The sequence below is a fragment of the Palaemon carinicauda genome, chromosome 11 (assembly GCF_036898095.1).
Source record: "Palaemon carinicauda isolate YSFRI2023 chromosome 11, ASM3689809v2, whole genome shotgun sequence".
Classification (NCBI taxonomy): domain Eukaryota; kingdom Metazoa; phylum Arthropoda; class Malacostraca; order Decapoda; family Palaemonidae; genus Palaemon; species Palaemon carinicauda.
Genome location: NC_090735.1, coordinates 123,691,793 through 123,814,636, shown reverse-complemented (window position 1 = coordinate 123,814,636; position 122,844 = coordinate 123,691,793). Strand labels below are relative to the sequence as shown.

The 122,844-nt window shown below is 41.4% G+C and overlaps 2 protein-coding genes and 1 long non-coding RNA gene across 3 annotated transcripts; 1 reads left to right on the top strand and 2 right to left on the bottom strand.

Annotated features, from left to right (window-relative positions):
- Window positions 1-3,980: 3,980 nt before the first annotated feature.
- Window positions 3,981-30,116, top strand: LOC137650174 (uncharacterized). The gene is made up of 3 exons (XR_011045939.1): window positions 3,981-4,142; window positions 14,362-14,564; window positions 29,991-30,116. It is a non-coding gene; the product is annotated as an uncharacterized lncRNA (long non-coding RNA).
- On the bottom strand, window positions 22,184-90,724 carry LOC137650173 (cap-specific mRNA (nucleoside-2'-O-)-methyltransferase 1-like). Its single transcript, XM_068383339.1, has 17 exons — window positions 90,525-90,724; window positions 79,922-80,056; window positions 70,210-70,391; window positions 67,065-67,223; window positions 65,267-65,434; window positions 64,860-65,027; window positions 57,138-57,345; window positions 56,144-56,359; window positions 54,680-54,812; window positions 45,733-45,909; window positions 41,510-41,706; window positions 38,967-39,098; window positions 36,829-37,051; window positions 35,205-35,327; window positions 32,823-32,950; window positions 30,001-30,109; window positions 22,184-22,495 (listed from the first exon to the last, which is right to left on the bottom strand). Exons 1-17 carry the CDS (start codon window positions 90,571-90,573, stop codon window positions 22,369-22,371), a joined length of 2,634 nt encoding a protein of 877 aa, XP_068239440.1. The 5' UTR covers window positions 90,574-90,724; the 3' UTR covers window positions 22,184-22,368.
- Window positions 90,725-96,637: 5,913 nt separating this feature from the next.
- On the bottom strand, window positions 96,638-120,698 carry LOC137650172 (zinc finger protein 845-like). Its single transcript, XM_068383337.1, has 2 exons — window positions 120,608-120,698; window positions 96,638-104,982 (listed from the first exon to the last, which is right to left on the bottom strand). Exon 2 carries the CDS (start codon window positions 104,295-104,297, stop codon window positions 100,209-100,211), a length of 4,089 nt encoding a protein of 1,362 aa, XP_068239438.1. The 5' UTR covers window positions 104,298-104,982; window positions 120,608-120,698; the 3' UTR covers window positions 96,638-100,208.
- Window positions 120,699-122,844: the final 2,146 nt, after the last annotated feature.

Sequence of the window (122,844 nt, the reverse complement as noted above, 5' to 3'; positions counted from 1 at the left end):
AAATAAAATATTTTAAGAACAATAACAACATGAACATAAATCTGTCATGTATAAACTATAAAAAGTTTAAAAAACAAGAAGAGAAAAAAGATAGAATCGCGTGCCCGAGTGTACCCTCAGGCAAGAGAACTCTACCCCAAGACATTGAAAGACCATGGTACAGATGCTATGGCACTACCCAAGACTAGAGAACAATGGTTTGATTTTGGAGTGTCCTTCTCCTAGAAGAGCTGCTTGCCATAGCTAAAAAGTCTCTTCTACCCTTACCAAGAGGAAAGTAACCACTGAACAATTACAGTGCAGTAGTTAACCCCTTGAGCAAAAAAAAAATGTTTGGTAATCTCAGTGTTGTCAGGTGTATGAGGACAGAGGAGAATATGTAAGGAATATGCCAGACTATTCGGTGTATGTGTAAGCTAGGGCAAAATGAGCCGTAACCAGAGAGAAGGATCCAATGTAGTACTGTCTGACCAGTCAAAGGACTCAATAACTCTATAGCGGTAGTATCTTAACGGGTAGCTGTTGTCCTGGCCTACCTACTATAATATATATATATATATATATATATATATATATATCTATATATATATATATATATATATATATACTGTATATATATATATATACTGTATATATAATAATTACTATATATATATATATATATATATATATATATATATATATATATATATATATATATATATATATACAGTATATGTATATATAATATATATATATATTATATATAATATATATATATATATATATATATATATATATATATATATATATATATATAATATATATACTGTATATATATTTATATATATAATATATATATACTGTGTATATATATATAATATATATATATACTGTATATATATCTATATAGATAGATAGATAGATAGAAAAGGTATGTCTCTGTCTTTGTAGAAATCACGACTACAGGCTATGTAAGGCCTGGATCTTCCAACTCTTCTAGTGCCTAGTGGAGCCCAGTCAAGATTTTTGTTTTCGAAATGTCTATCTAAACAATAAGGAAAACATTTTCCCAATATATATTTTTCCTTTATCAACATTCCATTACTATAAGGGCTAACACAACCACATCTCTCTCGAATATGTAATGACTCTTACCTTCTAAAGATGGTGACTTTAATCACGATATTTGAAGAGTCACAGTCCTCAAGTTTATTTTCTTTCCTCTGGAGTTTTTTCAAATCCTTTAAAAAGTCTTATTTTCGAAGTATCACTTTTACATTCGGGACTATTCAGAAAATGCATTCTTATAGAATAAACACAACAAAACACTTTTTGAAAGTTCTATTAAGGTTTTTCCTATCTTCACCAACAGTCGACGGTTGAGTGGTGATTTTTGTCAGTCGTCCGCCCTACTGATAAGATTTCACTTTTTTTGTCCCAAACCTGATAAGATATGAACTGTACCTAATTCGACGAACTAACGATAAAATATCAGCCTAAAATACACATTGGTATGTTGTCATATTTCCAAAATTTCTGAGGATTACCACATTTTTCTATAGTCTAAAGTTTCACTCGGTTTAATTCGATAGCTGTATAATGACATTCTATTTTCACTCCCTGTTCCTTATTCAAACCAAAAATACGTAATTTACGATAGCATTATCTGATAACGGTTTATATAGACAAAATTGTATAAATGGGGCGTTATGCATCGGACGTTTTAATGTATATTAATGTATAATAAGCATATGTGACTTGTTAAGCCGTGTATACTCATCGAATGTAGTGAAAGATTAATCCATGATTTTGTGGTTGTATGAATGTAGCAATGACTGAATATCTCTCTCTCTCTCTCTCTCTCTCTCTCTCTCTCTCTCTCTCTCTCTCTCTCTCTCTCTCTCTCTCTCTCTCTCATATGTATATGTATATATGTAGCCTATAAATTTATGCGCAAGTCTCTCTCTCTCTCTCTCTCTCTCTCTCTCTCTCTCTCTCTCTCTCTCGTGTAGGCCTATATGTATATATTATATATGTAGCCTATAAATTTATGCGCAAGTCTCTCTCTCTCTCTCTCTCTCTCTCTCTCTCTCTCTCTCTCTCTCTCTTGTGTAGGCCTATATGTATATATTATATATGTAGCCTATAAATTTGTACGCAAGTCTCTCTCTCTCTCTCTCTCTCTCTCTCTCTCTCTCTCTCTCTCTCTCTCTTATATGTATATATATAGCCTATATATTTATGCGCAAGTCTCTCTCTCTCTCTCTCTCGTCTAGGCCTATATGTATATATTATATATGTAGCCTATAAATTTATGCGCAAGTCTCTCTCTCTCTCTCTCTCTCTCTCTCTCTCTCTCTCTCTCTCTCTCTCTTGTAGGCCTATTTGTGTGTGTATATATATATATATATATATATATATGTAGCCTATAAATTTATGCGCAAGTCTCTCTCTCTCTCTCTCTCTCTCTCTCTCTCTCTCTCTCTCTCTCTCTTTCATCGTGTACACACGTTTATGACTTCAATTATGGTGGCCTCCTGGTAACGTCCTTGCCTGGTGATTGCCATACTGGGGTTCGAGCCCGCTCAAACTCGTTAGTTCCTTTGGTCGCTACAACCTCGCCATCCTTGTGAGCTAAGGATGGGGGTGTTTGGGGGAGCATATAAGTGTATCTACGTAGTCATCAGCAGCCATTACCTGGCCCTCCTTGGTCCTAGCTTGGGTGGAGAGGGAGCTTGGGCACTGATCATATGTATATATGGTCAGTCTCCTAGGACCTTGTTCGGCTTGGTAGGACAATATCACTGTCCCTTGAATCTGCCATTCATGAGCGGCCTTTAAATCTTTAAATTGAATATCCTTATTATTGAATAATTTTTTTATAGTTCATGTAGAAAACATTTATTTTAATGTTGTTACTGTTCTCAAAATATTTTATTTTTCCTTGTTTCCTTTCCTCACTGGGCTGTTTTTCCCTGATGGGTCCCCAGGGCTTATAGCATCTTGCTTTTCCAACTACGATTGTCGCTTAGATAATAATAATAATAATAATAATAATAATAATAATAATAATTGTGTGCTCAGGTTTTGCTTATTTAAATAAATCTTGTTATAATTAGCCTCGTTGTATATATATATATATATATATATATATATATATATATATATATATATATATATATATATATATATATATATATATATATAAGGCTTCTTTTAGCTTGACTTTTTAATATTTGGGATAAGTCACTATTATAGTCTTTATCAAACTAGAATATTACTATTAAAGAAAATGAAAAAAAAAAGACATTTGAGAATTATTTCCAGTCAAAGGCCATACCACGTTGAAAACCGCATAGATTTGGTCAGTGTTTGAAAGAATTAAAGTTTAAAACTTATATAAAAAAGTAGAATTTGTATTCGTTTAAGGCTTAAACGAATACAAATTTTATTTTTTATATAAATTTATCATTGTAATTGAATTATCTATCTTAGGTTCAGGTTCAGGGGTGAGGCATCGTAGCCTTTGCAACGATGCCTCCAAAGTTTATCTTTTTATACTGTTTTGTCTTTTCTTCCACATCAGATTTAATACTTTTTTTCTATATTTGTTTCACTAAATAAAAATAATACTACTATTTTATTTCGGTCTTCCTCGTATGGTTGTTGTAGCTCAATTATTTAATTCCCTTTTGTATATTCCTGGCAAAACAATAAAAAATGTGTCAAATCTTCCTCCACATTTTCACAAAAATCGAAGTTTAAATTCCCCCATTATATCTATTTACAGTGTTTAGTTTTAACATTGGTTATTTCTCTAAAAAAAATATTATGCCAGAGAACTTTAAATCAATCAATCAATCACTGAAGCAAACGTGTTGTCATAAAATTATTCTTCTTTAATTTCTTTCCTATATACTACAGAAAACCTTTGAAGTTTCCGTTTTCTGTTATAGTTACTCCTCTGGTCTGGCTCCTGTAGTGTTCATTTTAACCTGTGCAAGGTAACAGGAATTTTCTCATTTCCTCATTTCTTTTGGTTAGTCAAATTACAATTTTCTGGTACATATTAAAAGAGTAATTAACAGAGAAGCTTCGAATCAGAGATGATTGAATATGTATGCGAGTCTAGAGGAACATTATGGAGCCACGTGCAGTAGGTAGGCCAATTGCTTTGATTTTCATTTGTCAGTTTACCTGGGGCCTTAAAGTATATTTAGTAATTTTAATTAAAGTATATTTAGTAATTTTAATGCAGTATACACTTACTGGAAGATATAAATAACCATAAATAACCTAACTTGACAATTACCAAAGTACCTTAAAAATTCCTAAATTTCCTTGCCTAACCTAACGTAGGCTTGCCTAAATGATATAGGATATTATTACTTATACTCTATTTTTTTTTTAATGAGGCGCATTTGCACTAACTCTCAGTGGTGCCCATTTAGTTCGGAGAAGTTTCCTGCTATCTGATTGGTTAGAATTATTTTGTCCAACCAATCGGCGATTAGGAAACTTTTCCGAGCTAAAAGGGTACCCCTGCGAGTCGGTGCAAATCTGCTTCATTTAAAAAGAATTGACTATAGATATGCTTACATGACCAAGTATAGCCTTAGCTAAATAGCTTGAGTGTATATATTTTTTTCTACCGTACCTTATCTACCCTAGCCTAAATTTTATTAGATTTCATTACTGGGATGCCTATTTTCATGCCCATCGGTGGCTCTCCTGATGTGCCCATTTTCATGGTGGCTCTCCTGACGTGCTCATCATCTTGATGGCTCTTTTGACGTCCCCGTTTTCATGGTGGCTCTCCTGATGAGCCCATCATCTTGGTGGCTCTCCTGACGTGCCCATTTTTATGGTGATTCTCCTGATGTGCCCCTTTTCATGGTGGTTCTCCCGATGTGCCCATTTTCAGGGTGGCTCTCCCGATGTGGCCATTTTCATGGTGGCTCTCCCGATGTGGCCATTTTCATGGTGGCTCTCCCGATGTGGCCATTTTCATGGTGGCTCTCCCGATGTGGCCATTTTCATGGTGGCTCTCCCGATGTGCCCATCTTCAGGGTGGCTCTCCTGATGTGCCCATCTTCAGGGTGGCTCTCCTGAGGTGCCCATTTTCATGCCCATTGATAAAGCTATAGAACCGTATTATGGCTACCATGATTTGAAACTGTTTATTAGGGGAAAGCATGTATGGTTTGGGTATAAGTTTTGGTGCGTGTGCTCTCCTGAGGCACTTGCGGTTTATTTCAAATTATATAAAGGAAGAGATTCCGGTCATATAGATGGTTCTTTCAGTAGGTGAACCAGTTGTTCGAATGTTGACGAGGGGAACTGACCCGGTGAGGAGCAATTTGCTATTTACCTTATGGAGCTATTTTGAGAATTAAATGTAAATTAGAAAGGATAGTTGAATATTTGCTGCTTTGACATATGAAAAAAGAGAGGATTTGCAGAAGTTGTTAGAAATGCTGAGGGAAACGCTCGCAATATTCTATCAATGCGCCTTTTTCCCATTTTTGTATGGGGTAAGCACGGTTGCCTTCTTTGGAAGGATTTGCTTTTGGCTTTGGGGTAGACCGTAGTCCTGATCGGCTGCCCTGCCTGACATCGCTAGACCCGAGTAGCGTATGTTCATGTATTGTACCTGTCAATAGCATCTTTCTCCAATAGGACAGTGAAATGATTTAAGTGATGTAAGAGTTGCAACAAATAACGCCGATAATGAATTACCAGCGGTCAGAAGGTTAAATTGATATTCCAAACAAAATGTCGTAGGAGTTACTTCATGATTTGTAATTATTCAAGAGTACAAACTGTTTGACCAGTTGCGGGGAAAATACAAGGTATCGTTCCGCAAGTGAGTGTGGTAATATCCCCTTTTCAAATACATTCTAAATACTTCTATTGCGAATGGTTGGCTCATATTTAGAAAAATTAACTAAGTACAGTAATTCATCTTGAAATTGTTGGCATTCTTTTGAAGCCGTATGAAAGACCTAGAAGCTTAACTAAACTTATAGATCTTATACATTCTGATGGAATTTGGCCCGACATAGTAATAGGCCACGGAGTTGTGGTATATGTAAGTAAAATGCTAAGCCAATGTGCACAAAATATAATGTTTTCTTTCTTGTACAATGTTGGTTAAGATATTATAAGAATTAGTTACATCTGACACAAGTTTTATGCCAAAAATTGTAAATTTACTTTTTGTCATCATAAATGAACAATAAATTTCTTTCTAAAAGTTGTGAAGGAGAAAATAGATGAGAACGTTGGTTTCAGTCTTGTATATTTCATTTAGCAAAGTAAAAATTAGATCGGTTATGGAAATCAGCCGATGGAAGCCTATTGAGCCTCCATGATGTTTCTTTAAGGGAAGATTACAAATTTCCGTGTTGCAATAAGAATAATGGAAAGATACTTGGTATGTGTCAGTTGTAGACAACAGTATGTAACATGTAAGAATCAAGGAAATCTGTAAATTACAAAGGCACCATGTTTCCAAGTGTTGAAGATAGTGTTTCCTATTTTCAAAAGAAGTACCTTTATACGGCTGTAGTTTTCTTAAAATCATGTATAGCAGAACTTTAAGGAGGATATTGGGCCAAGGGTTCCTTTATTATATATTCAGTAGTTTAAGATCTGGTGTATATCATTGTTATTAACTGAATACTAGAGTAATCATAGAGGTCCCTTTTTTGCCTACAGGGTTTGAAAAATATCTTTTATCTCCTCCATCAAATTCAAAGTAATATATGGCTGCTTTATGCAGTGTAGGAAGGTCTCTTGGTGCTGACAGAATAATAGACATTTGTTCTGCTTCTTTAGCATTGATTTTAGACAAATTTAACTCGGGTGTTCTTCATGATTCAGATATTTTTGCATGACTAAAGAGAGCATTTCTGTAATTATAATTTGCTTTTGTATATGTTTGGGATACCTTACTGTTATGATCTTAACAAAACGGAATGATACTATCAAAGAAAATTAAATTTTTTGTATAACTCCACCTAGGCACCATTTAAAATTTCTTACCGTTGTCAAAACATTCCTTGTTACCGGTATTATTCTCTTCTTGTTACCGACAGTCAAATCCTTAAATTCATAAGCAGAAGTCACTGGTAGTAATGACAACCACAAATCTTACCCGGCATTTACCTTTTGGAGGAGTGAACACATATATTCACTTGATATACAAAAGATAATTTGTATCTTAGCAAAGTTATCCAAGAAAGCTTTTACAAGACATAAAGATGCTATAAAGTTTTGCATCTTTACTGCCTTCCTATCAGTAGCCTACAGTCACAGAATGTTAAGCATGTAATGAAGCCTAAATTATTTCTGCTGCATAAGAGTATTTTTCAATATTAAACTTACCCGATAATCATGTAGCTGTCAACTCCGTTGCCCGACAGAATTCTATGGAGGGATACGCCAGCTATCACAATACTAGAAGGGGGTGTACTTACCAGCGCCACCTGTGGCCAGGTACTCAATCATTTGTTGTTGACACCTCCTCAATTATTCCTCTGTCGTGCTTCCGGCTAGACGTTCTGGGATACGCTTATGGTCTTTGAGTTTATTCATGGATATTTGGTGAAGTATTCTCTTAGATTAACGGCTGTCGCTTTACTGGAATCCTTTTTATATTAGCTAGATAGCTTTTATATAATACTGATTAACGGTTAATGAATTTTTGCTTGTTTTTGGATCACCCTTTGGCTAACTCTTTGAAACGAGATGTCTGACGTTTCGCAAGCCCCCTCCCATAGACGATGTAGGTCTTGCAATAGGCGTATTCCGAAGGCCTCGGTGGATCCTCACACCGCTTGTTCTGACTGTAGGGACAGGCCCTGTCTATTAGAAAATCGATGTGAGGAGTGCACCGGACTTTCGGAATTGGAATTTGTCCGTCTTTTAAAATATTCATCTAAGTTAGAGAGAGGTAGAGTTAGGAGAAGTTCTTCTCACTCTTCTATGTTTTCCTCACCTCATGATCCCCTACCTTTTCCTACCCCTGTAGTGGCTACTCCTGAACCTACTGTGTGCCCTCCGCCTGATATGTCAATTGTTTTGCGTGCTATTCAGGCTTTAGGAGATAAAGTAGAATCAGTGGTAAGTGACCATAAGTCTCTGATGGCCGAGGTTAAAGAACTGAAGGTCAAGAGTGCAGTGGGTGGAAATAGTGCCAGTGCTGTGAAGAGTGCTAGTGTCGGTGCAGTGCCAAGTGCTAGTGGTGCCAGTGTGGTGCGTGAGGATTTTTCTGTGCGAGCCAGTCGTCCTCCCAGTCCGGGACCTCTTGCAAGCTCCCATGCCCAGGGGAGAAGCAATGTCGAAGGGCTTAAGGGTTCGACAGGCCTTGTTAGGCGCACAGAATTATCCTCGGTGGTTGCGGGCGTGTCTTCCTTAGACCGTCACTCCCACCTGCAGACGATTGAGCCCGTCTTCTCGTCCGCTGATCAACTGGCAGGGAAGAAACGTTGGTCTCAGGTCTCGAGACCGCTTAAACGTAGAGTTCAGTCCGCGAGTGCTCAGCCAGGTTGCAGTCATTGGCTCAGCTCTGACTCGCCTCAGTCATCGGTCGACTGTACTCCGCCCAAGAGGAGTAAGGTTCTGCCAAAACAGAGCCCGACTGTGACTTTACCTCAGTCTGTTATCGTTTCTGCCGACCCCAAGTGGACCCTGCTTCAGTCCATGCAAGCTCAGCTTTCGGACTTGATGCGTGAGTGTCGGGCTGAGAGTGTTGCACCTCCTCCTCCGCCTACACTCCCTCCACCTGTACTCGCTCCGCCTGTGCTCGCCCAGCCTGCACCTGCTCCGCCTGGTCGCAGCACCATCTGCCAGGCGTACGATGTTGAGCCACTTTCGGAGTTCGCTGTTCCCAGTGTTGTTCAGCCTCAGCCTTCTTTAAGGCAACCCTTGCTTTGGGATCAGGAGAGTTATGCCACTCTTCCTCCGCCTCCCCTTGCTGCTCCACCAGTGGTGCAACTCTCGGTTGGGGTACAACAACCTCTCCCCTCCGTGAGTCTGTCTGCTCAACCATCGCTGCAGCGAGCTCAACCCTCCTCTAGGCAAGCTCCTCTACACCCTGGACTTGCGCCTCAGGAGCCTCAGCTTGCGAGAACTTTACCTTGTTCTGCGCAGCCTCAACCTCTTCATGCTCCACTCATCTCACAGGAACAGGAACGGACTACTCCGCCTCCGTCCTCCGCTCAGCTTGTGCAATCCTTGGGTTCAACTCTTGCTAGGAGTCAACCTCCTTCACCCATGCGCCTGCCTTCTGCTTCGTCTGTTGTTCAGACTTTGCAGTCTGAGCCTCAGGTTTTCCCTCAGGAAGAGGAAACCGCTGTTATTGTTCCTACCCGTTCTGACTCTGCGGTTCAGCATTCTGGTCCGATCGCTTCGCTACCCTCTGCTGATGAGGTGTCGGATGATGATGAGGCACACCTTGATCCCTCATCAGACGTGGAAGAGTCTAAGCTTTCTCCATTGTCGATTGATTTTCGCAAGGTCTTGGCTCTACTCAGGGAGATTTACCCAGACCACTTCGTCTCTGCTATTCCCCGCTCTCCTCCATCTGAGTTTTCGCTGGGCGTACAACAAGCTAAGTCCAACTATACTAAGCTTGTCCTAGCTAGATCCTCCAAGAGGGCTTTAAGGATCTTAGGGGAGTGGCTTCAGTCTAAACAACACCTTGGCAAGACTTCCTTCATGTTCCCTCCAACGAAGCTCGCTTCGAAAGGTTGCGTTTGGTATGCCACAGGGGAAGCACCAGGCTTGGGAGTACCTGCCTCTGCCCAGGCTGACTTCTCAAGTCTGGTAGACTCGCCTCGGAGGACTGCGATGAGACGCTCGAAGGTTTGTTGGACCTTCTCAGACCTGGATCATCTTCTGAAAGGGTTGTTCAGAGCTTTCGAAATGTTCAACTTTCTCGACTGGTGCCTGGGAGCCCTCAGCAAGAAAACCTCTCCTGCGGACAAAGATTCTGCCATGCTAATTATGTCCTGCATGGATAAGGCCATCAGAGATGGATCGGGTGAGCTAGCGTCGTTATTTGTATCAGGGGTGTTGAAGAAAAGGGAGCAACTGTGTACCTTCCTCTCCGCCAGCATTACACCGTGCCAACGGTCACAACTCCTTTTTGCTCCCCTCTCAAAGTTCCTCTTTCCTGAGGAGCTAGTTAAGGACTTGTCGGCTGCCCTGATACAGAAGGACACACACGATCTTGTAGCCTCATCGGCTCGTAAGTCTAAGGTTACCACCTCTGTCCCCAAGACTTATCGCTCCCCAGTGGCTGATACCCCGGCTACGAGGTTCATACCGCCCTTTCGTGGTAGAGCCCCCAGCCGAGGAAGCTCCCGTCCAGACTCTCACAGGAGCAGGTCTAGGAAAGGACCCAGGACATCTAAGGGAAAGAACTGACTCTCAGATTCTCCAGACAACAGTAGGAGCCAGACTCAAGATCTTCTGGCAAGCTTGGGAGAAGAGAGGTGCAGACGCACAGTCTGTCAGTTGGCTGAGGTACGGTTACAGGATTCCATTCTGCCTCAAACCGCCTCTGACCACATCGCCCATCAACCTCTCTCCCAACTACAAAGAAGAGGACAAGAGGATAGCATTGCAACAGGAGGTGTCGCTACTTGTGCAGAAGAAGGCAGTGGTTATAGTCCGGGACCATCAATCCCCGGGCTTCTACAACCGTCTCTTTCTTGTGGCCAAGAAGACAGGAGGTTGGAGACCGGTGCTGGACGTCAGCTCTCTCAACGAGTATGTCACCAAGCAGACGTTCACAATGGAGACGACCAAGTCGGTCTTAGCAGCGGTCAGACAGGAGGACTGGATGGTCTCGTTGGACTTGAAAGATGCATAATTTCACGTTCCCATTCATCCAGACTCCCAACCTTTCCTGAGATTCGTTTTCGGAAAGGTTGTCTATCAGTTCCAAGCCCTGTGTTTTGGCCTAAGCACAGCTCCTATGGTCTTTACTCATCTGATGAGGAATGTAGCGAAATTCCTTCACTTATCGAACATCAGAGCCTCCCTCTACCTAGACGACTGGCTGTTGAGAGCCTCCACGAGTCGTCGTTGTCTGGAGAACCTCTCTTGGACTTTAGATCTAATCAGAGACCTAGGTCTATTAGTCAATATAGAGAAATCTCAACTCATTCCCTCCCAATCCATTGTGTACCTGGGAATGGAGATTCAGAGTCGGGATTTTCGGGCTTTTCCATCGGCCCCCAGGATAAACCAAGCCCTAGAGTGCATCATGAGCATGCTGAAGAGGAGCAATTGCTCAGTGAGACAGTGGATGAGTCTCACAGGGACCCTCTCATCACTGGCCCTGTTTGTCGAGCTAGGGAAACTCCACCTCCGCCCTCTTCAATTCCATCTGGCAGCTCATTGGGACAAGGGCTCGACTCTAGAAGCAGTCTCTATCCCTATCAACCAAGAGATGAAGACCACTCTCCTGTGGTGGAAGCACAATCTCCTTCTCAAGGAGGGTCTATCATTGGCCATCCAGACCCCCCATCTTCATCTCTTCTCGGATGCATCGGACTCGGGCTGGGGTGCGACCTTGGACGGACGGGAATGCTCAGGAGTATGGAACAAGGAACAAGGATTACTCCACATCAACTGCAAGGAACTGTTAGCAGTTCATCTTGCCCTGTTGAACTTCAAGTCCCTCCTGCTAGGCAAAGTGGTGGAGGTGAATTCAGACAACACCACAGCCTTGGCTTACATCTCCAAGCAAGGAGGGACCCATTCGAGGAGCCTTTACGAGATCGCAAGGGACCTCCTCATTTGGTCAAGAGGTCTAAACCTCACACTGGTCACGAGGTTCATCCAGGGCGATATGAATGTTTCAGCGGATCGCCTCAGCAGAAGGAATCAGGTCATTCCCACGGAATGGACCCTCCACAAGAGTGTGTGCAACAGACTTTGGACCTTGTGGGGTCAACCTACCATAGATCTGTTTGCCACCTCCATCACCAAGAGACTTCCGCTTTATTGTTCCCCTGTTCCAGACCCTGCAGCGGTTCATGTGGATGCTTTTCTTCTGAACTGGTCCCATCTCGACCTGTACGCATTCCCTCCGTTCAAGATAATAAACAAAGTTCTGCAGAAATTCGTCTCGCACGAAGGGACACGGCTGACGCTGGTTGCTCCCCTTTGGCCTGCAAGAGAATGGTACACAGAGGTACTTCAATGGCTAGTCGACTTCCCCAGGACTCTACCTCTAAGAGTGGACCTTCTACGTCAACCACACGTAGACAGGTTGCACCCAAACCTCCACGCTCTTCGACTGACTGCCTTCAGACTGTCGAAAGATTCGCTAGAGCTAGAGGCTTTTCGAAGGAGGCAGCCAGTGCGATTGCCAGAGCTAGAAGAATTTCCACTCGTAGAGTCTACCAGTAAGTGGGAGGTCTTCCGAAGCTGGTGTAGAGCCAATTCAATATCCTCTACCAATACCTCTGTGATCCAAATAGCTGACTTCCTTCTTCATCTTAGGAATGAGAGATCCCTTTCAACACCTACGATTAAAGGATATAGGAGCATGTTGGCATCAGTTCTCCGCCACAGGGGTTTGGACCTGTCTTCCAACAAGGACCTTCAAGACATTCTCAAGTCTTTTGAGACGTCTAAACAACGTCGTCTTTCCACTCCAGGCTGGAATCTAGACGTAGTCTTAAGGTTCCTTATGACATCTAGGTTCGAACCTCTCCAGTCAGCTTCCTTCAAGGATCTTACCCTCAAGACTGCTTTTCTCGTTTGCCTTGCAACAGCTAAGAGAGTCAGTGAGGTTCATGCCTTCAGCAAGAACATTGGTTTCACAACCGAATCTGCATCATGTTCTTTTCAGCTTGGATTCCTAGCAAAGAACGAGCTTCCTTCACGTCCTTGGCCTAGATCGTTCGAAATACCTAGCCTCTCCAACATGGTAGGTAACGAACTAGAGAGAGTTCTTTGCCCTGTCAGAGCTCTCAAATATTATCTGAAGAGGTCTAAACCTATTCGAGGACAGTCAGAAGCCTTATGGTGTGCCATCAAGAAACCCTCGAGACCCATGTCCAAGAATGGGCTTTCGTACTATATAAGGCTTCTGATCAGAGAAGCACATTCTCACTTAAAGGAGGAAGACCTTGCATTGCTGAAGGTAAGGACCCACGAAGTAAGAGCTGTAGCTACTTCGTTGGCCTTTAATAAAAACCGTTCTCTGCAGAGCATAATGGATGCAACCTATTGGAGGAGCAAGTCAGTGTTTGCATCATTTTATCTGAAAGATGTCCAGTCTCTTTACGAGAACTGCTACACCCTGGGACCATTCGTAGCAGCGAGTGCAGTAGTAGGTGAGGGCTCAGCCACTACATTCCCTTAATCCCATAACCTTTTTAACCTTTCTCTTGAATACTTTTATTGTTGTTTTTATGGTTGTTACGGTAGGCTAAGAAGCCTTCCGCATCCTTGGATTTGGCGGGTGGTCTATTCATTCTTGAGAAGCGCCTGGGTTAAAGGTTTGGTAGAGGTCCTTTAGTAGGGTTGCAACCCCTTGTACTTTGGCACCTTTGGGTTGATTCAGCCTCCAAGAGGAACGCTGCGCTCAGTAAGGAAGACGAACTTTAAATAAAAGGCAGAGTAACGGTTCTATTCGACTTCCTTACCAGGTACTTATTATTTCATTGTTATTTGAGATAACTGTTATATGAAATATGGGATACTTAGCTATCCTTTAATCATGTACACTGGTTTTCACCCACCTCCCTGGGTGTGAATCAGCTACATGATTATCGGGTAAGTTTAATATTGAAAAATGTTATTTTTATTAATAAAATAAATTTTTGAATATACTTACCCGATAATCATGATTTAATCGACCCTCCCTTTCCTCCCCAGAGAGAACCAGTGGACCGAGGAATAATTGAGGAGGTGTCAACAACAAATGATTGAGTACCTGGCCACAGGTGGCGCTGGTAAGTACACCCCCTTCTAGTATTGTGATAGCTGGCGTATCCCTCCATAGAATTCTGTCGGGCAACGGAGTTGACAGCTACATGATTATCGGGTAAGTATATTCAAAAATTTATTTTATTAATAAAAATAACATTTTTTTGCTTATCGCCTAGAAGTCATACAATTTATGCTGTTAAGTAATGTCTTTATATCTTGATTTTTGTACTTTTACTAATTTAAATTTTGTTTGATTTTGATATACAGAATTTGAGGTTAAGTGTGTAATTATTTCTGCTGCAAACGAGTATTTTTTGCTTATCGCCCAGAAGTCATACTTTTTATGCTGTTAAGTAATGTCTTTATATCTTGATTTTTGTACTTTTACTAATTTAAATCTTGTTTGATTTTGATTTACAGAATTTGAGCCATATGGCCTGGCAGACCATAGAGCGCAGATAAGGAAAACCCTGCCATTGAACTATGAACCAAAAGTTGAAAGCAGTTGGACAGCAAGATGGAAGAGAGGAAATGGGAAACTTGAATTTATAAGGCTAGAAAGTGGAGACAGTTGCCAGACTTAATAGATTTGGCAAACATCACTATCCTACATATTATATACGGTACGTATGCATCTTAGCCTAGTGCTGAAACAATACAGGTAAAATTTGTTCTGGTATGTATTAGAGAGAGCCTAATCATGGTTAGTGTTGATTCAAATATTTCTATATTATGGAAGTAAACTGGTCATTTATGTTTTTCTTCCCACATGACAACATGAGGGACTTGAGGTTTGCCACTACTGTATTATTAGTTACTTATTTAACCTTCATGGAAAGATACAGAATGATGCCTGAAAATGAGTGTGGTAGACAGTTAGTGTCTAAAGAGTACAGATGCAGATGCATTTTCTTACAGTAGGTAGTTTTTGACACTACATACAGTATACAGTACTAACCATTTTGGTATTTTCAAATAATATAGTAATCCCCCGCCATATCGTGGTTCACCTACCGCATCCTCAATACATGGCAGATGTATTATTACAAGTAAAGCTGTATTGCGAGTTTCTTCGGTCTTTGACAACACCAAAGTTGGTAATTTTTAGGATCTGCTCAATTTTAGAGCTTTCAGGTGCTGAGACTTGTGTATTTAACATAGTCTAGCGTATCACAGGTTCAGTTTGAGATTGCCATATCAAACCTATGTTTCGTATTATGCGATTGCGGGAAGATCATGTCAGTGACACAGTGTCTGTTAAATACCTGTGCAAGAGGAGGCCCATCTAAGCCATGCAAGTGGTGGATGAGACCCATAATTTTCAGGAGTTGTGTTGCTTCCAACCTAGACCTCGATACTTTGAGGGGGCCACAGCAGCAGAGCAGTCCAGCATGCGTAACAGGGTCCAGAGAGTTGTCAATTGTAATCATGTTGTTTTCTTCCTGATTTGGTTTTTATTTAGGGGTAATGGGCAGTTCCACTTTAGGAGTAGTGCCGGAAGATTTTACTCTTCTTAGAATGTCCTTACTCTCTTTAGCAACATTAAAGGAATAGAGAGAAAGATTGGGAGGAATAGTATTCACTCCTAGGATAAGGAACTGTACCTCTAAGAGTGTGTGAGGGAGTAACGAGGAACTGTTCATGAGCTCGACCTGCGAGACGAGTATGATCTATCCGTGGAAGGCCACTAAGAGCACCTCCTACGAGGATTGTGTGTACGGTGTTTAGCTGAAATTTCATAGGAAGTGGATGGGGATACCATTTGAGGAAAAAAGGTAAAGGCTCTGATGCCTTTTTCCTATCCTGAACCTGAAAAGAAGAATTATCCAAAAAGGAAGGCCTTTGATGTTTCATAGAATGTGTAAGCTCTGAAGCAGTATGAACATTAGGTAAGGTACTTGTTTGGGCACATTGCTATAAAATAACAGACAGCAGATTTTTCATTGTTATGATGAATGGTTGTTGGAAACTTTGGATCCAAACGATGTAATTGAGTTGTATAAGTAGAAGCTATCTGATAGTCCTTCTGAGTTGATGAAGGAACATAGCCATGCAGAAGTTCCACTAGTTTATGTGGTTGGGCAGTAATATCATGGTCAAGGTGTTAATCTTTGTGGTATAAAATGGCTTCATAGACATTGTGTAGGGATACACTTGCAATTGAATGGTGGCACGTTTGGTGACAGCGCACACAGGAATGGCTGCGCTTACAGACTATGTAATGAGAAGTAAGGACTCTCCAAATAGCTTGTTTAGAAAGAAGCAACGGTATAGTACTTTGACAGTTCGGTCTAACCGAAGTCGTAGTTGTGGACACCACTGATGCAGTCCGAATGTCAACAAAAGTGATAGGGAAATTCTGGGAGGAGATCAATGCTGAGGACCCCTGAGCCTGCCTTCAAGGCAAGCCAAGCTGGTAAGAACAAGTGGGAGAAGTTTTCCAACAGTACTGCCTCAGTACCTGGGGAGATGGCAGTCTCAACTCGAGTGTGTGTCGGTCAAGCATGGGAGAGAAAGGAGACTTGACATTTTTACAGAAATGAAAAGTCGTCTTGCGTAAACTCCGTCATAATGGGCTCGCCATGCGATACGCTAGGGGGGCGTGAAGGAGATGCTGTATGCGCAAATCAGAATAATCTGCCACCAAGGACACTGGGACTGAATTTCGTACAGTGAATGCAGTGGCCATAGCCAGGGGAGCAGTCTCTGGAATTTGACTCGTGACCACTCGGCCCATGGGTCGATAACACATTCACAAATTATCAATAACCAAAAGTAAATCATGGTGGTCATCCTCAGTGAGCAGAGTCCCTAAGTGTTCAGGAAACAGGAGCAGAGTGGGGAATATCAGTTGCTGAAGTAAAGAGCTATTATTTCTTACTCTCACCAGTTGAGGAAGGGGAACAATCCCTTGTCTCATTTCTTGTGACTGGAGCAATATTTCTTCCACTGCGAGGACGACCACTCCCCAAAATACTCCCATGGTGATTCTACAGAATTTAATTTACCACAGAGGTAGAGAGGATGTGGATCGACCTCAGCGTGACTTCAGAAGGTGCCACAAGGGTGACTATGATGGCTAGGATAAATCCACATGACACTGGCAAAACTACGCATCAAGCACAAGAGAAAAACAAAAGCACTTGTAAGTATAATCCAGTGTGGAGAGTAGTCATGATCGTAGAGCAGGAGAAAAGGGGCAACCTCTTGACAGTAGGAGGACCAGGATTAGACTGGAGATTACATCACATCAGTACGTAATACTCCCCAGCAGTGGAGTTGTTAAGTAACCTATAATAGTTTCAAAATGGAACCAGGTTTCCTTTTTGTCTGGTCGTTGAAAATCGACATAGGAGTAAACCCATTTGAATGACCGAGAAGTTTGTATCTGCATAGGAATAAACAGAAATTCAGCTTGGTAGTAGCAAGAAAGTAATGTACTGTACACCTTAAAGTTTTAGTTTTTCAGAAAGAAGAAAGTGCTTGCCATAGGTGACAAAGAATCATGAAAGTGTATGGAGAAATAACTTCTGAAAGTGTGAGTAAAATAGCCTAACTTTCCCAGATGATTTTGTAAAAGGCACACTATTGGGCAGTAGAGGAAACGTGACCAATCAGAGCACGCCGATCTGTATCCTGGCTGCTGATTGGCTACCAGGCCACAGGCTCATTCTTAAGCAAATTGCAGCATTCAGTATCTCACACTGACTAGGTTGCTTCTAAGCATATGTATGAGACATCGATTTATATCCTTGTCTGTGTTTTGACTTTTTGTTGGCATTTTTGGCCAAGATGTCTGCTAAATGTTCTGCATCTTCCAAGGGTTTTGGCAGTGAACTTGAGCACTGGAGAAGGATGCTTACTAAAGCAGAGAAGATGAAACTCCTTGACATGCCTAAGAAAATGAGAAGCAATGCAAAAGTAGGCCACCATTATGGCATCAACAAATCTACTGTTTGCTACAGCAAGAAGGGAGAAAAGAATACAAGGATGATGGCAAATGTCAATTTACAAAACAACAAAAAGGGTGGGAACTTCTCACAATGAGGCCATTGTAAGCATGGAGTCTGCATTTACCCTTTGGATAAGGGACTGTAGGAAGTACCTGGCATTGGATACCAGCACCATTTGGGAGAAGGCCAGGCAGCTCTACGGTAAGTTACGGATGGTGGTGATGATGACCCAGATTCGGGATCATCTACAGTATCTTCTCACTAAACCTGTGAAATTTAATGTCAGCAAGGAATGGTTTGATAAATTTCAAGATGTTCAATCTTTAGAGCGTGTCCCTGTACGAAGCTGCCTCTGCTGACATAACAAAGGCTGACAAGTACGTGAAGGAGACGTTCCAGAGCACGATCGAAGAAGGGGGTTATTTACATGAATAAGATTTCAATATGGGTGAAACTGGCCTCTTTTGGAAACTTATTCCATCACAGACTTTCATTGTGAAGGAAGAAGCCAGAGCCTCTGGATTAAGGGCCAACAAAGATCGCCTCGCACTTATGTGGAAATGCTGCAAGGTTTATGATAAAGCCAGCGCTAAGTCCAAAAACCCAAGAGCCCTCAAAAACAAAAATGAAGCTCTGCTGCCAGTGCATTTGGGTGCACACCCAAAAGGCATGGATAGCGAAAGCACTGATACCAGATTAGTTACACCAGCTCTCCATCCCAGAAATTAACGCTTATTTTGTTAAAAAAAGGCCTAGATTTTAAAGTGCATCTTCTAATGGACAATACTGGAGGCCACACGATTGACCTGTATTACGAGGTCTTACAGATAGAATTCTTAATGCCGAACATGACATCGATGAATCAGCCCATGGATCAAGGCGTTATTCATGCATTCAAGGAATGTTATACTCTAAACTCCCTTCAAAATCTGGTGGAGTCTATGGATGCGAATGTTAACTTCTCGTTGAAGGATTACTGTCATGATTTCACCATTGCAGCATGTCTCCAAAGTATCAAAAGGCTATAAGAGAGATAAAGAAGAAACACTCGTTGCTTGGTGGAAGAAATTGTGGCTAGAAGTGGTCAACAACTATAAAGAATTCTCTCCTGTTGAAATCCACCACTGAGGTAGATAAGGCAGTAAGTCTGATAAAATTGCTTGGATAGGATGACTTTACAGATATAACAATCGATGACGTAAATGACCTGATTAAGCCCCTCGCTCGGATCTGTTAATGGATAAAGATCTGATGGAGATGTCAATATCCGCAAGCGAGGACGAAGAAGTGGATGAAGATCCTGGGGAAGGAGAGGAAGTTGGCCCAACACCAGCACGCTTCTCAACTCTGGCAAAAACAGCAAAAGAACTCCAGATAATGGCTGAAGATTGGGACCAACATGCAGTGCAAAGTTTTTAAGAACATCCTTTTGCATAAGAAAGGCAGTGCCAGCAATGACCTCTAGCTACAGGCCCCCTACCCAGTCACTGGCTATCATGATCTTCCCTGCTACCTATGTACAGTACTGTAGTTTGTACCGGCTGGGTAGCTTTGGCTGCTCCAGTAACTGGTCAAAACAGACCAGTTTAGGCCGGTCAAACAAGATCTTGCCTCCCTCGCTCTCAAGGCAACAGAGATTCTACATGCAGTTTTGCGCTGGCGAGACTGAGCAGAAGACATGTCCTTCTCAGCCTCTGAATTGGCACCCATGGAGGCTTTGGCCTTGGTCTCTTTCCATACTGTGTCCTGGCTTGACCAGTGGTAGGATGTAGTGACGCACTTTTGAGAGTCGACGAGGTTAGCAACTCTGGAGGCTTTGGAGAAGTAAAAGAGCCTTGTTCTGTCTGGAGGGAAGGCTGTTGATTCCTAGTTCACCAGACATAAAACCTGTGGGGTGATTGGGTTTCGAAGAGGCAGAATCCTTGGCTTTGGCCGGTCCTGTAAGATTGAGGTTCTGAGATTCCATCCTTTAACCTCTTATTGGAAAAAGCCTGCGTGTGCACAGCCTTTTAAATCACAACCAGGTCCTTCTAAGAAGGGTGGTGGTTTGAAGAGGGGAGAAGAGGGAGGCGCTGAGACAGGCATACCCATCTCACACTACCAAGAATAAGGGGTTGTCTCTCGCCACTGGGCAGTGGCAGTCTTGGAATGTAGTATACTTTGGGACGGTGACTTGCTTCCCTTCCAGAACCACTGGCCTCCCCTATTTCCTGTTCTGATCGAGATCTCATCAGATCTCCCAGCATCATCAAAAGCCCTGGCCTTTTAGCTGGAGGTGGAAGTGGTGATAAAGAACGTGATTAAATTCGTTAGAGATGGATCTTCAGGCTTCTTGTTTTCTTTTCCTAGTGGAGGCGGCAACAGGGCCTTGAGACCAGTCATCGACCTCTCTGTGCTGAACAAGTTGTGCATAAAACAGAATTTAAGATGGAAACCGTGCAGTCAGCAGTCAGAGAGGAGACATCGTGCTTTCGGTAGATCTGAAGGACAAGTACTTCCCAATGCCTGTTCATCAGACGTCTAGAAAGTACCTCTGCTTCTCCATCTACTGTACGGTGTAGCAGTTCAAGACTGATTTGAACTGTGTATATCTCCCCAAGTGTTCACTCAACCCTGTTCAGCCCACTCACGAGGTATACGTTTCCTGCTGTACTGGTATCCCGACAACTGGTTAATCCTGGCCTTGTCGTAGAGGCAGTTGCTTCAGGATCAGGATTGGCTTCTTGCATTTAGCCACAATCTTGGGATCTGGGTAAAATGGGAGAAGTCTAATCTCATTCACAAACAGAGGTTGAAGTACCTGGGCATGCTAGTAGATTAAGACCCTAGTAATCTGGGCTCTTACGCACACCCCGTGTGAACCCTTGAGGAGGTAGTCATATAAGGGAGCCAACACTCGAGACTGTCTTCTTTTTAGTCCTAGCCATGGGGAAAAGATTGAGCAAGTTCCACGGTTTGTGCCAGAGTTCGTGGTCAAGACTCTAAATCCACTGGCATATAATCCCAGGTTCGAGACCTTATCCATTCCCTCCATCTGGGAATCGTTGGTCCATAATCAAGATGAGATGCTCCTGCTCTCACTGGATAAATGCTTGCTACCCATTTAAGAGACCGATTCCAGTTTGCGCCTAAGTAATCTCCCTAATTGAAGGATTCAGGTTTGCATGGTTAGAAAAAATACAATTTACCTTTAAAATTTTAGAAGTTGGGAGTGGTTATAAAAGCTGAAATTTGTAAAGATGATAAAAACAAGAAAAATTATAACAATAGTGAAAAACATATACCAGAGATTTCTTGTATCTGCTTTGTGATTTGTCAGCAATCGCAGGGTTCCAAGAACACCCGCAATAGCCGAAGAATTGCTGTATTTTTATTAATTTAATATGATGTATTTTAACAAAACACACTAGTCACATTATTTCCATTTATTTACAAGACCACCAAGTCAAATTATTTAATAATTTACTGTACAGCAAAATATTTTCATGACACCACTATCTATTTTAGTGTATGTAAAACTGCATCTGTATATAAAGGTGTGTGCATCATAATTCTTATTGATATTTATTTACATTGACTCTTTTTTTAAACAACCAAGTCACATATTTACTGTAGATTAGTTCAACAAGACACAGGAATAATATTTTTTCATATTTACCAAGTGGTTCAACGAACCCCCCCCCCCCCCCGAGTAATATTTTTTAACAAGATATTATTTATATTTCAAAACACTAATACTACATGCCCAAAGTATTTGTTTTTAAATGCAAACTGAAAACAGGAGCAAAGTAAAGCTAAAGTTTATCAGCAAGGATGGAAAAAACTTCAGGAAATGCAAAAAGTAATATGTAAAAAGCAATTGATCTTGGGGTTAACAGGATGCAGTAAAGAAACTTGAGCATTGTCTGCAGCGGGTTGTGCAAGGAATCTGCAAGCGTTAGCACCTACAGGAAATATTAGCACATTGAAATAATAATTTAGCTAAAGAAACAAATCATTACCAATAGCAGCAATTATCAACATTCTAAGGTTCACCTCGTTTCACAAAAGCTTTTAACTAATTTTAATAAATTTAACTTCTCACCTCGGTTTTATAGGTATCGATACATACATCATTATTGTTCCTGCTTAATTCCATTAAAATTCAATATCAATATATCAATTGAAAATAGAAATATAGTAAAAAGGAACAGAAAAATGGCATGTAGAAAAATCACTTTAATAACAAGAAGATACTGTTTATGTTATACACAAGCATAAAAAATTTCTTCCCGGTAAAAATACACAAATTTATGATTTTTAAGATTGTGTAATCTACAAAAGAAAAAGATCAAATTCATCAATATGATGTGTGTACATTATATCTCGATATAAATATTTTTCATTCTTTCTTGCAAAAACATTTGTGTAAATGCAAAATCTTCCTAAAACATAAAATTGGCATAAATATAAAATTAAGTGTTTCCAATCAATTCTAGCGAATTTTATTAAGGAGAGTGAGTATGTCTGCACGATGCAATTTGTTTTTCCCCTGTGCGTCATGCTCCAAAACTTGCACGCCGTTTTCCCACCACCATATTAAGCCAGAGTTATAGGATGTTCTGCGGAAAAAAAAACCAGGTAAATATTTTATAAATAATACTTAAGAACTATACAGTATTTTTAAACATATTCCAGGCATTACACATTAGAATTATGATGCACACCATAATTCCCCCTAAAATTATATCCCTTCAAATCAAAAGGTTAAACAGTTTACAAAATTTTCTATTTCTTACACACACAAGTTAAATATTGTTTTAACCTAGCAATAATTTTATCACTAGAGTTGGTAATAAATTCTTAAAAGCTAATTTTTCCTGCTGCTATAAATTTGTTTCATTAATACTAACCAATGCAAAGCAACTTTTACCCTAGGTTGCATTATTAGTTTATTAAATATTCTTTGGTATGATATTGACTGTGACAAATTTATTAATGTATTGCAGATTTATGTTATGAAATTTTTATAGTTATCAGTTTTATTTTGGTGAATGTACTGTGATCTCCAAACATTTCCTGTGAAAGGCTAGAACAGGGAATCCAATATGATGTAAATACCCAAGAAATATTGTCCCCTGCTTGTGAACCTTTGTATCAACATGCAAAACATTGACTGTGTATGTTAGAGGGACCTTCGAGTTCAGACACTTTCGACCTATTACACAGAACCTCCAAATGTTGAAAACAGTCTGCTATAGATGACGTGACTAAGTCATCGCATAACCAAAAGAACCAATGACTCCATGATTCAAAGAGCAGTGACTTGCAGGGGAACAGTCCCTTAAACGTCAACCTGCTTTAAGTAAACAGTAAGTCGGCATTGAGGAAGCAGAGAGTGGCATAAAGACCTCGATCTGCTGTTCTAGTTTCTCTACCTTGCAGAAAAGACGGGTCAATGTTCACCCTTTTCTTTTTTAAACCCCAATTCAACCATGTCAGTAGAGGTGGTAGAGGTAAAAAGGCAATGCTGAGGTCAGAAATTTCCTCCTCCATTTGCTGCGAGTAGAGGATGGCTGTCATAGGAAAAAGTGTAGGGCTCAGCGAGGAAGGATTCTTTATGGGCAGGTTAGTCCTATAAGTTGATTCCTCCAGCCTTTTCTCACCAGAGGAAGTCTTATCTCACCCAGACCACTGCAATGGCCACCCTTCATGCCTCTTCATGAATCAACCACTGGTCCAATACAGTGGGTTTTTTTGGCTGACAATGAACACTTGGCAGATCCTGACAAGAGGGAGGCATTCAAGAACATTGTCTTGACAGGGGACAAGGCGCTATTTACCAATCTGTCTGCCAACCAGTGAGCAGTATTGAAGAGGTGTGATGCCGTAGCCTCCGAGTTACAAAAGTAGATTGGCTGGCTAAAGATCCTTAATAAATGCATCAGTGAAGAGGCATTTTCTGTTCCTGACAGAGGAAGTAGAGGTGACAGAAGACTTGCTTTTGTACCGATCAGTGTCCTTCCCTCTACCACAGTCTGCCTCCACTTCTAGCCGCTCAAGACCATCGCCGCCTTCTAATTAGGCACACGAGTCTGCACCTAGAAAAGACCCTTGTCCACCCCTTTTCAACTTCAGGCGGGGCAACAGAATAGCAGCAGCCCTTTCAGATCACACGGGCAAGGGTGCAACCGATGCGGGAGGAAAAAAAGGCCACGATTTCAGCTAGGGGTGGCAGTTGTCCTATTGAGTCTACTTGTGGGAGGTTTACAATCCCAATGGATGAGATGGCAGTATCACAGGGCGGAACTGTAGATATCCTTCAATTCAGGTACTGCCTCCTGCTCCCCCGCCTCTGATTGGACCACCAACATCATCATCCCATCACCAGGGATTGACATAGGACTTGGCCCTTCATGCAGAATTCCAGGCCATGCTGGAGAACACTCCCCAAGAGGTTTAAGACGGCTCCCCAGCCTTTTTCAGTATACGCTTTCTTGTAGAGAAAGCGTCTAGAGACTAGACAGTCAAGACCTCAGCCCTGAACAAGTTTGTTCTATAAACCTCGTTCGACATTGAGACTCCAGGTATGTCAGCCAAGTGATCATGCCATTAGACTTGATGATGACGATCAACCTAAAGGACGTATACATCCAGATCCCTATCCATCTTTACTTCTGGAGGTACCTCCGGTTTAACAGAGCTAACAGACTTCTCTGTATTGCAGCTCCACAAGTTTTCATCAGTTTTTATTCTACTGCTTGCACTCGAGCCAACGGCATTTGTTGTCTGGCTGACTCGGAAGGCAATCTCCTCCACTGAGACAAAGTTCTTTCATTCTGTCACGATCTGGGGATTGTGATGAATCAAAAGACGTCGATCCTAGTGCCCAACCAATGATTAGTCTTTTTTATAGGTATGAACATTGACAGTCATAGGAGGTCTTCTCATCTAGGGACAGACTGGTACTCTTTCAAAAGATATCTCTCCCTTTTCTTACACTGCCACGCATCCTCGAGTAGTGAACGAAATCCTGACATTGAGGGGTTCGTTGAAAATTGACATATTCGCCACTTTTGAAGCTTCGTGTATACTGTTCAATGGTGTCCGAGGATGCCTTCCAGCACCACCCCTGGGACGGCATCGATGTCTATGCTTCAACACTGTTCTGCCTAATAAAGAGTGTCTTGAACCAAGTCCTGTCCACTACGAACCTCAATATGACTCTAATAGCAGGAAATGGCCCCAAGAAGAATAGTACCCAGACCACCTACTTCTAATAGAAACTCTGAGGGAATTGCATCCATTCCCTGATGTGGTTTGTCCAACCACTCGTCCAATTATTCCACAGCTCGATGGAATCGCTTCAGCTTTACACATGGACATTATCCAACATTGCCTCTCAGAGAAAGGCTTTTCACTCTGGAAATTAAAAACTTGTGTACCAAGCCAAGGTGTGGTTCAGTCACCTACTTTGCCACCAGTAAGGGTTTGTCAAATGTAGAGATGTTGGGGGACATACAGGAAGTTGGTTCCTTCTGATGGGAAGGTGGTGACCTTCACGACACACCAATCAGCCAACCAATGAATCCACTGGGCTCTAAAGAGTATGGATGCAGTTGTACCAATTTTTCTGATATGTTAGACAGAAGGCAACGAAGGGTTGAGGAATGCTACATTATGGGTGGATGAATGAAGGAAAGCTAGCCTGAATTCCTTATCCACCTACAGTCTACTAATCCATCAGGATTGGTTTTGAAGAAAGTGCTGACTACCCTCAAAGCCTAACCAGGACCTCCAGTCACATTTCCCTTAAGAAAGATTCGGAATGTGTGCCGCGTTTTCACGCCAAGCTTGGCTGGTTCAGGAAGAGCGGTAGAGGTAACAAGGGAAGAGGAAGGGGACGTATAAGTCTCCAGCAGCCACAATTGGGGAGATGCCTATCATGCCATTGTAGAACGTGAGTGACATGTCGAAGAGCAGTTAGGTAAAAGTCCTTCAACCTCACCTCACTTTCACACCAATAGTTCCCGAGTTTCCTTCAAAATCTCTCCTAGTTTTCCGAGACTGACCTCCGAAAGTTCTACAAGTACTCTTCCTGGTGGACAAATCAACTGGAGATGATGACCAATCACTAATATCTCTCCCTTTAACCAGTTTTTTCAACAAACCAGGTTCTAAATGAAAATGGTATGAACTGTATTGGCTTCCATCTGAAAAAGAGGTGTGCTTTCAGTCCACTCAGAATTACCTCCGCATCTTTTTCAACGGAGTGGTACATCAGTTCAAAACCCTGTGTCTTGTACTGCACTACTATTCAGGTCTTCAAACTGATGTTAGCTTTAACGAGCATGGGATACATCTCGATATAACGACGATTGTTGATCCTGCAACCACCTCCGAAAGTCTGTTGCTACAGGATTGTGATAACCTGCTCACCTTTTGCTGCAACATGTAATTTGTGATTTGGTGGGAAAAGTCGAATCTCGCACTCAAGCAGAGGTTGAAGTATCTGGGCATGCTGATTAGACATGGCATCAGTAAACTCTGAGGTTGCACATCCACGTGTGTCTAAGAAGTACTTCTACCTCAACACTGGCAGTCTTCTCGGCACCCTTTCCATATTGGAAGGAGACCTTTGTTCCTCATGGATGATTCCAAAAGAGATTTCTTCCATGGTGTTTGAATGATCACTGGTTGGCAAATTGGTATTCACTTTATCCTCTCAGAAAGATCCAGACACTGCTCTCTGCCTTTTTGTGCCAAGCCTGGCTAGTTCAGAAAGGGCAATAGAGGTTAGGAGGAAGGGACACTGAAATCTGTAATCACCTTCTCCAGCAACTACAAATGGGACTCCAAAATCTCTTCTCCTAGAAACAGAAGTGAAAAGTGGTGAAGAATCCACTCAAAGTTATTAGACTGATCTCCGGAGGTTCCGCAAGTCAAGTTTTCCTGGTAGAAAAGTCAATTGGAGCTGGAGATCATTCTCTCTATAACCAGGTTCAAGATGGATATGTTACAAATTGTGCTGACTTCCATCTGAGAAGAAACTTGTGCTTTTAGTGGATTAGAAGTATGCATACTTACCAGTACCCATTCATCAGTCGTCTCAAAAGTACCTCTGCATCTTTCGCAATGCATCAGTGTATCAGTTCAAACCCCTGTGTATTGGACTCGGCACTGCTCCCTTAGTGTTCACAGGTGTCGGCTTCAACTCATCAAGTTGAAATCTCTTGATCTATCTCGACAACTGGTTAATCCTGCCTAGCTTCCTTTGAAAGGGAGTTGATACAGGATCAAGATCACCTGATCTCCTTTGTCACAAACTGAGATAAGTTGATCTCGCACCCAAGGGGAGGTATAAGTATCTGGGCATGCAGATACATGGCAACAGGAAGAGTTTCCATTAAAAGATCAGCAAACTCTGAGGTAGCACAACCATGTCTGTCTTAGACCGTACAAAAAGGTTAATATTGACAGTCTTCTCAGCCTCCTTTCCCTTGAGAAATTTGTTCCTCATTAACAACTCCACCAGATATCTCTTAAGTGGTGTTTGAAAGATTTAAGGTTGACCTCCTGGAATTTTCTAAGCTAGCCTGTTCCAGTGAGACAGAAGGTATGGGTTTATGTTGCCTGGTGAAAGTACGAAGAAAACCCTACCAAGAGAGTCTCGCTTAACTCCGTGCCTCCATACATGTAGCCGTTCTCAGGTGACATCATCTGAAGAAAGCTTCTATAAATCAGTCCTGGAAATAAGAGAAGCGTTTCTAGCACTGCAATAAGCAGCAAGGAGGCATGGTTTCTCTACCTCTCAGTACATTGACAAAGCAGATGCTTATCTGGGTCATGTACCTGTTACCCAGATACATCTTGGGCAAGGGTTATATGCTCAGTTGCCAGGGTAAGGTTGTAGGATTGGAATGATCCCTACATTCTTGCATAGTGAGGCTCAATGGGAATTAATTTGTTTGCTATACAAATATACAGGACACACACTGGGTATGTTTTCCTATTACAGACCAACAAATCATCTGCATGCCTATGCCTTCCCTCTGTTCAGCTTGATTTTCCGGTTGGTCAACTAAATGAACTGTAGATCATGCCATGTCTCAGGATTACCCTGGCGGCTAGATGTAGAAAGCCAAGTGGAATACTCTTCTCTGTCATCCTCGCCTTTAGAGGTGACATCTGTCCTTAAGGTTACTTGTACTTCACATATTTTTGCAAGCGACTACAGATGTTTGGATACCTCTGCAGTTCTCCATCAAGGATACTGGGCCATCTTCTCTGATTGATGTCATTAGAAGGGATACTTCTCCAGTCTGAGCATCTCTAACTCAGATCGTGGAGGGCCACATCTATCTTCGCCGAGAGAAGCCCTATAAGTTGTGGTTGTGAAAGACTACCGCTCAACCTTGAGCACAGACTTCCGGCTTGAGAGCATAAATGTCTCCTCATGGGAGTTGTCTATAGTCATGAGAAGCTTCAAGCAGAGTTGCCCACCCAGAAACCTCAGACCCAGGGAGTGGGCTGTGACATCTGTTCTCAAGTTTCTCACGAGTATTACTTATGATCATTTCAGAAGGTCGTCAAGCAGTTATTTCTCTTAAGATTGTCTTTTTGCTGGCACAACGTTAGGAGAGTAGGTGGGTTGGACAGTCTCTGATATATATTTGAGAGACTACAACATGCCTACTAAAAGAGGGTAAGGGTTGTAAGAAAGTCTCCTTTAATATTGTGCTCGGATTCTTGACCAAAACTTGGAACCCATCAGCACACAACCCCATAAGACTTCTTCATCCCATTATTACAGGGAACATTGGGTGGTAATCGCGAGGAAATAAATGTTCCACATGGGCTCTGTAGTGCTAGCTGAAGAGGACTTGACACCTCATGTCTGAGTGTCAACTTTCTGGTTTGTGAGACAATTCAAAGAGAGTACACCTCTACCTTTTGAGGGGTTCAAGGTATGCTCGCAAAGTTGGAGGTATTGGTCACATGCCAACCTCCCCCAAAGAAAATATCATTGGGCCAGGTGATGAAGCTAGGCAAATGAGTGTCAAAAAAACCTTCACTAAGTCCTTAGACACTAGATTTTGGAACTGTGGTGGCTGCTTAAGCACAGTAGTAGTGTAGCTAGCCTATCTCCAATACAGGACAGAAGGTATCTTGTCTAAGGTAATATGTTCTATGTCCTGTGAAAAGTAGAATGACTGGCTCGTATGCTTCTTTCCATCCTTCACTTGGGATATACCAGTCAAACTAGAACACTAGATCTGACACTGATCCCGAAAGGCTACAATTTTGAGCACCTGTCTTTAAAGACTACTTTTGTAGGAAACCTTCTCTCCCAAAACCCCTCAACAAGATTAGACTTTGAATGCCAAACACATTGGTCATCATATGCCAAGTTTTTGTTTCCAGACTTTATCTTCCCTTTACGGAAAAAATTACTTATCAACCAAGTAGCAGGTTCCCAAACAAGTACTGCCCAGGTCCTATCAGCCTACTTATCCCTATGATGGGCTGATATTATGTTGCTGGAGCTAGAAAAACGCAATTGGAGAGTCTTCCCCCCTATTTTAAATGACGAAAGGTTTGTATACGTTCCTAAAATTAGGAACAGGAACAAATCTTAAAGGTAATTTGTACATTTCCAAACAATACAAACCTCATCCTAATCAACCCTCTCTGTTGCAAGCCGAAGATCAAAAGGAATTTTAGACAGGAGAGAGGTTGAGACTACTCTCATGCACTCAACAGCTATCCCTAACTACCATATTGATGAATTCAAGGGACCTTCCAGGCCCGCTGAACACCTTCCCTATTTTAAATGACTGGTTTGTAAAGCTAGGAAAAAGAATCTTGATGACAGGTTTGTAAAGCTAGAAAATTTTTTTTTATTAAATATTTTTTTGGAATCTCGAAATCATATATGGTGATTTCATTAAAAAGATTTCTATAAAAATACTAACGGTACGTATTTTAAACGACAGGTTTGTATAGCTAGGAACAAGAGAATTTAAAAAATATATATATATTCTTGCTTATTCTTTAGAAATTTTATAGACTAAGATTTATACAAATACTGAACGAATCTAAATATTTGCTTTTCAGCATGCCCTACCTGAACGGTGCTATTACATCTTTTTTGCAATCAAAGGTTGATTCTCGGGTGTGTGTGTTATACCAGTACTTCCTGTTCTGGCTCTTGCTGAAGGCCATCATCCAAGGCTCTGGAAATTTTTTAAAAAGTTGGAAAATTATTTCATTCATGTACTTTAAAAGATTATTACATAAAAAAATATATTTTTTTCAATACATACCCATTCTTGTCCATGCAAATCCCTAAACATACCACTCAAAACTGTTTACCAACTCAATATAAATATGACTCACAGGTAGGTAGGTAGGTTGAAACGTCCCTGCTAATTGTGTATAGCACTGTAGATGGAAAGGCAAACCCAGTAACTGATCAGAGAAGTTGAATGGTTGTGATCAAGATAATGACAAAGGCATTACTGATAACACCTACCTCTGACCATGCTGGTGTTATATGTAGATACAAAAACCATGCTGGTGTTATATGTAAATACAAAAACCATGCTTGTGTTATATGTAAATACAAAAACCATGCTAGTGTTATATGTAAATACAAAAACCATGCTGGTGTTATATGTAAATACAAAAACCATGCTAGTGTTATATGTAGATACAAAAACCATGCTGGTGTTATATGTAAATACAAAAACCATGCTGGTGTTATATGTAGATACAAAAACCATGCTGGTGTTATATGTAAATACAAAAACCATGCTGGTGTTATATGTAGATACAAAAACCATGCTGGTGTTATATGTAAATACAAAAACCATGCTGGTGTTATATGTAAATACAAAAACCATGCTAGTGTTATATGTAGATACAAAAACCATGCTGGTGTTATATGTAAATACAAAAACCATGCTAGTGTTATATGTAAATACAAAAACCATGCTAGTGTTATATGTAAATACAAAAACCCATGTTGGCACTCTGCGTAAGTGATATAAAAAAATTGTATTTTTCCTAGCTATACACTTGTGGGAGGGTGGGCTGTGTCACCCTAGCAGTACCAGCTGAACTCGGTTGAGTCCCTTGTTAGGCTGGAGGAACGTAGAGAGTAGAGGTCCCCTTTTTGTTTTGTTTCATTGTTGATGTCGGCTACCCCCCCAAAATTGGGGGAAGTGCCTTGGTATATGTATGTATGTATACAAACCTAAGTCCTTTATTGTTCAATTTTCCACCTCAATTACCTCCTCTCAATCTTGAGCTGAATATCAAAAGTAATCTTTGACAACAGTAGTCGGGGGCTATTCATTTTGTGCTCATCACCTGTAGTAAATTACCTCATTACTGAATAAGACATTCATTCAACGTCCTCTTAGGACATTTCCTATTTTAAAGGATTCAAGTTTGCATAGCCAGGAAAAATATAGATTATTTTTAAAATCTATTAAGTTGTGCAATCATTAGAAATGATACTCTATACAGTACAAAATTTACACGAATGAAGGAAAAGGCTAATTGAATATAGAGCCAAGATACCATGTAAGTAACCGCTGATTTACTTGTTAGTAAATCAACAACAATAACATCGTACAGCCATTTCTATATCAAAACACACTGATATCAGATAACTAACATCTGTTAAAGAAAATCTATTTTAGAAAACATCAAATTAAATGCTTACAGGAAGAAATCCACTCAACTTGTATCTTTGTGAGTGAAAGCCACAACAGACAGTTTAATTATACATTATATATTAATGAAAATCAGTAAGTTTATCTGGAATGAAAATGAATCTAGTCTAAAAAGGCGATGCAAGCTTGGAAGAAATTTCTTTCTATATTAACCCAATTAAGAAACCAATAAAAAGGAGGATGGATGGCTGGTACTAACTAAGAATGGGCCGGATACACATGTGAACAGCCACTTTAAGCAACTCTTGCTCTTTCAATTCCATTTTCAAGGATTAAAGATTTGTCCATTTTGAATTGGACAAATTATGATTGTTGGGTTTGTCGGGTTAAAATATTTCTCATTCAAAGAATTTAATTTGTATTAAAATATTCTTATTCAAAAGAGTGAATGAAGGTTGCAGTGTTGGGGGCAGTTAAGGGAGTAGTAAAAAATAGAGGGTTGGGCATGAATGTAAAGAAAGTTCTATATGAGAAAGTGATTGTACCAACTGTGATGTATGGATCGGAGTTGTGGGGAATGAAAGTGATGGAGAGACAGAAATTGAATGTGTTTGAGATGAAGTGTCTAAGGAGTATGGCTGGTGTATCTCGAGTAGATAGGGTTAGGAACGAAGTGGTGAGAGTGAGAACGGGTGTACGAAATGAGTTAGTGAGAATGGGTGTAAGAAATGAGTTAGCAGCTAGAGTGGATATGAATGTGTTGAGGTGGTTTGGCCATGTTGAGAGAATGGAAAATGGATGTCTGCTAAAGAAGGTGATGAATGCAAGAGTTGATGGGAGAAGTACTATAGGAAGGCCAAGGTTTGGGTGGATGGATGGAGTGAAGGAAGCTCTGGGTGATAGGAGGATAGATGTGAGCGAGGCAAGAGAGCGTGCTAGAAATAGGAATGAATGGCGAGCGATTATGACGCAGTTCCGGTAGGCCCTGCTGCTGCCTCCGATGCCTTAGATGACTGCGGAGGTAGCAGCAGTAGGGGATTCAGCATTATGAAGCTTCATCTGTGGTGGATAATGTGGGAGGGTGGGGTGTGACACCCTAGCAGTACCAGCTGAACTCGGTTGAGTCCCTTGTTAGGCTGGGAGGAACGTAGAGAGTAGAGGTCCCCTTTTTGTTTTTGTTTCTTTGTTGATGTCGGCTACCCCCCAAAATTGGGGGAAGTACCATGGTATATGTATGTATGTAAAATATTTTATTTGTATTTCTTACCATTTGTTGCTTTTAAAAGCATCAGTGCAGTTGGAACGGTATAAAATGTCTCACGATCTGAATCCCCTTCCACTTCAGTGAATACTCTCTTGGGATGAGCTCCTCCTTTCATTAATCGATGATGTAACCTGAAAAGAGAATTGTGTAACAATTAATGTTATTATCAAACGAGTAACTAGACCAATGAGCTTATATTTTTAACACCCATATGAATGGTTTGAAATTTGTTCCTATTAAGTAAATTAAATCATATTTTGTAAATTTAATAAAGTTTTCATACAGCATTTATTTTATTGAGTCTATATTCCTTACTGATTGAAGATTTGAAAGACTTAAATCATTTACAAATATTAGTGTTAAATTGTACCTTGTAAGAGGGTCATTTAAAATTCAAGGTAAAAATTCAGGGATGTTTATTTAACTGACTTTAAATAAACCTTATTGAATATATGGTTATAACAGATATGAGGTACGGTAGTTTGAAATCGGCTGGGAAAATAAAACTTGGTAATCACAAAACAAGTTACCTTAGGTGAACAGATGTAATAAAACTATGGTTTGCCAAATTTTCCTTTGGTCTCTATAGAAAAAGCTGTCATCTCTTTTTACCTGGTCTTAGTCCAGTTCTCACCAGGATGACCTAAGCTTTGACACTAAACACTTCTATGATTTGCCCTGTGACTCCATAATTTGGTCAAGCTATTTTTTAATAATCTTAATTTTATACGAAAAAACTTTATTGATTACACAACTGCCAAATATATTAGAGTAAGGGATATTCGAGGCCTGAAATAAGTAGAGAGAGATGCCTTTAGAAAAAAATAGTACTGTATAGAAAGAGAATAAACTGAACTGTCAAGCTGGTACATAAAGTACGATTATAAAAAATGGAATAGTATAAGCAAAAGGGTATTTGAAATTCAGTACTGTATATCAAAAGAATAAACTGAACTGTCAAGTTGTACTGAGAGTGCAGTTATATAAAAAGGAACAACATTTGCAAGGGGTGATGTGGAAACAGACAAAACTAAATAAAGAGTATCATTTTAGTTTTTAACAGCACTAGAAGTTACGGTGTATGTATAGTCTTTATAAGTACTTTATACACGAGACTGACACTTATAGAAAATGAAGGACAATTTTGGCAGATGTGACTAAAAAAAATGCCAAGTTCTTGACTGGTGTGTGATGGGAAAATCATATTACATAGATGGAAAAGATGCTTAGAGTTGTGTCCAGTACAGGGTGGTTTTAGAAGAGGTAGGGGTTGTATGAATCAGATTTTTTACTGTTAGGCAGATATGCGAGAAATATCTAGCAAAAGGTAAGGAGGTGTATGTTGCGTTTATGGATCTGGAGAAAGCGTATGATAGAGTTGATAGGGAAGCAATGTGGAATGTGATGAGGTTATATGGAGTTGGTGGAAGGTTGTTGCAAGCAGTAAAAAGTTTCTACAAAGGTAGTAAAGCCTGTGTTAGGATAGGAAATGAAGTGAGTGATTGGTTTCTGGTGAGAGTGGGGCTGAGACAGGGATGTGTGATGTCGCCGTGGTTGTTTAACTTGTATGTTGATGGAGGGGTGAGAGAGGTGAATGCTCGAGTGCTTGGACGAGGATTAAAACTGGTATTAGTCATCAGGCTTGTGATGAGAGGGGAGAAGTAACATCAAGATGTGACAGTAACTAGATAAAAACCCATAACATGGAAAGGTGCATAAATGAGACTCAAGACTAGTAATGAATTTGTGTAGTTAGTTTACAATATCGAAAAAAGTGGAGAGAACTCATTCCACACCTAAATATGTACAGAGAATCTGACTAAAACATCAGCTATGATGATTACAGTACTTCATTCCAACACTTTTAAGAGTAAAATATTACATTGAACTAGTGTTCATACTGTATTGTATTTATGTGAATGACACCTCGTAGTAATGGAGGATTTGAGGAGGGAGAAGTCTAATTGGAAAGGAACCTCTGTATTACTCGCCCCAGTTTTAATACCGACACCCTTTAGGGGTGAACGAGCTGGATATATTCCTGGTATTCCATGCAACTTTTTTCTCTGGTATATTTAGCAGTATTTATACCTTTGAAATGGTGCTTTAAGGAGCATTTCACTGGGCGACACAGGTTCCTCGCCCAGAAATAGATTTTTCCTTCATCAAAATCCCTTTTATAGTAAACTTCTGCAAATGCAAAACTTTCTTATTCTTTATTCCTTTAATATATTGCAACAAAATTGTCACTTTAAAAAATAAAGCAAAATCTAATACCCTGGAGCCAGATTAAACATTATACAGTATAGCAATAGCTAACTGTAATACGAAACCTTTAAACATCTTAAAAATTTATTCTAAATTCATACTTTGAACTCTACTAACCTGGGCTCTGTAAGTATATGTTCCAATTCTTCTAATTTGTACATTTGTTTGCAGCGAATAGGAGCAAGATCTGGCCTGCCAGTTTTATTCAAAGCTGTTGCAAATTTTTTTAAGTAGGTATGCCTGGAAAAAATAAAAACCATATAATTACTATGAAAAACCAACGTAACTTAGTTTCCTACCATCCCATATTATTCAGGAAAAAAATGTACAACAGAAAATTAGTAACTGCAAATAGAATATCCATCACAATTGCAAAATGAAAGATAATTCCTCACACATAATTAATTGGAAAGCTTTCATTTACTGTATATTAAAAACCATAAATAATTCTTCATATACTTTTTCAGACTTTAGTAAACAGAGACAATTTCAATTTTTCTCCTTGCTTACCCTTTTGCCCTACACTTAGTCTCTGCATACAAACTTGACATGCTGACTTGTTCAAACTTATTTACACCAATAACAATTTCCATTGTAGTTCCATTTAGTTCCTATATTAACAAGAGTTGATGGGAGAAGTACAAGAGGAAAGCCAAGGTTTGGGTGGATGGAAGGAGTGAAGAAAGCTCAGGGTGATAGGAGGATAGATGTGAGAGAGGCAAGAGAGCGTGCTAGAAATAGGAATGAATGGCGAGCGATTGCAATGCAGTTCCGGTAGGGCCTGCTGCTTCCTCCGGTGCCTTGGATAACAGCACAGGTAGCAGCAGTAGAGGATTCAGCGTTATGAAGCTTCATCTATGGTGGATAACGGGGGAAGGGTGGGCTGTGGCACCCCTAGCAGTACCAGCCGAACTCGGTTGAGTCCCTTGTCAGGCTGGGGGGAACGTTGAGAGGAGAGGTCCCCTTTTTTGTTTCATTTGTTTGATGTTGGCTACCCCCCAAAATTGGGGGAAGTGCCTTGGTATATACATGTATGTATGTATGTTACCCATACCTGTACTGTTTTGTATGGTATGAAGTGCATACAGTGTCTGCCAAAAATAAGTAAGCTGATAGAAGAATATGATTCAGGCTTTCTCTATATAGTAAAATTTAATTTACTGCTGTATAGCTGCAGTACATATAGTGTACTATTAACTACATCTTATATGGAATTATAATTTTTTTAAGGAAACATGTAAGCACAAGGGAATGTGATGTTTTAAATTAGTAAGATTTTTTCAGTCTGAGTTTACTAGCAATTCTGCAGAGATAAAACAAAGACTATTTCGCTTAATGACAGGGTTGTAGGATCTAACCCCATCATTAACAGTGGAGTAAATGTACCATAAGAAGCAACTACTTGCAATCGTGATTCATGAAATTTCCTCTATATTTCAGCAGGCATTGAAAAAATAAAGTATAAAATGAGCTAGACCAATTGACTTAATGCATAATTGATAGCATGCCAAATGAAACCCAGTCTATCCCTCATACAGAGGGTTGTTTTAAATGTATAATTTCCTTTCGATGAAAATGTAAAATATAAAATTTTCACTAAAGAAACAACTTTGCTATTATCAATAAAAATCTGAGACAAAAACCATAAGCTGAAACATGATAAAACATTTCACTTCATAAAAATTTTAGATTCAAGCTAATCTTGCAAAATAACTGCATGCAACTCACCCATGTAACTCACCTTTCAACAATGTGAAGGTTTCTTATGTCTTTACCATTTAAGACAAGTCCATCAATGATGTGAAAAGTTGTTAATTTGCGTTGAGCTTTATTTTCTCCTCTGTGCTCAGTAACAAGCTCTCCATATAATAACGTATCCGAAGGCAGCTCAAGTTTAGTATCGACTCTAATCCAGGGACTGTTGGCTCGACCTTCCCAACGGAATACATTGCACCCTCCTAAACCTGAAATGTCGATAACACTAAATTTCTAATGAACGGCACTGGCTCTGGCATCGTATCTACTGTAAAACCAAATATACTCGACAGGGTATACAAAATCCATACCTTGCATATGGCTAACCCTTGACCTAATTTCCAATCCTTCCCCCCCACGAAATCATGGTTTACAAGCATTAATTTCTTTCTACTGTACTGACAGTCATGATAAAAAATGGAAAAATAAATTTCAAAGCAAGCTTTCAATGCTAAGGAAATTTCTTTTATTCTTCTAAATTTCCATTTCTTAAGTATTAATCTACGATTATAAAATTATCCTAAACACATTCGTGGACTGTAACTGTAATCCATAGGACCCAGGTTCCTATATTAGCGAAGGAAATTAATTTTAAATCATTACCACATGAAAAATAGTTAGTTCCTTCATATCCATTTTATGAAGGAAACCTTAGCAAACCAAAATAATAGCTAAATTATGTTTCGACTCGTTTAATGAGCCGGGAGTTCAAGCTCTGCTCACAACCAGGTTATTTTCAATAATGTTTACAACCTTACCATCCTTGAGAGGTACACATGGAGGGGAGTTTGAAGGGCTATGGGTCTACTTATAGAGTCTATTAGCTAGTCTTCCCTGATACTAGTTTGGGTGGAGCTGATCATATGTATAAATGGTCAGTCTCTAAGAACCGCAACAGATGCAATTACCTGTCCCTTGTCTCTGCCACTCATGAGTAACCTTTAAAAAGTTTTTCACACAATCAATTATGTTTTTTAACCCTTTTACCCCCAGGCTATTTGGAAATTTCCAACCCTTAACCCCCAGGGGTTATTTTTTTTTCAAGCACATTTTGCAGTATATATTTTTTTACATTGCTCTAACAGCCTTAATTTTTGTCATAGAGAGGTCAGGTTGGTCTCACTCTCTTGGAAAATGCCTGAAGTTTCTGAAAAAATTATAAAAAATATGCAAAAAAAATTTAAATAGCAGTTTTTTGCAAGTACGTACCGGTACGTCCATGGGGGTAAAGGGATGAGTTTTGTGAAACGTACCAGTACGTCCTTTGGGGGTAAAAGGGTTAATGGTTTAAGGCAAATTTTTACTTTTTACACATTTAAAAAAAATGGACCATAGAAATCCAAACAATTGGATATACAGTCACTATCAGTGACAATAATTAGAGAGAAAACTTTGGCTATTAATGCAAAATGATATATTTTAATACCTGGGAAGTTTTTTTTTAAGAAAAATCAAAAACATCTAACAAAAACTATTTCATCTTATTCCTCCTCCTCTTGTTTTGTTAAAGTTTTTCTAGTTTATTTAGGAAATATTTATTTCAATGTTGTTACTGTTCTTAAAATTATTCTTTCCTAGTTTCCTTTCCTCACTGGGCTATTTTCCCTGTTGGAGCCCCCTGGGCTTATAGCATCCTGCTTTTCCAACTAGGGTTGTAGCTTAGCAAGTAATAATAATAATAATAATAATAATAACAATAATAATAATATGGTACCTACTGTATAGTGAGTATCATGCATCATATCGGAGCCTAATTTTCAGTACATAAATGAAAATTATTGTAAAAGTGGAAAAACTGTTACAGGGACTCAATTCCTAATAATGAACCCAATCCTGGAATCCATGTACTGATTCTCAAGCTAGTAACATTCTTCAGATTATAAAATCTAAAAGGAATGGTCTAAGTAATACATTCAGAATGATTACCCATTCCAAGAGCAATACTTGTACCTTATTACAAATAAATTCAATCCTAGAACTATAAATGTATCTACAAGTCATATAAAAAGATATTCCAAGAGTAATACTCGTACCTTATTACAAATAAATTCAATCCTAGAATTATAATGTATCCACAAAAGTCATATAAAAATGTATCTAAAAAACAAGTATTTCATATCTCACCTATATAAAAAGCCCTGTCTTTCCTTCCTTCTTTGGATGAAGCTAAAAGGAGGCACCTATAATCATAAGCACTACGTAGTTTCTCCTTAAAGTTTTCTAAATTTAGGTCCCCTGGGCTTTGCAACATATAATCTGTAAGATAAATAAAAAGTTAATTTCAATAAAAACAACTTTTGTAATTAATCAATGCAGTTAAATATTTCTTTATAGTACTCCTAGGCCTTCCCGTGAATAATCGAATTCACAAATACCAAACCACAGAATGATAACGTGTGACTGTGCCTCACACTGAAATGTGATAATTAAAAACACACTATATCCAATTAAAAATCAACTAATCCCTTGGCCATATCAGGTGTTACATTCCAATCCCTTTACCTTACCTTCCAATCACAAACTAATAATTCAGAGATGAGAGTTTTAGGATAATAGAATGAATTAAAATACTGAAAATGATAAATAAAAATGTTCGACAAACTGTCCGGCATCAATGACCTTAGATGTCAGGATGCCTGAAAACTTTAAATCAATCAATCTGTCCGGTGACAAAACGTCCGACAAAGTGAAAAAGAGGTCGATGACTGGTCTTCCAGCCCTAGTTGACTTCTCCACCATGAGAAGACAACTGTAGAAGATCGGAGACTTGTCTCGAAAGACCTTGAGCATGCTTTTCTCCAACTTCCCTTCTACCTCTCGGACAGGGCTTTCAGTGATGTTGGAGGATCAGGCTAGAATACTATTGGTATGCTAGATAGGGTGGCTGACGTTTCAGAAAAGCTAACAAGTTACAATCCTGAAGGACACTCATTACCAAAGGTTGGATCCATGTTTCTTCTAGGTTGCCTATTGACAAGAGGAGCATCTCCCTACTCTCGGCAGCAGAAGAGGGGGAACGGTGGCATCAGCAATTCCTTCTCCCTCCCTTCTTCCTGGAAGGATCAAGTTGGATGGCTCGAAAGGGTTATGCATGCACAGGCTACTTTTGGGAAGAAGTTGTAAGTGGCCTTCCTTGCACTCAATCCAGCATGTATGGCTGATGACGACACTACTCCGAGGGGAGAAACCACACTGGTTGCTCCAACAAGAACCAGGGGTAGGCACACTTACTGGAGCTTGCAACACAGACACAGGGGCTGAATTCAAAAGCACAGAGGGAGAGGGGCCTACAGGTCCCAGAGCCACAGGCACAAGGATCAGGGTGTCAAGACAGGGGTGACCAGTTCAAGCATGATAAAGTGGGTGACACCAGGCCCTGTGACACAAAGTACTAGCAAATTCATCCACAGAGCTGACTTACGTCCAACCTTAGGGATGATACGAAGTGTGTCTTTTCTATTGATATTGGCACTGACATCAACAGGCAAGCCTTTTTGGGCTTAATACTCAAAGGGGGCACCACTACTATGGTCACTTGTGTGACGCCTTAATCACTGGCGTCACCACGGAAGACACCGGCACTGGGGGCACCAAGGGGGAGGTAGCCATAGCTACTAGTTCCCTTAACAAGGTCATAGAGGTCCAACCTGCCAGACCTAAGGAGGCCAATGCATTCTTTACATAAAGCTCATCGTTAGTGGTCTGCACGACAAGAGACGAAGAGTTTTCAACTGGAATTCCATACACCACCAGAACCTTAAAAACCAGCCATTAAAGATCTGAGGTCTTCCTCCTGCTGTACACTCCCCCAGAGACTAAGCCAGGAGCATATACAAAGAAGCAGCAGTAGCAGTTACACTTGATGCTGGAAAGAAAGAGGAGAAAGACTTCCTCAGTGTCTTCTTAAGCATTGCCAAAAAAGACCTCGGAGAAAACTTAGTTCTCTTCTTCCCCTCCAAAGGAAATACCTGCCACAGCACAGGAGGCCATGACCTACACTTGGCATACTAGGATGATTGCCAATAATCACAACCCCTATAAGAAGCACAAAATGTGGATCTATAGCCAGTTTTGCCATAAGACGGTTAAAGCGTCCACTCTTTCCTAAGCAAGTAGGAATCTTTTTCCCTTCCACAACTCTTGCTTCACATCGATAATCACACTCAGCGACAGTCCCCATTTACTTTCTGCAAAGAAAAAGATGAAAGCCTTTTGTTAGGCCACAACAATACTGTACATCTATACTCGATGCAGCCGAGAGGACAAAACTGAAGAGCTTCCAACAGGGGAAGGGAACTCGCACACACTCACTGCTTGTCATCAACTACCTCATTAACATATTCAACAGCCATTCCAACTCCACTGAAGAAATTTTCATATCTTAAAAGGATGAAAGGTTTGTATATGTGTAGGTACAAAAACATCACAACTACATATTGTACCTCAGAAAAGCAACACTTATAGAGTACAATAATTGCAATTCTTAAAATAAAACTTTTTTTGACTTTAGGTCAGAAGATAACAAAAACGTAAAATAAAATAAGGCCAATGCACTTAAGCAAGCAATTTCTTCTTTTTTAAACTTATATTCCTCAAGCTTCTTCATGTTGAGCCTCTTTATATAACATAATAACTAATGATCAATTTTTTTAAACATAAAAAAGTACCATGATTATCTCCTTTCATGAGGTCCAAAAATTTGACTTTTGCCTCGACTCTCTGTGGTGCCGTGCGAGTCTTGTCTGGTAGCTGCCATCGACTGAGGCACTCGCGGCGGAGCTCGGCTTGACGAGGTTCTATCAGCTGAGTGTCCTGACAGTAGACTTGAATCTTCCGTAAACTGACCATCTGACGGAACCCAAGCCTGGAATTTAAAGAGCCAACTTATCGGTAATTTCGTCTGAAATATTTATCACAAATAAATACAATTCTAGTTAGAAAAAAAATTAACACAAAACCAAGAAGGTATAGAATTTTTAAAATATTAATAAAAGCAAAATAAAAATTTCATAGAAATGCCATACAATGAACTGTGGTTAAAAATCTTATGAAAATGGGCAAATTTTTAATAAAGCTGCATGAAAAACAAGGAATTTTGAGAGCAAAAGAGAAAACAATTAGAATAGCGCCAACGTTATCCATGCGTGTCGTAAGAGGCGACTAAAAGGGACGGGGCGAGGGGGCTGGGAACCCCCTCTCCTGTATAAAAAATCCTGTGAGACAGCAACAAAGAGATGGAGCTAGGGGGAGAGTGACTGCTCTCTGCACTCTAGTTTTGGGGTGTTTGAATGTGCGTGGATGTAGTACGATAGAGAGTAAAAGATGTGAGATTGGAAGTATGTTTAGAAGTAGAAGGATAGATGTATTGGCCTTGTGTGAGACAAAGATGAAAGGAAAGGGTGAAGTGATGTTTGGTGAAATGTCTGGTAGAGTGTCTGGGATTGAAAGGGGAAGAGCGAGAGAGGGTGTGGCTTTATTGCTGAGTAAATGGATGACAGGTAAAGTAGTGGAATGGAAGGAGATATCATCTAGGTTAATGTGGGTAAGGGTTAGGTTGGGTAGGGAATGTTGGGCGTTTGTCAGTGCGTATGGGCCAGGTAGTGAGAAAAGTGAAGAAGAGCGGAATGAGTTCTGGAATGAATTAACTAGGTGTGTAGAAGGACTGGGTAGAAGGAATTATGTAGTGGTCGTGGGTGACTTAAATGCTAGAGTGGGCGCTGGGGAGGTAGAAGGTGTCATTGGGAAGTATGGCGTACCAGGTGAAAATGAGAGTGGTGAGAGACTGGTAGATATGTGTGTTGAACAAGAGATGGTAATAAGTGCTAGCTTTTTTAAAAAGAAAGATAAAAATAAGTATACATGGGTAAGAGTGGCAAATGGAAGAGTAGTAGAAAGGGCATTAATGGATTATGTGTTGATAACTAAAAGAATGTTTGGAAGATTGAAAGACGTGCCCATGTTTAGGGGTATGGCTAACGGTATGTCTGATCATTTTTTGGTAGAAGGAAAATTAGTTGTAGCAAAAGAGTGGGGAAATAGAGTGGGTGGATGTAAAAGGGAGCTAGTGAGGGTTTAAGAGCTAATAAAACCGGGGGTAAAAAGTAAATATCAGGAAAGGTTGAAAATGGCATATGACGAGGTGAGAGTAAGAGAAACTGGTAATTTAGAGGAGGAGTGGAAGTTAGCAAAAGAAAATTTTGTTGGGATTGCAAGTGATGTATGTGGCAAGAAGGTGGTTGGAGGCAGCATGAGGAAGGGCAGTGAATGGTGGAATGAAGGAGTGAAGGTAAAAGTGGAAGAGAAAAAGAGGGCTTTTGAAGAATAGCTGCAGAGTAATAGTATAGAGAAGTATGAAAAATATAGAGAGAAAAAGGTGGAAGTAAAGCGCAAGGTACGTGAGGCAAAGAGGGCAGCTGACCTGAGGTGGGGTCAGGGACTGGGTCAGTCATATGAAGAGAATAAGAAGAAGTTTTGGAAAGAAGTGAAGAGAGTAAGGAAGGCTGGCTCAAGAATAGAAGAGACAGTGAAAGATGGAAATGGAAGGTTGTTAAAAGGAGAGGAGGCAAGGAAAAGATGGGCGGAATATTTTGAAAGTTTACTGAATGTTGAGGATAATAGGGAGGCAGATATAATTGCTGTTGCAGGTGTTGAGGTGCCAGTGATGGGAGATGAGAATGAGAGAGAGATTACAATAGATGAAGTGAGGAGAGCACTAGATGAAACGAGAGTAGGAAAAGCATCTGGTATGGATGATGTGAGAGCTGAGATGTTGAGGGAGGGGGGGGTGTGACTGTACTTGAATGGTTGGTGAGATTGTTTAATATGTGTTTTGTGTTGTCAATGGTACCAGTAGATTGGGTTTGTGCATGTATTGTACCACTATATAAGGGTAAGGGAGATGTGCATGAGTGTTGTAATTCAAGAGGTATTAGTTTGTTAAGCGTAGTTGGAAAAGTGTATGGTAGAGTATTGCTTAATAGGATCAAGGATAAAACAGAGAATGCAATCTTAGAAATACAGGGTGGTTTTAGAAGAGGTAGGGGTTGTATGAATCAGATTTTTACAGTTAGGCAGATATGCGAGAAATATTTAGCAAAAGGTAAGGAGGTGTATGTTGCGTTTATGGATCTGGAGAAAGCGTATGATAGAGTTGATAGGGAAGCAATGTGGAATGCGATGAGGTTATATGGAGTTGGTGGAAGGTTGTTGCAAGCAGTGAAAAGTTTCTACAAAGGTAGTAAAGCATGTGTTAGGATAGGAAATGAAGTGAGTGATTGGTTTCCGGTGAGAGTGGGGCTGAGACAGGGATGTGTGATGTCGCCGTGGTTGTTTAACTTGTACAGTATGTTGATGGAGTGGTGAGAGAGGTGAATGCTCGAGTGCTTGGACAAGGATTAAAACTGGTAGACGAGAATGACCATGAATGGGAGGTAAATCAGTTGTTGTTTGCGGATGATACTGTACTGGTTGCAGACACAGAAGAGAAGCTTGGACGATTAGTGACAGAATTTGGAAGTGTGTGTGAGAGAAGGAAGTTGAGAGTTAATGTGGGTAAGAGTAAGGTTATGAGATGTATGAGAAGGGAAGGTGGTGCAAGGTTGAATGTCATGTTGAATGGAGAGTTACTTGAGGAGGTGGATCAGTTTAAGTACTTGGGGTCTGTTGTTGCAGCAAATGGTGGAGTGGAAGCAGATGTACGTCAGAGAGTCAATGAAGGTTGCAAAGTGTTGGGGGCAGTTAAGGGAGTAGTAAAAAATAGAGGGTTGGGCATGAATGTAAAGAGAGTTCTATATGAGAAAGTGATTGTACCAACTGTGATGTATGGATCGGAGTTGTGGGGAATGAAAGTGATGGAGAGACAGAAATTGAATGTGTTTGAGATGAAGTGTCTAAGGAGTATGGCTGGTGTATCTCGAGTAGATAGGGTTAGGAACGAAGTGGTGAGGGTGAGAACGGGTGTAAGAAATGAGTTAGCGGCTAGAGTGGATATGAATGTGTTGAGGTGGTTTGGCCATGTTGAGAGAATGGAAAATGGATGTCTGCTAAAGAAGGTGATGAATGCAAGAGTTGATGGGAGAAGTACTAGAGGAAGGCCAAGGTTTGGGTGGATGGATGGAGTGAAGGAAGCTCTGGGTGATAGGAGGATAGATGTGAGCGAGGCAAGAGAGCGTGCTAGAAATAGGAATGAATGGTGAGCGATTGTGACGCAGTTCCGATAGGCCCTGCTGCTGCCTCCAATGCCTTAGATGACCGCGGAGGTAGCAGCAGTAGGGGATTCAGCATTATGAAGCTTCATCTGTGGTGGATAATGTGGGAGGGTGGGCTGTGACACCCTAGCAGTACTAGCTGAACTCGGTTGAGTCCCTTGTTAGGCTGGGAGGAACATAGAGAGTAGAGGTCCCCTTTTTGTTTTTGTTTCTTTGTTGATGTCGGCTACCCCCCAAAATTGGGGGAAGTGCCATGGTATATGGATGTATGTATGTACAATCAAATTATCCATTATTTCACATAGATTAAAAAAATAATAGAAAAATCAATTGCTTGTGTACCAAAGGCCTCCGACATCCATTGGCTATACTGTATTGCATTTTTATCATTTCTTGGTTATCTTTCTTTACAATATTTTCATGAAGTACTTTTTAAACAGCATCTCTGAACTCTACATCATAAGCCAAATATCAAACAATTTATCGTGCAATTGTGAACAAGTGTAAGGGAAAAACCTTTAGCCCACTGTAGTAAAATGTATCTAAAATATCTTTAAAAAAAATATTTTCAGTATAAACTGAATAAGTTGCGGCTACAAAATTTCCATGGTTTGCCCAAAAAATAGTTTACAAAGCCCATTAAACAATAGCAATCCTCTTTACGAAATAAAAGAAAAACTCACTCATTGTTTGAATTATATATATAGTCAAAAAATTCTTGATTTTCCTTAAGAACATCCATTGGAACCAGTTCAGTAACATCCATGTCCGGATTCAAACCACCAAGTCGTTGATTCATTTCAAATAAATACTCGAAAACATCCTCCGTGTCTTCTCGTTTCCATTTGCACACAAGATATCTGAAAGAATAAATCAGATCTTAGGAACACTTAGATATCAGGGAACAATTTTAAAGATATAAGTATCCAGTACAGTACACAAAATATAATACAAACGACTTACAACTCTTAAAGTGTTTCTATTCCACAGCAAACCCTATTTTTGGGGATTTAAAGTGCTGGGTGATCTCCAAGGACTTTTCTTCACCCAGGGGGTTAACTACTGCACAGCACTTTCCTATTGGTAAGGGTAGAAGAGACTCTTTAGCTATGGTAATCAGCTCTTCTAGGAGAAGGACACTCCAAAATCAAACCATTGTTCTCTAAGTCTTGGGTAGTGCCATAGCCTTTGTATCATGTTCTTCCACTGTCTTGGGTTAGAGTTCTCTTGCTTGAGCTTAAACTCGGGCACACTATTCTATGTTATTTCTCTTCCTCTCTTTTTGTTGAAGTTTTTATAGTTTACATAGGAAATATTTATTCTAATGTTACTGTTTTTAAAATATGATAGATTTATAGCTAAGACATGTAAACTATTCACAGATAAAACCTTTGCATAGCAATTATATTAATAAAAATTATTCAAAGAATTTCATTCATACATTATGTTTAATATACAATAATGATGAAAACTATAAATTTGAATTACAGTTCAAAGAACACTCTCCCTCTCTCTTCATGAAAAAATGTAAAGATTTTGAAATTGGATTATCATTTACTTATCGTATACTTGAATAATCTTCTATTAGAATTGTTATTTCAAAGAAGAAAAATAAGTAAATTAGAATTTATACAGTACAGTATAAAATTTACAATAATCGGCAGCTTCCTCATTTGTTGAAAAAAAAAAAAAAATTGTAAAAAAACAAAGATCTTTGAAATGATCCTGTGATATGAAATTAATTTCTCCTCCACATTTCACTAAGGTTGTTAACCCTTTTACCCCCAGGCTATTTGGAACTTTCCAACCCTTTATCCCCAGGGGTTATTTTTTTTTTCCAAGCACATTTTGCAATATAATTTATTTAAATTGCTCTAACAGCCTTAATTTTCGTCATAGAGAGGTGAGGTTGGTCTCATTCTCTTGAAAAATGCCTGAAGTTTCTAAAAAAATTATTAAAAATATGCAAAAAAAAAACAATATAAATAGCAGTTTTTTGCAAGGACGTACCGGTACGTCCATGGGGGTAAAGGGATGGGTTTTGTGAAACGTACCAGTACGTCCTTTGGGGGTAAAAGGGTTAATCACTTACGGCTGTCAACCTTTTTTTCTATATTCTGACCGCTTAATAAATTCTTAAATTGCAGGGGTCTAGAAATTATGGCGTGATATAATTCATGTTCTTATCTTATGCTTTGTTTAAAGAGATATTGATTATTATTTAGACCTCATATCATCGACTAGTTACCTAGTTGCCTTAAACCACAAGATGGCCTTAAGGTTTCCAGAGGGGGAGACATTTTGCCAGGAGAGAGAACGGGAAATTTTAATTTTGGGGTAGACGTCAACTCAGCTTAGATAATAAGCAATATGACCATACAGGGAGTTTCATAAAAAAATAATAATTATGATATTTTAATTATAAAATAAATTTTTGAATATACTTACCCAGTGAATATATAATAGCTGCAACTCTGTTGCTCGACAGACACATACATAAAAAAAAAAAAAAAAACCTGCGAGCGATCGCTATGCAGGTTGCGGGTGTGCCCACCAGCGCCAACTGTCGGCCAGATACCACTCTCGGATGTAAACAAAACCTTCAATTTCTTCTCATCCTACTGCGTCTCTATTGGGGAGGAAGGGAGGGTCATTTAATTTATATATTCACCGGGTAAGTATATTCAAAAATTTATTTTATAATTAAAATATCATTTTTAAATATTTAACTTAGCCGGTGAATATATAATAGCTGATTCACACCCAAGGAGGTGGGTAGAGACCAGAGTTAATTATGTTTACAGCGTATAAGCTAAGAGTTTTTTCATTTTGGCAGTTATCAATATAACAAAACCAAAATAAATAGGTACCTGGTGAGGAAGTTGACTTAGACGATTACTCTGCCTTGTAAGTCTGTCTTCCTCACGGAGCCCAGCGATCCTCTTAGGATGCTGACAGACTCCCAGGAGCTGAAGTATCAAGGGCTGCAACCCATACAACAGGACCTCATCAAACCCCTAATCTGGGCGCTCTCAAGAAATGGCTTTGACCACCCGCCAAATCAATCAGGATGCGAAAGGCTTCTTAGCCTTCCGAACAACCCATAAAACAATATTAAAAACATTTCAAGAGACAGATTAAAAGGATATTGGAATTAGGGAAGTGTAGTGGTAGAACCCTCACCCACTACTGCACTCGCTGCAACGAATGGACCCAGTGTGTAGCAGTCCTCGTAAAGAGTCTGGACATCTTTTAAGTAAAATGACGCGAACACTGACTTGTTTCTCCAAGAAGTCGCGTCCATAATACTTTGCAGAGATTTATTTTGCTTGAAGGCCACGGAGGTTGCTATATCTCTAACTTCGTGCGTCTTAACCTTAAGCAAACATCGGTCTTTCTCATTCAAGTGAGAATGAGCTTCTCGTATTAAAAAAATCTGATAAAATATGACAAAGAATTCTTTGACATAGGCAATGAAGGTTTCTTAACTGAGCACCATAATGCCTCAGATTTCCCTCGTAATGACTTAGTACGAGCTAAATCGAACTTTAGAGCTCTAACAGGACATAATACTCTTTCCAGTTCGTTGCCTACGATCTCTGATAAGCAAGGAATATCAAAAGATTTAGGCCAAGGACGAGAAGGCAGTTCATTTTTGGCCAGGAAACCAAGTTGAAGTGAACAAGTGGCTTTTTTCTGTAGAAAAGCCGATGTTCTTACTGAAGGCATGAAGTTCACTGACCCTTTTAGCCGAAGCCAAGCACACTAGGAAAAGTGTCTTGAGGGTGAGATCCTTCAGGGAGGCTGAATGTAATGGCTCAAACCTGTCTGACATGAGGAACCTTAGGACCACGTCTAAGTTCCATCCAGGAGTTGCCAAACGACGTTCCTTAGAGGTCTCGAAAGACTTAAGGAGATCTTGGAGATCTTTATTGTTGGAAAGATCTAAGCCTCTATGTCGAAAGACCGAAGCCAACATGCTCCTGTAGCCCTTAATCGTGGGAGCTAAAAGGGAGCGAACCTTTCTCAGATGTAAAAGAAAATCTGCGATTTGGGCTACAGAGGTACTGGACGAGGACACAGATGCTGACTTGCACCAGTCTCGAAAGACTTCCCCCTTCGACTGGTATACTCTAATGGTAGAAGCTCTCCTAGCTCTTGCAATCGCACTGACTGCCTCCTTCGAAAAACCTCTAGCTCTTGAGAGTCTTTCGATAGTGTGAAGGAAGTCAGACGAAGAGCGGGGAGGCTTTGATGGACATTCTTTACGTGGGGCTGACGTAACAGATCTACCCTTAGAGGAAGACTTCTTGGAAAGTCTACCAGCCATTGAAGTACCTCGGTGAACCACTCTCTCGCGGGCCAGAGGGTAGCAACCAACGTCAACCTTGTCCCTCCGTGAGAGGCGAACTTCTGCAGTACCTTGTTGACTATCTTGAATGGTGGGAATGCATATAAGTCCATAAAAGACCAATCCAGTAGAAACGCGTCTATGTAGATTGCTTCTGTATCTAGGACTGGAGAGCAAAAGATTGGTAACCTTTTGGTCAACGAGGAGGCAAAGAGGTCTATGGTTGGTTGACCCCAAGAAGCCCAAAGACTCTTGCCCACGTCCTTGTGGAGGGTCCATTCTGTGGGTATCACCTGACCCCTCCGACTGAGACAGTCTGCCAAGACGTTCAAGTCCCCCTGGATGAATCTCGTCAACAGGGAGATGCCTCGAATTCTAGACCATAAGAGAAGGTCCCTTGCGATCTCGAGCAGCGTGAAGGAGTGTGTGCCTCCTTGCTTGGAGATGTACGCCAAAGTTGTGGTGTTGTCTGAGTTGACCTCTACCACTTAGTTTCGAAGACGCTTCCTAATATCATCAAGGCCAAGTGGACTGCTAATAGCTCCTTGCCGTTGATGTGCATGCTCTTCTGACTTGAGGTCCACAGACCAGCGCATTCCCGACCGTCCAGGGTCGCACCCAACCCAAACCCGACGCGTCTGAGGACAACACGTGGTTTGGGTTCTTGACTGCTAGGGATAGTCCCTCTCTCAGACTGATATTGCTGTCCCACCATTTCAGGCATGCCTTTATTGGTTCGGAGACTGGGAATGATACCGTCTCTAATGTCTTGTCCGAGTTCCAGTGAGAGGCTAGATGGAACCGGAGAGGCAGAAGGGGTAGTCTCCCTAGTGAGACAAACTGCTCCAGGGATGAGAGAGTCCCTACGAGACTGTTCCAACTCCTGACTGAATAAACGTTTTCTTTTCAGCATTAGTTGGACTTCGAGCAGGGCTTGACTGCGAATCTCCATCCCCAAAAATAGAATAATCTGGGATGGGATCAGTTGGGACTTTTAGGTTGACCACAAGTCCCAACTCCCTGGCCAGACTCAACGTCCAATGTAGATCCTGCAGACAGTGAAGGCTGGACGATGCTCTGAGAAGCCAGTCGTCCAAGTAGAGGGAGGCTCGGATCCCCGATAGCTCGAAACTGGTACCCCACATTCCTGAAAACAAACCTCAGAAACGGTTGGGAATCCGGGTTTATAGGAATGTGGAAGTATGCCTCCTGAAGGTCGAGAGAGACCATCCAGTCGCCTTCCATAAATGCTGTCAAGACAGCCTGGAAGACTTCATCGTGAAGTTTGTCTTGACAATGAACACATTGAGCGCACTTGCCTCTTACGTACTCCTGCAGTGAACATGGCTGCCAAATCATGGAGCCATCCCTGAGGGACTTGTTCCTGCAGAGAACGTGGCTGTCAGATCATTGGAGCCATCCCTGAAAGCCTTGTTTATGCATGACATAATTGTACAGCAAAACTTCAAAGGCTCGAAAACAGCTGTGAAGTTGACCTGTAAAATCTTGGAGCGTCTCATGGCCAGGCACCAGGGAGAGTCTATGAGGTTTGAGAAGTCTATCTGGGCAGAGGCAGGAACTCCCAAGCCGAGAACTTCTCTCGTGTCATATCAGACTCTCGCTCTATAAGCCAGTTTAAAAGAAGGGAAAGCAAAGGCTGTATCCCCCAAACTCCTCCTGGTGATAAACCAGTCGCCTAGCAAACGTAAAGCTCTCTAGGAGAGCGAGAGAGCACTAGCTTATAAAACAACGGCTTCGAAGTAGCTAGGCCTAGTGTAAGCTCTGACGTTTAGGCGAACGAGGAGCAGCAGTTACAAAAAGATCCGGACAAAGATCCTTAAAAATCCGCATGATTTATTTAAAGTCCATAGAGGGCTAAGCAGCTTTAGGCTCCTCTCCGTCTGACAGAGTCCTCAAGGGAATATCAGTAGGAGGGGGAACAGCAACTTCCTCATCTGAAGGAACCTTGTCCGATAATAGCTGAGTCTCAAGCAAGGGAGAGACCTACCGTGGTGGCAATGCTTTACAAGCAGAGGCCACACGCACTGGTGCATTAGTAGCGGACCAGGACGCAACGTCATGTAACTGCTTGACAGTCTGTGAACTGTCAACAACAACAGGTGCGAGAGACCAGGACGCAACGTCATGTAACTGCTTGACAGTCTGTGAACTGTCAACAACAACAGGTGCGTGAGGACGCACAGCGTCCACTCGAGACTGCTTTGACCGCCTAGACTGAGCAGTCAAAACAACTCTAGAATGCGGAGGTTGACGCTCAGTGTCAAAACAAGTCAACTCCGATTGTTAGCGAACGTCCTGAACGTCAACAGGAGCATCAGCAAGTGGCCTAACGTCCAAATGTGGCTGAAAATCCACACGAGACCGCATCGTGTGGTTCTAAACAACCTGACTGACGTGACTTAGCTACGCCAACGTCAACAGGACGCACAAAGGAACGTTAGGGTGGCTGAAAGCCAGGATCTCGATGAGATAAACGGCTAGGCTCAACGGACTTATCGGCAGAATAGTCTTCCATAAGGGAGGCAAGCTTATTCTGCATGTCTTGCCGTACAACCCATTTAGGATCAACGGAAATGGTTGCGGTAAGAGACGAGGGTAACGTCTGTGACCGCAAAACCTTGCCAACAAAAAGACTCTCGGAGTCTGTGTTACGCTTTTGTTAGGCGGCGAGCAGTCTTCCGATGACTGCATAGGGTCAGAGCTGTCCTAATGGCTACAACCAGGACGCTGGACCTGTCCTGAAAGGACTGACTTTCGCTTAAGGGCCTCGAAACCTTGTTTCAGGTTTCTTATGCGAAAAGCCTTCGGATGACGAGGAGAAAATCGTCTCTCTCGCCTTATGGTAGGGGTGATCTTGGTAAGATACACCCGATACCATAGAGGGAACGTCTGTTCGCTGATCAAGGCCTCTCGAACCCATAAGTCGTACGACATTACTTCTCCCCTGGGCTTGGGAGCTTGCAAGAGGTCCCGGACTAGGCGAACGACAGGCACGAACAGACGAACCCTCGGTCGCAACACTGATAACACTTTGCGCAATATCACTTTACCACTACGATTTTCTGTTTTGCACTTATTTCACTGAAATCGAAACTTTTACTGATTTCTACCTGAAGCACGCAATTCTACCCTCATCAAAAGGTAGTAATTGCGAAATCAGTCGTATAATGCAAGCACATTAATACCAGCAAAAAACAGTAAACATATTTTAAGATAAAAAATTCAGTGGCTGGGGAAGAGACTAAACACTAGTTCATTCAAAACTACGTTTTCAATCTCTCACCGTACATTGCCTGGGGACGAGAATAAAAAACTAAAAACGTTTTATCCTTTCTCCCCGTACAGAGACTAGGGACGAGAGTAACTCGAGAACAACGTTACCCGCTTGAACGGAACGTTTTCTCTCCTCTCTCTCCCTCCGTCTCTATTTTTCTCTCTATCTCTCTCTCTTGATTTCGCACCTAAGAGAAGAGCCCACTTACGTTTCGTCAAAAAAACATGTTATTTGACCAAAGGAAAAAACTGAAAGGTTTTTCAATTAAAAAGTTCCTTTAAAATAGAATTTAAAACATTTAAGCTTTGAAAGAAGAATGAACAAAACGTCAGAATCGATTTACTCTTTCTGCAAAGTGAAACCGTGATACTCTCTCTCTCTATCGTAACGATAGAGCGCAAACTGCGTAGCATAAATAAACTAAACGTTAGTTCATCTTTGAAACAGTACGAAGACTATTCAAAGAAAATCTTTCATAAAATATCTATTAAAAAATATTCATTTAAAAAGTTTTAAATCATTAGCTCTTTAAAAGCTATTTACGATTGAAAGGGCTCAACGTTGTTTAACTTCGGTTTCCAAGTTAGGACCGCCTACTCTCAGGAAAGGTCGCATATAAACAAATCATTAAAATTTATTTTTATGTTTATTATAAATGGAAAGTTAATCGAAGAGGCCTAATAAAGGCGGTGAGATATAAAATATATAGAGGAAAATCTATAATTAATTTATAACGTGATAAGATAATTGCTAAAAGCCTAAACACACTTCCGTCTAAGGGAAGGGTCGGCCATTTAAAAGTCAAAGAAAGTCCATACTCTCTTTGTCATCAAAAATTAAATCTATCCAAAAACGAGTTCAAGGATTTATTTGAAGAAAAACACCTGTACTGCGAAAGCTCAAACCAAATTAAAGTACTTCACCAAATATGATGGGAAAAACTCCAGGTTCAACAGCGAGTAAAAGTACGTCTTGTCGACACGTCGACAGAGAAGAAATTGAAGGTTTTGTTTACATCTGAGAGTGGTATCTGGCCGACAGTTGGCGCTGGTGGGCACACCCGCAACCTGCATAGCGATCGCTCGCGAGTTTTTTTTTGTTTTTTTTATGTATGTGTCTGTCGAGCAACAGAGTTGCAGCTATTATATATTCACCGGCTAAGTTAAATATTTAAAACTACAGTATTAGCAAACATACTTATGTGTGACACTTTTCTGGTTAGACTTAAAGCAATTTTGTACTTATCATTCTTGCAAACTAAGGAGTTATAAGAGGAAATAATCATTTTGAAATGGATGTTATTACTAATTATTCCAATAAACAAACTGAGATGGAAAAAGACAGGTGTCAAATATCTTTCCTCCTGGAAATGGTATCCCTTGGTAAAACTTGTCCTCCTCTTTTGAAAAGAAAAAGAAAGATGTAACAGAGGCTAGAACAAAATTTTACAAGCATCTAATTCCTTATTGGAATTACAAGACATTTTACCATAAATATACCTTTGAATAACCCATTTCTAAAAAGATAGTTATTTAATCAAATAATTCACTAGAAAGAAAACACTGAAAATAGAAATAAGAGGAAACTAGACAATCAGGAGAAAAATATATAAAGCTAAACTACATTCATCCTTTGTAACTTAACCCATTTACCCCCAGGCTATTTGGGCATTTCCAACCCTTAACCCCCACGGGGTTTTTTTTTTCATGCACATTTTGCAGTATATATTTTTTAAATTGCTCTAACAGCCTTAATTTTTGACATAGAGAGGTCAGGTTGGTCTCATTCTCTTGGAAAATCCCTGAAGTTTCTCAAAAAATTATAAAAAATATGAAAAAAAAATTTTAAATAGCATTTTTTTGCAAGGACCTACCGGTACGTCCATGGGGGTAAAGGGATGAGTTTTGTGAAACGTACCAGTACGTCCTTTGGGGGTAAAAGGGTTAAACAAAATTTTTATACAATAACAAGAAGGCATGATTACCTTTCTGAATTGGCAGGACGGCTAGAATTCGGCTTATGAAGAGTAACATACTTAAAACATCTATACATCAGGTACACAAGGCCAACACTAAATACAGTAAAGACATCAAAGAGTTTTGTTACAAAGTGTCCATCTGCAAAAAGAAAATTGTCAATCAGAATAAAATATCAAATTATTAAGTAGTTTGTATTTTTCCTAGCTATACAATTCTGAGTCCTTTAAGTAGGGAATATGTTTTCAGTGCGAGCTGGACGGACGTTGAGTCGTTTTAACGAGCAGTTGAGTGACGAGTGAGAGCAAGGGTGACGAGCCCTATCCCGTTACCTGTCAGTCTCTTCACGTTTACAGGGGAGTGGAAGCCCAGACACGTCCAGGCACAAGGGTCATCGTGAAGCACAGGGGAAAGGATTGGTAAGGGGTGATAGGGTCAAGGAAGATGCACAGGAACTAACCGGAAGAACACGTCCTTTTGACCCAGGGGCCCCTGGAGAGGGTTAATCACTGCAGACATCACAGGAGGCACTGACACTAGGGGGACACTAACCATACCCTTAGCCACTAGCATCACCAAAAGAGAGACTAGCACTGAGAAGCCTACCTGAAGGAACTAACCAGGCCAAAACTTCCTTAGATCACACTCGTCGTCAATGGTAGAACAAACGAGACGAGCCTTAAACCTCCTGTGGGGTGCGGCGAAAACTGGGGGAACCCTACACGCCACCCGAACCTGAAATCCTACCAACATAGCCCTGAGGGGTCCTTGGTCCTGATGCATACTCCCCGGAGACTGAGCCAATGCAGAAGCAGCGATAGCAGACTCACCCAATAGGCAGAAGGAAGAAGTAAAGCTCTCTTCCTGCCCCTCAAAGTAAACGTCTGACAAGGCAAAGGAGGCCACGACCTACACTCAGCACAAGATTGTGAACAATCATACCCCTAACAAGGGTACGGAGAGAACGTGGATCTACAGCAGCTTTCACAAAATCCGGACCTAAAGTCCACCCTCCCACGATCGGGTGTCTTGCCTAACATTAAAAAACCAGCATTCACTTCCTGAAAGAAAAGGAAAAACAAAACTTTAATCAAGGGTGAATCAGCACGTTTTTACTCAATGTAGGTGAAAACATAAGTGAAGAGACTGACAGTTAAGGGGGCGGGGTTCCTCGCTTTCACTCCCAACCGTCACTTAACTACTCGTTAAAACGATTCAACGGCCATCGAGCTCATGCTGAAAACATATTCCCTACCTAACGGACAATGGCTTCTATTTTGCGTCGGAACAGCTTATATTAATTTTATAGAATAGCATTAGCAGCAGCCACAAAGAAAAGTTAATCATTCCTTTATCCGTAGTTTCACGTTTCTAATGATCTGAAATAATCTTTTAAGATTGGAAAAGGACCAATAATTTCAAACTACTAAATGAATGACACATAATTTCATAATATCTTTCATTATCCATACCTGTTCTAACGATTCCTAATGCCACAAGGCACTGACAAAGGTATAGTCTTTTGGAAAGAACTTCCTGAAAGTTCTCCTGGCCTTCTACGCTAAAGCCACCATCTGACATCATGAAATGTACACCTTGGCCACCAGTATTCTTCAGGACAAAGTTTCTAAAATTAGTGATGTTTTCTGGAACGTAAACATCACCATCGCCATCTAAGCCACTTTCACCTGTTTAAATAGAAAATAGATTAAATATATTGCCAAGGAAAATATGCTAATTAAATGTTTTACCATGAAAATGCACAAAAATGATTGATAACACCTAATAACTAAAAAAAAAGAGAGAGAGAGAGAGAGAGAGAGAGAGAGAGAGAGAGAGAGAGAGAGAGAGAGAGAGAGAGAGAGAGAGAGAGAGAGAGAGAGAGAGAGAGAGAGAGAATATATGGGCATAGATTTAAAGTAGGGAGCAAAAGATTAAAGCAGCCAGTTGCGGACAATAGTAGTATGTGTTTACCACCAGTTTTCTATCTGGCAGCTGAAAATAAACGGCTGGAAAGGGAGCTGGGCTTCCCCCACCAATGTTTGTTTGATCACATAATACCCTAAACTTTCTCACTTTTTATTTCACCATAGCAAAATTTCTGAAATCTAGATTTTAACCCTTTTACCCCCAGGCTCTTTGGAAATTTCCAACCCTTAACCCCCAGGGGGTTATTTTTTTCCCAGCACATTTTGCAGTATATTTTTTCTAAATTGCTCTAAAAGCCTTAATTTTTGTCATAGAGAGGTCAGGTTGGTCTCAATCTCTTGGAAAATGCCTGAATTTTCTCAAATAAATTATCAAAAATATGAAAAAAAAAATGTTATAAAATTTTTTTGCAAGGACGTACCGGTACGTCCATGGGGGTAAAGGGATAGGTTTTGTGAAACGTACCAGTACGTCCTTTGGGGGTAAAAGGGTTAAAAGAAATGTTAATAAAAGCCAATTAAGAATACACACACTCACCATAAAAGGGTTCAAAAAATTCAGATGGAGCTGCAAAGAAATCATGAAGTTTAAAATCATTTTCCTTAAGAGTGAAGCCGAATCCTTTGCAATCACAGAAGCCTTGCGAGTCAGTCTTTCTTCTCCAGAGTGCATATTCCGAAAATCCACCGGGAGCTGCGCACACATCGGCAAAATAGAGTAAATCTTGTGGCCCGACAAGTAACCCCTGAAATAAAATTAAGTTATCAAAACTATTAAAAGATTTGATCTGTTATACCATGCAACACATCTTGCCCACTTTCCTAGGTCAAGGCAAACGGTTGAAGAACTCACGAGGGTAACATTTGTCAAACATTAATATCATGTTGTGCAAAATTAGTCATTCATTTTAGTCATGCCTTTAGTAATTTGCTGTTAACCGTTTTCTTTTAGTAGTTTTCTAAGTTGGCGTTCCAAAATTATTTCGCTCACAGTCTCTTGTATTTATTTCTATATATTTTAATGATTTGATCCTTAATTAAATAGTATACACAAATTATAAGACATTATTCTTAGTTTATTTGAGATCAGTGAACGTTATTTTCTCTGATGATTTTAAATGTTATTGTTTGTAAAGTTTGTGGTTTTCTGAGAGGAAATTAAAGAGAAGAAGGAGCCGCGTCTGATTCAACCCTTAAAAGTTACTGTCTATACCTTTAGTGAATCTAGTAATGTCCCCATAGTGGTCAACATTCATTGTAACCATTGTTAGTGTAATTTTCATATACAGTATTCCTATATATTTAAATTCATAATGACATCTTTATACAGTAACAATTATTAAGTCTATAGTTACTGGTCACATAGATTTGTTAAGTATAAAATTTGTCTACATAGATTTGTTAAGTATAAAATTTGTCTATCTTTAATAACCTTGATTGATGTAAAATATTTATGACAATCCTGTATTGCTTATGGTACATACATACATATACCAAGGCACTTCCCCCAATTTTGGGGGGTAGCCGACATCAACAAATGAAACAAAAACAAAAAGGGCAATATATATCAGACTTTCAAATGATATACCATCAAAGATTTTAAAATATGTTATTTTTATAATAAAATAAATTTTTGAATATACTTACCCGGTGATTATATAAGCTGCAGCTCTGCTGCCCGACAGAAAAACTCTACGCTCGAAATCCGCCAGCGATCGCTATGCAGGTAGGGGGTGTACTTTAACAGCGCCATCTGTCGTGCAGGTACTCAGTACTCAATGTAAACACAGAACTCAATTTTCTCCTCGGTCCACTGGGTCTCTATTGGGGAGGAAGGGAGGGTCCTTTAATATATAATCACCGGGTAAGTATATTCAAAAATTTATTTTATTATAAAAATAACATTTTTCAATATTAAACTTAGCCGGTGATTATATAAGCTGATTCACACCCAGGGGGGTGGGTAGAGACCAGCATTAATTGTTTACATTATTATGAGCTAAGGATTTCGTATTTCATTTTAGCAGTTATTCAAAATAACAAACATAAAATAAATAAGTACCTGGTAAGGAAGTCGACTTGAACAATTACTCTGCCTTTTTTAAGTACGTCTTCCTTACTGAGCCTCGCGATCCTCTTAGGATGCTGAGCGACTCCTAGGAGCTGAAGTATCAAGGGTTGCAACCCATACTACAGGACCTCATCAAAACCTCTAATCTAGGCGCTTCTCAAGAAAAGAATTTGACCACCCGCCAAATCAACCAGGATGCGAAAGGCTTCTTAGCCTTCCGGACAACCCAAAAAAACAACAATAAAAAACATTTCAAGAGAAAGATTAAAAAAGGTTATGGAATTAGGGGAATGTAGTGGTTGAGCCCTCACCCACTACTGCACTCGCTGCTACGAATGGTCCCAGGGTGTAGCAGTTCTCGTAAAGAGACTGGACATCTTTAAGATAAAAAGACGCGAACACTGACTTGCTTCTCCAATAGGTTGCGTCCATTATACTCTGCAGAGATCTATTTTGTTTAAAAGCCACTGAAGTAGCGACAGCTCTAACTTCATGTGTCTTTACCTTCAGCACAGCATGGTCTTCTTCATTCAGATGGGAATGAGCTTCTCGTATCAACAGTCTGATATAATAGGAAACTGCATTCTTTGACATAAGTAAAGAAGGTTTCTTAATAGAACACCATAAAGCTTCTGACTGTCCTCGTAAAGATTTAGTTCGTCTTAAATAGAACTTAAGAGCTCTAACAGGGCATAAGACTCTTTCTAGTTCATTTCCAACCATATTTGAAAGGCTTGGAATGTCGAACGATTTCGGCCAAGGGCGAGAAGGTAGCTCGTTTTTGGCTAGAAAACCAAGCTGTAAAGAACATGTAGCCGTTTCAGATGAAAATCCGATGTTCCTGCTGAAGGCGTGAATCTCACTGACTCTTTTAGCTGTGGCTAAGCAAACCAGGAAAAGAGTCTTTAAAGTGAGATCTTTAAAGGAGGCTGATTGTAGTGGCTCGAACCTTTCTGACATCAGGAATCTTAGAACCACGTCTAAATTCCATCCAGGTGTAGCCAAACGACGCTCCTTCGTGGTCTCAAAAGACTTAAGGAGGTCCTGTAGATCTTTGTTGTTGGAAAGATCTAAGCCTCTGTGACGGAAGACTGTTGCCAACATGCTTCTGTAACCTTTGATAGTGGGAGCTGAAAGGGATCTTTCTTTCCTCAGGTATAATAGGAAGTCAGCTATTTGGGTTACAGAGGTACTGGTTGAGGATACTGATACCGACTTGCACCAATTTCGGAAGACTTCCCACTTCGACTGGTAGACTCTAAGAGTGGATGTCCTCCTCGCTCTAGCAATCGCCCTGGCTGCCTCCTTCGAAAAGCCTCTAGCTCTAGAGAGTCTTTCGATAGTCTGAAGGCAGTCAGACGAAGAGCGTGGAGGTCTGGGTGTACCTTCTTTACGTGTGGCTGACGTAGAAGGTCCACTCTTAGAGGAAGAGCTCTGGGAACATCCACCAGCCATTGAAGTACCTCGGTGAACCATTCTCTCGCGGGCCAGAGGGGAGCAACCAACGTCAACCTTGTCCCTTCGTGAGAGGCGAACTTCTGCAGTACCTTGTTGACAATCTTGAACGGGGGGAATGCATAAAGGTCTAGATGTGACCAATCCAGTAGAAAGGCATCTATATGAACTGCTGCTGGGTCCGGGATCGGTGAGCAATATATTGGGAGCCTCTTGGTCATCGAGGTTGCGAAGAGATCTATGGTAGGTTGGCCCCAAGTGGCCCATAGTCTCTTGCACACATCCTTGTGTAGGGTCCATTCTGTTGGGATGATTTGACCCTTCCGACTGAGGCAATCCGCCATAACATTCATATTGCCTTGTATGAACCTCGTTACTAGAGAAAGGTTTAGATCTCTTGACCAGGTGAGGAGGTCCCTTGCGATCTCGTACAACGTCATAGAATGGGTCCCTCCTTGCTTGGAGATGTACGCCAAGGCCGTGGTGTTGTCCGAGTTCACCTCCACCACTTTGCCTTGAAGGAGGGACTTGAAGCTTTTCAAGGCCAGATGAACTGCCAGTAGCTCCTTGCAGTTGATATGTAACGTTTTTTTATTCGAGTTCCACGTTCCCGAGCATTCCCGACCGTCTAGTGTCGCACCCCAGCCCGTGTCCGATGCGTCCGAGAAGAGAACGTGGTTGGGGATCTGAACAGCCAGGGGCAGACCCTCTCTGAGGTTGATACTGTCCTTCCACCAAGTCAGTGCTGACTTCATCTTCTCGGAAATGGGGATCGAGACCGCTTCTAGCGTCTTGTCCTTTTTCCAGTAAACAGCTAGATGAAATTGAAGGGGACGGAGGTGTAGTCTCCCTAACGAAACGAACTGTTCCAGGGATGATAGCGTCCCTATCAGACTCATCCACTGTCTGACTGAACATCGTTTCTTCTTTAGCATGTTCTGGATGCATACTTGGGCTTGACTTGTTCTGGGGGCCGACGGAAAAGCCCGAAAAGCTTGACTGTGAATCTCCATCCCTAAGTACACTATAGTTTGGGATGGGACCAGTTGGGACTTTTCCATATTGACCAGGAGACCCAATTCCTTGATCAGATCTAGAGTCCACTTTAGATTCTCCAGACAGCGACGACTGGAAGACGCTCTTAGAAGCCAGTCGTCCAAATAGAGGGAGGCTCTGATATCCGCTAAATGCAGGAATTTGGCAATATTCCTCATCAGCCTCGTAAATACAAGAGGATCCGTGCTTAGGCCAAAGCACAGGGCTTGAAATTGGTAAACAACCTTGTCGTAAATGAATCTCAGAAAAGGTTGGGATTCTGGGTGGATGGGGACGTGAAAGTATGCGTCCCTTAGGTCTAAAGAGACCATCCAGTCTTCCTTTCTGACCGCTGCTAGAACTGACTTTGTGGTCTCCATGGCGAACATCTGCTTTGTGACAAAGACATTCAGCCCACTGACGTCTAGCACCGGCCTCCATCCTCCTGTCTTCTTTACCACTAAGAAGAGACGGTTGTAAAAGCCCGGGGATTGATGGTCCCGGACTTTGACTACAGCTCCCTTTTGTAGCAAGAGAGACACTTCCTGCTTCAAGGCTAGCCTCTTGTCTTCCTCTCTGTACCTGGGAGAGAGATCGATGGGAGACGTTGCTAGAGGGGGTTTGCGGACAAACGGGATCTTGTACCCTTCTCTTAGCAACTTCACAGATTGCGCATCTGCGCCCCTTTTCTCCCAGATCTGCCAGAAGTTCTTGAGTCTGGCTCCCACTGCTGTCTGAAGAAGGTGGCAGTCAGACTCTGCCTTTAAAGGACTTGGTACCTTTCTTCTTCCCACGTCTCCCTTCGGCACGAGCACCTCTTCTGCTGGAGGCTCTGCCACGAAAGGGCGGAATGAATCTGGACGCTGGAGTGTCCATCCTGGGTCTAGATACGGTAGGCAAAGGGGTGGCTTTGCGGGCAGAGGACGCAACCAGGTCATGGGTGTCCTTCTGAATCAAGGAGGTAGCAATCTCCTTTATCAATTCCTCTGGGAAGAGGCACTTTGAGAGAGGAGCAAAAAGAAGTTCCGATCTCTGACACGGTGTTACTCCCGCTGACAGGAACGAGCAAAGGTTTTCCCGTTTCTTGAGGACCCCGGAAACGAACGAAGCCGCAAGCTCACTGGATCCATCACGTATGGCCTTGTCCATACAGGACATAATGAGCAAGGAAGTTTCCTTGTCCGAAGGGGAGATCTTCCTGCTCAACGCTCCCAAACACCAATCCAAAAAGTTAAAAACCTCGAAGGCTCTGAACACTCCTTTCAACAGATGGTCTAAGTCTGAAGGAGACCAACATATCTTAGAGCGTCTCATGGCTAGCCTGCGGGGAGAGTCTACTAGACTTGAGAAGTCGCCCTGGGCAGAGGCAGGAACTCCCAAGCCGAGAACTTCTCCCGTGGCATACCAGACGCTCGATCTGGAAGAGAGTCTCGCAGGGGGAAACGTAAATGCTGTCTTCCCAAGGTTCTTTTTGGACTGCATCCATTCTCCCAACACTCGTAAAGCTCTCTTAGACGAGCGGGCGAGGACGAGTTTCGTAAAGGCAGGCGCGGATGACTGCGTGCCTAAAGCGAACTCAGATGGAGGAGAGCGTGGGGCCGCAGATACAAACTGATCAGGATACATCTCCCTGAACAGTGCAAGAACTTTCCTAAAGTCCAAGGAGGGTTGCGTGGTCTTGGGTTCGTCGATGTCCGTATGCGGGTCGTCAATGTGTGCAGCGTCGTCATCATCAGAGAGTCCATCATCTGAAAATTGAGGAGGAAGCGGCAAAGGAGTAGGAATCGGCTGGTCAGCTGAGTCCGGCAGCACGCGTGACTGAACCGGACGCAACGTCATGGAACTGTTGCCCAGTCTGTGAACTGGCAACAACCATAGCAGCGCGGGGACGCAAAGCGTCTACTCCAGACTGTCTAGTCTGCTGTGGGCGAGTAGAGGTATCCACACTGGCTTGCGGAGGTTGACGCACCGCGTCAAAACAAAACAACTTAGGTTGTTGTTGTAACTCGCGAACGTCAACGGAAGGTTCCGTGCGTCGCTGAACGTCAACATGCGGCTGGCAGGGTACACTGGAACGCATGGGTGGCGGGACTCTCACAGCTGGAGTGCGGGAGAAGGTAGCCTCAGCGTCCACTGGACGCACAACCGTGGGTGGTTGTAGGCTAGAGGTTGGTGCAGCGTCAACCTTCTCCGCACGAAAGTCCTGCATCAATGACGTTAACTGTGCCTGCATGGTCTGCAGCAAAGACCACTTAGGATCTACAGTAGCAGGTGCGGCAACAGACGGTGTTACTGCCTGATGCGGTACCGCTTTGCCTCTCTTAGGAGGTGAACAGTCATCGGAAGACTGCAGCGAGTCCGAACTGACCCAGTGGCTACAACTGGGCCGTTGGACTTGCGCGGAAGGGACCGACTTGCGCTTAAGAGGCCGCGAGACCTTGGTCCATGGTTTCTTCCGAGAAACCTCTTCCGCAGACGAGGAATAAATGGGCTCTCTCGACTTCATGTGGGTGGGGCGATCTTGGTTAGATACGCCCGAAACCACGGAGGGAACGTCTGTTCGCTGATTAAAGCCTCTCGAACCCTTTGGTCGTACGACATTGCTTCTCCCCTGGGCTTGGGAGCTTGCAAGAGGTCCCGGACTGGGAGGACGACAGGCACGAACAGACGAACCCTCAAGCGCAACACTATCTACAACACTTTCCACAACACTACCACTCACTTTGTCACTACCCACTGCACTCTTACACTTCAACTCCTTGACGTCTGCCATGAGTTGGTTACGATCACTCGCCAATGACTCGACTCTCTCACCCAGAGCCTGGATGGCACGCATCATATCTGCCATCGAAGGTTGTTGAGTGCTAGAAGGGGGATCAGGAGCAACCACTACAGGGGAAGGAATAGGTTGTGGGGCATGAGGAGAGGAAAATTCAACGGAGCGAGATGAACTTCTCCTGACTCTATCTCTCTCTAGCCTACGTGTGTATTTCTGGAATTCGATGAAATCGAATTCCGAAAGCCCAACGCATTCCTCACATCGATCTTCCAATTGACAGGTCTTATCCCGACAATTGGAACAAACGGTGTGAGGATCGATAGAGGCCTTCGGAAGACGCCTTGAACAGTCCCTAGCATTACATTTCCTGAACTTAGGGACTTGAGAAGGGTCAGCCATTTTGAATTAGTCAAAGGGGAATTCAAAATCTATCCAAAGTCGTCAACAAATAATCCAAAATCAACAAAAGAATGCAAGGATGTATTGAAGATAACGTCTGCAAAGCGAAAGCTCAAAACTAGAAAGGTGTACTTCACCAAAATATGTGAAAACCAATCCAGTAAGCAACAGCGAATTTAGTAGGTCTTGCCGGTGGCACGACAGAGAGAAAATTGAGTTCTGTGTTTACATTGAGTACTGAGTACCTGCTCGACAGATGGCGCTGTTGAAGTACACCCCCTACCTGCATAGCGATCGCTGGCGGATTTCGAGCGTAGAGTTTTTCTGTCGGGCAGCAGAGCTGCAGCTTATATAATCACCGGCTAAGTTTAATATTGAAAAACTGATCTTCATTGTCTCAAAACATGTGTTCTACTTTTGAATAAGGATTAAAGACAGTACAGTAGTTTCTACAAAACACACTGTCAAAGCAAAAATTATACAGCACAGGAATACAGTAATTGTACATCATGAAATCTTACCCCTGCTTCATTTTTGGGATTTGTAAACATAAAGTCAAACATAGCATCCAAGTTGGCCATTTTCAGAGCTGCTCGATTTTGAAAGAAGAGCTTTCCAAGCGTTTCGAAGGGGTTGCTTCGTGACCTTGCTCTCTGAAGTTCTTTTCCATCCAGATTATCAAATATACTCTGAGAAAAGTCAAATCAATTAAACCCTTTCCCACATTTTTGGAATTATAAATAGTTTACACTAAGTAGGTAGAAAATCCTTTGTCCACAGATAATACTGATCTTACTTTTTACATTAATTACTCGTCTACATACAAAAACCAATGCAAGAATTATTATGAAGTAGATTAGAAAACCAATGCAAGAATTATTATGTAGATTAGAAAAATAACCTAATAGGTATAACTGGTACATAGTACCTTGGCGTTCAGAATTCCTTCTAAAACTCTCGGTTCGCAGAAACTCTCCTCTCCTTGTATATCAATCTTTTTTTTGCCCTCCTGCGACCATGAGTGAAGTGTATCTAGGTCTGGAATAGGGTCTGTACATTGTGGTAACCAAGTTACCTCTTCTTCAACAGATATAAACTGAAAAATATATAGTAATAACAGGTAAGATGAAATAATATATTCAGCGATATTGGTTAAAAGACAAAAGGCTAATCAATAACTACAAGCATGATTTTAAATTCTTACTCCATGATGATTGATCATGGAGATTTATTTTTCTATGTGAAACTACATCAGCCTTACAAGAAAATAAAATATAATTATAATTTAAAATCATTATACAGTGATGCCTCAGCATACGAAAGTAATCCGTTCAGGATACGGTTTCGTATGCTGATTTTTTCGTATCCTGAGTCGCGTTTTACATGTAAATAGCCTAATCCGTTCCAAACCTTACGAAAAGACACCTTTTCTTTCATAAACACGCTAAACTGTAGTAATAAACATGCAATGCAGCCATTTCTATCATTCAATAACTAACCCAACTGTTAAAAACAGCCTATTCCATCCCAGAAACCACCATGAGATTATTCAATAATGTAGTTATAGCCTAGTTATCCCCTCCAAGCCCTAAGAAAATGGTCCGTTTTCTTTACTACTGTATAAAAGTTACGGTACTGTATGTAAAGCATTTGGATCAGTGAAGGTGTATTGTTACCTGTACAACTAAATTAAGGGTTGATACCCTGAAAAAAAAGGTACTATACTCTCGGCGACGAGTTGGGATCTCGTAAGCTTTTCGTATCCTGAAAATATTTTCGTATACTGCGGCATAAAAATCTTTGTATCGCTTTTCGTATCCTGAATTTTTCGTAAGCAGAAACTTTCGTATCCAGAGGTATCACTGTACCATTAAAAACAAGTGTTACCGAGAGAGGGACATTAAAGTAAAATACTTCGACTACCCTAATTCACTCCATCAAATTTTAAAAAATGAGCATCGCAACTTATCATATCAATAAACATGAGACAAAAGTTGATACGGGTAGTCGTCGACTTATGACCGAGATAGGGACTGAGAGGCACGTCGTAATACGATCTGGACGTAAGTCGAACTTAAAAAGTGGAGTTTCCATAGATTTATTATGCTGTGTCATGATACTGTAAACATTCAAGTCATATTTTACTAATATACAACATTATTATTATTATTATTACCAGCCAAGCACAGCCCCAGTTGGAAAAGCAAGATGCTATAAGCCCAAGGGCTCCAACAAGGAAAAATAGCCCAGTGAGGAAAGGAAATAAGGAAATAAATAAATGATGAGAATAAATCATTCTAAAAACAGTAGCAACGTCAAAACAGATATGTCCTATATAAACTATTAACAACGTCAAAAAATATTTATACTTTTCTTAATGTAATATTGATTTCAAATGAATACAGTACATTATAAAAGAGAAAATACTAACTTATCGAGAAGAATTACTTCATTTTTATAAAGTAAAATAGATTATTTCTAAGGAAATATTTTTACTATTTGGGTACTATTTCTGAAGGACTTGTGACTTCATCACCATAAAAAAAAAAAAAAACTTGAAATCAAACAGTCGTAAATCGCATAGGTTGTAAGTCGACGCTTACCTGTACTCAATAAGCATTAAAAAGAAATGAATAACATTAAAACATAGAAAATACTACTGTATATAAAAAAATTCTACATTGAAGGGAACAAATTTTGATAAAGCTAATAATCTGAATTCTTACCTCTTGGTCAACATCCCATTTCAGATTATCACAGGCTTCTAAACCTTCAAGTCGTAGACCTAAACCACGTCTTCCTCGCTGCTTACTTGCTTCAATGGGGGCAATAAGGCCCTGGCCATATTTTCCGAGACCTTTGCCTTCCTTGTAACCCATACTTTTCTGCAAACAAAAAGAAAATTAGTATTTCTTATTATATGACAAAATGAAAGGAAGACTGGCAAAGATTTTAATTACTTATATTTCTTACTAAGTGTTCTGGGAGAGGAACTGTAAAATGACAAATTCGAAGATAATTTGTATTTTTCCTAACCATACAAACCTTAGCTATTTACACATATTTGCCCGCCAGCCCTGTCCCCCAAGACAAGTCCTACCTCTAAGTGAAAGTGAGCTTCACCGGTGTGTGAGGGGGGGGGGGGGGTAGCTAGCTACCACTCCCCTACCCCCCCGCTAACTAGCGTGGGGGTAATACACCCTCGTTAAATTCTAATGGCTCGCCATTTCAGCTACGCTAAAAGGTAAACCCAATATAAATAGCGTGGTTTGTATTTCGGTTACGGAACAAATACAAATTATGGATAAAATGCAGTATTTGTTAATGGTACTGTAACACTGCAAGAGAGCGTGCTAGAAATAGGAATGAATGGCGAGCGATTGTGACGCAGTTCCGGTAGGCCCTGCTGCTTCCTCCGGTGCCTTAGATGACCGCGGAGGTAGCAGCAGTAGGGGATTCAGCATTATGAAGCTTCATCTGTGGTGGATAATGTGGGAGGGTGGGCTGTGGCACCCTAGCAGTACCAGCTGAACTCGGTTGAGTCCCTTGTTAGGCTGGGAGGAACGTAGAGAGTAGAGGTCCCCTTTTTTGTTTTTGTTTCATTTGTTGATGTTGGCTACCCCCCAAAATTGGGGGAAGTGCCTTGGTATATGTATGTATGTATGTACTGTAACACTACTGTATTTCCGATAAACAGAACACTAAAATATCTCTTCATTTAGAAATCCAGTCTTGTAGCTTCTAAACATCCTAGATTAAGTGCACCAAACTACAATACTGCAAATTAAACTAGATTTTTTCTTAAGTAAGAGACATTAACCTAATTACTTTACACTGTTCCACAGAATAGAACTTACAAATATGAAAAATTTGACATTTTGAAATCTAAATTGCCCACCTTTTATTCTATTGAAATTATACTTAACCTTTTATTACTTTAGTGGTCTGGATAACCCTTTTACCCCCAGGCTATTTGGAAATTTCCAACCCTTAACCCCCAGGAGTTATTTTTTTTCAAGCACATTTTGCAGTATATTCTTTTATAAATTGCTCTAACAGCCTTAATTTTTGTCATAAAGAGGTCAGGTTGGTCTCATTCTCTTGGAAAAGGCCTGAAGTTTTTCAAAAAATTATCAAAAATATGCAAAAAGAAATTTAAATGGCAGTTTTTTGCAAGGACGTACCGGTACGTCCATGGGGGTAAAGGGATGAGTTTTGTGAAACGTACCAGTACGTCCTTTGGGGGTAAAAGGGTTAATTTGGAGAAGGTCTTATCAATAACTAACAACCGCAGAAAACGGGTTAATTTGGAGAAGGTCTTATCAATAACTAACAACCGCAGAAAACGAAGAGACTGGCGTGCCAAATTACCACTTACTGCTAGACTGTTCCTTCCTTTACTAAGGACATGTGCTTACTGAAGGGAAAGGAAATGGTTGTTGTTTGTTGTTGCAGTTTGCCTGGCCCTTACGGCCTGGCACAGGGTCTTGCACACTTGCAGCCCGTAGGAATTAGTTAAATTTCAAAATCATAAAAATTTTACTAGTAAAGGTCAATTACACCAAGACTCTACACAAGAGGCAATACAGACATCAGGGGAGGTTCATACATACATACATATACCATGGCACTTCCCCCAATTTTGGGGGGTAGCCGACACCAACAAAGAAACAAAAACAAAACAAAAACATATAAATAATAAATTTTATTATTTAATTTTTGTTTTATCCTAACTAAACAAACTTGAGTCCTTTAAGCAACAGATTGCAAAGAGTTCTCCTTGATAGGCACCATAGCGAGTAGAGGAATATGATATCTGGTGTTCCTCAGGGTAGTGTCCTTGGCCCAAAAAAAACTTCAATTCCATTTCCTGAACCTAGATCTGGAGTTGCTGAATCCCTTAATAGCAATCTAGCTAAAATTAGTGCATGGTGCAAATTATGGGGCATGATATTGAACAATGACAAAACTTAAAGTTCTGTTATAAGTAGGTCAAGGACAGTAGCTTTTTAACATCTATATCTCAGCATTGACAGTGTTTTCTTTAACTCTATATGACATTTAAAATTTCAGGTGTGATTCTTAATAGGAAGTTTACTTCCAAGAAACGCATTTGGTCGGTTTCTTTTTCCATTGCACAAAAAATTGGTTTATTGAGAAAGTCTTTCAAGATTTTTGGTGATCAATCTATAATGAAGTTTTTCATTCTACCTTGTTTCCAGCATTGTTCTCCCGTCTGGTCTTCAGCTACTGGATCTCATCTTAATTTGTTGGACAGGAATTTGCACTCTATCAAATTTCTTAATCCTGACGTATATATTAACCCTTTTACCCCCAGGCTCTTTGGAAATTTCCAACCCTTAACCTCCAGGGTGTTATTTTTTTCCCAGCACATTTTGCAGTAATTTTTTTTTAAATTGCTCTAACAGCCTTAATTTTTGTCATAGAGAGGTCAGGTTGGTCTCATTCTCTTGGAAAATGCCTGAATTTAAAAAAAAAAATTATCAAAAATATGGAAAAAAAAAATTATAGCATTTTTTTGCAAAGACGTACCGGTACGTCCATGGGGGTAAAGGGATGGCTTTTGTGAAACGTACCAGTACGTCCTTTGGGGGTAAAAGGGTTAATCTCTGATACTGTCGTTCAGTTAGTTCTTTATGCGTGTTGCATAAGATTTTTCAGAAACTCTGACTATCCTTTGCATTAATATCCAGCACGTAATATTACATATTACTGCATAACTAGTATTATGTGTAGGAACAAAAACTATCTGTAAAAATACCATTGTATGAAAGTTGTTTAGAAAAAATATGAGTAAATAAAAAAATGATCAAAACAAAATATTTCTGTGTATCATATAAAATCACTTACCATCATTTTATGGACATTGCTGTTGAACAACGAACTGTCTATAACTTCAGCTTTGGCCGGCTCCTCTGAAGAAAACCTCGGACGCCAATCATCTGCATCCGCGTCATCTTCATTCTCGGACTCGTGTCGCATCTTCTTCCTTGGTTGTTTGAACGACTGTTGTTCCTCATCGGATGTCTCATCTAAAGAAGAAGGCTACCATTGTATTTACATAAAACAGAAAGTCTTGAGAAATAAAAAACACTTAACGTATACTATAAAGTTAGGTTTATTGACTATTTTCAAGGATCAAGATATTTACAAAATTATTTTCAAGGATCAAGATATTTACAAAATTAGAAAGTCTTGAGAAATAAAAAACACTTAATGTATACTATAAAGTTAGGTTTATTGACTATTTTTAAGGACCAAGATATTTACAAAATTAGTAAAAATTAAGAGAATATTCCACAAATGAAAAATGACAAATTTGGAAGTACTTTGTATTTTCTCTAACAATACAAACCTGTAGCTATTTATAGAGATTATACTTCCGAGGAAGCTGGAAGACTAGCCACAAAGACTTTAACGTGAGGTATAACTACCGGCCCGCTAGTTAGCAGGGTGGGTAGCCACAGTCCGCAAACCACGACAACGTAGAATAGACCAAGAAGTTCAATGACCCTCTTGGCCGAGACCAAAGCGAGCAGTAACACCGTTTTCAAAGTGAGGTGGCAATCTTTTCTTCTTAGTCGTCAGAAACGACGTCATCTGAAGTTGCGAGAAGTCCTGCTAGATGTTCACAGCTATTCCCACAGCTCCATGCAGCCTCTTGATGGGCAAGACGATCATCGGATATTTTGATATTTATTACATTTTAACCCTTTTACCCCCAGGCTCTTTGGAAATTTCCAACCCTTAACCCCCATGGGGTTATTTTTTCCCCAGCACATTTTGCAGTACTGTATATTTTTTTTAAATTGCTCTAACAGCCTTAATTTTTGTCATAGAGAGGTAGGTTGGTCTCATTCTCTTGGAAAATGCCTGAATTTAAAAAAAAAAATATAAAAAATATGAAAAAAAAAAATTTTTATAGCATTTTTTTGCAAGGACGTACCGGTACGTCAATGGGGGTAAAGGGATGAGTTTTGTGAAACATACCAGTACGTCCTTTGGGGGTAAAAGGGATAATATAAAACAAATTGTGAGCAATGGCATCTGTATAGATTCCACGAGTCACAAGACAAAGTATTACATGGTAATCGCACCCTTCGGCCTTCAGTGCTAGCACAAACCTCAGAGAGAGTTCACGTTTGAGTTTGACCTCTGACATTCACTCGCTTTTACATCTGTTTTTTCTTGGTTTTGGTCACAATTTCATCATGCCAAAGAGGAAAAGACAATTTCAATATCTTGCTGACATAAGGAAAAAGAAAATTTGCTCTAATAAGAGTTCAGAAGTGGGTAATATCAGCGATATAAGCGGAGTTAGTGAAGGAGAGACATGATGAAGGAGCAACTGTCTCACCTAAAGAAACAATATATTGAGCAAAGGGATCTTAATTTATTATTGAATTATGATAAATAACACTATTTTGGTTTATTAATATCCAAAAAAGAACATAGAATCCATAATGATCATGATTTATTAATATTGTCTTTGTAAAAATACAAAAAAAAACTTTGAATGCCCGTATCTCAAAACTACAGTATACTTATTGACCTTCAAACACTATCTTCTCCCTTAGTTTTAAAGATATAGCATTGAAATTTGGTATAAAACTTAGACATAAACAATCAAATAGAGCCCTTTTTCCAAATTTTTTTTTTTAGTTTTTCCCTGATTTATAGATATGAAAATATTCTTATCTAGCAAAAAAAACCTATTTTATTGGAGGTCTACATGAAGTCTATGTAGGGTAGCAGTACCTGGTCTTAATATTAGGTATCAAGGGATGAGATAGAATTTGAAAAACATGTTATTTTTATTAATAAAATAAATTTTTGAATATACTTACCCGATAATCATGTAGCTGTCAACTCCGTTGCCCGACAGAATTCTATGGAGGGATACGCCAGCTATCACAATACTAGAAGGGGGTGTATTTACCAGCGCCACCTGTGGCCAGGTACTCAAGTACTTCTTGTTGACACCTCCTCAATTATTCCTCGGTCCACTGGTTCTCTATGGGGAGGAAGGGAGGGTCGATTAAATCATGATTATCGGGTAAGTATATTCAAAAATTTATTTTATTAATAAAAATAACATTTTTCAATATTAAACTTACCCGATAATCATGTAGCTGATTCACACCCAGGGGGGTGGGTGAAAACCAGTGTACAAGATTAAAGGATAGCTAAGTATCCCATATTTCATATAATCAGTTATCCACAATAACAATGAAATAATAAGTACCTGGTAAGGAAGTCGACTTGAACCGTTACTCTGCCTTTAATAAGATCGTCTTCCTTACTGAGCGCAGCGTTCCTCTTGGGAGGCTGAATCAACTCAAAGGTGCTAAAGTATACAGGGCTGCAACCCATACTAAAGGACCTCATCACAACCTTTAACCTTGGCGCTTCTCAAGAAAGAATTGACCACCCGCCAAATCAACAAGGATGTGGAAGGCTTCTTAGCCGACCGTACAACCCATAAAAAGTATTCAAGAGAAAGGTTAAAAAGTTATGGGATTATGGGAATGTAGTGGCTGAGCCCTCGCCTACTACTGCATTCGTTGCTACGAATAGACCCAGGGTGTAGCAGTACTCGTAAAGAGACTGGACATCTTTGAGATAGAATGATGCGAACACTGACTTGTTTCTCCAATAGGTTGCATCCATAACACTCTGCAGAGAACGGTTCTGTTTGAAGGCCACTGAAGTAGCCACAGCTCTCACTTCATGTGTCCTTACCTTCAGCAAAGCAAGGTCTTCTTCCTTCAGATGAGAATTTGCTTCTCTAATCAGAAGCCTGATGTAGTAAGAAACTGAGTTCTTAGACATTGGTAGAGAAGGCTTCTTGATAGCACACCATAAGGCTTCTGATTGTCCTCGTAATGGTTTTGACCTTTAGATAGTACTTAAGAGCTCTAACTGGGCAAAGTACTCTCTCCAGTTCGTTCCCCACCATGTTGGACAGGCTTGGGATCTCGAACGACTTAGGCCAAGGACGGGAAGGAAGCTCGTTTTTAGCCAAAAAACCGAGCTGTAAGGAACATGTAGCCGTTTCAGATGTGAAACCTATGTTCCTGCTGAAGGCGTGGATCTCACTTACTCTTTTACCTGTTGCTAAGCACACGAGGAAAAGAGTTTTTTAATGTGAGGTCCTTAAAAGAGGCTGATTGGAGCGGTTCAAATCCTGATGACATAGGGAACCTTAGGACCACGTCTAGATTCCAGCCTGGAGTGGACAACCGACGTTCCTTTGAGGTCTCAAAAGACCTAAGGAGGTCCTGTAGATCTTTGTTGGAGGAAAGATCCAAGCCTCTGTGGCGGAAAACCGCTGCCAACAAACTTCTGTAACCCTTGATCGTAGGAGCTGATAGGGAGCTTACGTTCCTTAGATGTAACAGGAAGTCAGCAATCTGGGTTACATTGGTACTGGTTGAGGAAAAACTGCATTGGCCTTGCACCAGCTTCGGAAGACTTCCCATAAAGACTGATAGACTCTGAGAGTGGATGTCGTCCTTGCTCTGGCAATCGCTCTGGCTGCCTCCTTCGAAAAGCCTCTAGCTCTTGAGAGTCTTTCGATAGTCTGAAGGCAGTCAGACGAAGAGCGTGGAGGTTGGGAGTACCTTCTTTACGTGAGGTTGACGCAGAAGGTCCACTCTAGGAGGAAGAGTCCTGGGAACGTCGACCAGCCATTGCAGTACCTCAGTGAAACATTCTCTCGCGGGCCAGAGGGGAGCAACCAACGTCAGCCGTGTCCCTTTGTGAGAGGCGAACTTCTGAAGTACCCTGTTGACAATCTTGAACGGCGGGAATGCATACAGGTTGAGATGGGACCAATCCAGCAGAAAGGCATCCACGCGAACTGCTGCTGGGTCTGGAATCGGAGAACAATACAAGAGGAGCCTCTTGGTCATCGAGGTAGCGAATAGATCTATGGTTGGCTGATCCCACAGGGCCCAAAGTCTGCTGCAAACATTCTTGTGAAGGGTCCACTCTGTGGGGAAGACCTGACCCTTCCGGCTGAGGCGATCTGCCATGACATTCATATCGCCCTGAATGAGCCTCGTTACCAGCGTGAGCTTTCGATCTTTTGACCAAATGAGGAGGTCCCTTGCGATCTCGAACAACTTCCTCGAATGAGTCCCTCCCTGCTTGGAGATGTAAGCCAAGGCTGTGGTGTAGTCGGAGTTCACCTCCACCACCTTGTTAAGCTGGAGGGACTTGAAGTTTATCAAGGCCAAATGAACTGCCAACAACTCCTTGCAATAGATGTGAAGTGTCCTTTGCTCCTGATTCCATGTTCCCGAGCATTCCTGTCCGTCCAGTGTCGCACCCCAGCCCGTGTCCGATGCGTCCGAGAAGAGACGGTGGTCGGAGGACTGAACAGCCAATGGTAGACCTTCCTTGAGAAGAATGCTGTTCTTCCACCACGTTAGAGTAGACCTCATCTCTTCGGAAACAGGAACTGAGCCCGTCTCTAGCGTCATGTCCTTTATCCAGTGAGCAGCTAGATGATACTGAAGGGGGCGGAGGTGGAGTCTCCCTAACTCGATGAACAGGGCCAGCGATGAAAGTGTCCCTGTTAGACTCATCCACTGCCTGACTAAGCATCGGTTCCTTCTCAGCATGCTCTGGATGCATTCTAGGGCTTGGAAGATCCTTGGGGCCGACGGACAAGTCCGAAAAGCTCGACTCTGAAGATCCATACCCAAGGAGACAATGGTCTGGGATGGAACGAGCTGAGACTCCTCAAAATTGACCAGGAGGCCCAGTTCCTTGGTCAGATCCATAGTCCATTTGAAAATCTCCAGACAGCGACGACTTGAGGGAGCTCTTAAAAGCCAGTCGTCTGACGGAGCCGGACACAAGATCATGATACTGCTGCACAGTCTGTAAACTGTCAATCATGGGCAAGCGAGGAAGTACAGTGACAACCCGAATCTGTCTAGACTGTCTGGGTCGTACAGACAACTCCTTAACGGGTTGCTGAGGTTGCCCACTGCGTCACAACAAGTCCCTTCTGTTGGTTGTTGAACGTCTTCCCCGTGACACATTGACTCCGTAAACAAAAAATCCTCTAACAAGGACTAAGCTTGGACTGCATGTCATGCAACACAGCTCAAGGTCTATGGGAGCAGGTGTGGTAACAGACGGGATTAGCGGCTGAAGTGTAACCATTACCTTCCCTGTAAGCATGTTATGCTTAAATAAAAGTCCATAAGAGGTTATGCAGCTAAAGGCTCCCTCCAAATGACAGAGTCCTCAAGGGAATATCAGAAGGAGGGAGAAAAGAACTTTCTCATCTACAGGGACCTTATCCTAGAAAAGCTAAGTTCTCTGAGTGAGGGTTCACTGGTGCAAAGTAGCAGACTAGAAGGCAACGTTATGAAACTGCTTGACAGTCTAGTGAGTTGGCAACAACCCAAGATGTGTTGAGAAGCATGCGGTAAGGTATGCAGAGCATGATGTATGCAGAGTATGCTGTATGCAGAGCATGCTGAATGCAGAGCATGCTGTATGCAGAGCATGTTGTATGCAGAGCATGCTGAATGCAGAGCATGCTGAATGCTGAGCATGTAGGAAGTAGAGCCTGCTGTAAGCAGAGCCTGCTGAAAGGAAAGCAGAGCGTGTGCATGGCGTTTAACATTTCTCAGAAATTCCATGACCAGTGCTAGAGTGCTTAATGCATGCTTGCATGGGGTTTAAACCATGGTATGCTGAACAGCAGAGTCAGAACGAGCTGGAACAACAACAGAGGTTTCCTCAACTTGAGGGAAAACCTGAGGTTCAGACTGCATAGGCTGAACAACAGACGGAGCAGAAGGCAGGTGCAAGGGTGAAGGAGGTTGACTCCTAGCAAGAGTTGCACCCAAGGATTGTACCAGCTGAGCGGAGGACGGAGGCGGAGTAGTCCGTTCCTGTTCCTGAGAGATGAGTGGAGCATGAGAAGGTTGAGGCTGCGCAGAACAAGGTAAAGTTCTAGCAAGCTGAGGCTCCTGAGGCGCAAGTGCATGGTGTAGATGAGCTTGCCTAGATGAGGGTTGAACTCGGTGCAGCGCTGGTTGAGCAGACAGACTCACGGAGGGGAGAGGTTGTTGTACCCCAACCGAGAGTTGCACCACTGGAGGAGCAGCAAGGGGAGGAGGAGGAAGAGTGTAACTCTCCTGATCCCAAAGCAAGGGTTGCCTTAAAGAAGGCTGAGGCTGAACAACACTGTGAACAGCAAACTCCGAAAGTGGTTCAACATCGTACGCCTGGCAGAAGGAGCTGCGACTGGGTGCAGCGAGTGCAGGCGGGTGCAGCACAGGCTGAACGGGTGCAGGAGGTTGGTGCACCACCGGTGCAGGCGGGTGCAGCATAGGCTGAACGGGTGCAGGAGGTTGGAGCACCACCGGTGCAGGCGGGTGCAGCACAGGCTGAACGGGTGCAGGAGGTTGGTGCACCACCGGTGCAGGCGGGTGCAGCACAGGCTGAACGGGTGCAGGAGGTTGGTGCACCACAGGTGCAGGAGGTGCAACACTCTCAGCACGACACTCACGCATCAAGTCCGAAAGCTGTGCTTGCATGGACTGTAGTAGAGTCCACAACATCATACGCCTGGCAGATGGTACTGTGATCAGGCGGAGCGAGTGTAGGAGGAGGGAGTGTAGGCGGAGGCGGTGGAGCAACACTCTCAGCCCGACACTCACTCATCAAGTCCGAAAACTGTGCTTGCATGGACTGTAGTGGAGTTCACAACATCGTACGCCTGGCAGATGGTGCTGCGACCAGGCGGAGCAGGTGCAGGCTGGGCGAGCACAGGTGCAGCGAGAACAGGTGGAGGGAGTGCAGGCGGTGCAACACTCTCAGCCCGACACTCACGCATCAAGACCGAAAGTTGTGACTGTATGGACTGCAGTAGAGTTAACTTGGGGTCGGCAGACACTAAGTTCTGCTGAGGTAAAGCCTTAACAGCAGAGATCTGTTGTGGCAGAACCTTACTCCTCTAAGTCGGAGTGTAATCAACTGATGACTTAGGAGAGTCAGAGCTAACCCAACGACTGCATTCGGGTTGTGAACTTTAACTTCGTACGTCTGGCATAGGTCTGGACTTAACGTTTAAGAAGTCTTGAGACCTGAGACCAGCGTTACTCTGCCTTTATTTTCTCCCCTAATCTCTTCTGCAGACGAGCAAAATAAGGGCTCAATCGTCTGCGGGTGGGAGTGACGGTCTCGGTAAGACACGCCCACAACCACCGAGAATACTTCTGTGCGCCGATCAAGGCCTGCTGAACCCTTATGCCCTTCGACATTGCTTCTCCCCTGGGCTTGGGAGCTTGCAAGAGGTCCCGGACTGGGAGGACGACTGGCGCGCACAAAAGTACCCTCACGCACTAATCACTTATCACTTTGATTTCTGTTTGCACTTATTTCACTGAACTCGAAACTTAAGTGGTTTGTACCTGAAATACGCAATTCTATCCTTTCTCAAAGTTAGTAATTGCGAAAACAGAATTACAATGTAACAGAAAAATCTAATGAAAGATAAATCAGTGGTTGGAAAGAGACTAAACACTAGATCACTCTAGAAACGTTTAGTTTCTTCCCCTAAAGAGACTAGGGAGAAGAGCAAAAAAATCGATAATGACGTTACTCGTACGCCTGGCAGGCTTGAATGAAACGTTTATCCTCTTTCTCCCTCCGTCTCTATCTCTCTCTCTCTCTCTCTCTTGACTTAGAACCTGAGAGAAGAGCCCAATCATATATATCGTTAAAACATATTATTGTTAAAGGAAAAAACTGAAAAGTTCCTTTATTAGGATCAAAACCATTAAGTTAAGAAAGAATGAACAAAACGCTAGACACGGTTACTCTTACTGCAACGTGAAACCGTGAACATTCTTTCTCTATCGTAACGATAGAGTGCAAGTTGAACGTTCTGAACGTCAACAACTGCAGAGACAAAACAAAACGTTAGTTCAGCTTTGAAAACAGTACGAGACTGTCAAAGAAAATCTTTCAAACTCTGTGGCGGAAATAGCATAATATGTTAACAGGTAAAACCGAAATGACGGGCTCAAAGTTTATTAACTTCGGTAAAAGACCGCCTACTATTAGGAAGGTCGAATATAAACAAATATAAAAATTAATTTTAATGAGTTTATGATAAAAGGAAGTTAATCGAAGAGGCCTATAAGAGGCGGAGAGATATAAAATAAATCTATAACTTTGTTAAGCAAAATTAAGAAAGAGAGTCTATACTCTCTTAGACACCAACACTTCCGTCTAAGGGAAGGGTCGGCCATTGAAAGGTGAACGAGAGTTCATACTCTCTCGTCACCAAAATTAATCAAATTAATTCCAAAAGCTAACTAAGCTAATATAGAAGTTTTCCAGTAAAGCGACAGCCGAAATCAAAGAGAAATACTTCACCAAAGTCGTGAAAATACTCCAAGAACATAAGCGTATCCCAGAACGTCTTGCCGGAAGCACGACAGAGGAATAATTGAGGAGGTGTCAACAAGAAGTACTTGAGTACCTGGCCACAGGTGGCGCTGGTAAATACACCCCCTTCTAGTATTGTGATAGCTGGCGTATCCCTCCATAGAATTCTGTCGGGCAACGGAGTTGACAGCTACATGATTATCGGGTAAGTTTAATATTGAAAAAGACAGTTTCCCCTCATGAGCTTGTCCTTAAGTTAGAATACGACCATCGACCTTCCTCACACAGCCACCAGAGGAGGCAGACTGGGAAGGATATGAGGGCAGGGTACCAAGGTTAGAAGGAGGCTCAGCCAACTCCCTAGACTTTGAGGAAGACCCCAAAGAAGACTGCTTCCTTCTGCCACTGGGAAACATACCACTCCCTATATTCCTCACAGTGAGAAACTTGTGAGCAATTATGTCCACTGCAGGTTGGACACGAGAAATGGGATTCAACAGATGACCTGTTTAACCCTTTTACCCCCAGGGTATTTGGAAATTTCCAACCCTTAACCCCCAGGGGATTATTTTTTTCCCAGCACATTTTGCAGCATATTTTTTTAAAATTGCTCTAACAGCCTTAATTTTTGTCATAGAGAGGTCAGGTTGGTCTCATTCTCTTGGAAAATGCCTGAATTTTCTCAAAAAACCATAAAAAATATGCAAAAAAAATTTTAAATAGTATTTTTTTGCAAGGACCTACTGGTATGTCCATAGGGGTAAAGGGATGAGTTTTGTGAAACGTACCAGTACGTCCTTTGGGGGTAAAAGGGTTAAGAAGGTCCCACAGCTATAATTGGTAACTCCATGGTAGGTTCACATGTTTATTTTTGGTTTCTCTATCACTAACACACTTTATAGACAATCTGAAAAGCAAAAGCAATGAAAATTAATTTAGCCCAGTTTGGGTTAAATCACCAAAAGTACATCAGTACACATCAGTGGCTGAAATCAAAGTGGCTATTCTGTGAGCTGGCATGGGTGTGGGACTTCCAGCTTCACTAAAATTATAACACTATTAAAAGACAAAAGGTTATGTTCATATAGGAACAAATAAAAAGGAGAGAAAAAAATCGTGGCTTCAAAAGTCTAGTTACCTTGGTATGATTGACTAAATCCGCTGTAACTGCTTCCAAACCCATCATTTCTAGGAGAGCGTTTCAGGGAACTTCTGCTGTCATTATTAGTACCCCGTTGCTTGTCCAGCATATCATCCTCTTCTGAAGAATCATCTGGTAAAAGATCATTTATAACATTATCAGAGACTCAATTATAAAAAAGTTTTCTTCCTTAAAATATATGAAAACAAATGTTGGTTAAAATGATATTTTAATTATAAAATAAATTTTTGAATATACTTACCCGGTGAATATATAATAGCTGCAACTCTGTTGCTCGACAGACACATACAGTAAAAACTCGCCAGCGATCGCTATACAGGTTGCGGGTGTGCCCACCAGCGCCAACTGTCGGCCAGATACCACTCTCGATGTAAACAAAGACTCAATTTCTTCTCATCCCACTGCGTCTCTATTGGGGAGGAAGGGAGGGTCCTTTAATTTATATATTCACCGGGTAAGTATATTCAAAAATTTATTTTATAATTAAAATATCATTTTTAAATATTTAACTTAGCCGGTGAATATATAATAGCTGATTCACACCCAAGGAGGTGGGTAGAGACCAGAGTTAAATATGTTTACATCGTATAAGCTAAGAGTTTTTATTTCATTTTGACAGTTATCAATATAACAAAACCAAAATAAATAGGTACCTGGTAAGGAAGTCGACTTAGACGATTACTCTGCCTTGTAAGTACGTCTTCCTTACGGAGCCCAGCGATCCTCTTAGGATGCTGACAGACCCCCAGGAGCTGAAGTATCAAGGGCTGCAACCCATACAACAGGACCTCATCAAACCCCTAATCTGGGCGCTCTCAAGAAATGACTTTGACCACCCGCCAAATCAACCAGGATGCGAAAGGCTTCTTAGCCTTACGGACAACCCATAAAAACAACATTAAAACATTTCAAGAGACAGATTAAAAGGATATGGAATTAGGGAATTGTAGTGGTTGAGCCCTCACCCACTACTGCACTCGCTGCTACGAATGGTCCCAGTGTGTAGCAGTTCTCGTAAAGAGACTGGACATCTTTCAAGTAAAATGACGCGAACACTGACTTGCTTCTCCAATAGGTTGCGTCCATGATACTTTGCAGAGATCTATTTTGCTTAAAGGCCACGGAAGTTGCTACAGCTCTAACCTCGTGCGTCTTAACCTTAAGCAAAGATCGGTCTTCCTCACTCAAGTGTGAATGAGCTTCTCGTATTAACAATCTGATAAAATATGACAAAGCATTCTTTGACATAGGCAAGGATGGTTTCTTAACCGAACACCATAGCGCTTCAGATTGGCCTCGTAAAGGTTTAGTACGAGCTAAGTAGAACTTAAGAGCTCTAACAGGGCATAAGACTCTTTCTAGTTCATTGCCTACGATCTCCGATAAGCTAGGAATATCGAAAGATTTAGGCCAAGGACGAGAAGGTAGCTCATTTTTGGCTAGGAAACCAAGTTGCAGAGAACAAGTAGCTTTTTCTGACGAAAATCCGATGTTCTTGCTGAAGGCATGAAGCTCACTGACTCTTTTAGCCGAGGCTAAGCATACCAGGAAAAGAGTCTTAAGAGTGAGATCTTTCAGGGAGGCTGACTGTAAAGGCTCAAACCTGTCTGACATGAGGAATCTTAGGACCACGTCTAAATTCCACCCAGGAGTAGCCAAACGACGCTCCTTAGTGGTCTCGAAAGACTTAAGGAGGTCTTGCAGATCTTTATTGTTGGAAAGATCTAAGCCTCTATGCCGGAAGACCGAGGCCAACATGCTTCTGTAGCCCTTGATAGTGGGAGCTGAAAGGGATCGTCCTTTTCTCAGGTATAAGAGAAAATCAGCTATTTGGGCTACAGAGGTACTGGTCGAGGATACGGAAACTGACTTGCACCAGTCTCGGAAGACTTCCCACTTCGATTGGTAGACTCTAATGGTAGACGCTCTCCTTGCTCTAGCAATCGCACTGGCTGCCTCCTTCGAAAAGCCTCTAGCTCTCGAGAGTCTTTCGATAGTCTGAAGGCAGTCAGACGAAGAGCGTGGAGACTTTGGTGTACCTTCTTTACGTGTGGCTGACGTAGAAGGTCTACTCTTAGAGGAAGACTTCTGGGAACGTCTACTAACCATCGAAGTACCTCGGTGAACCATTCTCTCGCGGGCCAGAGGGGAGCAACTAACGTCAACCTTGTCCCTTCGTGAGAGGCGAATTTCTGCAGTACCTTGTTGACAATCTTGAATGGTGGGAATGCATAAAGATCCAGATGTGACCAATCTAGGAGGAAGGCATCTATATGTATTGCTGCTGGGTCCGGGACTGGAGAGCAATAGATTGGAAGCCTCTTGGTCAGCGAGGTTGCAAAGAGATCTATGGTGGGTTGACCCCAAGTGGCCCAAAGTCTCTTGCACACATCCTTGTGGAGGGTCCATTCGGTTGGAATTACTTGACCTTTCCGACTGAGACAATCTGCTAGGACGTTCAAGTCGCCCTGGATGAACCTCGTTACTAGGGAGATGCCTCGATCTTTTGACCAGATGAGCAGGTCCCTTGCGATCTCGTACAACGTCAGTGAGTGGGTACCTCCCTGTTTGGAAATGTACGCCAAGGCCGTGGTGTTGTCCGAGTTTACTTCCACCACTTTGCCTCGAAGGAGATGCTCGAAGCTTATCAAGGCCAGATGAACCGCCAAAAGCTCCTTGCTGTTGATATGCATGCTCCTCTGACTCGAGTTCCACAGACCTGAGCATTCCCGACCGTCCAGCGTCGCGCCCCAGCCCAAGTCCGATGCGTCCGAGAAGAGAACGTGGTTGGGTATCTGAACTGCCAGGGGAAGACCCTCTCGTAGGCTGATATTGTCCTTCCACCAAGTCAGACAAGACTTTATCTTTTCGGAAATCGGGATCGAGACCGCCTCTAGCGTCTTGTCCTTTTTCCAGTGAAAAGCCAGATGGAATTGAAGAGGACGGAGGTGTAGCCTTCCTAGTGAGACAAATTGCTCCAGGGATGACAGCGTCCCTACCAGACTCATCCACAGCCTGACTGAGCAGCGTTCTTTCTTCAGCATCTTCTGGATGGAGAGCAGGGCTTGATCTATTCTGGGGGCCGACGGAAAAGCCCGAAAAACTTGACTGTGAATCTCCATCCCTAAATACAGAATAGTTTGGGATGGGACCAGATGTGACTTTTCCAAATTGACTAGGAGTCCCAATTCCTTGGTCAGATCTAGAGTCCAATTGAGATCCTTCAGACAGCGACGACTGGAAGAGGCTCTGAGAAGCCAGTCGTCCAAATAAAGGGAGGCTCGGATGTCCGATAAGTGGAGGAATTTTGCCACATTCCTCATAAGCCTCGTAAACACGAGAGGAGCTGTGCTTAGGCCAAAGCACAGGGCCCGAAACTGGTACACCACATCTTCGAAGACGAATCTCAGAAAGGGTTGGGAGTCTGAGTGAATGGGGATGTGGAAGTAGGCGTCCCTTAGGTCTAGAGAGACCATCCAGTCTTCCTTCCTGACCGTTGCTAGGACTGACTTTGTGGTCTCCATGGTAAACTTCGTCTTTGTGACAAAGACATTCAGAGCACTGACGTCTAGCACCGGTCTCCAACCTCCTGTCTTCTTTGATACTAGGAAGAGACGGTTGTAAAACCCCGGTGATTGAAGGTCCGAGACTTTGACCACCGCTCCCTTCTCTAGCAAAAGAGACACTTCCAGTTTCAGGGCTTGTCTCTTTTCTTCCTCTCTGTACCTGGGAGAGAGATCGATGGGGGACGTCGCTAGAGGGGGTTTGCGTACAAAAGGGATTTTGTACCCCTCTCTGAGCAACCTCACAGATTGTTGATCTGCGCCTCTCTTCTCCCAGGCTTGCCAGAAGTTCTTGAGTCTGGCACCTACTGCTGTCTGAAGTTGCGGGCAGTCAGACTCTGCCCTTAGAGGACTTGGATCCTTTTCTCTTCCCTCTCTTCCCTTCGGCACGAGCACCTCCCCTGCTGGAGGCTCTGCCACGAAAGGGCGGGATAAACCGAGACGCTGGAGTGTCTAGCCTAGGTCTAGCAGACAATGCAGGCAAAGGGGGAGCTTTGCGAGCCGAGGACGCAACTAGATCGTGGGTGTCCTTCTGCACTAAAGACAAGGCAATTTCCTTAACCAAGACTTCAGGAAAGAGGCACTTGGACAAGGGCGCAAAGAGTAGCTCAGATCTTTGGCATGGCGTCACTCCAGCAGACAGGAAAGAACATAGAGACTCTCGCTTCTTCAGGACTCCGGACGTGAATGAAGCGGCAAGTTCGTTGGACCCATCACGGACGGCCTTGTCCATGCAGGACATAATGAGTAAGGAAACATCCTTATCAGCAGAAGAGATTTTCCTACTCAGGGCTCCTAAACACCAGTCTAAGAAGTTAAAGACTTCGAACGCCCTAAATATACCTTTAAGAAGGTGGTCCAGGTCCGAGGGTGACCAACAAATCTTCGAGCGTCTCATGGCAAGGCAGCGGGGAGAGTCTACAAGACTTGAGAAGTCGCCCTGGGCAGAGGCAGGAACTCCCAAGCCGAGAACTTCTCCCGTGGCATACCAGACGCTCAATCTAGACGAGAGTTTAGATGGGGGGAAGGCAAATGCTGTCTTCCCTAAACTCCTCTTGGTCTCTAACCAATCGCCTAACAGCCGCAAAGCTCTCTTGGATGAGCGAGAGAGAACGAGTTTAGTAAAGGCAGGCATGGTAGTAGGAACGCCTAAGACAAACTCTGACGGCGGCGAACGAGGAGCCACAGAAATAAAGTGGTCAGGGAACAACTCCTTAAACACAGCCATGACTTTTCTAAAGTCCAAGGATGGTTGAACTGCTTTAGGCTCATCCAGTTCTGAAGGTTGATCCTCAGGATGTGGTTCAGCAACGTCCTCATCTGACAGTTCCTCATCCGATAAATGATGAGAAAACGGCAAAGGTGTGGGCAACGTTTGACTCGCCGAGTCCGGTCGCACTGGTGCATACGTGACGGAGCCGGACGCAGCGTCATGGAACTGCTGAACAGTCTGGGAACTGTCAACAACCACAGGTGCGCGAGGACGCACAGCGTCCACCCGAGACTGTTTAGACCGTCTGGGTTGTGCAGTCAACACCATACCGGGTTGCGGAGGTTGACGCACCGCGTCAAAACAAGTCACCTCTGATGGTTGATGAACGTCCTGAACGTCACCAACCACATCCGTGCGTTGCCTAACGTCAACGTGCGGCTGGAATTCCACACTGGGAGGCATCGGTGGAGGTACAACCCCAACTGGTTGACGCGAGAAAGCTACCTCAACGTCAACAGGACGCACAACAGACCGCTTGGATGGTCGTTGGCCAGTAGGTTCAGCGGCAACCTTCTCCGTATTGTAGTCCTCCATCAAGGACGCAAGCTTGGACTGCATGTCTTGCAGTAACACCCATTTAGGGTCTATGGAAGCAGGTGCGGTAACAGACGGGGTGAGCGACTGAGACGGCACAACTTTGCCTCTCTTAGGCGGCGAGCAGTCATCAGATGACGGCAACGGGTCCGAACTGTCCCAGTGGCTACAACCGGGACGTTGGACTTGTCCTGAAGGGACCGACTTATGCTTTAAAGGTCTGGAGACCTTGGTCCAAAGTTTCTTACGAGAAACACCTACGGACGACGAGGTAAAAATGGGCTCTCTCGTCTTACGTTGGTAGGGGCGATCTTGGAGAGATACGCCTGATACCATAGAGGGAACGTCTGTTCGCTGATCAAGGCCTCTCGAACCCATGAGTCGTACGACATTGCTTCTCCCCTGGGCTTGGGAGCTTGCAAGAGGTCCCGGACTAGGAGGACGACAGGCACGAACAGACGAACCCTCGAGCGCAACACTGTTCACAACACTTTGCGTAACACTAGGCACTTTGACACTATCCTTCGTGGCACTTTGGCACTTGAGTTCCTTAACGTCTGCCATGAGTTGATTTCGGTCACTTGCTAAAGACTCAACTCTCTCCCCCAAGGCATGAATAGCACGCATCATGTCTGCCATCGACGGTTCCTGAGTGCTAGGAGGGGGGTTAGGAACAACCACTACAGGGGAAGGATTAGGTTCAGGGGCATGTGGAGAGGAAAAATCTATCGACCTAGAAGAACTTCTCCTTACCCTATCTCTCTCTAGTCTGCGTGTATATTTCTCAAATTCGATAAAATCGAATTCCGAAAGGCCCACGCACTCCTCACACCGATCTTCCAATTGACAGGTTTTACCGCGACAATTGGAACAAACAGTGTGAGGGTCGAGAGAAGCCTTTGGAAGACGCCTATGACAGTCCCTAGCATTACATTTTCTGAACTTGGGAACTTGTGAAGGGTCAGCCATTCCAAAAAACAATCTAAGTCATCAACAATTAATCCGATCCAAAAAAGAGTTCAAGGATTTATTTGAAGAAAAACACCTGTACTGCGAAAGCTCAAACCAAATTAAAGTACTTCACCAAATATGATGGGAAAAACTCCAGGTTCAACAGCGAGTAAAGTACGTCTTGTCGACACGTCGACAGAGAAGAAATTGAGTCTTTGTTTACATCGAGAGTGGTATCTGGCCGACAGTTGGCGCTGGTGGGCACACCCGCAACCTGTATAGCGATCGCTGGCGAGTTTTTACTGTATGTGTCTGTCGAGCAACAGAGTTGCAGCTATTATATATTCACCAGCTAAGTTAAATATTTAAAAATCACAACATGCATATCAAGCGCAGGAAGTTCATGACTAAGAAACTCGTTTCTGTAAAAAAATCAACTACTGTAATTTATAAAATAGCTGAACAACATCCCAATACGTAAATATGGTTGTGGTAGCTCTAACACCACCGATTACTGACGCATTTCTATAACTTGCATATTATGGTTTAAAGGCCGCTCATGAATGGCAGAGGCAAGGGACAGTGACATTGCCCTATCAAGCAGGACAATGTCCTAGAGACTGACCATATATACATATGATTAGCACCCAAGCCCTCTCCATCCAAGTTAGGACCAAGGAGGGCCAGGCAATGGCTGCTGATGACTCAGCAGATAGACCTGTAGGCTCCCCAAAACCCCCCATCCTTAGCTCACAAGGATGGTTAGGTTGCAGCGACCAAAGAAACTTTCGAGTTTGAGCGGGACTCGAACCCCAGTCTGGCATTCACCAGTTAGGGACGTTACCATGCCGGTGTGACGGTCTGAACGATCCTCCGGTCTCAGAATTCTCCTTGATAATCTGTGCATGCGCGAACATTACCGTTTGCCAGTGCATACGAGGTTGATGTTTTATTTTCCTGTAATGTTAGCGTGCGCAGAGCAACATTACCGCTTGCCAGTACATACGAGCTTGATGTTTTATTTTCATGCGAGCGAAGCGAGCTAATGTCGGAAAAGAACCATTATACAATGTCAAGGAGAATTCTGAGACCGGGGAATCGTTCAGACCGTCACACCGGCCACCACAACAAATTATGATCACAAGCTGGCAAGACATCTTAAAAGACCATTCTGAAAGCAATCATAATCATCTGCTTTCAAGTTTGCAGTTTGACTTCCAAAAAATCCTGGGAACATGTGAAGATGGCCTTTCAATATCCTGTGTCACAAAGAAATCTCAATAATCAATTTGTACTTTTCCTAACCAAACAAACCCAAGACCATAAGCGAAGCTGGAAACCAATCGATAAACTTTTACAGTAATTAGATAAACACAACTGCATGTCAGGACTTACATCAGACGTTGGCAGCACTGGTTACTGTATTTTTTCATGAAATAATCTTTGCAACGGCGCCTCCAAAGTTTATCCAGTTATACTGTTTTGTATTTTCCTCCGATAATAATACATTCAAGAAGGTAATGTATACAGAAGAAAAGGCTTGTTTTACGATTATATATCGTTTCCCCAGTATGTTCTCCCCACCCAAAACCCTGAGTTCCCACTGGGGGTCCCCCATTATCGTAGGATATAAATGTATATATACTGTATTTCTGAAACTATTCATTTGCGACGGGAATGAGTGTCATTTTCGAAGAGCATAATTTTTTCTATAAGAAAAAGTAGTTGTTTTCCTATGTTACATTGCCCTGTAATCCATCCATCCATATACCAAGGCACTTCCCCCAATTTTGGGGGGTAGCCGACACCAACAATGAAACAAAACAAAAAGGGGACCTCTACTCTCTATGTTCCTTCAGCCTAATCAGGGACTCAACCGAGTTCAGCTGGTACTGCTAGGGTGCCACAGCCCAACCTCCCACATTTCCACCACCGATGAAGCTTCATAATGCTGACTCCCCTACTGCTGCTACCTCCGCGGTCATCTAAGGCACCGGAGGAAGCAGCAGGGCCTACTGGAACTGCGTCAAAATCGCTCGCCATTCATTCCTATTTCTAGCACGCTCTCTTGCCTCTCTCACATCTATCCTCCTATCACCCAGAGCTTTCTTCACACCATCCATCCACCCAAACCTTGGCCTTCCTCTTGTACTTCTCCCATCAACTCTTGCATTCATCACCTTCTTTAGCAGACAACCATTTTCCATTCTCTCAACATGGCCAAACCACCTCAACACATTCATATCCACTCTAGCCGCTAACTCATTTCTTACACCCGTTCTCTCCCTCACCACTTCGTTCCTAACCCTATCTACTCGAGATACACCAGCCATACTCCTTAGACACTTCATCTCAAACACATTCAATTTCTGTCTCTCCATCACTTTCATTCCCCACAACTCCGATCCATACATCACAGTTGGTACAATCACTTTCTCATATAGAACTCTCTTTACATTCATGCCCAACCCTCTATTTTTTACTACTCCCTTAACTGCCCCCAACACTTTGCAACCTTCATTCACTCTCTGACGTACATCTGCTTCCACTCCACCATTTGCTGCAACAATAGACCCCAAGTACTTAAACTGATCCACCTCCTCAAGTAACTCTCCATTCAACATGACATTCAACCTTGCACCACCTTCCCTTCTCGTACATCTCATAACCTTACTCTTACCCACATTAACTCTCAACTTCCTTCTCTCACACACCCTTCCAAATTCTGTCACTAGTCGGTCAAGCTTCTCTTCTGTGTCTGCAACCAGTACAGTATCATCTGCAAACAACAACTGATTTACCTCCCATTCATGGTCATTCTCGTCTACCAGTTTTAATCCTCGTCCAAGCACTCGAGCATTCACCTCTCTCACGACTCCATCAACATACAAGTTAAACAACCACGGCGACATCACACATCCCTGTCTCAGCCCCACTCTCACCGGAAACCAATCACTCACTTCATTTCCTATTCTAACACATGCTTTACTAAAGCATGTAGAAACTTTTCACTGCTTGCAACAACCTTCCACCAACTCCATATAACCTCATCACATTCCACATTGCTTCCCTATCAACTCTATCATATGCTTTCTCCAGATCCATAAACGCAACATACACCTCCTTACACTACAATAAAACCCACTTATGTCTAGTTTCATTAACTGTCCTAGATTTGGGCATAGAATTAAATAATCAGTAGTATCTTCTTCCTCTTTGCAAGTCACAGATTATCTGCATATTTTCCCCAGAAATTTTCTTTTAAATTGAGCATATTTAATCTTGCTTCATCATGATCTATTTCTCTGATATGAAGCTGTCGGACATTTCCTTCTATAGTTCGTAATTTTTTCATTAATTTCTTTTTTTCTTTAATAATTTCTTCTACTTTTTCCATAATTCTTTTCTTGATTTCTTTTATAACATAAAAACATAAGTTACGATGACCCCAAGCGAAGATAGCAACAAGAACTATGGCCTACCGGTAAATCTTTTAATTTTTTCATTACTTTCTTCTTTTCTTTAATAATTTCTTATATTTCTTCCATAATTCTTTTCTTGATTTCTTTTTTTAACATAAAAACAAAAGTTACGATGACCCCAAGCTAAGAAAGCAACAAGAACTATGGCCTACCAGTAAATCTTTTAATTTTTTCATTATTTTCTTCTTTACTTTAATAACTTCTTATATTTCTTCCATAATTCTTCTCTTGATTTCTTTTATAACATAAAAACAAAAATTACGATGACCCCAAGCTAAGATAGCAACAACTATGGCCTACCGGTAAATATTTTAATTTTTTCATTACTTTCTTCTTTTCTTTAATAATTACTTGTATTTTTTTCCATAATTCTTTTCTTGATTTCCATAATTCTTTTATTGATTTCTTTTTTAACATAAAAACAAAAGTTACGATGACCCCCAAGCTAAGATAGCAACAACTATGGACTACCGGTAAATCTTTTAATTTTTTTCATTACTTCTTTTCTTATATTTCTTCCATAATTCTTTTCTTAATTTCTTTTTTAACATAAAAACAAAAGTTACGATGACCCCAAGCTAAGATAACGACGACAACTATGGCCTACCGGTAAATCTTTTAATTTTTTCATTACTTCCTTCTTTTCTTTAATAATTTATTCTATTTTTTCCATAATTATTTTCTTGATTTCTTTTTTAACACAAAAACAAAAGTCACGACGACCCCAAGCTAAGATAAGCAACAACAACTATAGCCTACCGGTAGGCTAACCTCACCTTCTGATAAGCTGGAGACATTTTGGTATTTTAGGGCACTTTTTTCCATCTTTTTCAACTTGGAATTTCAAAACATCACTAGTCATGAGCTATCAAAGTCAGATAATAGTAATATTCGAGTTTTAAATGTCTTGGCAAGACGGAGTTGGAGCGGTAAACTAAAATATAAATACTGACGATTTATACGCGTTTGTTTTGGGTCGCTTACTTAACCAATAATCTTGATTCGTTAGTCTTACAATTGCAAAAATAAAACTGTCTTATGGTGGCAATTTATTTTAGAATATAATACTATACAACATAAGTACTTGACAATTATTATTTAATTAATTCTAAATTTATTTTCAACCTTGTGAAGACGTGTTTGTAAATTCAGACAAAAATCTATAAACTAAATCATCGGGAATGAATAGTTTTCTTACAATAGTGATCCAGTGCTTATCATAGTAAATAATTTACATTTATCAAAAAATAACTACACTACATTATATCAATACTGTATTTAATATTTGAGCATATATTATTCCCCTTCGTCCAGTATGTATATGTTCTGGTCAGAAACACATTTCATCTAAATAATGTTCTCATTGATTTCTGTTGCTTGAGTTCGTATCATACACGTTTTATATCATGGTGTGGGGAGGGGGAACTTGGGAAGTCTCACTATATGGATCTGTTAGATTCAAATTCATGTCTTGGTAAACTCATATGAATTGGGCCACGTTTCCACCCCCCATATCCTTGGAACCATGATTATATGGTCTTCCTAATCGGATAGTTGAATCAGTAGAACTTCAAAAGTTCAAAGTTGGAGCAAATGCTTTTTTGTTGACCAGGCGGACATGAGTCTTTTTATAGTTTATATATGGCATATCTGTTTTTGACGTTAATAGTTTATATATGACATGTCTGTTTTGACGTTGTTACTTTTTTAGAATGATTTATAGTTAATTTATTCACTTCATTTATTTATTTCCTTATTTCCTTTCCTCACTGAGCTATTTTTCCCTATTGGAGCCCCTGGGCTTAATATAGCATCTTGCTTTTCCACCTAGGGTTGTAGCTTGGATGGTAATAATAATAATAATAATAATAATAATAATATGTAACACAACAGGGGAAATCAAATTTAGAAAATTGAAATAGGGGACACCTAAATTGGAGAGGTAGTTGAACAATATAGACACATTAAGTGAAGAAAACAAGAAGCCTATTTATTTTCATTTGCTTTAATCGGTTGCAAAATGAAATTATGACTGCTCATAAAACACTTATTCGTAGGCCTATTCTGTATTTTGATCACCCCAAGAATAGTCCCCCCCAGAAAATCCCACCTGTAGAATTGTCATCCAGGGTGTCCCAGGGTATCCTAATGATATACTTACCTTTAGAATCGTCACCATGTTCATAATTTTTACAATGATAATAGCCGAAAAATTGCAGAGCAGCAGTCAACCCCTTGAGCAATAGAAAAAAAAATAAACTTTTAGCGAAATATAGAGGAAGAATGGACTGAATTTTGAAAAATAGAGAAAGTTTTGAAGATAGGTTACAAACAACATTACAGGACAATTAGGCAATTATTCTCCAGGGGCAATTGCCTAGAACCATTGATTAGCAATTATACCTAAGTGGTGATTTGTAGACACTCCAGAATCCAATACCTACAGATTCGTCACTCCCCAAGACATCCCACTCACCCCAAAGGACTATTCTATGGATCGTTACCTTTAGTTGCTTCTTATCTACATAAATTTAGTTCACAGTATACTGCACTGTAGTCCTTTCTAATCACTTTCAAGTATAGTACTCTTTCTCCATAATAAGATTGAGACGTGTGTTTGTGTGTGTGTGTGTGTGTGTGTGTGTGTATATATATATATATATATATATATATATATATATATATATATATATATATATATATATATATATATATATATATATATATATATATATGTATATATATATATATATATATATATATATATATATATATATATATATATATATATATATATATATATATACTGTATATGTCACTGCATAACTGGTGGGTATTGTCAAATCCCCATAATCGAACCACTTACAGAACAAGAAAATCTTCAGACATGGTCGACTTTGGTCGCTGCATTGACCGTTCTTACCCAAGGCCAATACTCATGGATTTCAATACCTTTATCCATAGTTTTGATGAGGGAGAGAGAGAATATCATCTTTTTCAATTCCCACCATTTGCAAGTGTGATTGCAATAAAGATGCTTGGCAAGCTGACAATCCCTTAGTGCTTATTGTGATTTGTCAAGTTTTGGCAAGAGATTTTTATAAACATAATGGACTTCTAATGGCCAAAGACATCGTGTCACTGAGCTGAAGTGAGACTAAGCCCATCCTCATCTGAAAGAAGGGATCAAATACCTTATCTAACAAAATCAAATCTTAACTGGCCCACATCCTTTTAGGTGAAGTATTATCCTTTGATTGGTTGTGGGAAAATTTAAAAATCTAATATAAAAAGGGATTTTGACAAAGGAAAAATCTATATCTGGGTCGACCTGTGACGCCCGGTGAAGAGTCCTTCTTTACACTTTTCTGATATAAATACTTCCAAATATACCAGAGAAATTTAAAGTATGGAATGCAGAGGTTACTACCCTCGCGCGAACACCCAGTGGGCGTCGTGTATAAAGCAGGGGCGTGTGAAAACCACTATTCACAGGCTGTCTTCCATTTAGATCATTCCTTCATCAAAGGGAAGGGGCGTAACAGAGACCCTACCTATCATACCTTCGCCACTCTACCGACGCCCGATGCTAGCGCCCTCTGAACAACATGCTGTTTTTAATTCCTTTGCTTGACATGAACCTCACTGACCAAAGCATTGGTTAATAATTTCACAAAGAGAGGACATAAATGAAAATATATCGATGACATTTGGTTACTTGAGCATAAAGGATATTACTATTGTACTTTCATGTGAAATGGAGAACTGTAATAGGCTATGAGACTGAGTAAATTTAGCTACTCACTGACTTGAGATGGTAAAAAAACAATGACATGATAAGGTTGGTTCGTATTTTATTTTGAAGACCATAAATTATGGCCTTTATCCTTATTGAAAAAATTCAAGGGTATTGTTACAACATAAGACATTCCATCATTTTATTGTAAATATGAACAATAAACACACTAATAAAAATATATCACACTATTCTCAATTTTTACATATGTACACAGTGACTTACAGCCTACACAATTACTGTTCTTACTTATACAGTGCAATAGCTGAGCTCCATCCACCAAAAGAATTGTCAAAAGTAATGACTTTCAAGTCCCATCTTTATTCTCCGTTGCATAAGGAATCCTCTTACCCTAAATTTTCTTAACCCTTTTACCCCCAGGCTATTTGGAAATTTCCAACCCTTAACCCCCAAGGGTTATTTTTTATTCAAGCAGATTTTGCAGTATATATTTTTTCAAATTGCTCTAACAGCCTTAAATTTTGTCATAGAGAGGTCAGGTTGGTCTCATTCTCTTGGAAAATGCCTGAATTTTCTCAAAAAATTATCAAAAAAATAAAAAAGAAATTGTAAATAGCATGTTTTTGCAGGGACGTACCGGTACGTCCATGGGGGTAAAGGGATGGCTTTTGTGAAACGTACCAGTACGTCCTTTGGGGGTAAAAGGGTTAATACCTCAAAATACCTTTTTCACATTAAATACCACTAAAGACACATGCCATGCTGAGCACTGTACATTAGTCTTACTCCTAAATTATCAAAATGTCATGCACTCCTGGGTATTGTTTCAATCAACAACACGATATAACTTCTATGAATTATATGTCATTGTCTGATATAGAAAGGTATTTATTTTCTTTATGTAATTTCACATATCTAAACAGATTCATGGGCACATTACAAGATATGACATCTCTCTGACAGTTTGAAAACTTACGCCACATAGAAATTATAAAAGATATGAGAAATTTCATAGAAATGAAAGCGTATCTAAAATTCTAAAATGTAATTACAGTAAGGAATTGAAATATTATATCAGGTATCACAATATTTTATACAGGCTGATTTTCTGTCGTCTGCCGCATTCAAGTTATTATTTTCCATCTCTGCTACCAAAATAGAAACCTCTCATATGAGGCGATTTATTTTTCAGTTTTTTTTCAACAAATAATCAACATAAAAATATCTTTCACCGGAGCCATCCTTCTTACATGTACATCAAACTTCTTATTGGTACCTTAACATGAAACTGACAATTTCTTAACCCTTTTACCCCCAGGCTATTTAGAAATTTCCAACCCTTAACCCCCAAGGGGTTATTTTTATCCCATCACATTTTGCAGTATACTTTTTTTAAATTGCTCTAACAGGCTTAATTTTTGTCATAGAGAGGTCAGGTTGGTCTCATTCTCTTGGAAAATGCCCGAATTTTCTCAAAAAATTATCAAAAATATGAAAAAAAAAAAAATTTTATAGCATTTTTTTGCAAGGACGTACCAGTACGTCCATGGGGGTAAAGGGATGGCTTTTGTGAAACGTACCAGTACGTCCTTTGGGGGTAAAAGGGTTAAACTTCTTAATGGTACCTTAACATGAAACTAACAATTTCTTAATTAGTATAACAAATGTGATTCTCAAAACCAATCAGCCGTAAACAATGGAAGTACTAATCTGCACTTTAATATCAAGAAGTGCAAGATCCTTAAAATTTTAATATGATAATCTTTTATTGTACGGTGCTTTGATATTCTTTACATACCATAAATCGCTGATTATTGTGATTCTTTTTGTGAAGATTGTACATTACTCCTAATTCAAATAATATTTTTTGCTACATGAGAAAAGAAGACATAATAATATACATATAATGCACTGTACCTTTAACCAACATCAGTGCAATATTGTACTGGAAATTTATCAATGATATAGCCTCTGGTACAGAACCAAGTCATGTATCCCATCACATTATCTTTAACCAACATCAGTGCAATATTGCACTGGAAATTTATCAATGATATAGCCTCTGGTACAGAACCAAGTCATGCATCCCATCACATTATCTTTAACCAACATCAGTGCAATATTGCACTGGAAATTTATCAATGATATAGCCTCTGGTACAGAACCAAGTCATGTATACCATCACATTATCTTTAAACCAACATCAGTGCAATATTGTACTGGAAATTTATCAATGATATAGCCTCTGGTACAGAACCAAGTCATGTATACCATCACATTATCTTTAAACCAACATCAGTGCAATATTGTACTGGAAATTTATCAATGATATAGCCTCTGGTACAGAACCAAGTCATGTATACCAACACCTTATCTTTAACCAACATCAGTGCAATATTGTACTGGAAATTTATCAATGATATAGCCTCTGGTACAGAACTAAGTCATGTATACCATCACATTATCTTTAACCAACATCAGTGCAATATTGTACTGGAAATTTATCAGTGATATAGCCTCTGGTACATAAAAGTCATGTATACCATCACATTATCAAATTCATTCAAAGTTTTGGAAAAGTCAGCAATTGGGTTTCTTTGAGAAATATAAACTTTGCATAGCCTTAAACCACTAGAAACAGGATCGTATTTTCAAACCTTTCAGTATTCCTAAAGCATCTATTTCTGAAACAAATTTTAAGGGCAAGAAAATAGCTTTCCCTAGTTGAAGATGGTAATGTAAATTAAAACGTTAAATCAAATACCAAGCTACAGTATGATAAAAAAAATCAATAAATTAAAAAAACTAAGTACTATGTAATTTTAATTTGACCTAGCTATACGAATCTGGTTCCTTTAATTAGGAAGAATATTTCAACGTGAGCTGGAATTGGTCGTTAAAGGGTGCTGTTTTGGTGTGCGATCTCAAAGTCGTGCTTTTGCTTCGTTATGTGATCTCACCTAATAGTAGCAATCTCACTTCACTCCACTTCACGCATGGTTCAAATCGTGATTGAGTGATTTGGGTGTTAAAATGGGCCGAGTAGTGATTCTATAGTCCATTTCTTTTAGCGAGTCATATTTGCACCGACTCACAATGGTGCCCTTTTAGCTCGGAAAAGTTTCCTGGTCGCTGATTGGTTAGAATTATCTTGTCCAACCAATCAGCGATCAGGAAACTTTTCCGAGCTAAAGGGGCACCGCTGCGAGTCGGTGCAAATATGACTCGCTAAAAGAAATGGACTATAGTGTTGGTGCATTAGATGGAAGTCAAGTGGTTGATAATGTTCCCCACCGCATTTCATCTTTTTCCTAAAGCTTCTAAGAAGAAGACCTCTTCAATATGTTAACTAAGGAATTTCATCAAGAAATTGCTGATGAAGTTAAAGCAGTTGCTTATTTGAGAGTACATGGTCTATTTGATGAAGAAGAAAACATTGCACTCTTGTCATCAGTGTGGCAAAGAGAGGAAAGAAACACGAATAAGGCTCTTGTTCTCGTGAGCCACCTTGTTCGTGATTTTTTTAACCATCTTTGGGGGAAACAGATCTTTGCCCCAGATGTTAAAGTCAATCAACTTTTTAGGCTCATCTCTAATAGTTGCCGCTGCTAGGACAGGCTCCTTACAAGCTCTCCTGGCTGAAAAGAATGCATGCAGATCCCAATGGAAGGTAGGCAAGTGGATTTTGGCCGGAACTGGGAAGAGGTCAGATTCTGAGCAGTTTCCAATAAATATTTCAAGGTAAGAATGGTACAACAAAGAAGCTGCCAGTCTTTCTTTGGCCTCCAATTTTGCTTTTAATAGGAATTCCTGAATTCTGCGCAGTCTCTCATTAAACTGCTTTCCTTCTATATCAGTATTCAGTTTGCCAACTGTAAAGGCGTGCTGGGCATCTTCCCAAGTATCGGAGTCATATGGGAGAGCAAGCAAAACAGGCTTGCACTCCAGCACTGGCAGAGGTCTACCCTCTACTACCACCTTTTTAACAGCCTCTAAACTCTTTGAGGCAAAAGGGAAGACAGTCTTTCAGAGCTACAAAAGTAGCCTTCTTCCTGCCAAAAGCAGAGAGCAGAGTATTAGTAAACTCAGCTGTCTTGAGCTCCTTAACCAACAAGGTTTGAGCCTTACCATGGTCCAAGATGACTGTTTCCTTGGGAATCATATCATTCCTAATGGACGCTCCGGAATTCAACCTTACGTAACAGTAAGGATAATTCTCAGAGGGGTAAAACTAAATCTGAGACTGGTTTAGAGCCCATGACTTCACCAATATGAAGGTACTCCTCACTCAGAACCATATGTTTTGCATAACACCAAGGATTCTTCGCCGAACAGTCTGGATTGAGACTGGTGAAGCCTCGGGCTTCGGTGCAAGTTGAAGTTCCTCAATCTTCGTCTCTGAGGATGCTTAAGCTCTTTTATGCTCCGCATGAATGTTTTCCATGAATCCTTTCATGGATGCCATGAACTCCACATGTCCTGGGAACAAGGACGCAGTCGGAGTCAGAAGAGGAGTCAAAATTGAGGTACGTGTAGCACATACAGGGACAGGATTATGCAAAAAAGTACTAGGTACAGTACTTACCTGCTGACTGTCGAGCGAATCATCCAAGGCTTCTGTTCTCAACAAGAGCCTTTCTCTTTCTGACAGAACGGAAGAACTTGTCAACGTGTTGACGACGTCCAAATGCATGTAATTGAAGCACATTCCGGACTTCATGATCTGCAGGATCCAGTTGTACCGGTGGGAGTTATACCATCGGAATCTGATGACCGTGCGCTCACATCAGCCTTGGGGAACATGAGATACTTTATTTCCAATGAAGGAAGATAGGGGGCACCTTGTTGAGCTCTTCTGGAATCCCCTCACCCAGTGTCTGATGGTTTACAGGCATAAACGAAGTAGGTGCTTTCTAAAAAAAAAAGGTCGTTGAGGATAAATCATTATTAAAGGCTTCCTATCTAATAGAAATTATAGTACCTGACAGAACTTTTGAGTTGTTATAACGCAGGAGAAGATGATCCCATGCATGGAATTTTGGGGATAGAAGAGACATTTGAAGCAAATATTAAAAATAACATTAAACATTGAAGCGTGAATGACAAAGAAAGCCTCATCGATCCATCATGGGACGACAGTCTCATAGCTACATTGAAGTCATCCTTTCAAGACCTCATTTTTGGCTCAGCATAAAAAGTGAATACCTTTCACTGAGTGAAAAGGCAATGAAAATTTTGATTCAATTTTCACCAATATTTGTGAAAAGACATTTTAATCTGTCACACTGATTGAGACTCTGTACCAGTGTCCTCCCTTCCCCTACCAAACACAAACTTCTCACTTCCATTCCATAACTAAAGGATTATTCACTTCCTGTAAAGGGAAAAAGAAAATTATGTAATAAGTTTTTTAAGGAACTGCATGTACATGCGTACGAGACAGCGTCCAAAACGAAAGAAAGAGCTTTCCGACAGGAAAGGGGGCAGGGCTCTTCGCCCCGCCCCCTCGCCAGTTGTATAACCCCTCGTTATCTAACTTTAACAACTGATTTCAGCTCACGTGGAAAAAATCCCCATAATTAAATGACAAAAGTTTGTATGACATGTAGGAACAACTTCTACTTTGCATTTACGATTGTAAAATCTGTATACAAACCTCACTTTTTGTTATCACAATGACTGGGTTATTAAAACCACTATTATTACAATAATTAACCCTTCCTTTATGTACTTCAGTATCTAATACATAGTAGTTTTAGGAGATCATTAAACTCTACTTTACTTACTAACATATGAAAGCTACATGATGACTAGCATTCTCGACACATCTACAATTGAGCAGGATATATAATTTGTTACAAAAATTACGAACTCCCTCCTATTGGCTCTCAACACTAAAACTTTTAATTTTTCTAATTTCATATCATTAACAAACTGCCCTTTTTATTCAAGTATCATTACCTTCGAATGATTTTCCTCTTCAAATTCCACTTCCGATGTTTCTGGCCATGCGTTATCAGTCATCAAGTGAACGCGCTAACCATTATCATTTCAATAGCTTAGCCTCGCTGTTACAATTTAACTTAATAGAAAAAGTACTTGAAACAAAAAGTACACAACCAATAACAACACTATCCACTCTCATAAATATGTATAAAGTATACATCACCTCAATTCCATTCAAGCTTAACTTTTTCAATGAGTTACATACTCAAAATAGCTTTAAAATATCTGGACTACTCCTCTGTTAATAAAGTTTTAGTCAGATGGGCTCCAAGTTGTTCAGTGGGACTTTCTTATGTCTACTATGGCATGTTGTTGCCAGTACCAGCTGAACTCGGCTGAGTCCCTGGTTAGGCTGGAGGAACGTAGAGAGTAGAGGTCCCCTTTTTTGTTTTGTTTCATTGTTGATGTCGGCTACCCCCCAAAATTGGGGGAAGTGCCTTTGGTATATGTATGTATGTACTATGGCATAATTTTTATGTTAAATAGATTCTTATACTGTATGATGTTGACGCTTTACATATTAGGAGGATAAGTCGAAGGGAAGTAGAGCAAATATTTCAATAACTATAAATACATAAAGGTTGGTGCTACAAAGCTACAGTCCTAATTAGCATTTACAACTGCAACACCTTAACTCCTGCACTGAAAAGTCCTGACAGATTGCAATACCTGTACTGTAATTGCTTCTCTTTAACCATTACATCTGTGTGCTAGCCTCAGGCCGCCTATGTAATTCACTGATGTGACTCTCGAGAGAATAGCGCAAACGAAACTTTTCATCACAAAAGCTACAGTTGTATAATCTTCCTCTATTATGCAGTTTCATATGCACCTTCAAGCTGTAATTTGATGCAAAATCTTTTCCACAGACGCTGCAATTTACACGTTTCTTGATGCCTCGTTCCTTCAAGCGCCTCTCGCGAGCTATTGAGTAAGGAAGAGTCTTCACTGTCAATTTACCCACTTCCATTTCACCTACGTCTATCTCGTCACTAATCACAGGCTCTTCCTTCACAATTATTACTTTACTTTCCCCATGATCCTCCACTTCTTCATGCCTTCTACTTACATAATCTAAATCCAACTTACTTCTTTCAACATCTACAGCAGCTGTATTTCCCCTGCTTTTAATAATGATTTTAGACGAGTCTTCTTTTTCCAGGTCAATTTTTGGAGGGTCCTCATCTTCATGGTCAATTTTAGGAAGGTCCTCCTTTTCATGGTCAATTTTAGGAGGAGCTACTTTTTTACGGTTAGTTTTGACAGGATACTTCTTTTCCTTACCTATCTTCTTTTTCAACTTGTGTATGATCAGATGATTTTCGAGGTGATGCTGGAAGTGGAATTTCGTACCACAAATATAACACACAAGTGATTTTTTTCCTGCTGCATGAGCTGAGGGATCCTCCGTGTTTCGACCACGACGACGACCATAGTAGCCACGGGGTTTGTTTTCCTTGGGTGTTTTTCTAAAGACCTGCGGTTGACTCGTCTCCCGACTTTTATGACTCCGCAAGTGTGATTCCAGTAGTTGTTTGCTTTTAAAAGTGTCTGAGCAATAGTCACATTTAAATACACTACTATCGTCTCTGTGGCTCTGAGCATGTCTGGCGAGATTACTTTTTCTGTTAAATGTCTTGTTACAAACCGGACACCTATGAAGCTTCCTCTCCTTCAGAATCTGACGTCTTTTCATGGCTGCTTCGTAAGATATGGTTTGGACAGTTAATTTGCCCACCTGAATCTCAACTGTAGGCTCAGTGATGTCACAGAGAATTTCTTTAGTTACTTCAATATCGCCTTTTGGAATACGTACGGACTTCTTCCTCCCATCTATGCTACCAAAATTTCCATCACTTTCCAAATTCATTTCACGGCTCTCCGCATCATCTTGTGGATAAAGAGTATCATGTGTTTTTCTATGCCCACTCAATACTGACTTCTGTGTGAATTTCCCGTCACAAATTGCATAAGGATGGGGCACCCCAGCGTGCACCATTTCATGTTCGTCTCGATACTCATTTTCTTTAAAACCTTTCCCGCACATATGGCAATCATATGCGTGTTCATTGGTATGAATCATTATATGTCTCTTGAGATTAATATCCTTCACACAATGGAAACTGTTGTAATTGTTGCTATAATTTTCATCATAAGAAGCTGAAACTGTATCATAATTGGACTCCTTCCCATAATGGAAATTTTTGTAAGTGTTGCTATAATCTCCATCAAAGGAAGCTGAAACTGTATCATATTTTGATTCCTGAGGGTTATCCATATTTTCTATTTCCTTTGCATCAAATCTTACATCATTACCAATGTTTTCTAAAGCCCGCTGCAAATACTCGTTATTTCTAGTCGGCTCTTCAGCTACATGTATATTTTGATGCACCAAAACTGGCGCCTTATCTCCATGGTTGGTCTTGATGTGCCTCTGATAATAACTCTTGTGAACAAACTTTTTATTGCAAGACTTGCATTCGAGAGCTTGCTCTTCGCTATGCAAATGCAAAAAGTGCGTCTTCAAGTGGCCACTTTCCTTAAATTTTTTACCACAAACATAACACTGATAGCGGCGCATACCTGTATGTACAACCATGTGTCTCTTCAGATTATTCAGTCGATTGAAAGTTTTTCCACACTGCGGACACTCCAGTTTGTGCTGCCTTAGATGTGCTCTGAGTAGACTTTGTTCTATAAACCCTTCCCCACAAATAATGCACAAAAACTTCTGTTCTGGCATACTGCTTTCAATGTGGTTTTCAAATGTTCTCGGAATTTTAATCTCCGTCGATTCGTATTCCCTTTCGCTTTGAACAATAACTTCATTTTCTTTTTTTTCCATTTCCTGTTCGTCAATAATAAGAATTACCGGCTCCCCAGATTCAAAATCGAATCCAGAACCACTAATGAAGTACTGTCCCATGAGAGTATGAATTATACTCTTATCACTCATGACGCTGTCTTCGCTATGTCCACTGGGAGCTACGGTCTGATTCTGATTTTGAAGAGCAGTTTCTCTCATTACATGGATCATCTTATGTGTTTCCAGGTTATGCTTATAACAAAACCATAAATTACAAATATTGCAAGAATATATCTTATCCTCACTTTCAGATCTCATGCAATGAATTCTCATATGCCTTTTCAGGTTAATATTTTGCACGAATTTCTTGTCACACATAGTACACTCGTGTGTTTTTGGGGCAGGATGCAACATATTGTGTGTCTTCAAATCAGATTCATCTTCAAACTTTTCCTGACACACCTTACATTCAAAAGTTTGATGGTTCGAATGAATTAACATGTGCCGTTTGAGCATCTTTGCCTGCGTAAACTTCTTTCCACAGACTCTACACTCTTCGACTCCAGTGCTGTCTCCTTCCAAACTTTTATTTGCTAACGCTTTATGGCTTTCCATGTGGCGCTGTAGATAATCGTCATCTCTGAAATATGCGTCACAAACAGAGCATTGATAAGGGCTACCTATATGAACTCTCAAGTGCTCTTCCAACTGACTTTCATGCCGGAAGGTTTCATTGCAGTTTGTACAGTGGAATGGATACTCATCAGTACATAATTTCATTAGGATTCTCACACTATCGTCATCACTATCCTTTTCATTACCCTGAGATGAGCTAGAAACCAAAGAAAGCTTTTGATCATCTGGAGATTTTTTGTCTTTAGCTATAACTGATGTTCCTTGTCTGTTGTTAAAATCAGCTCTATGTGCTACTACAGCAACTTTCTCACTGCCTGTTGATGGTGATGAATATGAAGGTCGTTCAGGGTCCGAGCAGTTCTGTTGCAGGCCGGTCGATACTGGTATCGAACTCTGCTGCATTTCCGCTTCATTATGAGTTTTCACATGGCGTGTATAATTACATTTGTATTTGAAAGACTTGCCGCAGAGAGTGCACCTGTGACGTGTCTTGGTGTGGGATATCATGTGGGAGGTGAGATAGGACTTCGACCGAAAACCACTTCCGCACACCTCGCAAGTAAAAGGCTTCTCTCCTGTGTGGAGCATCATGTGAAACTTTAAATGAGAATTAGATTTGAAACCATCATCGCAAACGGTGCACTTGAACGGGCGTTCCCCCGTGTGAGCCTGCAGGTGTCTCTTGAACTTATCAAGCTTGTGAAATTCCTTCCCACATACAAAACATTCGTGTATCTTCACATTGCTGTGAGAAAGCATGTGTATGTTAAGATTGTTTCGGTTTAAAAACTGTCGGCCACACTCCGAACAACTGCACGAGGGATCGCCATCGTGACCCATTATATGTAAACTGTAGTTTCTTATGTATTTGAAAGTCTTATCACAGAGCGTGCATTTGTACGGCCGTTCATCCGAGTGGGTTTTCCTATGGCTTCTTAAATGGCTGCTATTTTTGAACATCTTCCCACAATCTGTGCATTTGTAAGCTCGCTCTCCTGTGTGGTTCTTCATATGTTCATTGAGATAACACTGCTGAGTGAATCGGTTTTGACAGATGTTGCAAACGTAAGGCCTGTCGTCTAGGTGAATCTTTATATGCTTTTTCAGGTTACTGTTTTGATTAAATGCCTTCCCACAATGAGGACATTTATAAGGTTTCTCTCCTGTATGGAGCAGGAGATGAGAGTTCAGGTGGTTCTTCTCCCTGAAGGCCTTTCCACACCACGTGCACTGGAACGGTCGGCTTCCCGTGTGAATTAGAAGATGTTTCTTCAAGTTATCGGTTCTCCTGAACCCTTTTCCACAGGAGCCACATACATATGTCGTCTCCATAGGTCTCTCCATCTTTAAAATTGTTATGGATTACAATTTGCTATCTAATATCAGGAGAAAAGAGAGAGATTTTTCAATACGGAACACAATTCATCTTGAACAGATAAAAATGGCAAAATATAGAGAATAAACAAATGGTACCTTGGAAATGTGTATCAAGTCATTGAAGAAAATCAAAAACTTGATTTATCAAATAATTCATAAATGACTCGGTAACTTATTGTCCATAGAAAAATGACAAATTAAAAATCACATTTAAATGACCAAGCTACCGTACATACATCATGATGATATATGTGAAAATGGAGTAATACTTATCCATAATAAACTAATTTCAATAGTTATAAGAAACTCCTGTGATACTTCAGCTATATTTAAAAGAAAACTTTCCTGCCTTCAAGTTTAAATCAAAATTTAATTGCCATTTTTATAATTCATTATAATAGAAATCACTCAACCAATGTGTTCCCCTAATATCATTACAAAAATAAGCGTGATCTCTTTACCCAATTACAACTCTTAGTTCAATTTCTTTTAATCAACAAAAGAATATCGTAGTACAGTATGTCACCAGATGCATCAGCTGAAATCCTCACTCCTCTACTCATGACCTGATCATTAAGGAGTATTTTTTTCTTCTTCCTTATTCACTTTTAGTAAGAGTCTTGCGCCGGGAATGTTCATCTGCGGTAGTTATCTGGAATAGATTAAATAATGTAACCACTACACACCATATAGATTACACATGATTATACAGTAAAAGCACAAAATGATATTTTGATTATAAAATAAATTTTTGAATATACTTACCCGGTGAATATATAGCTGCAACTCCGTTGCTCGACAGACAAACTCTACGGAAAAAACTCGCCAGCGATCGCTACACAGGTTGCGGGTGTGCCCAACAGCGCCATCTGTCGACCAGATACCCAGCTCTTATGTAAACAAAGACTCAATTTTCTCCTCGTCCCACTGCGTCTCTATTGGGGAGGAAGGGAGGGTCATTTAATTTATATATTCACCGGGTAAGTATATTCAAAAATTCATTTTATAATCAAAATATCATTTTTAAATATTTAACTTAGCCGGTGAATATATAGCTGATTCACACCCAGGATGGTGGGTAGAGACCAGTAATATATGTTTACATTTTATGAGCTAAGAGTTTTTTATTTCATTTTAGAAGTTATCAAAATAACAAAAACAAAATAAATAGGTACCTGGTAAGGAAGTCGACTTGAACAATTACTCTGCCTTTTAAGTACGTCTTCCTTACGGAGCCTCGCGATCCTCTTAGGATGCTGATCGACCCCTAGGAGCTGAAGTATCAAGGGTTGCAACCCATACAACAGGACCTCATCAAACCCCTAATCTAGGCGCTCTCAAGAAATGACTTTGACCACCCGCCAAATCAACCAGGATGCGAAAGGCTTCTTAGCCTTCCGGACAACCTATAAAAACAACATTAAAAACATTTCAAGAGAAAGATTAAAAGGGTATGGAATTAGGGAATTGTAGTGGTTGAGCCCTCACCCACTACTGCACTCGCTGCTACGAATGGTCCCAGTGTGTAGCAGTCCTCGTAAAGAGACTGGACATCCTTTAGATAAAAAGACGCGAACACTGACTTGCTTCTCCAATAGGTTGCGTCCATTATACTTCGCAGAGATCTATTTTGCTTAAAGGCCACGGAAGTTGCAACAGCTCTAACTTCGTGTGTCTTCACCTTAAGCAAAGCTTGGTCTTCCTCACTCAGATGTGAATGAGCTTCTCGTATTAACAGTCTGATAAAGTAGGATAAAGCATTCTTTGACATAGGCAAAGATGGTTTCTTAACTGAACACCATAAAGCTTCAGATTGGCCTCGTAAAGGTTTAGTGCGCTTTAAATAGAACTTAAGAGCTCTCACAGGGCATAAGACTCTTTCTAGTTCATTGCCTTCAATCTCCGATAAGCTGGGAATATCGAACGATTTAGGCCAAGGTCGAGAAGGCAGCTCATTTTTGGCTAGAAAACCAAGTTGTAGCGAACATGTGGCTTTTTCTGACGAAAATCCGATGTTCTTGCTGAAGGCATGAATCTCACTGACTCTTTTAGCTGAGGCTAAGCATACCAGGAAAAGTGTCTTTAAAGTGAGATCTTTCAGGGAGGCTGATTGTAGCGGCTCAAACCTGTCTGACATGAGGAATCTTAGTACCACGTCTAAATTCCAACCAGGTGTAACCAAACGACGCTCCTTAGTGGTCTCAAAAGACTTAAGGAGGTCTTGAAGATCTTTATTGTTGGAAAGATCTAAGCCTCTATGCCGGAAGACCGATGCCAACATGCTTCTGTAGCCCTTGATAGTGGGAGCTGAAAGGGATCGTCCTTTTCTCAGGTATAAGAGAAAGTCAGCTATTTGAGCTACAGAGGTACTGGTCGAGGATACAGAGACTGACTTGCACCAGTCTCGGAAGACTTCCCACTTCGATTGGTAGACTCTAATGGTGGATGCTCTCCTTGCTCTAGCAATCGCACTGGCTGCCTCCTTCGAAAAGCCTCTAGCTCTCGAGAGTCTTTCGATAGTCTGAAGGCAGTCAGACGAAGAGCGAGGAGGCTTTGGTGTACCTTCTTTACGTGCGGCTGACGTAGAAGGTCCACCCTTAGAGGAAGACTTCTGGGAACGTCTACTAGCCATCGAAGTACCTCGGTGAACCATTCTCTCGCGGGCCAGAGGGGAGCAACTAGCGTCAACCTTGTCCCTTCATGAGAGGCGAACTTCTGCAGTACCTTGTTGACAATCTTGAACGGTGGGAATGCGTAGAGATCTAGATGTGACCAATCTAGGAGAAAGGCATCTATATGTATTGCTGCTGGGTCCGGGACTGGTGAGCAATAGATTGGAAGCCTCTTGGTCAGCGAGGTTGCAAAGAGATCTATGGTTGGTTGGCCCCAAGTGGCCCAAAGTCTCTTGCATACATCCTTGTGGAGGGTCCATTCTGTTGGAATTACTTGCCCTTTCCGACTGAGACAATCTGCTATGACATTCAAGTTGCCTTGGATGAACCTCGTTACTAGTGAGATGTCTTGACCTTTTGACCAGATGAGCAGGTCCCTTGCGATCTCGTACAACGTCAGTGAGTGGGTCCCTCCTTGCTTGGAGATGTACGCCAAGGCAGTGGTGTTGTCTGAGTTCACTTCCACCACTTTGCCTCGAAGGAGGGACTTGAAGCTTTTCAAGGCCAGATGTACTGCCAACAGCTCCTTGCAGTTGATATGCATGTTCCTCTGACTTGAGTTCCACAGTCCTGAGCATTCCCGACCGTCTAATGTCGCGCCCCAGCCCACGTCCGATGCGTCCGAGAAGAGAACGTGGTTGGGAGTCTGAACAGCCAGGGGAAGACCCTCTCTTAAGTTGATATTGTCCTTCCACCAAGTCAGACAAGACTTCATCTTTTCGGAAATCGGGATCGAGACCGCTTCTAGCGTCTTGTCCTTTTTCCAGTGAAAAGCTAGATGGTATTGAAGAGGACGGAGGTGTAGTCTTCCTAATGACACAAATTGTTCCAGGGATGATAGCGTCCCTACCAGACTCATCCACAGCCTGACTGAGCAGCGTTCCTTCTTCAGCATGTTTTGGATGAATAACAGGGCTTGACTTATTCTGGGGGCCGACGGAAAAGCCCGAAAAGCTAGACTGTGAATCTCCATCCCTAAATACACAATAGTTTGGGATGGGACCAGTTGCGACTTTTCCAAATTGACTAGGAGTCCCAATTCCTTGGTCAGATCTAGAGTCCACTTGAGATCCTTCAGACAGCGACGACTGGAAGAGGCTTTGAGAAGCCAGTCGTCCAAATAAAGGGAGGCTCGGATGTCCGATAAATGGAGGAATTTGGCTACATTCCTCATCAGCCTCGTAAACACGAGAGGAGCTGTGCTTAGGCCAAAGCACAGGGCCCGAAACTGGTAGACCACCTTTTCGAAAACGAATCTCAGAAAAGGTTGGGAGTCTGGGTGGATGGGGACGTGGAAGTAGGCGTCCCTTAGGTCTAGGGAGACCATCCAGTCTTCCCTTCTGACCGCTGCTAAGACTGACTTTGTGGTCTCCATGGAGAACTTCGTCTTTGTGACAAAAATATTCAGAGCACTGACGTCTAGCACCGGCCTCCAACCTCCTGTCTTCTTTGAAACCAAGAAGAGGCGGTTGTAGAATCCCGGCGATTGAAGGTCCGAGACTTTGACCACCGCTCCCTTCTCTAGCAAAAGAGACACTTCCAGTTTCAGGGCCTGTCTCTTTTCTTCCTCTCTGTACCTGGGAGAGAGATCGATGGGAGACGTTGCTAGAGGGGGTTTTCGTACAAAACGGATCTTGTACCCCTCTCTGAGCAACTTCACAGATTGTGCATCTGCGCCTCTCTTCTCCCAGGCTTGCCAGAAGTTCTTGAGTCTGGCTCCCACTGCTGTCTGAAGTTGCGGGCAGTCAGACTCTGCCCTTAAAGGACTTGGATCCTTTCTTCTTCCCTCGCTTCCCTTCGGCACGAGCACCTCCTCTGCTGGAGGCTCTGCCACGAAAGGGCGGAATAAAGCGAGACGCTGGAGTGTCCATCCTTGGTCTAGCTGACAAGGTAGGCAAAGGGGGAGCTTTGCGAGCTGAGGACGCAACAAGATCGTGAGTGTCCTGCACTAACGAAGCGGCTATTTCCTTTATCAGGACTTCTGGAAATAGGCACTTGGAAAGAGGAGCAAAGAGAAGCTCAGATCTCTGGCACGGTGTAACTCCAGCAGAAAGGAATGAGCAGAGAGATTCTCGCTTTTTCAGGACTCCGGACACAAATGAGGCAGCAAGCTCATTGGACCCATCACGGACGGCCTTGTCCATGCAGAACATAATGAGCAAAGAAGTCTCTTTATCTGTCGAAGAGATCTTCCTGCTTAGTGCTCCTAGGCACCAGTCTAAGAAGTTAAAGACTTCAAAAGCCCTAAAGATTCCTTTCAAAAGATGGTCCAGGTCCGATGATGACCAACAAATCTTTGAGCGTCTCATGGCAAGGCGGCGGGGAGAGTCTACAAGACTTGAGAAGTCGCCCTGGGCAGAGGCAGGAACTCCCAAGCCGAGAACTTCTCCCGTGGCATACCAGAAGCTCGATCTAGAAGAGAGTCTAGCAGGGGGAAAAGCAAATGCTGTCTTCCCTAAACTCTTCTTGAACTCTAACCAGTCTCCTATCACCCGCAAAGCTCTCTTGGACGAGCGTGCGAGGACGAGTCTAGTAAAGGCAGGTGCGGTAGAAGGCATGCCTAAAACAAACTCTGAAGGCGGAGAACGAGGAGCCACAGAAACAAACTGGTCAGGAAACAGCTCTTTGAAAATAGCCAAAACTTTTCTAAAGTCCAAAGAGGGTTGAGTAGACTTAGGCTCGTCCAATTCTGATTGTTGATCATCTTGATGTGCAGCAACATCATCATCAGAAAGTTCCTCATCCGACAACTGATGAGGAAACGGCAACGGAGTGGGTAACGGCTGGTTCGCTGAGTCCGGTCGCACTGGTGCATGCGTGACTGAGCCGGACGCAACGTCATGGACCTGCTGCACAGTCTGTGAGCTGTCAACAACCATGGTAGCGCGAGGACGCACAGCGTCTACCCGAGACTGTCTAGACTGACTGGGTTGCGCAGTGGAAACCACACTGGGTTGCGGAGGTTGACGCACCGCGTCAAAACAAGGCAACTCTGATGGTTGTTGAACATCCAGAACGTCAAAGCCAACCTCCGTGCGTCGCTTAACGTCAACATGCGGCTGGCAGCCCACACTGGAACGCATCGGTGGAGGAACTCCCTCAACTGGTGTACGTGAGAAGGTTACCTCAGCGTCCACAGGACGCACAACCGATCGCTTGGAGGGTTGTAGGCTAGGTACTGCACTCGCTGCTGGTACGGCAGCAACCTTCTCCGCATGAAAGTCCTGCATCAGAGACGTAAGCTTGGACTGCATGTCTTGCAGTAAAGCCCATTTAGGGTCTACGGGAGCAGGTGCGGCGACAGACGGTGTTAGTGTCTGAAGCGGTACCGCTTTGCCTCTCTTAGGCGGTGAGCAGTCATCGGATGACGGCAACGAGTCCGAACTGACCCAGTGGCTACAACCGGGCCGTTGGACTTGTCCTGAAGGGACCGATTTACGTTTTAACGGTCGTGAGACCTTGGTCCAAAGTTTCTTGCGAGAAACACCTTCAGACGACGAGGTATAAATGGGCTCTCTCGTCTTAGGTAGGTAGGGGCGATCTTGGGGAGATACGCCCGATACCACGGAGGGAACGTCTGTTCGCTGATTAAAGCCTCTCGAACCCATGCGTCGTACGACATTGCTTCTCCCCTGGACTTGGGAGCTTGCAAGAGGTCCCGGACTAGGAGGACGACAGGCACGAACAGACGAACCCTCAAGCGCAACACTGTCCACAACACTATCACTTGGCACTTTAGCACTTCCCACTGCACTTTGGCACTTAAGCTCCTTAACATCCGCCATGAGCTGATTGCGGTCACTTGCAAGGGACTCAACTCTCTCACCCAGAGCCTGGATGGCACGCATCATGTCAGCCATCGATGGTTCCTGAGTGCTAGGAGGGGGGTTAGGAACAACCACTACAGGGGAAGGAATAGGTTGTGGGGCATGAGGAGAGGATACATCAATAGATCGAGAAGAACTTCTCCTAACTCTATCTCTCTCTAGCCTACGTGTGTACTTTTGAAATTCGATAAAATCGAATTCCGAAAGGCCCACGCACTCCTCACACCGATCTTCCAATTGACAGGTTTTACCCCGACAATTGGAACAAACAGTGTGAGGGTCGATAGAAGCCTTCGGAAGACGCCTAGAACAGTCCCTAGCATTGCATTTCCTAAATTTGGGAACTTGTGAAGGGTCAGCCATTTTGAATTGGTCAAGGGAAAATTCCAAAAAACGATCTAAGTCATCAACAAAGAATCCGATACAAAAAAGAGTTCAAGGATTTGTTTGAAGAAAAACCCTGCACAGCGAAAGCTCAAAACCAGAATATAGTACTTCACCAATTAGATGTGAAAAACTCCAGTTTAGCAACAGCGATTAAAGTACGCCTTGTCGACACGTCGACAGAGAGAAAATTGAGTCTTTGTTTACATAAGAGCTGGGTATCTGGTCGACAGATGGCGCTGTTGGGCACACCCGCAACCTGTGTAGCGATCGCTGGCGAGTTTTTTCCGTAGAGTTTGTCTGTCGAGCAACAGAGTTGCAGCTATATATTCACCGGCTAAGTTAAATATTTAAAATTTCCAAATTAAAATAAAAAAATTCTAAGTAATTTGTATTTTTCCTAACATACTTACTGAGAGCTACTTTCTTAGGAGTACCTGGAATCTCCTCTCAACCGACCAGAGTTTTGTGTAGTTTACCCTACTTCCGTTTTCTGTGAAGACCACCTCAGGCGGAAGGATACGTGCCCTGAGGCTAGTCCCGAGCCAGGTCGCGTGTTAGCTTGGGTCTCGACCCTCAGTAAGTTCTCTGGTCGCGTCGTGATACCATCCCGACGCTCTCCTTTCTCAGTGCGACCCTTTGTGTCTCCGACAAACCTGAGTCCTTTTAATAAGGAGATTGTTTCAGCACAAACCGCAAACAGCCTTTAGAACAACCGGTGAAAGGTTCGGACATGGAGACCCGGGGCACTAGTTTGGAAGCTTTACTTTTGACCCAGGACCTAGAGAGGGTGGTTGAGAAGGGAAGTTAAGTTATAGGTCTCAAGTTTGTATACATACATACATATACCAAAGGCACTTCCCCCAATTTTGGGGGGTAGCCGACAACAACAAGAAACAAAACAAAAAGGGGACCTCTACTCTCTACGTTCCTCCAGCCTAACCAGGGACTCAGCCGAGTTCAGCTGGTACTGCTAGGGTGCCACAGCCCAACCTCCCACATTTCCACCACAGATGAAGCTTCATACTGCTGAGTCCCCTACTGCTGCTACCTCCGCGGTCATCTAAGGCACCGGAGGAAGCAGCAGGGCCTACCGGAACTGCGTCACAATCGCTCGCCATTCATTCCTATTTCTAGCACGCTCTCTTGCCTCTCTCACATCTATCCTCCTATCACCCAGAGCTTTCTTCACACCATCCATCCACCCAAACCTTGGCCTTCCTCTTGTACTTCTCCCATCAACTCTTGCATTCATCACCTTCTTTAGCAGACAGCCATTTTCCATTCTCTCAACATGGCCAAACCACCTCAACACATTCATATCCACTCTAGCCGCTAACTCATTTCTTACACCCGTTCTCACCCTCACCACTTCGTTCCTAACCCTATCTACTCGAGATACACCAGCCATACTCCTCAGACACTTCATCTCAAACACATTCAATTTCTGTCTCTCCATCACTTTCATTCCCCACAACTCCGATCCATACATCACAGTTGGTACAATCACTTTCTCATATAGAACTCTCTTTACATTCATGCCCAATCCTCTATTTTTTACTACTCCCTTAACTGCCCCCAACACTTTGCAACCTTCATTCACTCTCTGACGTACATCTGCTTCCACTCCACCATTTGCTGCAACAACAGACCCCAAGTACTTAAACTGATCCACCTCCTCAAGTAACTCTCCATTCAACATGACATTCAACCTTGCACCACCTTCCCTTCTCGTACATCTCATAACCTTACTCTTACCCACATTAACTCTCAACTTCCTTCTCTCACACACCCTTCCAAATTCTGTCACTAGTCGGTCAAGCTTCTCTTCTGTGTCTGCTACCAGTACAGTATCATCCGCAAACAACAACTGATTTACCTCCCATTCATGATCATTCTCGCCTAACAGTTTTAATCCTCGTCCAAGCACTCTAGCATTCACCTCTCTCACCACTCCATCAACATACAAGTTAAACAACCACGGCGACATCACACATCCCTGTCTCAGCCCCACTCTCACCGGAAACCAATCGCTCACCTCCTTTCCTATTCTAACACATGCTTTACTACCTGTGTAGCTAAGAAAAATAGAAATCACTTTAAAAATTTGTGATCTGTTCCTATGCAAAATACAAACCCTTATACTTTAACCTTTTTACCCCCAGGCTCTTTGGAAATTCCCAACCCTTAACCCCCAGGGGGTTATTTTGTTCCCAGCACATTTTGCAGTATATTTTTTTTAAATTGCTCTAACAGCCTTAATTTTTGTCATAGAGAGGTCAGGTTGGTCTCATTCTCTTGGAAAATGCCTGAATTTTCTCAAAAAATTATCAAAAAATGCTATAAAAAAAATATTTTCATATGAAAAATTTTTTTTTCATAGCATTTTTTTGCAAGGACGTACCAGTACATCCATGGGGTTAAAGGGATGGGTTTTGTGAAACGTACCAGTACGTCCTTTGGGGGTAAAAGGGTTAATAGGCAGACTCACTGCTTGGTGGGTTGGAAGTCTCCCTAGAACCGAACTGGATGGTTGTTTTTTCTCTAGAAGTGTCCAACTACCTGGTCCCGCACGGGAGCAAGGCGGTAACTCCAGGAAGCTCCTAACTGCCTTTCATAGGGATGAGAACACTGATAGGACCTGGCTTGTACATGGAGGGGCATGTACTTAATTAAATGAAAAAACCCTTCCTCTGAAGAGGACATCAGTTTGGAACCATATACTTGTATGATGATCAGTGGGTTGGTAAACATTACACCATCCTCCCCCTTGCTTATGGAGGATGGGAATGATACTTATTTATGGATAAAGAATGGTGTTCCTAAGTGTAACTTACCAGCATCAAGTTTGATCCGTCATATAACATTTCAAACGATTTCTCCCCAAGAGTATTAACAGAAAAATGAAGAGGAGCCAGTCATTCTGCATACTGCACTCAAGAGGTGTCAAGAGCCTCCTTGTATCTGGACGACTGGCTACTCAGAGCTCATTCCTTCAATCGCTGTCTGGAGGATCTGCAAATGACATTGAGATTGTCAGAGGAACATCTAGAAGTTACCATATGCAAGAGGCTTCCAGTCCCAAGTGGGAGCTAGGTTGGTTACGCTACTTGACCATCTACCACAGGACCATGCACGATGTCAAAGGACTTGTTGGCACATTCGGGCCTTCAGTAATTAGCCCAAAGAAATGTTCCTCCTCAACACTAGGATGGGGCCTATACCCCTAACTTTATGAGCTCTGGTCCTACCTGGTACATCAATCCTCTCAACAATTGAGGCATATGCTGGCCGAATCAGGCTAAACTGAAGAAGAGTGTACATGTCCAGGTACACCTTACTGTAGAGGGAGAAGTGGAGGTACTTCCTCGAGGGCTGATGCACTGGTACTTGAAAGTATGTGTCCATCAGATCCTCTGAAAGAATGAAGTCTCCCTCTGTGATGAAAGGCAGTACAGACTACACTGTTTCCATCCTGAACTTTGTTTGATAAAATACTGTAACTTGTTCAGAGGTCAATGACCAGTCTCAGCCCCCAGTTGACTTCAACAGGAAGAGCCAACTGTGGAAGACCGGAGACTTGTCTCGCACGACTTCAAGTGCATTCTACTCCAACAAATGTTCCACCTCTGTCCGCAAGGTCAAGGCTTTCAGCGATGTTGCATGACTGGACAGGAACTCTATTGGTAAGATTAGATGGGGATGCCGAAGGTCCTAATAGGGTACTGTATTGAGTAACACTCCCAGAGTACACTCACTACCTAAGACTTGGCCCCATGTCTCTGCCAAATCACCCACTGGAGAGACGAGCATCTCCTTACTCTCACCAGTGGAAGAATAGGAACATTGGCATTAGTGTTTCACTCTCCCTCTCCTCTTCCCACCGGCCCCCTTCCTGAAAGGCACAGGTTGGGGTAAATGAAAGGGCTGTGCATGCACACACACTCTCTAGGAAGAGGTTGTGGGGGGTGCTGATCAGAGTCTCCGAGCCGGTGCATGGACCTTCCTTGATCCCAAACCTGCAGGCTTGGTCAAACCCGAAGGTTTAAGTGCTGCTCCCTTCAAAGGGCTGGGACCACTGAAGGAGACAGTGCACTGGATCAGAGAGCCCTGTGAAGCAGTTCATCAAGTTTCCACCGCTGCCTGCCCATGACTCCTAGGAATAAAGAGATGTGGCATCCCCACACCGATGAGTTCCTAAGCAACAACGCCACCTCTGAGGTAACTTGTTTTGAGATACTGGAAACAAAAGCACCTAACATCTTCAAAACCCAGTTAGCCCACTGGTTTACTGACTGGTAAGCCAGGAAGGTCACAGCCTTCACACCAGACAGCACGAGACTTGTAGTTCTACAAAAAATCTGGGGTCGATAGCCCTGTTGTCTTTGCAAAGTATATTAATGTTCATGACCACTGGTCAAACCAAGAAACAGCATAGATGGAAGCAAGGCAGAAAACTCTATGTCCACCGACTCAAGGGGCTGAGAAGGATGGGCCTTCTGCCTTGAGTCTCTCCAGCGAGTCTGCCCCTCAATGCGGACACCGAAAGATCAACCAGAAGAGGGATTGACTCGGCATTCTCTGGTGTATAGAACCTTCACTGACTCAAGAGTGAGGAGGGAGGATCTTATGTGACCAGCTCAACTCTAGCGAGATCTCAGATCCACAGATTTAATCAACTCAATCCAGGGCTAAATCAATAATATCTGACCAAGGCAACTCCAAGAAAAGCCTAGAGCCATGAGGCATACCGAAGTACTGATCAATGACCGATATTTTCCCTAAAGGAGGTACCAAGGTTGCCTACCTCAACCCATTGCACTCACGGATGAGAGCAAGGACTTTAACAAAGGAACACTCCAACTCAGGGTTGTCCACCTCCATCTGGTGTCCTAGCGGCAGCCAAACTCCGAGCACCCTCACGCCCAGCCAGGGCAGGCCAATCCGGAGATTCCACTTCACCCAACGAACAAGACCAATCCACCCCAAGGGCAGAACCCAGGACATAATCTAGGACTAAAAAAGGTCTGGGAAGGCTAAGGACAATGGAAGGAAAATCCCTGGTACGGATCACAGCAAACAGCCGGAATAGCCCATACTCCTCCCTCTGCGAATCAATCGGGAAGCCAGCCACAGCCCTGTTTCCTGCTCCACGGGAAAAAGTCCATCCAACAGCACTCTCCAAGGGGGAAGAAACTACACAGGTCGCTCCAACAGGAGCCACAACAATGGAACACACTGTTACGGGGGAGTAGGAAGGTACGCTTACAGTGGCACACGGTCCTGTCACGAGTGGGGCTGGCCAGCCCAGACACAGCGGGAGGAGGGACTTTGGGCCCCGAATCCACAGCCACATGGGTCAGGGTGATGGGCGCAGGGGAAGAGGTGGGTAATGTTGGGGGAGGATCCAGGAACGGGGTAACCCTGGACATCGGGGCACCAGGCACTTTCGGTAAAATTCTGTTAATAATCAGGCGCGACACCTTCCAGACAATTTCCGCCAGTAGAAGTGTCAAACACTTTCGGTCAAATTACGTCAATGTTCAGGCGCGACACCTTCCAATGCCGGTACAATTTCCGCCAGCAGAAGTGTTACTATTTTGAGCCTTCACAATCCTCTTATACTTGGGGGTGGGCACTGCCAGAGTCTGATGCTAAGGTCACCACCACCCCTTTAACCACTGGAATCACCAGGCACAGGCACATAGGGGACGCTGGCACTGGGGAAACTGGAGGAGAAGTGGCCTTAGCTACAAGCTCCCTCAACACAGAAGTGGAAGGACTACCTAAAAGGCGCAAAGAAGTCTAAGACTTTTTTGGGTCAAACTCATCATCAGCACCCTCCAGGGAGACAAGTGAAGAGCTTAATCACTCTGAAGGCGTATTCTACACACTATCAAAGCCAGCCAAAGCAGATCAGAGGGCTCCTTGCTCCTGATGTACATTCCTTGTGGACCAAAATAGGAGCAATGGCAGTAGATGCACCCACGGAGGAGACCAAACCAGAAAAAGACCTTCAATGTCTTCTTAGGCATTGCCACGATAGACACTGGATTGCCTCTTTCCCTTCAGGACATAGACCTGCCAATGCACAGGAGGTCACGACTTGCAATTGGCACATGGAGATGACTGCAAACAATCACGCCTCTACAAGACATACAGAGGGAGTGTAGATATACATGTACGCCAATTTACTCATAAATCGGTTGTAATGGCCATTCTTCCCCGACAAGTACGAAATGCTTGACTTTCATTCCAACAACCTAAAACACATTCACTGCAAAAAAGAAGAAAAAAAAAAGGTTCATTACAAGCCGACAGTAACATCCGTACTCGTTAGTGACTCTAACAAAGGTAAAGCTTTCAGACTGGGGGGGGAGGCTTCTCGCCCTCCCCCAGTTGTTTAACGACTCATTAAACAATTCTAATGGCCGTCTCAAGCTCGCACTGAAACAATCTCCCAATTAAAGGATGATGGTTTGCATGTCGCATAGGAACAAATCTTCATAAAAGCAAGAGAATTTATAACCTATAAAATCTGTTTCAAATAAAAGACTTTTCAACAAAATTAACAATCTATACAAACCTGCATCCTTTAATAGGAGATTGATTCAAATGCAGCTGGAACTCTTTAGTTAAAGCTTATAACAAAGTGGCTCTCTTGCCAGTACACAGGACAGTCACTTTGACTGCCTCTGGTATTTTAGGGGGAAGTGATGGCAGGAAGTTGGGTTAATGGACTGTTGTTTGTTTAGCTAGCAAAAATACAAATTGCTTTCAAAATTTGTAATTTGTTCCTATACGAATATAAACTAAGTCCTTTGATAGGAGACTCATCCTTAGGTGGGTATAAGCGCTCTTATCAAACTGGCTGGCAAAAATCCCAGGATTGCTGATCTTTGACCTAATAAGGTGCGGAGAATAGCAAACCAGGGTCGAAAGTATCGTCAGATCACGGCCCAGGAGTCTCTATTTCTTAGACTAGTAGGGTATAAACAATTTCATGGGTCTGTCTGTACATATCCATGGTGAAATGAACACTTGTATTTAACATCAATAAAAAAAACTGCTCGTTATAGATGAAGCTGTATCTACATCCGTCCCGCTAAGGAATACAATTTAACCATTAAAGTAATCCTTTCTGGGAAAACATAAGTGGTGAAATACCCTAAATTTGCAGTCTTTGGTGTAGACGCAACAGTTCCTCCTTTACTTAAACTAGCTACTTAAATTATTCCACCTCACTAATCCTTTCTCCTTCCAATGATATTTCATCTTCCATTGCATATTCTGTTCTCATCATCTGTCTTTCTTCTATTTATATTTCAATAATACTGTGAATAATCTATAAGTGGACTATTTTAAATAAAAGATGCTGACAGCCATGACCCATAACTTATTTTGGTAAAGTTATAGATACTGACGGAACAAAATTTTGAATAGAAAAAAAATTTTCATGTAGTAAATAATGTGCTTTCACTGAATTTGACCATTATTTCAACAGCAAACAAACCTAACAACCACGAAGAAAATGGCCGTTTTTCTATAGGAAACACCAGTTATTTTTTAGTAGAAAAGCCTTTTCCGTCCGTAACTACAGTATAATAAAACCCTTATTTTTAACTCTTGCTAAGAATACGGCAATCTAAGGGGGGTCGCAGGACTGTGTCAGCCCCACTACCCCCTTTAGGTAAGGACAAAGTTTGTAAGCTAGGCTAGATGGGGAACTTTAAGTTAGGTGGTGTTCCATGCACACAAGAAGTCCTGTCCATCATTATACAAAGACTCTTAATGGATAAAGTTTACCAATAAGGCCTACGCTAATAAACTGTCAAATTCTTTTCAACAGATCAAGGGAAGGGTTAAAGGGATTTATTAAAGTTACGGACGGAAAAAGCTTTTATACTTAAAAACGGGTGCTTCCTATACAAAAACTTCCGCTTACTTAGAAAATGACACTTATTTTTACTGCAAATAAAAACTTAATTATCTAAGAAACACCGATAAAGTTGTACTGTATTACAGATTCTCATTTCAATCAGAAAATATATTATTTGCTGTAGTAAATGACGTGATTTAACCGAATTTGACCTTCATTTCAACCACTTATGCGCAGGTGGGAGGAGTTTATGCGCAGAAAGTTGAAACCCGCTATGTACAAACGAACAAACGAGAGGAATACAACTGACCCGTAGAATGTCAACAAATAAATGAAAAATGTACCGTTAGTACAGGATATAGATAATTAGCGTGTTTTTCCATCGGTTTGTTATACATCCAAGAGGGTAATGTATAGAGAAGAAAACGCTTGTTTTAATATTATATACCGTTTCCCCAGTATGTTTTCCCTACCCAAAACCCCGAGTTCCCACTGGGGGTCCCCCATTATCGGTGGATATAGATATATATATATATTCCTGAAACTATTCATTTGTGACAGGAACGAGTGTCATTTTCGAAGAGAACAGACCTTTTCCTATAGAAGAAATTAGTTTTTTCCCTAGGTTACGTTGCCCTGTAATACAGTACAATACCGAAATAACAATCAATGGGACTAGCATGAGCAGCTCAGTATTTACCGCTTCCCAACACATAGGAACTTGATGTTTTTCTGTTTCCGCGAGCTAAGAAAGCACACAATTAGATTCCTTAAAAATATCCCGGTTCTTAGACAGCCGAACGGGTTTTTGGTTTATTTGCCATAGAAATGAAGGTCTAATTCAGTGAAGGCACATTATACGGAGCCTTTGTATATCAGCCGCCAGTTCCTCCAGCGAGCATAAAATATGGACACCAACTAAACTAAACTTGGAGCCTTTGTATGTCAGCAGCCAGATCCTCCCTTGTGAACTAAAATTGGACATAAATTAATCTCAATTTCCCCCCTAACCTAACCTACAAGCCGTGCCCTTACCTACTTACCTAACGGAGGGGCTGACGCCCCCTGCGAACCCCCTTACACTGCCGTATTCTAAGTTATCTGTAATAATACAAGCAGGTGGCCGCTATCATACATACAACCCTTAATACAAGCAGGTGGCCGCTATCATACATACAACCCCAAAACTTTTCCCCTATCCTACAAGCCATGTCCTACCCTACTTACTTACCGGAGGGGGGGGGGTGTTAGCCCCCTGCGACCCCTTTTACACTGCTGTATTCTTAGCCAGCCGTCACCATACATAAAGGTGGCCACTATCATAAAAAAAAGTCTGCTGAGGACCTTAGTCCAGATATATATTGTTCAAGATAAGCTTTAGTTCATCAATAAAAACCGAAATGAATTTGTCTAGATACAACTCAAAAATAAACTTTATACAAATAAGCAATTATATAGAGGAAAATAGCTTTAAGATAACCATGAATAACCTTGTTTCTTCTTTTAGTTACTTACATTATAAGAGAAATTATTCACAAGAGTAAAGTAGACGTTTTCACTGTCAAAATATTATACGCGAATAAACATTTCCGACCAGGGTTACCAGATTCAAATTGATTATCGTACAAGAGCTTTCAAATTATCGTTTTTTAACCAAAATTATCGTACAAATTTTCAACATATTTATTAAGGAGTAACATAAATAACTTATTTCAATGTATTTTAGTATAATTGTTTAAATAAACACACATATATATACACCTAAGGTATGTATCGTGCATCGTACTGGAGTAAAGGAAATCGTGAGCTTTCAAATTATCGTTTTTTAACCAAAATAATCGTACAAAGTTTCGACATATTTATTAAGGGGTAACATAAATGACTTATTTCAAGGTATTTTAGTATAATTGTTTAAATAAACACACACATATGTATATACATAAGGTATGTATCGTGCATCGTACTGGAGTAAAGGAAATCGTGAGCTTTCAAATTCTCGTTTTTTAACCAAAATAATCGTACAAAGTTTTGACATATTTATTAATGAGTAACATAAATGACTTATTTCAATGTATTTTAGTATAATTGTTTAAATAAACACACATATTTATATACCTAAGGTATGTATCGTGCATCGTACTGGACCTAAAATAAATCGTATATGTATGATAATTATCGTAAGATCAGCACCCCTGTTTCTGATTCTCAACGTCAATGTTTTGATAAAATGTCTTTTCTTGCGGGTGTTCGAAGCGTTTTATTTTATATACTTGAATTTTTATTATTATTCTGATTCCATTGTAAATTTATCAAATAATTATAGGCTGTTAAAAATGTATTTATCTTTACGTAATCGAATTTAAATTAGTACATAAAGTATAGCATATACTATTGGTTATCGGCCAAATTTGGTAATGTTCCCCATAAAAAAAAAAATTGACGCATAGAATATAATTTTATATAGTTAAATTTTCATCATTATTCTGATTCCATTGTAAATTTATCAAATAATTATAGGCTGTTAAAAATGTAGAGTTATCTTTACGTAATTGAATTTAAATTAGTACATAAAGTATAGCATATACTGTTGGTTACTGTTGGTTCAAATTTCAAAGTTGGAGCAAATGCTTTTTTGTTGACCAGGCAGACATAGTCTTTTTATAGTTTATTTATGACATATTTGTTGTTGATGTTGTTGATAGTTTATTATATGACATGTCTGTTTTGACGTTGTTTCTTATTTTAGAATGATTTATTGTTAATTTGTTCTCTTCATTTATCTATTTCCTTATTTCCTTTCCTCACTGAGCTATTTTTCCCTGTTGGAGCCCCTGGGCTTATAGCATCTTGCTTTTCCAACTAGGGTTGTAGCTTGGATAGTAATAATAATAATAATAATATAAGTTATCAGCAAAATTTGGTAATGCTCCACATAATAAACTAAAACAACATTATAATGCATAGAATATCCATCATAAGTACAGTTTATGGACAAAATGGGTTTGAAAATAACCTCCTTGTGTTCTGCATAAATAAATGCTTTAACAAGAGTATTACAGATTTAATATTTTCATAAACTACTCTTGCAAATTAATCATTCATTTCAAATCAATACTTTTATAACCATTTTAATCGTCAAGGGAAAAAGGAAATATGGAAACTTTTATTGTGTTGTTTCATTTAATTTAGAGACAGTATTTCCAGCCATGGTATAAGTTTGTTCGTTATGGAATGACAATTATATAAATAAAATTGTGCAAAGCACGGGCTCTTGCACAATAGCAGCCCGTAAAAAGAGTATCAGGCACTTGGGTTAAACAATGGTTGGGGCAGAGACAAGTAACGAAAGGAACAATGGAAATATATAAAAAGATAAAATGCCGATACATTTGTGTAGGTCTTGCGATATCTTAGGTTTTTTCAGATTTCTTACCCAAACATTCAAACTCACTTCCTCTTGTTGGAGCGTTCTCTCAGGTTACGGTTCACTTTCCCTTTGCCTACACCGATTAGTCTGGCCTATTCTTAACAGATTCTCCTCTGTCCTCATATACCTGACAACACTGAGATTACCAAACAATTCTTCTTCATCCAAGGGGTTAATTACTGAAATGTAATTGTTCATTGGCCACTTTCCTCTTGGTAAGGGTAGAAGAGACTCTTTAGCTTTGGTAAGCAGCTCTTCTAGGAGATGGACACTCCAAAATCAAACCATAGTTCCATAGGTCTCTAGTCTTGGGTAGTGTCATAGC

Bases quoted from the DNA above. Each gene is read 5' to 3' on its own strand.
- LOC137650173 (XM_068383339.1), bottom strand. From the start codon at position 90,573: ATGGAAAAAAGTGCCCTAAAATACCAAAATGTCTCCAGCTTATCAGAA. The intron at 57,346-64,859 runs GTAAGATTTCAT...ATTTTATTTCAG, and splicing joins ATCCCAAAAATGAAGCAGGG to GGGTTACTTGTCGGGCCACA. The intron at 37,052-38,966 runs GTGAGATATGAA...TCGACATTTCAG, and splicing joins AGACAGGGCTTTTTATATAG to GTTTAGGAGGGTGCAATGTA.
- LOC137650172 (XM_068383337.1), bottom strand. From the start codon at position 104,297: ATGGAGAGACCTATGGAGACGACATATGTATGTGGCTCCTGTGGAAAA.